The sequence below is a fragment of the Mya arenaria genome, chromosome 3, assembly GCF_026914265.1.
Source record: "Mya arenaria isolate MELC-2E11 chromosome 3, ASM2691426v1".
NCBI classification, from domain to species: Eukaryota; Metazoa; Mollusca; class Bivalvia; order Myida; family Myidae; genus Mya; species Mya arenaria.
Window position 1 is genome coordinate 45,329,971 of NC_069124.1, and position 118,527 is coordinate 45,448,497.

Genomic DNA, 118,527 nt, shown 5'->3' on the forward strand with positions numbered 1-118,527 from the left:
ACATTGTTGTAAGTAAATGGTCTCATACAAACTAAAACTGCGCGGTCGCTGATAGAGGTAGTAGCTGTTTACAAGTGATGTCAATACATGGTCTCACTCAAACTAAAACTGTGGGGTCGCTGATCAAGCTTCAGGCTGTTTTCAGTGTTTTCAATACATGGTCTTATTCAAACCCATACGGCAAGGTCGCTGATTTAGATAGGGGCTTTTGCCAGTACTTTTAATACATGTTTTAATTCAAGCCAAGACGTCGAGGTCGCTGATAGAGGTAAAACTGTTGACAGTGATTTGAATACATGATCTCATTCAAACCCTTACTTTAGGGCCGCTGGTAAGAGGTAAAGCTGTTTGACAATGATGTCAATACATGGTTTCATTCAAATTTAAACTGCGGGTCGCTGATCGAGCTAGAAGCTGTTTACAGTGTTGTCAATACAGGGTCTCATTCAAACTCAGATTGCATGGTCGCTGTTATAGGTATGAGGCTGTTGACAGTTCTGTCAATACATTGTATAATTCAAACCCAGAATGCGGGCTCGATGATAGAGGTTAAGGCTGTTGAAAGAATGTCACAATATATATCCTCATTCAAGCCCAGAATGCAGGGTTTCTGACCGTTATAGGGGATATTGACAGTGCTGTCAATACACGGTTTCATTCAAACCATGACTGCGTGATCACAGGGTAAGAGGTTGTTTACATTGCTTTATATACATTGTCTCATATGAATCGAGACTGTTGGGTTGCTGATAGACGTAGTGGTTGTTGACAGTATCTTTAGTACCTGGCCCTAATATCACGAAAATACTTAAGTCAAATCTCAAACTCAGTCTCAACTCATTTCACCATATAAAATCATAAAATTCTTCAAAATCTTGCATGTTTTATACTTTTTGAAAACCTATTTTCTCATGTATTGATAAAAAGATTTTTTGTAATTATTTCAAAGAAAACTTATTCCAGAGCAAAAAATATACTTGAGTATTTTATAAAGATTACAGAAATGCACTCAAATACATATTTGGCTGTAGAATATATTTACCTGGGAATTCGACCAAAGGCTTTTATCAGCATATTCTATGATATTCTATGATAGAATGCGCTTATAAAAACTGTAAAAAACATATATGATGTTTAATATATTTTAATGCTATGTAATAAAATGTGTTGAGACCGAGTTTGAGATTTGACTTAAGTATTTTCGTGATATTGGGGCCAGGTCTTATTCAAATTGAGACTGCGTGGTTGCTAATAGACATAAAGGTTATTGACAGGGATGTCAATTAAAACTGCGGGATCGCTGAGAGGAGTTGAGGTTGTTAACAGTGCTATCAATACAAGGTCTCATTCCAATTAAAACTGCGGGATCGTTGATAGGGGTTGAGGTTGTTGACAGTGCTATCAATACATGATCTCATTCCAATTAAAACTTCGGGATCGTTGATAGGGGTTGAGGTTGTTGACAGTGCTATCAATACATGATCTCATTCCAATTAAAACTGCGGGATCGTTGATAGGGGTTGAGGTTGTTGACAGTGCTATCAATACAAGGTCTCATTCCAATTAAAACTGCGGGATCGTTGATAGGGGTTGGGGTTGTTGACAGTGCTATCAATACAAGGTCTCATTCCAAATAAAACCGCGGGATCGTTGATAGAGGTTGGGGTTGTTGACAGTGCTATCAATACAAGGCCTCATTCCAATTAAAACTGCGGGATCGTTGATAGGGGTTGTGGTTGTTGACAGTGCTATCAATACATGATCTCATTCCAATTAAAACAGCGGGATCGTTGATAGGGGTTGAGGTTGTTGACAGTGTTATCAATACAAGGTCTCATTCAAACTGAGACATTGTTTTCATTCATCTGCTTCCGAGGAATCTCTGTATTTTCACCTTAGAGAGAATACGCAATTAAACTAAAATAAAACTATAACTGCAATGCCAGTAATGTAGGTGCATTGTACTGACTGTTTCAATCAATATGAAAAGTAGATCATTAAAAGTACCGAACACTAAGCGTCTGTTCTTAACGTTGTATTAAGAAAGCTCTTTTAGTTCATAATTAAATCGAATACTTTCACTGCACTCTTGGTAGAACAACTTTAAATGAAACGGAAGTTGACCGACAGTACTTTATTAAGTTACGCATTTAGTTGTACTTACTTTGTATTGTTTGATACATTCACTTCATTTTGGGTGGAACACCTTAAACTGTAACGAGAGTTAACCGTCCGTTCTTGAGGTTTCGCCATACAAGCATTTAGTTGTACTTTCTTCGAATTATTTGATACAATCACTGTGTTTTTGGCGGGAAACCTTAAAATGTAACGTTGGCGTTAAACTGTCTCAGTCAAACACGTAGGAGTTAATGTCAGCTTTATGATATCGAGCTATCATTAAAATACACATACAGTTAATACTCGCTCTGTCGAATTCGTTTGGACCTCGGGAAATACTTCGAGATAACGATAATTCGATTTAACAAAAATACAAATAATGTCTTACTAAACCAAACACATTCGAAAATAAGATCCACATAACCAGAACATCGAGATTCAAGAGTTCGACATAACGAGTTTCGACTGTCGATGTATTTTTTCTGATATATGTACATGGTCTTAGTTCATTATTTAACCTTTTTTATTTGATATACAAATATAATCAACAAAAATACACCGATAGTAAAAATACATTTTACTTCCGATTCGATTCAAATATCGATACAGTTTGGAGTCCGATTTTGGAACAATAATAATAACAAAATAAAACTCATTAACTGCATTACATATGTTATTTATTTTGCCTTTTGTACAACAATAATACATTTTTAATATCGAACGTTTAACACTCTAATTAAATCCATTCTGTCATTGATAACTTCCTTGACAAATATTTTCTTTAATGTCTTTTTGAGTTTGCCTAATGATACTTTCTTAATATTGGATGTCAGTGTTTGCGGCATTATTGCAGGGCTCGGACAAAACTGACACCCAGTACCACATATACAATATTCGGTCCTTCCTTAAGCTGTCATTCCTTCAAATATTGCATAATAATGTACATGCCAATACAACAAAGCAATTATAAACAAGAGTCAAAGACATCTATAATGTGGTTTTGTAATATAATGAGTTATATCGAAAACGTTGTTTTCTTCACTAGCTTGATATGAAGGTTGCACTCAAAACGGTTATTGTGGAAGCAATCACTACATATCAACTATTACATTTCACAGTAATAGTCTGTAAAATTTGTAACCGCTTCAGTCGCACTCCCTCACTATAAATGGCCTGTTAGTCTCCTGATATGCCAGTTGGCTGCATTATTTCTAGGAATATTTCGAACGGATTGGATGTAATAACTTAACGCTTGGAGCGGATTTCCTTCCATCTCCGAGCAGTGCCCAAGCAAGTTGGCAGCCGTCTCATGATGATGCAATCTCCTTACAATGTCTTGATTTATTAAACAGTTTTGTAAATTGTTGTGTGCTAGTAACTGTCTTGTGCGAAGACCCAGTTTCCTGTACGTGAGATACTGTAGATAGAAGAGGAATGGTCGAGAGTCTACTGCGGCCAAATCCATCCAATTTTTTCCGTCCTATCTCTATGTTGAACATCGTCATTCACAGCCCTGTTCATTTCATATAAAAGAATTGGTGGCACACAGAAAACGTCTGAATCTTTAAACGTCACGCAAAGGGCAACTTTACGTATTACTGTATCATAGTTCCAATCATCCGTTGTACTTTCAATGAGGAAATCGTCGGGTTTATATGTTTTCCTTCCACACAGACATACAGTATGCACATTATTACCGTATCTGCGTTCAACGTCATTCAGCACGTCTGCCGCTCTATGTGAATCTCCACTGCAGTAAAACGTTGACGCCAATTTCAGTCTGCTGGACGTCACGTCAGTGTCAAGAGAACGTTCAAAAAAATAAATTATTTCTGGTGTGAATTGAAGTTCATGTTCTATGTAAAAAGACGAAAAAATGATGCGAATAAAGAGTAAATGCGCGGTTGAAACAGTGCAAGTGCCTGTCGCTCATAGCGAGATAATATATAGGTAATGTTATCATCCTCATGTGTATATAATGCAGTTAATAATGATCGACACATTGCAGGATCCGACAAATCAATTTGGATATATACGAACTGCCGATTAGCATATTTAATTATTTGTTCTGCTAAAACATGATTTATTGTGCAGAAATATTTTGATCGAGTTTCAAACATTCCAGTTGTAAGGTTTTGGATCCTTTGTCCTATGCCATCAATCTTCAAGTCGTGTAGTATCGTTAAAATTGCTTTTCAAAAACTCTTTTATCTTTTCGAGTAATACCATTTGGTAGCGGCGAGTGATTTTTCCTTCGAAAAGGTTCGATTCAGGAATGATATAGTGTGGCAAATGACCCCTTATCAAGAACATTTGCAGTGTTTGCAAACAATAACCTATACATTCGATTAGCCGATCTTCTCTCCACTCCGCTGGCGATACTCTCTCCAGTGTAAAGAACATAACAGTCTTGCAGTGAAACGAAGTTAATTTACTATTATGACTTAAATAGTGTTCCATAATGTGTTTCTTGATCATTTTCAAGACGACGTAGCATTTTAACTGCACTATTGTAAAGTTAAAAACAAGAATGCGTTCGATTTGGCTCGGTGAAATTCGCCACTCAATAGTATTGTTCAAACTCTCGAAATGTCCATCAGGAATAAGAAAACAAGAGCATTCACTTGCAGCTTGCATCATTTCCGGTGTTGGCCAATGTCCACGTCTGGGTCGGTGAAACCATCGGTAAACTTCTGGTGGGACAACTTTACATTTGAAAGCTGAAACCATGTCAATCATTTCATCGAAACTAGTTGAAGGACCACAACATATTAAGTCATCTCCAAAATTTCGTTTGGCACTATTTAGCCAAAGTTTATTACTTATAAACACCCGTCGATCTACATGCGCTAAGCAATTTATCAGTTTCTGTCCGATATATCTATAAGGTTCTGGAGAATCTGGCTGGATAAATTGAAGCCAATAGTGTTGTGGCTGAGTTGTCTCCTCTTTCACCATCAGGGCGTTCTGTCTCCCTGCCTCCCAGTCTGCCCAGTCTGACATGATGTTGGTACTATGCCTGCACGTAAGAATATCCGTGTCTGAATTCATCCCCGGGGTTGTAGATCCCTCTGACTGGCTACCGAAATAAAAATTAGTATTATCGAAACCATCAAATATTTCATTAAGATCCATTATCGCCTCTTCAAGCAGGAATGTTTCTCGCCTTTTTTTTAACAACTCGGCGGTTAACGCCAATGTCGTCCAGAGCTCGTGAGAGACGAAAGGACATCCAGGCGTTATGGTCAGGTTCCCCGTCCATCTAAAACACACAATTGGAAATAAGATGCCTTTACTTTCGAATGAATTGTAAATGAACTTAATTATTAGTCAAATGTTCGTACAATGATATGGTGTTAGTATTACGCACAGTTGTATACGGTATGGTGTCAGTAGTATGTACACTTACGTAGATTCCCCAGAAGAAAATACACTGTATGCCTACTAGAACAATTACTTTTCTTAGAGCGCTAAATAGTTTTATCTTAGGTAATAAAATAGAGTCGAAACTCGGTATGTCGATCTTTGTTGTCTCGATGTTCTGGTTGTGTCGAACTTATTTTCGAATGTGTTCGATTGAGTAAGACATGTTTTGTATTTCGGTTATATCGGATATTTTTTGCTCGAAATATTTTTCATGGTCAAACAACTTTGACATAACGAGTTTTGACTGTACCGGTGAAGGACTTTGCTATTATACGAGTACCTTGGCTAAATACGAATCGTTATGCGCGAGTTATTGCCTAATTTCACAAGGGTAAATTCCTATACGCTATACGCGAAGTAAAATGAATGTAAATTAATTGCGAAGAGAATTATGTACATGTACACAGGACAACACAAACATATACCATTCGACTAACTGTTAATCTTCTGATCCAATCAGAACTCACGAGCACAGACAATGAGAATTAAGTATTAAGATTTAACAATTTATATTTCAAATTAGGGAACACACCTTATGCTATAGGGAAATTAATGAATGTAAATTTAAGACCTTATTTCCGTAATAAGCGAAATAAATGGTTTACACAATTAGCTGACATACATATTTTCCTAGAAGCGTCCTTTACATAAGAGCTTCAGAGAATCAAAGCGCTGAGAGCGCTGAGGAACGGTGACCCCAAGAGAGTAAGCAATTTATTCAAATGATGACAGGAATGTCATAAACAAATTGATAGGAACACACAGGTAAGTTGAACGGTGGGGCTCATATGTTTCACAACAACGTACGAGTTGACGGGCTTCAATTTTATTAGGCAAGACATATACATATAGAACATATATATACATTGTAAGATAAAAATAATGTATGTAGAATATGTTTGAACATTTAAGGGTTGGGACGTTTGTTATTTCGAAGTAGTTGAAAGGGAAATACAGATACACAAGTTGATATGAAATGTATGTCATTGTATATTTTCATGCTGTAAGTATGCATAATATGGTCATTTTTTTTAAAACTCATCCAGGCATGTCTGCTAAAAGATGTTAATATTGTTCCCAAGGGATAAGTTTCACAATGAAAATGAACATCACGTTAATTTTGAACAAGAGCTGTCACAGAGACAGCGGGCTCGACTATTCCGCCGCTGTTCAGTGTACGGATTGAACAGTTTTGGCGAAACATGCATGGATCGCTGTTAGATAAGATTTCAATGCAATTCATGTGGTGAGATATTAACATAAATGTGGTTACATGGAAAATTTTAACCAGAATGTTTAAGTCTAATAATAAAGGGCAATTATTTGCAAAATACAGTTATATATCTTGGTTATTCAATGACATTTAGTGGTTGAATACCATTGTATAAAGTCTCAATGCAATACATCAAGAAGTTGCTGAGAAATTTACCTAAGTGTGCTTACACGCAAAACCTTAACTAGAATTTCTATGTCGAATAATAAAGGGCAACTATTTGCATTAAATGAAACTAGAGCTATCTTACATGGGGAAGTTTGATGGTTGAGTACAATTGTATGAGTCTCAATGCAATACATCAAGTAGTTGCTTTGATATTTATATAATGTATGCTTGCACACAAAACCTTAATCAAAATATCTAAGTCGAATAATAAAGGCCTATCATTTGCATTAAATGCAAAGTCAAGTTATCTTACTTGGTTAATTATTTAGGTTGGATGGTTGAGTACCTTGTAACATGTCTCAATGCAATACCTCAAGTAGCTGCTGAGATATTAACCTATGTGTGCTTGCACGCAAAACCTTAACCAGAATTTCTAAGTCGAATAATAAAGTCCTATTGTTTGAATTAAATGCAAACTGCAGTTATCTAACTTTGTTAATTCAGTAGGTTGGATTGTTGAGTACCATTGTATCAAGTCTCAATGCAATATCTCAAGTACTGAATGAGATATTTAGCTATGTGTGCTTGCAAGCAAAACCTTAACCAGAAGTTCTAAGTTAAAAAATAAAAGCCTATAATTTGCATTAAATGCAATGTAGAGTTGTTTAAATTGGTTTATAAAGTAGGTTGGATGGTTGAGTACCATTGTATCAAGTCTCAATGCAATACCTCAAGTACTTAATGAGATATTTACCTATGTGTGCTTGCATGCAAAACCTTAACCAGAATTTCTTAGTCAAATAATAAAAGCCTATAATTTGCATTAAATGCAAATTAGAGTTATCTAACTTGGTTATTTAAGTAGGTTGGATGGTTGAGTACCATTGTATCAAGTCTCAATGCGATACCTCAAGAAGTAACTGAGATATTAACCAATGTTTCTTGCACGCAAATCCTTAACCAAGGTGTGAAGCCGACGCCGACACTTGGGTGAGTAGTATAGCTCTCCATATTCTACGAATAGTCGAGCTAAAAATTGATATGAAAATACCATCTGTATGCAGACAGAACATGGAAACAAACAACATAGCAAATGAAAAGTGTTTTGTACAAACGAGTAGTACAATGTTTTATTTACATATCAAAATCAACGTAAAGTAGTAATACATTCAGTAAATGTCTGTGTTGGAAATATGTATGTGAGCAAACTATGCATGTTTTGATGAGGTTGGCAATATACACATGTGTAAATACACATGAAATATGTCAACATTATCAACACTGAAAGAACATGTACAAATTTATGAATGAAACATTTATGTGTTGTCAGTGTTTATACACCATTTTCAATAAAAGTTTCAGTATAAAGCAACATCTGGTACAAAAAAATGTGGTCATTGCAGCATTGCTATATTATGATAGATGGCACAGTGTAATTGCAAGCATGTTAAGTTGTGGAATACAAATGAGTAAGAGATGCTTATGAGTAAGACTGTTTTACATTATTCAGTAAAATTTACATCAAAATTGGCTGATGGAATAAACAGAGCATCCGAAAAGTTTATGGTCAGTTCGTGGTACATCTCATATTCAAAACAAGTGACAGTTTGATTTCCATGGCAACAGGGCAATGGTCCATTTAGAACGTCCGAATGTTCTTCGGATAGTGGCTTGAAGGCATGTTACATCACAGCTGAGTACATCAGAGCTGAGTAAATCAATACCATGGTGGCATTGACTTCCTGAAGGCTTCAGTTTTCTGAAATGACATAGAGCCAAACTGAAATGCTTCAACTTGTCAAAATTTTGCTTTTCTTATCCACTTATATACAAAGGTAACAGAACTGTTCAGTTTAATAAAATAAATTTAGTGATAATGTGTTTATAGACAGTCTAAACACCACTATATGCCAGACTGTTTGCTTCAGTGACAAATGGCGCAACAAAAGAAATTGTAAAAAAACCCACCATAACCGAAAGATTCATGACAACTGCTATTGTTTTCATGTATGAGGTGGCTACATGATGTAGAATATGCAGAGATAGCATTAATATGCCCATTTTTACTTTTTTTTACTTAAGTATCTGTTTTGAATGCTAGATTTGGCATTACAATCAGAGTACAGCACTTCACCAATGTCTATAAGTTGCTTATTTACACCTGATTTGCTATAAGTCTCACTCTTGTGATCATTTACACACAAACAAGTACTACAGAGTTGACTTACATATTCATTCTACTGAAATATTGGATTCAGAGCTGCATCTCCTGGATTCAGATTGCAGGACTTCCGGTGGGAGGAAAAAGGCGCAGCTAACTGGAGCTTATTGGCACATCATGATGCAAGCAAGACACAAAAACAATGTTATACACTTATAAAACTATCTGCCACTACTGTTAAAGTTTGAAAAAGGCGTGTAAACACTCATTTGAGGCATACACAACCTTCTATGTAGTCATAAATGTGACAAGAGCGGTCACAAACAGCTATATCCCCCGCCTCATGGGGACATTTTTTGTAACGAAAGCCAATCAATGGAAAGGGTAGTTTCTCAGGAACATAAAAAATGCATGAACTTAAGAAAGGGCAATAACTCTTTCAAAAAAGGTCAAATAAGAAAAACCTTACAATATGCGCTGTGTCACTTTGTAGTCAAAAACATAAGAGGAGTTGCGAAGAAACCAATTTTAAATGTAAAATAAGCAAATGCAAAAACTCTTTCAAAAATGGTCAAATCAGGAAAGCCCGACAATATGCGCTGCTTCACTTTATGATCATCAATCTGTGAAAGTTTGGTATAAATCACATGAAAACCGTATGAGGAGTTGCGAAGAAACCAAATTTAAATGTAAAATAAGCAAAGGGCAGTTACTCTTTCAAAAATGGTCAAATCAATAAAGCCCGATAATATGCGCTGCTTCACTTTATGCTCATCAATCTGTGAAAGTTTGGTAGAAATCGCATGAAAAACGTAAGAGGAGTTGCGAAGAAACCAATTTTAAATGTAAAATAAGCAAAGGGCAATAACTCTTTCAAAAATGGTCAAATCAGGAAAGCCAGACAATATGCGCTGCTTCACTTTATGCTCATCTATCTGTGAAAGTTTGGTAGAAATCGCATGAAAAACGTAAAAAAAGAGGAGTTTCGAAGAAACTAAATTTAAATGTAAAATAAGCAAAGGGCAATAACTCTTTCAAAAATGGTCAAATCAGGAAAGCCCGACATTATGCGCTGCTTCACTTTATGATCATCAATCTGTAAAGGTTTGGTATAAATCACATGAAAAACGTAAGAGGAGTTGCGAAGAAACCAATTTTAAATGTAAAATAAGCAGAGGGCAATAACTCTTTCAAAAATGGCCAAATCAGGAAAGCCCGACAATATGCGCTGCTTCACTTTATGATCATCAATCTGTGAAAGTTTGGTAGAAATCACATGTAAAACGTAAGAGGAGTTGCGAAGAAACCAATTTTAAATGTAAAATTAGCAAAGGGCAATAACCCTTCAAAAATGGTCAAATCAGGAAAGCCAGACAATATGCACTGCTTCACTTTATGATCATCAATCTGTGAAAGTTTGGTAGAAATCCTATGAAAAACGAAAGAGGAGTTGCGAAGAAACCAATTTTAAATGCAAAATAAACAAAGGGCTATAACTCTTTCAAAAATGGTCGAATCGCAAAAGCCCGACATTATTCGCTGCTCCACTTTATGATCATCAATCTGTGAAAGTTTGGTAGAAATCGCATGAGAAATGTAAGAGGAGTTGCGAAGAAACCAAGTTTAAATGTAAAATAACAAACTGTAGACCAATACTTCTAAAAATTGGTTAAAAATATTGTTTTAAAATTTCAGAAAAGCCTTGTTTACGAATAATGTTTTTTTTTGTATCGATTCTTTCATTGCTTTGTGATACATGTTTAAAATTATTGTCTTGATGAAGTTCAATGAAGTTCAATAAGGTACATCTTCGGTCAAAAACTGAGTGACAAGGTCAAATCTTAGAAAAACCTTATTTGAATATTTGAGGCTTCTTAATTTAGTAAGTTACTTGTACCTGTAGCAATTTATTGGCACATAAGTTTAATTCAGCCAAATTGGAAACGACTCCGGTGAGCAATACAGGGCCATCATGACTCCCTTGTTTATGATTTTCTGATGGTTTAACATTTAACAAACTATCAACTGTCAGTCGAGCTTCTACAAACAAATATTTTTAAAGATGACTTTATGTGAATCACTTTCTTTTGTAACACATACTATTGATTAATTGTATTTGGGATTTTTATGGTGTATATTATAATGAACTGTGTAGTGAAAGTGTAGACACAAAGAGAAAGTTCTTAAATAAAAACAATCAGTAGCATTTTTTTATAATAAATGAATTGTCACGAGACTGTTAGTTTTAGTTAAGTGCTCAACCGGTTGTTTAACAACTTGTGTGCTGATGTCCACTTCCTATTAGGGATGACCTTGCACTCAAAGGTCAATGTTTAAAATGGTTACCAATGCAAACTCTGTCCACAAATATGCTTTGTGTCAGTGAGCGTAACCCTTCGTTAACAAATCCTATATCATTTGTAGACCTGGCATATCCCTTATGGATTAAACGTTTAATTTCGTGGTTGAGCTTTAATATTTCTAATCAGTCCATTTGTTTCACAGACTTTGTCAAAGCAGTTTAAAAACAATGTCACTTGTATAGCACCCAATATTTATCAATGAATCCTAGCTTGTAAAACTTCTTTGTTAATTGCTATCAGTGATCATAAGCACACATTTTAATTATTTGAGGTTTATACATGGCAGCGCGGTTCCAGTGAGTGATATTCCTTGCTAGTCAATAATGGCCCAAGGGCTTTCTTGTATATACTTAACAGTACATTAGTTAAGTACTTTGACTGTTGAGTCACCTAAGCTGCAGGTGGTTTTCCATCACAAAGGATGAAATTGTGACTTCAAATCGATTTGTACTTTAATACTACTGTTTCTACCTGTTCATAGAAGAGCATTGAGTAATAAAGTTTGCAGTATTAAAGGAAATAGACGGACACAAAAGTTGCAATTTAAGGTAATATTAGATCAAAATACTTGTTTAGACCAGTCAAATAAGAATAAATCCTTGGTTGCCAGGTTAGGGCAATGTTAAGCGAACTAGCTTCTCAATTAGGCCTCGCAAGTTCAACTCCTCGAGTTGGCGCATGTAAGTAAGAGTGTCATAATTTGAACTGAGCAATGTTGAGCATTATACAATTTTTTAATCTTAACTTTAAGCATATATAAATTCAAGTGCAAGCAAGGCAATATTTCAATTGTCTGCATCTAGTAATGTCCAAAACTTGTTGAGGATTTTTTCAAGTGTAAGTGCAATATTAATTAAAAACCAGACCTATATAGGAAATTTATAAATGTTTTACAAAAAGTGATTTCGTAAGGTGCGTAGCCGGACAAGAATTTCTAAAACCTTGTTAAACATATATGAATTAGATCAAGTTAAAACTGTGTCATGATTAGTGTCTGTTTGTTAGATATTTCTGATCACTGAATGATAGTATATTTCAACAAGGTCAAGTTTACATGCTGATATTGCGGTCAAAGGTTACCACAAATACAAAATCAATGAGAATTACATATATTTTTTTTATTTTATAATTCCGTTTTCATTGCAATTATATATTAATACATTACCAGTGGTGTCAGAGAAATTATATTGCACTTTTTCTTTGCAACCAATGCTCAATGATTGTCATTTTAAATGGTTTGAATTAAATGTATAGCAATACATGAGTGAAGTCTTAGTGATAATGTATGAAATAATTATATCATTTGTAAAGATAATTTAAAATAAATTGTAATATATGGTACACTTTACATAATGTTGATGTGGTGTAGGCTACTGCATATAATGCTAATTATAGCCGTTTATTATTCAGCTTAGAAATTTTGGCTAAGCTGGTTGAATGGTATCCAATTTTAAACTGATCCATGCAGGTTTCATCCCAACTTTGCAATCGTTAAACTAAGCGGTGGAAAGGCCGAAGGCGCTGTCTCCCTGAATTCATGAAACTTACATGTGTATATAGCATATATTCATTTATTGGATTAGATAGGCGTAAATTATAGGTCATGTGGGGTCATTAAGTTATTAAAGATCTAGCAAGTCAAACATGCAACAAATATTGCTACTCATACCCCTTCATGAAACAAAAATGTGTGCAACAAAAAACATCAAGGCAAGGAATGGATAATTAGATCAAATGATGCAAAATACTTGTAATCTGCATTTGCCACCAACCATTTTTATGCGGTTTGATCAGAAAGTTTGTTTTCATAGAATGTGAGTCCTTTCTATTAAACATATGGTCACTAGGTCAAATTTCGAGAATAACAACTTCCTCAGGCTGGTATCCAAAGGTTTCCAAATTTAAAAACGAATTTCAATCAAATTTGGTTGGAATGTTGGCCTTTCTTAATTCCAATTCGGTAAGATTATGATGTGATGCTTCCTTAAAATGCTACCAACATGTTTCATGTTTTGCACTCTAGTGTCGCCAACAGCGGTATCATGTTTGTCATAAAACTGTTGTTTGTAAAGGAAAGCTTTCAATTTGTGCTTATGACAAGTTTAGTGACCAGATATCACTAACTAAGAAACGTGTATTCACATTGCAGTTCCAAAGACTGTCACTCATTCAGTCATTAATTAATCATCAACATTAGAAAAGGTATGAAGTACCCATATCCTTGCTACAGTATTGATCGCTGATGAAGATAAAAAAACTTGGTTCATTAGGATTCATTATGAGATAAATGAATAAAGTTTGCGAAAATAGCATACAATTTCACAAATTATGAATCTTATTATATTAAATAACATTTTCATACCAAAACCACTTAAAAGTTCAGAAGCAAAAATGCCATCTAAGGCACAATGTCGCAAACCTCCATTAAAATGATCCAATATGCATTGGATAATTTTCTGGCTAGAATTTATCCCACATTATTGACAAACAGAATAATTTTATAAAAATTATATCAAAAGTTTTACAGCTCGTCTACTTCCCGGGGTATTTCCGCTTGCGTTTACCCATCCGATTCAACAGCAAGAAAATGCATTGGCTATTTTAAAAGTGAAGTACGACCCAGATTATTGACAATAATAAAATGACAATTTGCAATTGAATACATGCCCGCAATTCGATAAAATTCTGCTTTACATGTTCCCACATCCGTTCGAAATTCGATCGTCCTGCTTTCAATCTGAGCGAACACCTTAATGACACCTTTCACCGCCCGGCATACCGACAAAGGAAAAATCCCATGGACAGCACCCACTACTATACCGGTGGACAAAAACTGCATCGTCACATGAAAATTTAGAAATAGCGGAAAAATATTCAACCGACTCGTCGGCCGGGCGATGTATTGATACGCCATGTCAACAAGTTCTATTATAGACTGTGGTCGGAATCTGTAGCGGTTGAATACCTCAAATTCAGACATAACTTCCAGCGGGCTGGTTCTGTCATGGAATGGATTAGGCAAACCGGCGATGCGGTTGCGAATATGACGAATTCGGCGTCAGATGTCAGCCATTTTCAATTCATCTATACTGCGCTTAAACCACCATTATAGCTGGTTTAAGCAACGGGTTTGAGTCTATGGGCTTATGCGCGTTATTTGTTTTGTGAAATCCAACTTAATTATGGGCTAAGTTACTAATCGGCTTTAGCTTAATAACAGGTTAAAGAAGTTTCGATTGGGGCCTGATGATAAAAAAATGTTAAACATTATTGACATACTCATGATTATATTTATTTTCAGAATGTATATGGTTGAAATGACCTTGACCGACTGCAGCTTGCTTTGATTATCAACCATGGCAGTGCTATACTTATATGTTCAATGTGTTTTGTGTGGATTATTATGTTGTATCTCCCGACATAAGTCTGGGAGATATGTTGATGGGTTGAATGTTTTGCATTATAGGCCATTCAGTTATGTACTATGTTTTAAAAGTTGGCTAATTTTAGTATCACGATAAAGGTATGGCCCCTTTGCAATGGGCTCATATAGATGTACAAATGTACTTAACGACTTGAAAATGGTTTGATCTAAACCTTTTAAGGTTGGTTTTAAATAGTTGATGGCCCATCTTGTATTTTAGATCAGATGACATCGGCAACATGTTTTGGCTTAGAACAATGAAAGATCACTAAATACTTTCACCTGATTCGTCTGTATATGACCCATATCTCTTTTGCAAGGTGCAGAATCGCGACAAATGTTTGACATAGCACCAAAAAACCTTGGTTGTATATTGCTCCTGACAACTAGATGAATTTATTTAAAAGAAATGTTTTAAGGTGGTATTTTACCAAAGAACTTTAAACCATGTCGTTTGGTCAAAATCACTTGTCGACAGTGGGCGGCGCTTTAACCACGTAACGTGTATCTAAAATCTTCTCCTCATGAACCACTGTCCTCCAGTTTCCAAAAAATGTCACATAAATTTTCCTTAAGTGGCCATTTATTATATTCCTTTATGCCAGGTAAGTTCGTTTCTAGCCTTTTTACTATATGACTATATTGAGGACTTTAAAAATCGTTTCCTAAGAAAGCCCTGGCCAAATCTCAAAATATTTTCAGTTTTTTCAGTGATACTCAGCCCAATGACATGTTTTCCACCAATTATCTGTATAGCGATATCGTCCTCAACCACTATTTTAATCTTTAAAAAAAGCAATTGCATATTCTGCCCCGTTTGAAACTTTAGCTAAGCGTAGATTTTTTGTAACGTTTATCATTAGATTTACAAATTGTGCATTTGTTATCCGTATCATACTTTTAATTGTGTTTTAATCGCAAACTTTCCTTTTATGAATGTTTTACCCTTGTTTGCGACGTTTGCTTTTCGGGGCTCATCGATTATCTTATTAATGTAACAAACTATTTTGGTATTCAGCAAGATGTTGTACAGGAAATACATTGAATCATTCAATTTTTTTTTAATTTCGAAACAAAATATAAGGTGGTTATTTAGAAATGATCTGCGGTTTATTCAAAAGTCATACATCAACACAAGAATAATAGCTTTGAAATAAATCCTGCACCATGCTATTTACAAAGTATCGTTGCAGGCTGAAAATAAATGGAATATAAAATATAAATGTAAAGTAAATATATGGCATGTGTGTGTGTGTGTGTGTGTGTGTGTGTGTGTGCGTGCGTGCGTGCGTGTGTGTGTGTGTATTTTGTTTCTTTAATTCTTTGATTTATATCAATATGGCTAAAACGAAGTAGCAGCTTCACTAAGACAAGGAAAAAAGTAGGCTGTATACTTTATAAAATCAACCAAATGAAAGCAAACGTTCTTCATAGATGAAATCACTTTAAATTTAAAAATAAGCCTGAAAATAAGTATATGGCTTTTATAGTCTGTAATGTTTTACTGACTTGTGACACGATACTGACGGAACACATATATAAAGCATTGTCATGGTTGTTTGTGTACGTATGATTTCCGATAGAAAGAAACGTGTTCAGTGAATTGCTGAACTTCAGACCCAGCTTGATCCACATTTCGCCCACGATACACTGCATGGGTGGATTGTACAATTTATCCACGGAAAAGTTTACTTCAAGAAACCAGCGCCCATAGCAAATTCCGTCCCTGATATTGCTCCTAAAACAAACCTACATAACGGTAATAAAAATAGACGGTAAATGGGTAGATGACGGACGCAAATCAAGTCTGGTCAGTAGCAAATACAACCTTAAAACATACCGGCTTACAGAGGTCACAGGCTTCAAAAACTCAAAAATTGCACTTCAGGGTGATTGGACATCATCCAGTATCGCCATTCGGACAAGCCATGTGGTTCTGACACTGGGGGTCCTTAAAAAGCAATTGAAATTAAATGCAAATGTAATGTAGCATCTCTTGACAATCACTGGTCGCGAGTTGAGAAAGATTGGTTGTAAAACTGTATGTTAATGGGTTGAGGATCGATAAACGTTTTAGTATTTAAACAAAAAACTGTTTGCAAATGAAATGTTCATGGACATTATTTTCTTGTATCTGATCTGTTTGTAGCTCTAGGATTGTAATTCGATAGGCACTCAATGGTTGCTGAGCATATTTTGACGGTAAGAAACAAGCTCGGTTGCCGGTTTTGCAAAGTATTTACTAGTTACAACAACTGGACTAGCAGCTGGAACTCGTTCGACGACCTTTACCCAGTACCGTGAAAACATCGGAAACTCATTGACAGTACGTTGCTCTTTATCTTCAACACAATCATGCAAAAGGCACTTGACGATGAGTTTCCTGCATTCGCGCGAGAGGCCGGTCACTGGTCTTTAAAACTCTGAGATGATTAAAAGCTCCGAAATGGAAAGCACGTTGGTTGATCGACAACTAACAACCGAATACATTTTGGCCAGCTGTATATGTCGTGGTCTTGGCTAATGTGTTATCCGTAAGTCAGTGATAGCTTTTGTTACTTATTCCGCTTTCAACCTAGATTGCCTTGGAATCTGTACAAACGGAATGCTGTGGTGTTTACCGATCATTGCCATGGAGCTATCTTCTACCTATTTTGAATGAATGCCGAATCTAACGACTGAGAGTTGTGCATAATTTAAAGGAAGAAAGGAAAATGGTTAAATGAAACTCGGAATCATTAGGTTTTGTTCTATGATGCGCAGTATTCCCTTGTTTCTTGTTTTCTTGTCTTAGTCATTCACAACAAATAAATAAGCTTTGTTATGGAAGTTTTACATACGCAACACCGTCATGTATGTAGTATTTGTATATGTATAAAGACACTTATTTTCTTCGTAAACAAGATCAACATCTAAAACGTTCTGAGCATTAGTACGAGACGTCCTAGGCTTAAGTGGCTTTCGGACAAACTTCTTCAGAAAGAAGATTTCAATTGATCTATAAATATTTTTAGTTCAAAAAGAATGTCAAATAAAGACCAAATCTTTTTAGAAAGAATTTGCGCGAAAACGAATAAGTAAGATATGAGATCAATTTCGAAACGCTACCGTGATAAGCGAGTATAGGGTAGACAACTTTGGTAGGAAGATCTCTTTTGATCTATAAAAAATTGTAGGTACTTGAAGCTTAAAAACTTTGATAGCTTTACCCCATGCAGTATACGTATCAATTGCAGAATTATAAGGTGTAAAGAATGATTGACCATAACTATTTTATACATAAATTATAGTACTTTGATACCTGAATTAGGACATGAACGGACCTATGCAAATTTTCAACACCTTAGGTGCTTCTTTGACATATAATTATCAGTCCATTTTATTACTTTTTCTTTTACTACACATTACACCTTTGCAAGTGAGGATACAATTACATCGGATAACCAGGCATCCCGTATTCATGTATATTTATTACTATACCTCTACAATTGGATACATACACAAGGTGAAATAATTTCTGATTACTCCAAAAAATTAATAACAACACTAGCGTGTATCAGTCTAAAAAATATTACGACATATTCAAAATCTAACATTTATCTCGGTCTTCTTAAAACTTCATTCCCTCATAGACTGTGTTAATGAAACGTTTTTGTTAAAACAAATGTATTCTTAAAAAATAATACTAAAGTAAACTGTATCAAACAAAATTGCATACTTAACATCTAAAAATCACGAAATAATACAATACTCTTAAGACAGAATAACTATGTGACCACTACTTCCCAAGTTAATATATTTTTTAAACACATGTGTTAATCATGAATGTCAACTGAATAAATCATAATAATAGTGCTTTCAAATATGGCATGAAGCTATGTTATGCCCCTTTAAGGTGGCTTAAGATGTCCTAAACCATCTTATGTATCGAGATGGAGAATCGAGACGTAGTATTCACGAATATCACGGAGCAGAAACACTCATTTTCGAGCAGAACTGGGATTTTTAAAATTATCCAATACTTTCTTTCTTAAAAGACATAAAGAGCACTGAATGCGCGTGAATTATTTCTTTTAATCGGCGCCTTATTTGTTGAGAATACATTTGTTAAATCCTGATAGTCGAAAAAGGTTTTTTGATATCGACAAATGTAATGAGTACAATTCACAAACCGCACCAGGAAACTCATTTGACGTTAAGGTCCAAATGACAAATATCACTTCATCTTTTATAGAAAAAAACGGTGTAAAGGTTTTAATAATGAGTAATCCGTGCAAAGCATAATTGTTCAGTAAAGAATACCTTTGTAAGTCCATTTTTCCTTCACGAAATTGAAAGCACCTGCTCAATTTTATTTGTACATACTGCTCGATTCTACTTCGTAGGAATGTTATTAACAGTTCTAGTTTTTATTGACTGCTATTAAATGTGCAACATTTTCATTATAGTCACCCCTAGCTTAAGCGATATGTTATGTTGAAGAGAAATTAAGACATATACAACGGCCACACAAGACAAAAAAATAAATAACTACACTGTGGACATATCAGATGAACTTGTACCTGAATTAAGAACCGTAAGTGAACTCCTCGTTACCAATGTCGGTAATGGAATATTGGTAACGGTAGGTGAGGAAGATGTTTTGTGAACTGTAACCCGTGGCGTCGATACGCCACATGGCCTCCAGTAGCTTGCCGGACATCTGTAAGATAAACACACACTAACGGTCGCTCACGTAAGCTAACTGTTCGAAACACTTCGGCCATTATCCAACAAATATGACCTCGGAACTATAACGGGTATTTAAAAGTAGTCAATCATTGCGACGCCCATATTGAAAACGTATGTGTGTGTTTTCAACCGTCAAGGGACATACTTACTATTTTAGAAAAGAGAAGTATAGACATAAAACCGGTCCGAAAAGTTTCTTTTGAGGTTTCTCCAGACACCAATCAATTATTTCAATACATTGTTTATATTATCGAATGGGTCTACGTAGGATTATTAAAACTGAGTTAATCGCCGGTGGCGTCATCACATTTTCAGACATCTTGAAAAATATTTTAGAGATTATCCTGAAGCTTGCCGTAAATGGCTTAGTGATTACAAATTGCCAACTTTGTTGCTGTCTGTATTCCTGTTGCATCGCAGCGCATACAAAGCAAATCGGGAATCAAAAGCAAAAGTCAGCAGCAGACACCGGTAAGTTTGCCTTAACTGAATTCGGGGCGGGTTCTAGGGGACCTTACAAATTCAAGATGATGCAATATTTCGCTTACTGTTGACAGTTAGTACTTCCAAGAAGTAGATTACGATTATGAATGATCCATCAGATTTATAAAGTACATCTAAAGTTATAATATTTCTGTTTCGGTGTGAATGAGAATTTTATTCACGGAAAACATTGTGGTGAAAACAACATTGTCAACTCCCGGGCTACTACTGACTTTAAATGCACTAATATAGGACACTACGCACGGGTCAGTCACGCGGAACTCCTGTATCATTTTGAAATTACTTAAACTTTCCTACCGTGTTACGGAACACCTCACGACTCAAGGTGTCACGGCTCCGGGGGACTCGCCGGCATACCAAAGGTGCGTCTTGCAGGCTGCATAGGGCGGTGTTGATCCTCTGACCACGATCCTGTAACTACGGTTGAAGGTTACATGTATTGCAAGGAAAAGATAGCTATAAGAAATAACTAATTAATTCCGAAGAAAGGTGTTTATATAAGAAACGATAATGATTTTTAATGTTAAATGTGTGTTTCCGGTTACGGTCGGGTCGTTCTATTTACATATTGGATGAGAAATAATAACTGTAGGGTTTCTTAAATAAAATGATGTATATTGAAAAAAATGAACTATTGGTGTAAATTTACGTAATGATTTGCGTAATTGGTGTCATAATCAGGGTATGAACGCAGTTGGGCTGGTTAAAGTGACTGTGTAGAGTCCAAAAGAGATCAATCCCGCGATTCGTTCCTTAAATAGGCATAAGTCATACGCAAATACAACTTAACACGCCAATTAGAAAGAGATTATTTACAGGTTTTGAGTAAATCAGGTAGTGTGTTTTAAGTAAGGAACCAATCAGGATATGATTTTTCAAGTTTTAAGTCAACGATCAATCAGGCTGGGTTTTTTTTCAAATTTTAATTCATCTACCAATCAGGTTGTAAGTTTAAGGTTTAAAGGAAACAACCAATCAGGGCATATGTTTAAAGTGTTAAGAAAACAAACAATCAGCGTGCTTTTCAAGATCAAGGTTGTGTTTGTTTTAATGAGTTTTATAAAACTCTATATTTTCAACAACTTTTTTTAATTTGTATAATTTTTGCATTGCATCATTTGTAGATACCGATTTGGGCCTTGATATTCTAAATTAGATTATACCGATTTGTTTTCGCCCGATTCTGAGGAAAGCTGACAACTTATAGAATCGGACTCGGGTCCGTTTCCTGGGTAGAAACCAGTGCTGGTGTCCATGTAGAGGGGCCATGAGAAGGTACCCCTGTTGGGGATCGAACCCACAACATCTGGACACCTATACCACTAGAGCACTCTCACTGCCCTTCTGTACGTTACATAAATAAATATATTATAACCGCTTTTACCATCGTCGTGCCTTTAGGACAAAGACGGGAACAGGCTAAAGGTAACATTTAAACTGCTTTGTCATTCACCCAAGCGCGGGACAAGATCTACAATCATTTAGCATTGAAGGTTAACAAATGTTAAAGCAACCTCTTGCTGACAAAAAAAAAACATCGGTTATATATATGTGTCTGTGATGAAACCAAGGTCAAAAACTTAAACGAAATAATCAATACATACCTGATTCCTTATTTACTTCCGATGTGCGGTGGCATTTAATTTAATATTAAAATTAGAAAATAGTTTATTTGTTTAATCCTCTTCTAAACACGAACCTGTGCATGTCTTGACTCGGTTTCAGAAAGAATTCCCAACAAAAATATTAACACCAGTAGCTTCAAAGTTGACATTCTTACCTAAATTAATGAATAAGTAAAACCTAGAAAGATTAGATATTTGTCAGTAAATTTCAAATATCGATTTAAATATCGATGAAAAGGATTGGCTCGGGAAAATATAAATTTAATGTCGAGATCTAACTTGTGTACTTGAAGTATAAGTAATTTTGCTTACATTAACTTTTAAAATACACCGCAGGGGTCACGTATTTCCATCAAACACCAAGGGAAACATCCACAATAACAACAACCATAACAACAACACCAAGGATAACAACAACAACAATAACAACAACTACTTCAACAACAAAAGCAGCAACACCACCACCACCACCAACAAAAACAACCACAAATACAACATAACTCCATACGAGTATAACGGCAATTTTGTATGGCAATAACTAAAAAGAATCAAATCACTGAAGATGCTGAATTAGTGATTTTCAATAAAAAAGGTATTTTCAACGTATATAGATAACAGGGGAAAAAGTTGTAAGGTTGAAATTAACTGGGTTGAAAGTAGAGAGCAAGGCAAAGTCAAGCAACTACCTTGAGAGCAAGTTTTTACCTTTTTGTCAAGTTAAATATAGAACTAAAAATACTATACTTTATTTAAGCTACATTAAAGTACTTATATCTATATCAATGCATGTAAATATAATTTGTTCAAGCGCGCTTGCATGTTCAGTCTATTATTTGTCTGAATGTAACAGCATTCTCATTATAATGATCCACTTTGTTTTGTATTGTAAACGAACCTGCTTAAACCGACCACCTGTTTGAACCACTCAGGTTGATGATGTTTAATACGACTTAGTTTCACAGCTTATGACGAAATGTACAATGCACATTGCAACTTAAACATTGCTGCATTGAAATAAACTTTTGTGTTAGATACAATAATGTTTTATTAAAGTCAGGTATGTGAAATCAAGATTCGTTAGCTTAATACGATATTTACCGACATGAATAACACACATACATACCATAACAAAACATAACAATAAACTGGTGACCTGGAAAAAGAAGCATATAGTTATTAATAAGTTTCACCCAATAAATTGACATTTTACTGACCGTTCCAAGGCGGTACCTAACAGTCCTTGATACATATACCTAGTTTTTTTATATAGTACATATGAACTGTGTTGTTTGTAGTGTTTTGTGCTGCTGTTCTATGGTCTTGTTTGTGATTTTTGTTTGTTTTTGTGTTCTATGTCGTTGGTGTTTACCCTGTGCCATTAAACGAGATATATGTTTAAACTTTTGGCTACTGAGCTTGTTTCTGTAGTTTTCCACATAAGTATTCAGATTGGTATAATTTATTACAAAAACCATTTCTAACTATATTTATACAGACAATTACAAATGCAGATTTAGCCACATTGCCGTTTCAAAAATGAAATGTTGACATCATTACCATATGTTAAAACGTTTCGTGTAGAGACATGTATATCGTTTACTTGTATTAACCTTCAAATGCAAAGGAGGAACAAACTACTTCTAGGCCTTTTTGTCTTATAAGTTAGCAATTCCACAAAATCATCGGCATAAGTGAGTAAAATTAGTAGGGTAGTTTAGGATTGTTATTACCAAATATGTCATTTAGAACAAATCTAGAACCACTATTTTTATTTTTACGTCGACCTCATCAGTAGTGATAGCTCGGTTGTCACTGCAACAAAATGAAACCATATTTATATGATAGCTACAAACCACTGTTTCATTTATAAAGAGGATGAAAGCAATAAGACTTTCGGGTAATAACTCGTGTATATCACCACTACTAAATAGTGTAGTTATCGCCCTGCGACTGTATTAAAATTATAGTGGTATCACTTGGATGTGAGTATTTGGGTAATAACTAGTCTAGTATTTCGCCATTTGTAAATATTGTAGTTATCGCCCTGCGACTATATTAAAATTATAGAGATATCACTTGGATGAAAGTATTCGGGCAATAACTAGTCTGGTATTTCGCCACTAGTAAATATTGTAGTTACCGCCCTGCAACTGAGTTATTATAGCAACTGGGATTAAAGTTGTGCAGTTTATTATAAACGCCTTATCATACCGACGGCATTGTTCGACTTCGAACGAATCTCTTTACATCAAGAATTCAGTGAATAAATATACATGTATAAACATATATGACACATATTCAGGGAAAGGTATATTTTATATGCTTAAGATTCTGTCCTTGTAAGAAATTGTAGTACTCAAGGGTTTCAACTGGTCTTTAAGGTAGTATGCTCGCACGTTTTCCAACGATTATTAATTATGTAAAATGATTTAAACCAAACCCACGATAATGCATGTGCATTTGCAAGAGTATTTTATTTGCGCAGTACCTTACGGTAGCAACTCCTTATTCCGGGTCCTCTTTAAATGTTCCAGATGTTCGAATTCATCCTCGAACAGACGGATTCATTATGAATCCAAAAGTATTATTTTGTAAAAAAATACTGTGTAAGTATTGATCTTGTTTAACTGTATAAAAATCCAAAATGTTCCTTTCTGGCGATTATGTTCCATTCTTGAATGGGATACTAACAAAACGAGATCCAAAAACGTTCGTTGTTGTTGTTGTTGTTGTTCTGAGTCTTAAACTCGGACTTAAAATGATAAATATACAGACCCGGATGTGTGCATGTGTGTTACAGAGCCTTTGGACGCTTGACAATTGGAAGCCGTTCAATGACTTCAAGGGGGCGGATATGAATCTTGTCATGGAGATAAACCGCAACTACGCCGACTGGGCGGACAAACTGTGCGGGAAAATCATCCCTGTCCGTAAGAAGGGCTGACGTTAACGGAAGGGCGGGAGGAAGCCCCCACGACATTATTATACAAATTATTATTTTTAAACCAAGTGATATGTATCAATTAACTTATTTGTATTAAACACACAATGCTGTAGAAAATGCAATATTGATAACGCATCTGTGATGTGGCACAAATGCATTCACAGTGTGCAAGAGCAATGGTAAATGATATGCGCGTACTCCGACATGCATAATGCATTCATTGATCTTCATTCATCCATATGGATTATACTTATTTACACAAACATTTGCGTGTATCGTCTCTTTATCAATGCATAGGATAAGGTTGCCGATCTGTTTTACAAGTTTCAAGACGTGAATCGCATAACGTACTAGAAACCTCATACAATTAGTATTGAATCTAATCGATTTCAAACACATGTATTCATATACATGTACATTTTAAATTGCCTCAGACTGCAAACTAAACGATATTGTCATTTTTGCAGGTGGTAATTTCTTCTGTTACACCAAACACGAACCAGTTGGCGTCTGTGGGCAGATTATTCCAGTATAAGAAATTAAGCTTCTACATGTAAAAGGAATAAGTCGAATTATGTCAATTTTGATACCATTTTCATTGTCTATATGTTTATGTTTCATTTATTGCTATATGGATCGCTATGTTTGCCTGGTTTTATGTCCCCGTGTTTTCTGTTGCCAGTGGAATTTCCCGCTGTTGATGATGGCCTGGAAGATCGGCCCAGCCCTTGCGTGTGGAAACACAGCGGACCTCAAGCCTACGGAGCAGTCGCCGCTCACCGCCCTTTATGTTTGCTCCCTCATTAAAGAGGTGTGTCGGTCTTTTTATGACGTCATGTGGCTAGTCCATTTCGTTTCGAACTCAATTTGAAAGTTTATTATTATTTGTTTTATTAACATATATACAGTGCCTAACAATGCCAGGTTCTAACTAAAAAGGAATACCTTCATTTCAGGCTGGTTTCCCGCCCGGTGTGGTAAACGTGGTTCCCGGATATGGTCCCACGACTTGCGCCGCCATTACCAGCCACCCTGATATCAGAAAAGTCGCTTTCACAGGATCTGCCGAGGCAAGGACACGTTGACGTATTCGTTTCCGGTGAATTTCAGAAATATTACTACTACTAATAATACTAATGATAATAATGATAAAAATAATATCTTGGAATGACAGTTTTTCGGACGTAGAGTGCTTAAATCTCTTATTAGATCGAAGTAGTACCAGTGCTAGTCTTCGAACAACGGCTGGATCAACATCAACCTCGAACGTAACGCCAGGTAAACGCCCTTGGTTTTGCTCTAAGTTCCAAAAGGGCGAGTGCTCCAAGACATCCCCACACGCTGCGCGGATAGGTTCGGAGTTACGCACAGTGAAGCACGTTTGCGCCACGTGCTTGTTGAAGGATCAGGAACTACGAGATCATCCAGAGAGCTCTGCGTCATGTCCCCATAAACAAGCCTGACTACCGTTTCATCAAACATCAAGAACTGAATGTAATGAGCTATGTCATAATCCTTTTCGTGTTCAGGTTTATGAACCGTCCTCAGCTTCGTCAGATACGTTTACGTCATAGCCGCAGTATATGTGTATTGAACAGTCAAATCGCATTGCGTCTAGCGATTGTACGTCTTCTTCGTCGTTCGTCCCTGAGAGCTCATGTTCGTCTATGGATTCTCACGTAAATGTTGCTTGTGAACCTAATGTTCGTGGTGATATCAATTGTTCAGTGAACCATAATTTCAAGATATTTTAAAACTTCATGATATTGTGTTTAATTCAGGTGTACCGAATTACAAGGGTGCTAGGATACCGTTGAAGACAAACTGGAATATTTCCTTTTTGCGGTCAGTTTTAATAGATTATCATGATTATGAAATATGTGATTTTCTTGAATATGGGTTTCCTATTGGATATTGTAAGGACATTTCACCAGTATCGGACAGTATAAATCACAAAGGAGCTACCAATTTCCCGCTGGATGTTGATAAATTCATTGACACCGAATTAGGCCACTTTGCTATGGTTGGTCCATTTCAAAAGATTCCTCTTTGCTGTGACTTTGCCTTTTCGCCGTTGAATACTGTTGAGAAAGATGAATCGAGCCGCAGAGTGATTGTTGATTTGAGCTGGCCAGATTTTACTTCAGTAAACAGTGGAATATTAAAAAACATGTACTTAGGAGAGGACATAAAGCTTACATTTCCAACCGTTGATTCCTTTCGGCCAAATTAAATTTATATTTTACATTTGTCTTTGTTTTTCCTGAGCGCAATAATTATGATAATAATCATCATCGTAACAAATATGATATGACAATACTACTAATAATAATGATAATAAGCTTTCCCTTATAAGATAAGATTTGCCACAATAAAATATAATGTTTTAATATTCCAAAAAGGATGAACAAATGTCCAAAACAATGCTTCTTATGAAGGATAGCGATTTAATTTGCAATAATGAGCAATTTACACTGTATTTCTAACTTGGTCTATAGGAAGCGTTTATGAATACCTTTCATGGAATTACGATTGGAGTCCCTAGGGTCAATTTCGAGGTCATTGTTACTTTAAATAGAAAAACGGTTGAAACTAAATAATTTTAGTTAGGGTGGACCAAACATGGTGTATAGTAAGCGTTTATGGATACCTTTCATGGGATTGTGTATGGGGTCCCTATGATCAAGGTCACGGTCACTGTTACTAAAAATAGAAACACTGTTGAAACTGAATAATTTTAGTTAGGGTTGACATATATTGACCAAACTTGGTTTATAGGAAGAGTTTATAGATACCTTTCATGGGATTGCATTTGGGGTCCCTAGGCTTAAGGTCAAGGTCGCTTTTACTAAAAATAGAAAACGGTTGAAACTGAATAACTTTAGTTAGGGTTGACATGTCTTAACCAAACTTGGTATAAAGGAAGAGTTTATGGATACCGTTCATGTGATTGCGTTTGGGGTCCCAATGGTCAAGATCACTGTTACTAAAACTAGAAAAACAGACACAGGCTGAAGTTCTTTTGTCAATTATTGAAAACCTGGTTTCGTCGCATTGCGGCGTTTCCTGTTCTTAGTAAGGAAAGCAGTATCGAAATAGGCAAAAACAATAGCTTCACGACAAGTGACATGGTGACAAGTTCATTGAAAGCAGAGATAGAATAGCGATTTATTTAAACGGATACATAATAAGATCTGTTCTATCTTCCCAACCTAAAGAAGGAAAACATGTATGCATAGTGACTGTTGTTAGATGCACAAGCTCTATGAAAGCTTGTGAGGCCAAATGGAATAGTCTTTGTTGAGCTGTTTTCTCAAAAAAGGCAAAAGTGGACGCATGAAACCTCAATACGAAAGCGTTGCGGTAATGACAATATGTTTACAGTATTTAGCAACATTATAAAATATTATTACTTTGATTTTTTTTAAATAGTTGACGTTTTTTGGAGGTTTTTAAATATCTCATCTCTAAAATGGTGTTTTCCTTGTCCTGGCAAAATCGTGATGGTGGGAGCGGCCGAAAGCAACATGAAGCCGGTTACCCTGGAGCTGGGATGCAAGAGTCCCGTCATAGTCTGCAAGGACGCAGACCGTGAGTAGACTTGTTGGGGAAAGAGGGCAGGGGCCGTAAAGGGAGTAGCTCGGGGGTAAACTGGTTGGTAGGAAAAGGGCGGGGGGAGGAAGTGATTCCCTGAAGCGGGCCACACTGGAGATCGAACGCAATAACCCGGCCATCGCCATCAAGGGCGCAGACCGGGAGTAGCCAGCTAAGAAAAGCAAAAGTGATGGGCAAATGATGTTGTCAGTGTCAAGCGGGAAATTATGTGAAAAGATATCAAAGAAAACCGGTATTTACATATACTGCAATGATTTATTTATTTAGATACAGTTGCGTTTCAAATAAAAAAAATCTTTGATATTGTCATACTAAGACTGCGCAAAACACCTACTTGTTCCACTAAGATCACATTTCACATTCAAAATTGTTCAAACGGCATGAAGCGCGATATTGTGAATATATCCTGTCTGATTACTACTAGCGGAAACAAGAAAAAAACTAGCCTATATTTAATACATTATGTGCCGTGGTTTAGTTATGCCTTTATACAAAAATGTCACAAAACCGTCGCCCAACCGAAAAAAATGGGTGTTTTATTAAGAATTAACTAACGGTATTCTTAGCTTTAAACCGTGTGAAACGTTTAATAAAACATTAACCACACACATTATGTGCGATGTTTAAAATCACTTGAACAATCATAAGCCCGCACATGCCTCACTACCATCACCATAAAACTACCCTACATCTGAACCGTCTTACTCGCCTCGTTGCTAACATACATGTACATGTATGCACAATACCCTCAATGTCTTCCACTGCAGTGGACAAGGTGGTGGAATTGGCCAACAACGCCATCTTTTTCAAAATGGGTCGGGTTTGCACTTTGTGACTTAAACACATTTTTAGGCCAAAGGGGATGGATTCAATTGATTAGTATTTACCAAAGAAGTAATTTGTACCCAAAAGCCACAACACTTTCGACTTGTCCATAGCCCTTTTTCCAAATACCATATCAATAAAATAAAATTGTCCTCAAGTCAAGTGACTAGTGTTAATACAACGGTAATTGGTTCATTTTTTAAACTAAAGGTGCAGACGAGGTGTTAATTTTGAGAGGTTCTTGTGTCAAATAAATGCATTAAAAACACCGGATTTGACGTGCATTTACATGGAAGTCGTCCACCGCTATTCCGACATACAACTACGACATACTACAAGAAAAAGGTAGTTGACAATTTAAACAAACTCACTTCAAAGTTTTGACGTGTCTTTCCGAAAACTTCATCGGAATGTTAACGGTTTACTGACTTCTCCGATTATGCAATTAATATGGTGGTTTCAGAGACCGGCAAAAAAATTAAACAAGGGGTTCTCTCCACATTGACATCAGGGAGATCAAGAGTTACCAGGAGGCTTCTCCATATTGACATCTGGGGGATCATGAGTAACCAGAAGGCTTCTCTTCATTGACATCAGGGAGATCGTGAGTATTACCACGAGGCTTCTCAATATTGACATGGGGGAGATCGTGAGTAACCACGAGGCTTCTCTACATTGAAATCAGGGAGATCATGAGTAACCAGGAGGCTTCTCAACAAAGACATCACGGATATCCTAAATTGACATCATGGAGATCATGAGTAACCAGGGGGCTTCTCTACATTGACATCATGGGGATCAAGAGTAACCAGGGGGCTTCTAATTATTGACATCAGGGAGATCAAAAGTAATCAGGGGGCTTCTCTACATTGACATCCGGGAGATCATGGGTAACCGGAAGTCTTCTCTACATTGTGATCAGGGAGATCAAGAGTAACCAGGGGGCTTCTCTACATTGACATCAGGGAGATCAAAAGTAACAAGGGGGCTTCTCTACATTGACATTCGGGAGATCAAGAGTAACCAGGGGGTTTCTCTACATTGACATCCGGGAGATCATGAGTAACCGGGAGTCTTCTCTACATTGTGATCAGGGAGATCAAGAGTAACCAGGGGGCTTCTCTACATTGACATTCGGGAGATCAAGAGTAACCAGGGGACTTCTCTACATTGACCTCCGGGGAATCATGAGTAACCAGGAGGCTTCTCTACATTGACACCAGGGAGATCCTGAGTAACCACGGGGCTTCTCTACATTGACATCCGGGAGATCATAAGTAACCAGGGGGCTTCTCTACATTGACATCAGGGAGATCATGAGCTACCAGGGCGCTTCTCTACATTAACATCAGGGAGATCATGTGTAACTAGGGGGGCTTCACTACATTGATATCAGGGAGATCCTGAGCTACCAGGGGGCGTCTCTACATTAACAACACGAACATCCTAAGTAACCAGCAGGCTTCTCCACATTGACATTAGGGAGATCATGAGTAACCAGGAGGCTTTTTTATATTGCCTGCAGGGATATCATGAGTAACCAGGGGGCTTCTCCACATTAATTTCAGGGAGATCATGAGCAACCAGGGGGCTTCTCCACATTGACATCAGGGAGATCAAGAGTAACCGGGAGGCTTCTCCACATTGACATCCGGGAGATCATGAGTAACCAGGGGGCTTCTCTACATTAACATCACGATCATCCTGAGTAACCAGCAGGCTTCTCCACATTGACATCTGGGAGATCAAGAGTAACCGGGAGGCTTCTTTACATTGACACCAGGGAGATCATGAGCTAGCAGGGGGCTTATCTACATTGACATCAGGGAGATCATAAGTAATCAGGCGGCTTCTCTACATTAAAACACGAACATCCTGAGTAACCAGGGGGGCTTCTCTACAATGACGTCAGGGAGATCATGAGTACCAGGGGACCTCTCTACATTGACATTAGGGAGATCAAGAGTTTCCGGGAGGCTTCTCTACATTGACATCAGGGAGATCCTGAGTAACCAGGAGGCTTCTCTACATTGAATTCCGGGATATCCTGAGTTACATGGGTGCTTCTCTGCATTGACTTCGGGGATATCCTGAGTTACCAGGGGGCTACTCTACATTGACATCAGGGAGATCCTAAGTAACCAGGAGACTTCTCTACATTGACACCAGGGAGATCATGAGTGACCAGGGGGCTTCTCTACATTGACATCAGGGAGATCATGAGAAAACAAGGGGCTTCTCCACATCGACATCCGGGAGATCAAGTGTAACCAGGGAGTTTCTCTAAATTGACATCCAGGAGATCCGGAGTAGCAAGGGGGTTTCTCTACATTGATATCCGGAAGATCAAGAGTAACCAGGGGGCTTCTCTACATTGATATCAGGGAGATCAAGAGTAACCAGGGAGCTTCTCTACAGGGAGATCATGAGTAACCAGTAGGCTTCTCTACATTGACATCAGTGAGATCATGAGTAACCAGGGGACTTCTCTGCATTGACATCCGGGAGATCATGGGTGACCAGAGTCTTCTCCACATTGACATCAGGGAGATCATGAGTAACCAGGAGGCTTCTCTACATTGACATCAGGGAGATCCTGAGTAACCAGGAGGCTTCTTTACATTGACATCGGGGAGATAATGAGTGACCAGAAGGCTTCTCCACATTGACATCGGGGAGATCCTGAGTAACCAGGAGGCTTCTCTGCATTGACATCAGGGAGATTCTGAGTAACCAGGGGACTTCTCTACATTGACATCAGTGAGATCAAGAGTTTCCGGGAGGCTTCTCTGCATTGACATTAGGGAGATCAAGAGTTTCCGGGAGGCTTCTCTACATTGACATCCGGGAGATCATGAGTTACCAGGAGGCTTCTCTGCATTGACCTCTGGGAGATCATGAGTGACAAGAAGGATTTTCCACATTGACATCAGGGAGGTCCAGAGCTGCATGAGGGTTTCTCTACATTGACATCCGGTAGATCATGAGTAACCAGGGGGCTTCTCCACATTGACATCCGGGAGATCATGAGTAACCAGGGGGTTTCTCTACAGTAACATCACGATCATCTTGAGTAACCAGCAGGCTTCTCCACATTGACATCAGAGAGATCAAGAGTAACCGGGAGGCTTTTTTACATTGACACCAGGGAGATCATGAGCTACCAGGGGGCTTATCTACATTGACATCAGGGAGTGCAAGAGTTTCAGGGAGGCTTCTCTACATTGACATCAGGAAGATCCTGAGTAACCAGGAGGCTTCTCTACATTAACATCACGAACATCCTGAGTAACCAGGGGGGCTTCTCTGCACTGACGTCAGGGAGATCACGAGTAACCAGGGGACTTTTCTACATTGACATCAGGGAGATCAAGAGTTTCCGGGAGGCTTCTCTACATTGACATCAGGAAGATCCTGATTAACCAGGAGGCTTCTCTACATTGACATCCGGGATATCCTGAGTTACATGGGTGCTTCTCTGCATTGACATCCGGGATATCCTGAGTAACCAGGGGTCTTCTATTCATTGACATGATGGAGATCCTAAGTAACCAGGAGACTTCTCTACATTGACACCAGGAAGATCATGAGTGACCAGGGGGCTTCTCTACATTGACATCAGGGAGATCATGAGTAAACAAGGGGCTTTTCCACATCGACATCCGGGAAAACAAGTGTAACCAGGGGGCTTCTCTACATTGACATCCAGGAGATCCGGAGTTGCCAGGGAATTTCTCTACATTGACATCCGGGAGATCAAGAGTAACCAGGGGCCTTCTCTACATTGATATCAGGGAGATCAAGAGTTACCAGGGGGCTTCTCTTCATTGACATCAGGGAGATCATGAGTAACCAGGGGGCTTCTCTACATTGACATAAGGGAGATCATGAGTAACCAGGGGACTTATCTACCTTGGCATCAGGGAGATCAAGAGATTCCGGGAGGCTTCTCTATATTGACATCAGGGAGATCATTGGTAACCAGGGAGCTTTTCTACATTGACATCAGGGAGATCAAGAGTTTCAGGGAGGCTTCTCTACATTGACATCAGGAAGATCCTGATTAACCAGGAGGCTTCTCTGCATTGACATCCGGGATATCCTGAGTAACCAGGGGGCTTCTATTCATTGACATCAGGGAGATCCTAAGTAACCAGGAGACTTCTCTACATTGACACCAGGGAGATCATGAGTGACCAGGGGGCTTCTCTACATTGACATCAGGGAGATCATGAGTAAACAAGGGGCTTCTCCACATCGACATCCGGGAGATCAAGTGTAACCAAGGGGCTTCTCTACATTGACATCCGGGAGATCCGGAGTTGCCAGGGAGTTTTTATACATTGACATCCGGGAGATCAAGAGTAACCAGGGGGCTTCTCTACCTTGACATCAGGGAGATCAAGAGGTTCCGGAAGGCTTCTCTATATTCACATATGGGAGATCATGAGTTACCAGGGGGCTTCTCTACATTGACATCAGGGAGATCAAGAGTAACCGGGAGGCTTCTCTACATTGACATCAGGGAGATCATGAGTAACCAGGAGGCTTCTCTACATTGACATTCGGGAGATCCTGAGTTACATGGGGGCTTCTCTATATTGACATCCGGGAGATCATAAGTAACCAGGGGGCTTCTCTACATTGGCATTCGGGTGACCATGAGTAACCAGGGGGCTTCTCCACATTGAGATCAGAGAGATAATGAGTGACCAGGCGGCTTCTCTACATTGACATCTGGAGATCTTGAGTAACCAGGGGGCTTCTCCACATTGGCATCAGGGAGATCTTGAGTATCCAGGGTGGGCTTCTCTTCATTGACAGCAGAGAGATCCTGAGTAACCGGGAAGCTTCTCTTCATGGACACCACGGAGATCCTGAGTAACCAGGAGGCTTTTCAAAATTGACACCAGGGAGATCGTAAGTAACCAGGAGGCTTCTCCACATTGACATCCGGGAGACCCTGGGCTTCATGGCGGCTTGCCCACATTGACATCAGGAAGATCCTGAATATCAAAGAGGCTTCTCCACAATGACACCAGGGAGATCATAAGTTACAAGAGGGCTTCTCTACATTGACATCAGGGAGATCATGGGTAACCAGGGGGCTTCTCTACATTGACATCAGGGTGATGATAAGTAATCAGTGGGCTTCTCTATATTGACATTATGGAGATCATGAGTAACAAGGGGGCAAATGACTACATTGACACCAGCGAGATGATGAGTTCCAGGGGTCTTCTCCACATTGACAAAAGGGAGGTTTTGAATAACCAGGAGTTTTCTCTAAATTGACATCAGGGAGATCCTGAGTTACCAGGTTTCTTTTACATCGACATCATTGAGATCCTGTGTATCAAGGGGGCTTCTCTACATTGACATCAGGGATATCCTGAGTAACCCGGAGTCTTCTCTGCATTGACATCCGGGAGATCATGAGTAACCAGGGGGCTTATACACATTGACATCAGGGAGATGATAATTAATCAGGGGGCTTCTCTATATTGACATTAGGGAGATCATGAGTAACCAAAGGGCATATGACAACATTGACACCAGCGAGATGACGAGTTCTAGGGGTCTTCTATACATTGACATCAGGGGGGTTCTGAGTAGCCAGGAGGTTTCTTTTACATTGATATCAGGGAGATTCTGGTTATCCAGGGTGCTTTTCAATATTGACATTAGGGAGATCCTGAGTGACCAGGGGGCTTCTCTACATTGCCATCAGGGAGACCATGACAAAGTAGGAGGCATCTCTACATTGACACCAGAAAGATCCTGAGGTATCAGGGGGCTTCTCTACATTAACATCAGGGAGATCCTGAAGTGACATCGGGGACATCATGAGTAACCAGGGGGCATATGACTACATCGACACCAGGGAGATTATGAGCAACCAGGGGGCTTCTCTACATTGACATTATGGAGATCCTGAGCTACATAGGTGCTTCTCTATATTGACATCAAGGAGATCATGTGTAAACAGGGGGCTTCTCTACATTAACATTAGGGAGATTTTGAGTGACGATTTGGCTTCTCCAAATTTACATCAGTGAGATCCTGAGCTACTTGGGGACTTTTGTTTAATGACATCAGGGAGATCATGAAAAAACAGTTTGCTTTTCTACATTGACATCAGGGAGATCCTGAGTAACCAGGTGGCTGTTCTACATTGACATCATGGATATCCTGAGTAACCAGGAGGCTTCTCCACATTAACATCCGGGAGATCATAAGTAACCAGGGGGCTTCTCTACATTGACATCTGGGAGATCCTGAGTAAGCAGGAGGCATCTCTACATTGACATCCGGGAGATCCTGTGTAACCAGGAGGCTTCTCTACATTGACACCAGGAAGATCCTGTGTAACAAGGGGGCTTCTCTACATTGACACTAGGGAGATCGTGAGTCACCAGGGGCTTCTCCACATTGGCAACAGGGAGATCCTGAGTGACCAGGGGGCTTCTTTACATTGGCATCAGGGAGATCCTGAGTAACCAGGGGGTTTCTCAACATTAACATTATAGAGATCCTGAGCTACCAGGAGGCTTCTCCACATTGGCAACAGGGAGAGCCTGAGTGACCAGAGGGCTTCTCAACATTGACATCAGGGAGATCCTGAGTTACCAGTGGGCTTCGCTACATTGTCACCAGGGAGATCGTGAGTCACCAGGGGGCTTCTCCACATTGGCAACAGAAAGATCGTGAGTCACCAGGGAACTTCTCCACATTGGCAACAGGGAGATCCTGAGTCACCAGGGGGCTTCTCAATATTGGCATCAGGGAGATCCTGAGTAACCAGGGGGATTCTCAACATTAACACATTATAGAGATCCTGAGCTACCAGGAGGCATCTCCACATTGGCTACAGGGAGATCCTGAGTGACCAAAGGGCTTCTCAACATTGACATCAGGGTGATCCTGAGTAACCAGGAGGCTTCTTTACATTGACATCAGGGAGATCATGAGTAACTAGGAGGCATATGTAAACACTGATACCAGGGAGATCACGAGTGATCAGGAGGCCTTTATCTACCATGGCATCAGATACCAACAGTCGAGAGAGCACCTGGACACTTCTAGCAAGTGCGTAACAATATTTAATAGTGAATTTAACAAATTTTAAACGTTTTTTTTTAATTCTCTATACGGGATAACGTTACATTTGTGCACTAAAATGTAAACAACGTTTGAAAACAACGTTACATTTCTTATGAAAAGAAATAGGTTGAACGTAAAAACCACTATGATTCTCGGATATCTTATTTCTCATGCATGCAGTATGAACGCTCGGTCGCGATTTTGCAAATCCATGAAGAGTGTTTAATACCGCAGCTTATGTATGATTACAAGCGTTTCGTAGTGGTCAAAGTTGGGTTGTCTCTATACATCATCATTTATATTTTGGCAATATCAATGGCTTAAATACCATGCAATAGCTAAACAAATGGTTGCAAAATATAGTAAATATTTAATTCGGAGGAGATGAAGAAAGCTGGAAAAGATATTGTGTCCGATCATGGCTAGCTGCAGAAAGAAGGCATCAGTTTGGACATTACGATAGAATGGTCAGTGAGTTAAGATTTGAAGACACGACGTCATTCTTCAACTTTATGAGAATGCCACCGAAAAGGTTTGCTGAAGTTAGTATAAACGTAGTTCACTTATTCGCCGATTGCACTACGATGTTATTACGATAATGAAGATCTTGCCGCATTGCTTGCACGATGCCTTTGCGCTTATGTCGATCTAACTACGTTCTCACAACGCTTTTATCCCGATTGATTGAAGCCACGCTCCTGCTACGCTTGTTTCTAACAAAATAAGCGTGGCGGGTTCGTTGAGCTTCAAGATCTTCGCGATTCTACTATGAATCTACCATGTTTATAAAAGAGCCTCTCTCGATCTGCCACGATGATACCACGATTGGTCACGATTTGGTACCAATTTAGAGCGTGGTACAAGCGGGGGCCATGTTTGAAAAGGGTATGATATCGATTGAAAACAATACACTATTTCTGTCAGTCGCTCCTTATTTTATACCAAGCTCGACTAGGGTTGGTTTTCATTACATACTTGAAACAATTTGATATTCGTTGCAAAACAAATGTTCCCTGCATTCCATTATATAACCTCATAGAAAACAACAAAATTAATGCAACTACAATGCTATTAATATGGAAGTCTCAGAGAAGCACTTGGGAAACTGATAAACATGAAGAGCATGAACTTGCAACATGAGCAAAGTATGTGTAAATAACAACATGCTTGACAGAAAATAGAACTTACAGACGTGGTCGACTGGACAAGGAAAACTAAAAAAAAACTCTTTTGGGGGAAAACCCGTTTGTCATATCAATTTACAGGATTTGTATTATGCTACTAGATGTAAAGCCTCATAACCCGTAAATTCCTTAACAATAATGTATAGAAAGCATATCAATTTATATGATGCACGTATACGTGCAATATCGAATTCTTCAAGTGTATATTATATCGCTATGTTCTTCGTAGACAAGTGAAAACAAAGTTGATGATTCATATGACGGACTTTCACAATAAACATTTTCTTGTTGAATCAAACACTCAATTGAATCGATGTGAAGGTATCAGTTCCCATAAGCTGAATGCATTTACATTCTTATGCGCACAAATCATTCGTGCTTATAAACGCCACCTGGCGCGTAATGCATTATTAACAAAGGAAAATGATTTTTCTCTAATCGTACACAATTGTATTTATCACAGAAATGACAATTACCGCAGCAAGTATACATTACACCTGGTGACACGATTTCAACGTTGATTGGGCTGAATTTGAGGTGTAGAGAATGCGTATGTTAACCTCTAGGTGCAATTTACCCTATTGTCGAGGTTACCGGACGTTTATGTTTGCACCATATGTTACAAACTGATGAGTGCATGGTATGTGTTTTGACTGACCAAGAACACCATTTGTATTTATATTTCTTTTATTAGTAATTTAAGCTGTATAATATCCAAACCAATGACTAAATTTTACTATCATCACATTTAACTCACATGAACAATAAATAACTTCGTATCATAAAACAACTTTGATTTAAAATATTTCTCTTTTACATAGTAACAATGGTATTTTCTAAAAAGCAAAGTATACAAAACATATTTCAGCGTCTAAGAAATTCAATACTAAAATAGACAGAAAAAATGTCCATTAAATACTGTCATACCTTATATTCATTTTCAATATCATACTAAGATTTGCACATGAAGTGTAGTAGTAATATTATATGCTGACAACTTAGTGAAACAACAAAATTGGTTATGAAAAAAGTCCTCTATTAACTCACAACGAGTTAAACAGATGCATTGAGTTATCACAACACATGGCATTAGCATATGTAACATATTCTGCGAAGATGAGAAACGATAAGACATACAAGTTAGTATTATTAAACGAAAAGCAAATTCTAAGCAAGAGATATGATAACATACCAAACGTATAATTATGCATAGTATTAAATTATAAAACCGGTTCGAGAACATGCAAAAGAAGCTATGATTGATTGCTTATGAGGCATGATATCTCGCAAAATGAAATTTGTGGTATTGACTTTAATAAACAAAAATGACAACCAAGAAATAGGATTACGGAACAAAAGTTTAGTTGTGCATACAGTTAAATTAAAAACCTTAAAATGTAAAAGTAGCCTTAATTGCCGGCTTACGAGGCATGAAAACCTGGCAAAATGAAAACGTCACCTTTTTCTCCTCATGACTTAACTTTGCTGACGACGTCAACTTTTAATCTGATTTTTTGAAAGTACCTTATTTTAAGCGTTTTATAAATGGATACAATCATCAAGTTATTAAAAGTATTTTTTTACAAACACTTCATGGAAGTGCACTCGTACATAATTCAATATGAACTAAATAGCACGTTCGAAAACAAGATAAACACATCATGTATTTAAACCTTAAATTCTAAAATAACAACTACACAGTTTTGTTTTGTATTATAAAAATATGTACAGATCTCATAAGATAATGAAAGTTATATATCTGTAGCACATGATATTTTACAACACAAATAAAAGAGTGGATTTGGTATTCACTGTACTGTACAATCTTCTATTTAATAAAACAAAATCATATTTGATACAATCAATTCATTTCAACAGCATTGACCGTTTCATCAACTTTCTTAGGGGCTGTGTCTGCACACTAATAATTTTTGATCAGTGTAAAACATAACCGAGAAGATACGAGACCCGTTCCCATGTTTCTGCATTGAACGGGCTCGATACAAACAAACTATTATTTCTAAATAAAACATCAAATTCAAAATCACATCCTTTACAATTAGCTACATGTGTATACTAAAACATTAAACCTATTAAAACTTTATTTGTAATGCAATACATGTGTATTGTCACAAGTGCAATGTGATACTAAAATCAAACAAAGCATAAACAGAACGTATATTCACAAATGGTTTAATATAATAATAAAAAATAATATTAAAACACTTAGTAAGTATGTTGTGTTGATCAAGTCAACAACAATCAATACACAAGTCAAATCTTATTTTTTCAGAGATGACAGACAGAATGCTTTTTTAAAAAGAAATATATCAAAAGCAAGTCAAAATCTGTATCCAAGAGAGTATCTTGACTTATGATGCTCAAATATCATCAATACAAAACGTACTATCATAATAATTTGATTAAGTTTGGTCTTCATATATGATATTGATGCATCTCGAAATATGATCCCACATACATAAGTCATAAAACAATACTTATAAAACACGCATTATCCACAACATGGTCAAAAAGGCTAAATCATGAAAAATACCTATATGTTCAATTGAATTTTTAAACATTTGAAAAATATGACATGAATGAATGAATTTCAGAAGAGCTGCTTTAGGGTAAGCGCTCTTTTAATGGCAAAGGGTAAGAAAATCGCAACAAAACGACAAAACTATGCTTTCAATTTTGGCATAATATGAGATTTTTATCTGTAGATCCTTACTTCCTGAAGTCTTTCAGCTGACATCATTTTATATAGGCAATAGTGGCTGTTGCCTGAGGCTTCTACGAACCCCAAATGCAAAACATGGTACATGAACCTTTTATCCTGAACTAAGCACTAAGTCACTGACATCAGCCTACATGAGTTTAAACATTAATGGATTTAAGGGCCTTCCACAGTGCAAAAGTGGATGGGGAAGGTCAAAATTTTAAACGTTTTAAAAGTTCATGTTTTATCAAGTTTTGATGAAAGATCTTTTTTGAGAGTAAAACAAACATTCTTAGTGACATGTATTAGGGTAGCAAGTAGTTAAACACATTTTACTAAAGAAGATTTTATAAGATTTTGGATAAAAAAGCATTCACATTCTTTCGGAAAGGTCTGTTGACATTTTTACTTTGTTTTTGTGTCAAAATGCCGAACAATGTTCTGAGAGTTCTTGATGATATCTTTTCAAATAAGAAAGTTATTCAAAAAATAATAATAAATAGTGGATGGAATTCATTTCCTGGATACATAAATGCGAATATCTGATTTTTTAAATTGTGCAATCACCACAAAACCTCAAGACAGTGTTGATTAGGTAGTACTGGTAAATTTGACTCGTAAACATATTCATTTTGCATATGGGCATTTCCGGGAAAACGCAAATGCTTTTTGATTTGTAATCTGATAAAATATTATTTCGTAATAATTGCTCAACTTCTTACTACAGCTTTACATGTTGCAACGGATATATGAATTATACTTGCTAAATATTGAACCTAAAAAATATTAAAAAATGATTATTTTAAACTTTTTTTTTAATTTTGGTCCTTAAAACGACGTTTGCATTGTAACCGGCCCTTAAAACATTGCGTCGCTTGGAGCCTTTTGTAAATATATAATAACATTTAGTTGTTTTATCCCCTGCCGAAAGGAAGGTTTCGGGAGGTGGATATTGTTTTGGCGTTGTCCATCCGTCCGTCATTCCGTCCGTCCGTCCTTCTGTCCGTCCTTCTGTCTGTCCTTCTGTCCGTCCATCCGTCCGGAACCATACCTTGGTAGGCATTGATCAGAAAATGTTCAACCTTGTTTAATTTTGTTTACACTGTTGAACATAGATCTTATGTACAGGTTCGTCCCTGAGGGTTCTTGATTATACGGTCCCAGTTATTGAAATGAATTTGATGATATTAGATGATATAACTGTGTTACTATTCGAAGGAAGATTGCACAGTACAGAGAATACGCAATCCACTCTATTTTTAATATAAATTATCATGTGCTTCAAATATATAACATTTCAGCAAATTATCAAATCAATATAACATTGAAAGTCAGAATAATTAAAGTTCATTGACATGATATTAGCAAATCAATAAATATTTAAACACAAAACCCTCTCGTATTTAGAGTTGAACAGTTCTTTTTAAACTTTTTTGTCGACCTCAAATCCAGCTTCATCTGTCCTGAAAGAAATAAAACAAAAACAACTTATACAGCTTTTTTAACGCTTTTGCCTTGACCGAAGCAAGTGTATAATTATGTGATCCAAATTAGAACCACAACATATCAGACAATAGCAAATGTACGAGTGTCTTTGGATTAAGTACAAACACGCATTTATATGCAATGTTTACCCGCTTTTCTTGCATGTTAATCATTGGACACTACTGGGACAAATCAGTAGCCTAAAATGTTAAGTGATACTCAAACTTTAAATCAATACGTAAACAGGTATATAAAAAAAAACTTTAAGTGATAATCCTTTATCTACTTACTTAATCAAGCATTTATGGAATGTATCTACTAGTTTTACGGATAAAACGATTGTAATCGTGTATTCAATAGCTGAAAACGCAAACATATCAGATGTCTTGTGGGTCCTGAAAGATTTCTTTCAAATTATAGATGGTATCCTTCCTAAGAATCATTGTGTTTGATTTTTTATTCATCCTTTACGGTAAATTGAAACAATTGTATTAATTTAGGTACTGCTTATTTGGGAGTAAGAGTGCATCTTTATCAATGATCCTGTTTCTACACATCGAGAAATAGAGTGTCTTCATTTAATTGTTAGTGTGATAATTTATTGACATGGGAAATGTAGAATTATAAGGCGTCACGAGAGTACGGCTCTCTGAATAGAGTATTATTCGAAACCACAAAATTGTTTGAAGTTTAAAACTAGAATATAAGGTCCCAATATCATAAATTACTTAAGCCAAATCTCAGTCTCACCTCAAATTAGGTATCCATGCATAGTAAGATTTTAATTCTGCATGTTTTTTATGCATTTTGAAAACGTGTTTAAAATTTCTTATAGGCTTTGTAGATAAAAAGATGTCGCCAATATTTCAAAGAAAACCACTTTTAGAGTGTCAAAAAGCAAAGCATTGTACCCAAGTACATATTTGGCTGTAGAATATCATTCCCTTGGAATCTTGACAAGAGGCATTAATATAATATGCAATAATGCTTGTAAAATGTGTAAAGTCATGTTTTTTCAATACCTTTTGATCGTTTGGGGAAAAATGAGTTGGAACTAAGAATAAGTTTTGACTTAAGTATTTTAGTGATGTTGATACCAGATAAATTGAGACTCGGAACTGTGGTGAACTGTCGATGAAAGCCTTTAACTGGCTTTATAAGCTTGAATATTCAAATTTAAATTTTAATTCACATTTCCGTAAAAACAGCACTTGAATTAATTGCGTGTTTTTCTAGTTTCGTTTTATTGTATACAAATATCACAACACATCAATCAATTACATACGTTCATTGAGATGCTTGTAAAACAGAATACAGGCAATCGTGAAACTTAATTCACAGGTATTAATCTGGACTGAATATTTTTTCATGAATGAGTGTCGATACTCAGGTATTGCGTTTTTCAAGTTTATCAGTGTATATGTGTTTTTGACATTTATTAAACTTAACAGGATAATAAAACAAATGTGCATGCGGGTGTTCTTTACGAAATTACCGTATCCCAAAGGCTTAGATCTATCCGGTAAACACTTGAACAAAAATATGAATCTAGATTTATTTCTAAAAGTCACAAATACCTTCTCGATTTAATCACAAGTTACAGTTGCAAAGATTGTCCGGAACATCCGTTTCTTGTATTGTATGGAAAGTATTTCCACATAAGTAACACTGAACCGCATCGGGATGACGATCAGAACCTGAAACATACAGAAAACATCGGGCGTTGTTTGGTTTGAAGACAAATTATTGGTTTTACTGAAAACATGTTGTTACGACATAAAAGATGAATTAAATCAGCGAATGGGTAAATTGGTCATCAAAAGTGAATGAGCCAATGTAAAACGATGTTTGGATGTAAACCGGTAATGCGATCCTCGTAAAACAAATATCCTACACATTATATTTCACGAAGATTATTTGCCATCAGTAAATATATGTATATATGGTCGAGCTCGTTACAGATCTTATATAATATCCTAGATCATGTTATCATAAACATTGTTGCCATTTTTTAACAATCTTCAAATAATGAAAGAAGATTTTAATTATTTAAATAAAAATACCTCTAAAAATAAAGTTTGCTCGTGCCATGTCTTTCGCGGAAGGATTCCGGTGTGGCCACTTTTTCGCATAGCCTTTGAAAGACTTCAGGCGTCTTCTGTAGTCTGCATATTTCCCAAAACCCACATCGGCGTTAGACGTAACCGTAGCTAGTGCAGGAAGCGCAACCACCGGGTTTCGTTGAGCAATCCTTTCACGCCGATGCTCCGTTAACGATCCACTTATAACTAGTGCAGGAAGCGCAACCACCGGGTTTCGTTGAGCAGTCCTTTCACGCCGATGCTCCGTTAACGATCCACTTATAACAAGTGCTTCGGTTGTTCCATCTTGACTACTCTCCTGTTGACATTCCCTGCCGTTTACATTCACAACTATTTCATTTGAAAGTTCACTATTTTCGTTACCCTCATCAGTAACATCTTGCCTTTCTGTAGGGCGTTCAAATTCTGTATATGTCGTTACTGATGCGTGTTGCCCTCCTATAGTCTCTTCCTGGCTGTTTTGCAGAATACTTGGCACATTATCTGTCTCGACAATACTCGGATAGCCATGGTTTGGGTGAATGTAGTCGGACATTGTCTGAAATAATGAATATATGTGTAATATAAATGTAATCTTAGATATAAATTAGTTTTGTTGCTAAGGTTAAATGTTTGTTTGTATAAAAAAATCCGACACAAGGAAACTCGGCAAGCCTCTTAACCGGCTTACGCGCGAACCTTCCCGGATATTTCGACGAAGACCGTCAACATATGGCATATATTATTAGTCTGGTACTCAAGTAAATCATTCTGCTAAATAATATTATTCAGGCGTAATCGCTATAATATAACTGCAATTGATTTGTAAATATATGATTAACTTCCTGTTAGGAATTTTAACGCTATTTTAATTTGTTTGTTTATTTTAAACTGTAAGTTCATATCTTATTTCAAGAATGTCCAAAAAACAACAAATTTTCACGATTGGCGAATTTTCTGTTTCATTTATGCCTTTTTCATTTCTTAATTAAAAATAAATAGTTTATTTCTCTAAAGTCCCTATTTCCTGAAAAAGTGTTTTTTTACGCCGGGATACATGGGACGCCCCTTAGGCAAATGTATAGCTGATGACGTACCTTTGAATTTTCTATTTCGGGTTCGTTGAATTAAAGTTATGATTATATTTTATACATTGTTTGTTTTTCTGTACAAACATTTAATGAGCATTAATAAATGAACTATTATAAATGTATATATTTTCCAAAATGTAACGTAAACACCTTGAAATCTAGTCTAAAAAATAGACGTGTTTTAAGGGATTCTTCTAATCCCTAATGTCTAAACGGGTTTGTGCAAACGGGGTGGGGGGGGGGAAGATTTGAAATTGTATTTAGAGAAGTATTTTATGTTTAAAATAGTTAATAAAGGTTTATTTTCATATTTTCCCATTTTTTTCCGATACACAATCCCTGCGTCAGATTTTGCGTTGATAATCTGTAAGCCAATGAGGTTATATTCTAAGTCAGTTAGACGACCTGAATTAAAATTTTATGATTAAGAATGGGCGATGTGAGCGAAGCGAAGATTTTAATTCATCTAACTATTGCTTAGAATTTAACTTCTACGTATATATAACAAATGCAAACTGTGTGAATTATTCACTCAATACGAACCCTTTTTAAGTTTAAGATTGTTTTGTTTTCTACCCTTTAAGGGAATACAACTAATTAACATTTTCCTTTGCCATCACGGCTGCGCAAATCTCAGTCATTTCTTCATTGGGCATTGAGTTGTTACAACATAAAAATCGGAATTTTATTTAAATCAATATTTTATAATTATATATTCAACCATAATAATGGAAGAGGTTTAAGGTCTTTTTCTTCAAATAAGTGCTTAGCTTTACACAACACAAGAAAAACAAAATTGTCAACACACGTCTTGATTCTACCATACTTCCATTTCGACTGACTGTCCATTAATAGAATAATAACTGTCCATTATTTGACCAATGACTGTCCATTCTTAAAATACTGGACAGTTAAAAGAAACAAAGTACAGATTGCAGTCCAATAAAATATAAAGAGAACAATGGATGACGTCACAAACATGTTTTGTGTTTAAATAAGCTGTCTTTGTGGTAAGAAATACGTAAAAAGAGATATACATGGTGACGATTTCACAATTGACCTTGTACGATATGTATTATTCTAAACTTTTGCCCATGTCCTATCAATACATACACATGTATGAAAAAACATTAATTTTGAGTGATAAACCTATAACTACTTACAAAATAATGCATTTATCGAAAATATCAATAACTGATAACAAGATTGTAACGTGTATCTTATAGCTGTAATCGCAAAAATATCAAATGATTGGTGAATGCTAAAATATTTTCTGTGATCCACTATTACCTCATAAGGTGGAAATACAGTGTTTTCTGCACCTTTCTTCCAAATTAAACTCTGTATCCTTCATTAGAACTATTGTTTTCGACATTTATTCTTCCTTTTTGGTATATTTAAACAGTTATATTAATCATGCTAAATCTTATTTGGAGTAAAGCGTGCATTCTAAAAGTCGTTGATTTCATGTGTTTCCTCATCGCAATGTTAAGTATATGGCTAAATCATGACTATAACCCGTTTCTTTCCACGTCCAAGCTCGAATTACATCTTAATTAAACAGGCCCAGAAAGAGTAAAAAGGTCCCAGTTGAATGGATTTAAAACTCAATAGAAGCCTGTTTTGGAATCAAAGGCATACCACTGGTATTGAACGTTTCGCTAACCGGATCACGTAATCATCTAATTACTCAAGTTCTGCATATTAACAGCCATCGGAATTTAAGAACATTATACCGATCTTCCAAACACTCCACCTTAGCCCGCTAAGAAATTCACCGATTATCCGAGTTTTTTTCTTTATTTCCATTTTTTTCTTTTCCTGTTTTTTCTATCACCATTGACTTCCGGTGTCAGAGTCAGGTTTTTATAACGGCTTATTTTATTGGCTCATAAAATCCACGAGACGTTTCGCGGTTCAAGTGTCAACAACTGTTATATTTGGACAGGAAATTTTAAACAATGATAAGTCGTTGGCATTAAATGACTTTGAGTGACTCTAGCGTGCTTATTTCGGGTCAAGCTGGTACTGGAATTACACAAACCATCAAATCCGTATATGAAACCTTCATGAGACAAAGGTACAGCAATTTCAACGCAAAAAAAATGTGATAGTAAAACTAGGAAAACAGAAAAATGGGAATAAAGTAAAAAAACAAAAAAAATTCTTCGCGGGCTAAGGTGGAGTGTTCGCAAGATGAATATCATGTCCTTAAATTACGTTGGTTGTTAATCTGCAGAAGTTCATTTGAATTGAGTAATACGATGATTACGTGACCAAGGTAGCGAAACGTTCAATACCATGTTAGAATATATACATATAATTTAGATAAATTTAGAGTAAATAGAAACAACTAAGGCCAACGCGTTAAGAACAGTTTGGACGTACATGTAAACTGTCAGCATGTCAGCGATAAATCCTTATCCATGAAGGCGAAGAAAGATAGGACTCTGGTACTTACGAAAGTAATGTCATGGTCTCATGATTATCAATTATTCAGGTTTGTTACGTCATGAGTCTGGCTAAAAAATTGGGGCCGCAGAGAGGGTACTCAATCAGAAAAATACTTACTCTCAATAAGCAGCAGTACCCGGCATTTCTTACGAAACAGCGAATAGCCAATAAATGTGGATGTTTCAATCTGACTTGAATGCTATTCGAATTTGAGCACAAATATACTCATACAAAGTCAGACCGAGATCATTTAAGCGGCTTTTGCCGACATTTGAAACAGAATATGTTATCAATAACGATATCTTTATGGAAAATGTATCGAAATACAAAACCTATTTGTGTAAAAAGAGAAAATTGTAAACAAATCATTTAATACATTTCTTAGTTTACATTCAAATAAATCATGTCATGTGGTCGTGTGGGGAAAATGATTTGAAATTGGGATTAAGACTAGACTGTGAAAAGTGTGTTCCTGAGACTAGGGAAGACTAGTGAAGAATGGAAGCGCGTTATATGAGATTCATGTTCTGAGCAATTGCTCTCCGAGAATGATGGATTTAATACCGTGGAAGTCCAAAAAAGGAATGTTTTTCGGCTATTTTCATTGTAAAATAAAGTTTTGCTGCAATTACAGAAAGTGATTAGATAGTGTTAGTGCGGTGCGCGTGTCAGTTGTTCGCCATTGAATTCAGTCTCTTGATAAGGAGTTTCTTTTATACTTATTTTCGTTTTATTAGTTTTTTAATTATTTTCTGAATTACCCCCTTTATTTCAAAAGATTCCGTGGTACGCCCGTTACGCAAAATTATAGCTGTCAACTTTTTTATTTCCGGTTTGTTGAGAAAATGTTCTCTGCTATTCATTCTAATAGTTTATTATTCACTCGTTTTTAGTACAAAGCTTTTATGATCAGTAATCAATGATGTTTTATAAGTGCATATATATTAAAAAAATAACGAAAACACTTTTATTTTAAGTGGGGCATGACTATATAATTAATTTACTACGCCACCATTTAATGAATGAAAATTCGGAAGGTCAAATGTGTTAGCAAAACACATGCGGATACTCATTGGATTTTAAACATTTTTCTTAGATTATGATTGTATGTGTTTAATGATACATAAATATTCAGTCAGAGACCAGACTGTTTCGCTTGAAACAGGTTTGTTTTGTAAAAAGTAAATGATACGCTAGTTTGTTGACAAGTTTTGTTGCGTGGTAGGGGTAAAAGTATTAGATTATATGTAAATTGTTGTGTGAATTTTTCGGGAAGCTCGTTTTACGTATTACAACGGCAAACAGTTAAAAAACATTCGAACAATGATATAAAATTCTATTTATGTTAAACAGTTGTTTTCGTCCGTAATTTGTTTGATATGAAAGCAAATGCTCAAACATTCAGCCTCAAGATCAAGAAATTGTTTAAATAACGGGATAACCGGTAATAAACGGTAAGTTGTTTATTTCCAAATATATATTTATTTAAATTTATAAAACATTTCTTTAAATTTTAACCATTTTTTGCCGACATGTACTGGTTCAAGGTTAAGTGTTCTGTTTTGATCAAGGGGAAGTAACTTAACAAGTTTAAATGTAGTTCTGAAAGTTGATATTTTCACTCCTTATTTTGCAGTGAAATGATCAAATTGATACTTTCACTCCTTATTTTGCAGTAAAAATATCAAATTGATGTTTTCTCTGTTGTTATTTCACTGTTAAAACCCATATTTCATCGAAAAGCATAAAAGAAATAGCGTGTTTTCGGCACTTTTTTCAAATTAAACACGGTGTCCTTCATAAAAATATTTGCCCATTATTTTCGGTAAATTTAAACAATTGAATTGAAAGCTGTAAATCTTATTCGGAAGTTAGAGTGCATCTTAGATCGCTGTACAAACAATTTATTCATGATCGATAGCACAAAAGTAGATATTCGATAGCATTTAGTATTTTAATAGTTTGCGTAGGTTGACGAAATAATTCTTTAATATATATAGATAAATGAATTATATTGATGACTTACTGGTTTTTAAGTAATAAATTTACTTCCTGTAAGATTTTAACTGTTTTACCTTCATTAAGTTCTTTATTCTAAACGCATTTTGTTTATCCTGCAGTCACTATGTTTTTATTCGTTAAACATAGCTCGGTATTTAGAAATGTGCGAGTATTGATTTAGTCGCACAATCAAGCTTAAGTTTTTTTTTTAATCTAAACGAAAACCTTTCAAATTTAAAAATGGTTACTTGCTGAGCTGTTCTTAAGCAAATATTAATAGTTTGTACATTGAATTCAAGTCAATTACCAGATATTTAAATAGCCCCAAAACAATGTTTGCATTTACTGTTATGATCCAGTCAATCATCCACCACTCAGTATTGGTATGAGCACAAATACGTTCACAGTCACTTGACTACATACATGAACTAAAGCAAAACCTGGCACATGACTGGTTAACGTAATCGTATCTGTTCGAATTACATTTAAATAGTTTGACCAGTCATAGCAAATTTCGAGAAGGCGGTCCTTTTGCTATTGCTTCAAACTAAGTCAAAAATATGAAATACTCCTGTACCAATTAGCAGACGATAATGGATGAAGCTTTCACTGTGTAGGTCATTAAAATGACCACGATGGCAAACTGGTGAGTTTTTACCTATCACTTGTAAATTATTGTTGAACTAAATTGGTTTTGACCCCTTACTAAATGTACAACGTTATTCAATGACAATATCAAGTGACTGTAAATTGTAATTTCTGGAAAGAGCATGTCAATCGTCAATTTGATTTTTCTAATCATGAATTATATGTTTTTCTTACAAAAAAAATCATAAGAACTTATTGTCATTTCGCTTCATCACTTTGAAATGTGTTTACTTGTGTAATACTTTCATTTGATCGGAAAAGAGACAATTTAAAGAAGTCGCGAAAATATATGACAGTTTAGAATTGTGATATGTGACTGAATTCATTTAATGTTCGTGGGTCATTGGGTGAAGAAAACATGTCTTACACATAATTGTTTATGATATTCACTAAAGTTAATTGTCCATTTCAGACTCAATGGAGAGAGTCATGCACAACCAGTTATGCAGTTACTCAGCTATAGATGTGGCGAAAGTGAGGATGTCAACTTTTCCTGTTACCGGTACGTCTGAACCCTGATCATGTTGCCACCATACAGAGCCCCAACCCACCAACATGTCCTGTACACGTTCTGCAGGTGCTCACGTGTTCATGACACTACTGACTAGAGTAACTGGTAAGGGTTTTAGCTAAGATAATTTTAAAAGTTTTTCTTGTCATGAACGCGTCATAGTAGATTTCAATGGAACCAAATACATATTTGACAGAAGTGAGTGTTAATACAAAGTCATACATTTATTGTTTTTCCCGGGAGGACCCATTTCTCACAAACATAGCAATTCTACTACGAGAGCAATGCCCCTTAACTGTCATATGACTCAAGAACTTGACAGTAGATCGCAATTGGTATAACTTTTTACTTTGAGGCTTAAATGTGAATCGTTCTGTACCTACAATTAATACTAGCTAATTTTGTTTCAACTGCATAGTGAAACTTCAATGTAAACAGCTTAAAATCTCATCAATTCTATAATCTTCTAGAGTTAAAATAATTTAAAATTGGCCTTATTTAAAGAAAGAAGACTTTAATTATGTATTTTAAACTTGCTTCTTATCATCAAAAGCTAAATTCAATGTTATATATTTTTCAGGGAAAACAGACTTAAAATAGAGGAAGACAACTGCCGGTTGAGAAAGAAAAGGAGGACATGGGCGATACATATTACTGCACGGCAGTATAGAATCAAATCATCTACCAACTCCATGTTAGTTGCTGTGGGCATCAACATTGATACAGATGTAATTTTGGAAACTGTTCAAAAATATGAGTTACACTTAAAGAAGAAGTGAAAAACTGTTCCTGTATACTGAGGGACTGCTTTACACAAACTAGATCCTGTCAGAAAAGGTTTGGCAAGTCGCAGTGATTAAATAAATTTGAAACTTAAACACATTCTACCCTAAAGAAGAAGAACCATCATCATCTACAATTATTACATCATTTGGCAAGGTCTTAGGTGTATATACTCACAACAGTGTTATGTGTCATAAAAAGTGGAAGTGTTATAAATGGACGACTTCTTGACAAAACCATAGAACTGTCATATTTTATAATGATTAGTCTTGTTTCATTATAACTTCTTAAACCATTATGAAAAACAATGAATTAGTATTATAAATTAATGTGTGTTCAATTGAATAACTATTGAAAGTACTTTCATTAGAATATTTATGTGAAGGTCAAGTTTAATTTGCTTACAATCCACTTATAGTTTACTACAGTTGTGATCATCACATTTCTACATGTTTATTGCATAACATTCTTAGTTTCCAATTATTTGTTGATGAATATTCATGAAATTCATAATATTAATTTGCTGCAAAATGTTCATGAAAGAAAAATGACCACTTATGATGAACACTTAGTTCAGTTACTTTTAGTTCATGAATCACTTGAAATCTGGTTCATGAACTTCATGAATAAATCGGCCATTTTTCCTTCATGAACTTTTTATATTAAAAAGTTCATGAAATATTTCATGAATAATTCATGATCTTCATGAACCTTTAGTTCATGAACTTCATGAATAAATTGGCCATTTTCATTCATGAAATTTTTATTAAAAAGTTCATGAACTTATGAACCTTTAGTTCATGAACTTCATGAATAAATCGGCCATTTTTCCTTCATGAACTTTTCATTAAAAAGTTCATGAACAATTCATGAACTTCATGAACCTTTTTCGCCGGGGTGCGATTGTCAATTATCTGCTTTTTAAAATTTGGTCAAATTAAAGTTACAAATCAGAATCAAACGTACGTTGCTACCAAATGTCATATTAAGGGCCTTCCATAGTGCAAAAGTGGGTGGGAAAGATAAACAATGAAACGTTTCGAAAGTTCATGTTTTATTAAGTTTAGAGGAAATATCTTTTGTGAGAGTAAAACAAGGTGACATGTTTTGGGGTAGTAAGGAGTTGAGCAAAATTTACAAAAGAAGATTTATCAGATTTTGGATCAAAAAGCATTCACGTTCTTTCGGAATAGTCTATCGACATTATTACTTTGTTTTTGTGTACAATGACTCAGACTTCCAAATCAACAATGTCTTGAGAGTTCTTGATTATATATTTTCAAATGAGAAAGATATTAAAATAATAACTGAAATTAGTGGATGAAGTACATATCCTAGCTTCGAAATGCACCTATCATTTTTTGAAATTCATGCAAACATCACAAAGTCTCAAGACACATAAACAGATCCATTATTATACTATACTATAATACAACACATAATACTATGTGTCAGAGTTTAAGTATATTGAGCTAATAAATAGTTATTGTTAATTATTTGCATTAGATACAAAAGAAACTTCTGATACCCATGATGTCTAGCACAGATAATTGTGAAGCTGAACATGGTTAAAAGATAATTTTAAATAGATCATAAGGGGTCAGAACCCTCAAATGAATGGCATTCAACTGATTGAAAACTTATGAAGTCAATTATTCTTCGCCCTATGGGACGAAACTGATTTGGCAGTCAGAAAAGTCTATAGACAAGGAAATGGCCATAGGACAAAGTCTGTTGTTAAAACACTTTATCTACGGTATACTTGGATAAACAGTTTATTTGTATTATTTGATATAACTAAATTTTGCACCATAGCCCAAAGGACAAATATTACCTTTATCACATTGTACATTCAGTATGCCCACCTAGCAACAGCAAAAATGCTAAATACTCCTTTTGGACCAGTATATATGAAGAATATCATGTATTCATGAGTCATCAGGTTATATCTTATATAATCTTATATAATTTCTTCAGTATCTACCCGTTCACTATTAAAAAAAACAACATGGAAATATCTTGGAAATTATTGAATAATTGGATGTTGTCTTTCACAGTTGATTATGACAATGTAGTCAAACACGGATTCTTAATGATACCTCTTGTTATTTTTTAAAATATGTTTCAGGCTGAAGTTGAGAGGATGACATGGCTTCTATCCTTGGCCAAACAGCCTACACTAAAGATGATAGCCATCAGCAGGGAGGGGGGAATAAATATTGGCTCTTGAGTGTGACAGTGTGTACGTGAAATGATCTTTATCAATATCAACGCACAAACGAGCTTTGGAAGTTCATTTACAGAATGTACATGTTAAACTTAAGTCCAAATATTTTGATCTGAAATAAAATATATCAACTATGGGAAATATAATTTTTCGTTGCAAAGAACATAAACATTTCACAAGCTTGATAAGTAATATACTAGCTAAATAAAAAACATGTTGACATACTTCGAGCTATTAATTGTATGAATAGAATGTTTACACGGGGATTACACACAGCAAGCTTGATATTTTGCTTGCTTTTTCCATTAAAAGTTCTGTTAAAGAATCTGCAAAATTGTGTTATTTAAATTAAGGACAAACCCACAAAAGAAATTGTATTATACACAGTGAGTGATTAAAATGTATGAGTTGAATATTTAAAATAATTCTAATAAGATAGTTTTGAAGTTATGTTTTTAACATATTGCTAATGAATTACTTTTATATTGGGCATCGGGTAAAACATGTTCTTGATGGATTTGTAGTACGTCTTTGTTTTATTTTGGGGGGGATTGTGTGTCTCTCGTTTAGTGTCTGTTTTGCATAAGTATTGGTTAATGTTTTAGCTACTGTGAATGTCACTGTAGTTACTGTTAATTTAAGCATATTTATTCAATTCAAAAATATTCATATATAAGTGCAAAAATAATATAAAATGTGTCTAAATGGATTGGAAGAAACTATATTATAGCTTGTACGAGTTCCATTCGATTGGATTATCATACTGGTTTAGATCCTAAGTTCATGATGTTTCTTTGACAATTAGCCCCATGGCCTTAACATTTCCAAAAATGCATTGAATATATGGTAGTCATTTAAAGAGTCTACCCACCATTTAAGCGACAGTTTCACGAATCACCATTTATTGTGTTCAATCTGAATTCACATCAATTTTGAATCAATCGATCAATCAATTCAATTCTGCAAGAATGTATAAAGTGACATAATACACACACTTGCATTACTTGACTGCATCTTGTGAGAATCGTTTATGTCACATGTGCAATATTTAAGACATAATGTATAATGATCTTGTTTCATTCCGTTACCTGACGCGAGAAGGAGAGTACAATACTATGCATGTAATAGTTATATGACATGAATGCAAATCTTATTAATTAGGAATAGGCGGAGTGGGCGTAGCAATCGAGCCCTTCTTAAGCATTAGGATCTTAATTCAGGTCATCTTACTGACTTAGAATACAACCTCATTGGCTGACACATTGTCACCGACACGCAATATCTGATGCTGGGATCGTGTATCGGATGAGTGTCCGTGGGCGGACCTTTAAATACCCGCGAAAGTTGAAATGATTAAGCCTAGTACTTAATGATTGTCTATCTACAATTTTATTGGCTATTCGATACATGTACGACCATAAAAAAAGTACAAAATCATTTAATTTCCGCCACTCGAGACAAAGTCATCCTTCTTCGTATTAGTATAATTAAGCTTTTATTGACACTGCTGACTAAACTTATTTGTCCTCATGTTGTCATGTATGTATGACCTGAGTGTAATAAAGATATTTGTTGTTGTTGGCTACACATGTAGGTCGTACTCTAAACATGTCGGACCTTTTTGCGTTGCTATTGAACCCAGAGACAGTTGATATTCTAAGTGATGCAGTGTTTAGCTTAATTCAATTGGGCCGACCTATTGAAACAATTGAAAAAAAAGGCCGCAGTGAGGAGCACTCAGATATTTGAATTATTCTGAACTTAAACTATTTATGAGTAATTGTTATCCAGAATCAAATAAACGTCTGAAATCTCCCATATACTTTCTTGCCGTATGTAACATATACCCCCCCCCCAAGTTGGTCTTAACAACGTTACTTCGAATGACACCAGGCATCTCTTGAGTTTGGAAGCCAACGAACAAAATAAAAAAGGTTAATGTATTATATGAAACATTGCTTTTGCTACCTAGATTTACCTATCTAATATTGAATATGAGTGCGCCAAACCATTCCGATACGTATCCAGTCGTAATCGATGTACAATTATAGGAATAGACCCTTTGGTTATTTTTAGTACCTGCTTTAATTACCGATACACAAGAGAGAGATAACTTTCAACCCATACTGAAATACTTTAAAATCCCGAGTACCACATTTTTTGCCGAGCGGCTTGTGAGAGAGCTACTGGTGACATATGTTTAACGTATTACGGTATGACTCGGTCGGCGTTTGAACCCGAAAAAATATTTGCTACATAATATGAATTATGTTCTCCTTTTATAAATAAAGGTATAATTCTGTTCCGATAGTGTTCAATTCACGTTTGGATTACGGGGTTATTTGAAGTTACGAATTCGAATGTATCTTAACAGAATGGATTCCATTCCTGTAATAAAATTAAGTAAATTTGAGTAATCTCGTGGTATTTTTATCTGTTATCCAACCCAACCGTTCACTTATACATACAGCGTATTTAGATATGCGAGGTGTCAAGGTCTTATGATTGTCTATTATTCAAATTTGTGACGTCATGAATCTCGGGTCGAAAACAATATACAATAGTAATCCCATGTGTGCGCATTCTTCATTAAAACATTTGTAAATAGTAATTTATGACGCCAAACTTTGTCAGGGTTTACAACGTTGTTAAGGTCGTCGTCTTTATCTTTCAACTATTTACTACTCGGAAGTTTCATGGATACACAATCGGTTTTCAGTATTTTAAATCTGTTCCATAAACTTAACTGTTGCAGTTTTATTGAATGTTTTCAAATGTATAAGAGTCCGCCTTTAAAAGACAACAAAGATATCGTTAATTATTGTTATATATATATCATAGTTCTGAACAATTGGCCTAATGTGCTTATATTATTTTCAAAAAAATGTGTAATCCTATGTCACTTTGAGACAACAGTGCATGGCAGGACGGTCTATAAGCGAAAAGAAAGTATCAAAAATATCAAAATACCTTATTTTTCAAGGTTAATTTTTATTTAATGGTTAAGATGCTTGTAATGATATTTTAAAGTTGAATGTACCTTCCTGAAAAAAATATAATTTGTAGTCCTTATGTGCGTTGCTATGGCATCAGAAGGTTTTTTTAAAACTAAATATGTAATGCTAAAAAATACAAAAAGTAATTTTTCTTTCAGATTTTGGTATAAAGAACAAATGGCTTCAAAACTAAGAAATGTTGCAACAACATTATAAACTGTTGAGTTAACTCAACAGTTTATACTGTCTTGTCAGATTGGCCTTTCCGATGAATTCAGCCATGCTTAAAAATCCTATCTGGCATCTCCTATGTCTGATGAGACACGCGCAATAACGCGCCACTCTTTCTTTCGGTTATTGTATCACTTATGAAACACATTTTTGTGATTTCAATAAAGCGCAATAAAATATATAACTGTGCAAATCTTTTAATCAAAAAAGGAAATTAATAATCGTCAAAAACGGGATTTGACTTCAACGGTGATCTCAACTTACTTCGTTTCATGACATCAGTTAACAACGTAGCTCGAGCATTTTGGTGAAATGAACATACATGGTATATATTTATGTTTGCGACATGTTTCAAAGAAGGGGAGAAAATAATCGGAATATTTAATACATTTCTTAATCTATATTAAAAGTAATCATGTCGATTTTAATGTTTGAATTATAGCGCTAATAAAATGCATGTTATATGGTTTATTTAGCAATGATATCCATGTTCTGACTAGTTGCTCTCCGAGAATGATGAATGAAATACCGTAGTAAGTGTAAAAATGCAATGCAACCCTGCCGTTTTTATTGTAAAATAAAGTTCCATATTCGCAGCAATTACAGAGAGTGATCCGATTGTTTAAGTGCGGTGCGCGTATCAGTTGTTCGCCGAATTCATTCGTGATCAGGGATAGCCAACGGGGAAAGCAGTAGATTTCGAAAAGAAATTACTGAAAGCATGTGGATTTTTAAAGTGACACGCGTAATTAAACACAATACATATACATGTCTAACAAACATTGTTTTTGAGTGATAAACCTTTAACTAAATAATGAATTATGGAAAATATGTATTACTGATAAAAAAATGTAACTGTGCAATTTATAGCTAAAAACGCACAAATATTAAATGACTGGTGGGCCTTACGACGAGAGATTTACGGTGATCAACTTTCGTCTCATAAGGAAGAAATACTGTGTTTTCTGCACCTTTCTTTCAAATAACTTCACAAAAGCCATTCATTTTGATATTTATTCATCCTTTTCGGTAAATAAAAACATTTGTATTAATAGTAGGGTATCTTATTTGGGAGGAAGAGTGCATCTTTAAAGACGTTCGTACAAATATTTATAAATATAATATATTCAATATGTTTCTACAGGATTGATATCATTAATTGCTCTAAATTTGATAGCATTTAGTGTTTATAAATATTAGGTTTAAAGTGAATCAAATCATGTTTTGGACGAAAATAATGGATAGGGGCGACACCATTTAAATTATCAAACTTGTGCTAGAAAATCTACGTAGATATAATTTTAAAAGTTTGCGTATCTGTTGACCAACCTTTCCGAAATACTACAGTAATTAATTCTCTTTATGAGTAGTCGTTAGGAAACTTAAGTAATTGATTAACTTCCTGGTACTTTTAAAGATTTTAACTGTTTTTACATTGTTCTTTTGTACTTTGGAACAGTTTGCCAAATCATATTGTCACTATCCCCACCCCTGACACATTTAAGGTGGCTGTGGCATCCATTAAGCATTAGATAAGCAAGCAGTGTTTTTATCATTTTACCAGTTCACCAATCACTTTTTATCATGTTACCTAAATTGTGTTCTCTTTTATATCCTAGTTCTAACTTTTCTGATGTGATTTGCCTCATCAGTGTTTTATTTTTTCACTAACAAGCCGGCGCGCACCGTTCATTTCAGTAACACTCGGAAGAGGAGTTGACATTAACAGAGATAGATAGATAGATAGACAGACAGACAGACAGACAGACAGACAGACAGACAGACAGACAGACAGACAGACAGACAGACAGACAGACAGACAGACAGATAGATAGATAGATAGATAGAAGAAAAAGCATGAGATATCAGAAGATGTTAGTGAAAAACCCAAGCTCTTTTCGAATAGACCGCTTGGTTCTACAATGTGCCCGGTGTAAAGGTATTATTCGATCGGGGATTTAACCTTGCACTTTCCGCACCTGATGCAGATGTTCCACATTTTGCATGCACTAGGGTTTCGGGTCTGCCTTAAAGTGACACTTATTCAAAATCAATACACACACATGTATAACAAACATAAATTTTGCATTTATGGAAAATATTAATAACTGATAATAATATTGTAACCGAGTATTAAATAGTTGACAACGCAAAAAAAATATTATCATTAACGATTTATTGTGATCTACTATCATCTAATAAGGTAGAAATACTATGTTTTTGCGCTTTTCTTTCAAATTAAACTCGGTATCCTTCATAAGAACCATTGTTTTTGACAATTATTCATCCTCTTTGGTACAGTAAAACAATTATATTAAGTGTGGCAAGTCTTAGTGCATCTTTATTTTATGTTATATATGCGAGATTTAGATTTATAACTACGATATTATGATATGTCGTTCATGTTATTTAAAGCGTTGTATATGTTTGTTTGACATTGATTCATGTATCTTTGTTTAAAGTTTAAACTTCTTGGCGTGTGCATGTAGTTTCGATTTATCTATAAATATACTTTTTGTATAAACGATATAGATTTCAATGTGACAAAGTACTCGTATGGTCTGAGCTATCATCTTTTTTGTACTTGTTTAATAGTTGCCTGGCATTTGGCATTGTGCCATTATCAAATAATGTACATTACCAAGAAGCGTGTTTGCCTTGTGACCTTGTCCTCTTAGTTGTGAAATTGCATCATTCTATATACATATGTTACAGCATTTGTTTATCATAAAAATAATAGCTTTTATCGTTTTATATTTAAGTTTTATCGATTATAATATATGTTCCGTAAAGAACTTAGGGATTAATGATTAGATCCGGCTTATTTTAAAAATCTATAAATAGCACAACAACATTGAGGCAATATTATGGTGGAAACTTTGCATTATCATGACAGCAGTATTAGCCAACAGAATAAAACAATATTGGGTACGATTTACAGTACTATTCAGAGCATAGACCGTGTGGTTATTGCCAGTAGGTTAAAAACCTTTTATACATGTATCTGAATGTCGCTTGGTACCTTCTTGCATAACGCCGCGAATTACGTTTTTTTTCTAAAAATATAGTAATGTCCGCCCTCAAGCTTTAGTAAATGTGTTGTTTGTGGCGTCATGCGTCTCTAGTTTAGTGCCTGCTAGACACATGGTCATTGTGCCCCCAAGCGGTGAATTCTGAAATATGTTCGCTACTTTGTTCCTTAAGTTCCCATTGGTGTTCACCGTATATGTATTCAGTTCGTACAACAAATTTCTTCAAGGATGTATGCAGTGACACCAAGCATCCACCACCAGCCACCCACTCCAAATTTGCCATTTTACTCACAAATAAGATTTACCACAATTAATAATATTGTTTTAATATTCCAAAAAGGATGAATAAATGTCAAAAACAATGGTTCTCATGAAGGATACCGGGTTTAATTTTAAGGAAATGAGCATAAAACACGGTATTTCTACCGTATGAGACTTTAGCAGACCAAAGTCAATCTTTTAGCACTCACCAATCATTTGATATTATGCGCTTTCTGCTATTAAATTCACGTTAACACTCTTGTTATCAGTAATGTATGCAGTGACACCAAGCATCCACCACCAGCAACCCACTCCAAATTTGCCATTTTACTCACAAATAAGATTTACCACAATTAATAATATTGTTTTAATATTCCAAAAAGGATGAATAAATGTCAAAAACAATGGTTCTCATGAAGGATACCGGGTTTAATTTTAAGGAAATGAGCATAAAACACGGTATTTCTACCGTATGAGACTTTAGCAGACCAAAGTCAATCTTTTAGCACTCACCAATCATTTGATATTATGCGCTTTCTGCTATTAAATTCACGTTAACACTCTTGTTATCAGTAATTATAACTTTTTATGTTTATCAGTCAAAATTGATATTTGTTATACATATGGGAGTATTGATTTTGTATAAGAGTGTCAGTTTAACTTCATTCATCTATAGATGCCCGTGGTATATTAGAAATGCAGCATGATAAAATTTCCTCAAATCGTATTTTGAGTTTAGATTCTACAAAGAAATAACAGAACATTGAGAGTACCATACAACATTCCACTGACAACCATCTATATATGTATATATATCAAACATATCATATCTTAAGTGAATTGTTTTTTAATGTCTTGATATGATTCAAACACAATATTAATTGCTCTGTGAAGCACAGATGTAAACTTTTATTTATTTGCATATTTTCCAAATAATAAGTTTTGGTTATTATGTGACCCTGTTCAATTTATCTAATATACAATCAAATATCAGTAATCATTTGAAAATTAATTGTTCTTTTATAAATAGTTGTTATGCAGTTTATATACACGATTAACTTCCTTGACCTTTTAAATTGTTGACCTTTGTTTAAACTAGTCTTAATTTTAAACTCAACAATATTTTTTGTATTTGTATATTCCTATGTAATTTTGTTAATTGATTAGAAATGGCCTTATTTATGAATTGAATTTGTGTTTACTTTAGTTCCAGAAAAGGTAACATAATCAAATATTCAACATTTCCATCAAGTCCAATCATTATACTGGATACTATCTGATCTGTTTTGTGTTTAAACTATATTCATTTTTTTTTGTATATCTGATGAAAAGTCAATTGCCTGATTTAAATAACTGCCTCCATTTCAATGTACATTGGTATGCGTTTTTCTAGTTTCTTCCTCGTGTGGTCTCGTGTTTTAAAATGATCACAATCATTAAAAGACTTTTAAACGCTATTTAACCCATTCAACCGAGTCCTGATGTATTGACATTGTCGGTCTTGCAGTTTTTGCGACCATCTCTAATAACCCGTATTTATGCATGATGAACTTGTACCATTTTTGTTCAATGTGTCACATGTCACATGTCTCGACATGATTAAAACACAATATGGACCGATCTGAGAAGCACGGATATAAACATCTAGTGAACCAAATAGAATAATAGTTCTGACAATAGTCCCTATTACGTTCATCTAGGAATCAATCAAATACTAGAAACAATTATAACAAGACCGCCGCGAAGTGAGCGCCAAGTGTCCCCTTCCGGTTTAAAGCCTTGTGAAAAGGATGAACTTGCCTCAAGAGACTCTCCATACCCGTTAAACCTACCATATCACCCATGTCTACGTTTGACATATATGCCCTTTAACCACATACTGAGTTTCATGAAATAATGGAGTATAAAATAATGGTCTTTATTCATTGATTGAAGAAACTGTTCACTCTACGTCATTAAAAGGTTAAATGAAATACGTATACAATAATATATTTCCTGCACAAAATAATTTATCTATATTTACAACTCTATCTCCATTCTTTTAATAATATTCTAATTTTTATTTTCCTTTACAAAATCCATATCTATTTATGTCATTATACTACAGACATTACCGCTGCAAATCAGTTTTTGATAAATAAAGTATATACATGTATACGCATTACATTTTTCTGCATACTCAAGTTTAAAACATAACCTGATTATTCATTAAACATATAATAAAAAAATGAGACATATGAATGGACACATATGTATATTATTGACTCATCAGTACCATTAAATTGTTTAAAAATTAAAGAGATTTCATTTTTGTTACTATTAATTTTAAATGTATAACATTAGCCATTCATGATCTAACCACACGTATTGAGTTTCACTGATGTAAAACAGTGTTAAGCCACGCTTGACGTTCAACTAGTTAATAGGTTTATACAACTAGGTAGTAAACAATTCAATGCATGACCATGAACTTGATGAAAATGAATTTATATAGTGCATGTAGATTTTATTTGAGATGCAATTCTTCCAAATGTTAAGTATTTATAATATTAGATCATATGCAGAAAGATTAGTTTTTGAACTTGACAACCTAAAGGATGAGACTACTTACGATAATTTGTCATTATTATGATATTCAAATGTATATAGATAGTGTCCGAGGTTCTTTATTGTGTGATCAAAATACATTTTCATCAATATATACTAGAACGTATTATTACATGAGCTTTAACTATTTCATGAAATATCATACGTATATTAATATTGATATTTAAATAGATTTCATTACCTGTTTTTAATCTTTTCTCCAGTTGCCGTCTGCGTTTACTGATGTTTTGACATGATTGGACGGGGATAGTTGAAAACAATATGCGCATGCGTTAAAAATAAAACTGGCTGTAACTAGGAGATCAAATGTACAGATTATTGTTATAAACACAGATCGTCTGCTAATATTTTAACATTCATATATGTGTGAGTGTTTTCCAGTAAGTCGCACGAATTCCCAGCCAGTCAGTCATTAAAGTGTCTGGCCAGTTATTCAGTGACAAGTGCTTTAGCAAATGATCGACCTTTCTTGTGACAAACACATTTTTGACTAAATGGAAGTTAATTTTCTTAGAGATGAAAACTAATATACTAAAATTATTTATTACAAATGGTAGAACAATCTAATCACTATTGTAATTGTGTTACACTTAAAGATGCACTCTTTCTCCCAAATAAGATTGACCACAATTTATAATAATGTTTTAATATTCCAAAAAGGATGAATAAATGTCAAAAACAATGGTTCTAATGAAGAATAACCGGGTTTACTTTGAACCAAATGAACATTAAAAACGGTATAAGACTTTAGTAGACCACTTTTTGCGCTTTCTGCTATTAAATACACGGTTACACTCTTGGTATCAGTAATTACTTATTTCCATTAAGGCATTATTTATTAAGAAGTTAAATGCTCATCAGTCAAAATTGATATGTGGTTAACATGTGTATGTATTGATTTTGTAAAAGAGGGTCACTTTAGTTGCATTCATCTCTAGTTGACCGAGGTATGTTAGAAATGTGATAAAATTTCCTCATGTAGTATTTCGAGATTAGATTCAACAATGAAATAACAGATCATAGAGAGTACCACAGTACATTTCACTAATACTCATCTCTTTATAGATAGATATGTAAATACTAGTTGTAATATTACCAGTATTTTTAACATGTCTGTGTTATAAAAGATAAATATATATATATATATATCAAACATATCATATCTTAAGTGATTTGTTTAAATGTCGTCATATGGCTAAAACACAATATTGATTGCTCTGAAAAGCACATATATAAACTTTTATTTATTTTGATATTGATCCAGATAAATTAGTTATTATATGCCCTTTTTAATATTCAATTTATTTAATATACAATTAAATATTAGTAATCATCTGATATTTAATGCTTGTTTTATAAATAGTCGTTAAGCAGTCTATATACATTAACTTCCTTGACCTCTTGAATAGATTGTTAAAAATAGTGTCTTCATTTTAAACTCAAGTTTTTCCCTTCCATATTATTGTATTTATATGTAATTTTATGAATTATTTAGAACTGACTTCTTGCTTACTTACTTTCCAGATAAGGTAACATAATTAAATCTTTAACATGTATTTGAAGTTCAATCATTATACTGGATAGTATCTGATCTGTTTTGTATATAAATCATGTTCATATTTTTGTATATCTGATTAAAATTCAATTGTCTGATTTAAATATCGGACACATTTAAATATGCATTTGTATAAACTATCGTAATGATAAAGAGTTTATAGTTTTCTCCTTTTGTGGTCTAGTGTTTTAAACTGATCACATTGCCTGAATCCATTTTAAGACTCTATTAATCCATGTAAACCAAGTCACATTGTATTGATATTGTTGGTCTTCGTCATATGAGCTTTACATCAACTACCTTAATTGAACTGTCAGTTAACCCTTTCCCTCATGGTGGGACTTTAATCAAATGGACAACCAGTGCAGAGCCAGTTGAGCAAGAACATCTCTCCTACAGTCTTTTCAGAATCTACACTGTTGGCATGATATTCATAGGGTAGTTTTTAACCAAAAAGCAAACAGTGTAGATCCTGAAAAGACTGTATGACATATGTTTTTGCTGAATTGGGTATACACTGGTTGCAATTTGGAATAAAAGGCGTATCCATGGAGTAAAGGGTTAAAAGCATAAGTTCACTGGGTTTAGCCAGTTTTACAGAAATGCACCTCCAACTTGCCAAACTTCCATTCATATTTAGAAAAATGAACTTCTCAAAAGTAAAGATGACTTTATAGTGTTACTGAAATTAATACAATTTATTAAGTTATGTGTAGGAGTGATTGTTTTGATGACGTGCACAAAATTCTATGTCAATTAACATATCACAGTGTGATTGTACTTCACTATTGATTTCATGCTGACATAAATATTCCTCCATACATTGAAGTCAGGTTAGATAGCATGGATTTTAAGTATGTATGGTAGTATGTTCATGTGACACATTAGATTTTAACTGTTTATGAAACTACAAATACAGAATAAAATACTAGTAATGTTGCAAATAGTATTTCGGTGTTATCTTATATCATTTTCATATGTTTCTGATATTATTTTTAGAAAAAAACGTTCATAATTATGTCTATGATGAATGCAAAGGTATATGAAACCTAACTTATATAGACATTTAAATACTTATATAATGTCCCTGAACACAATAGTCCCAGCTAGAAGTGTATAAAAATAAATTGTAAGGATGTGTATTATATATATAGCATTTAGACAAAAAGGACTAAATTTGCAATTTTCAGATGCAATATCGGAGAATTTAAAATGAAAATGTTTATGTTGTTAACCTTCATCAGCTATTTTAAGATAACGTGCCAAATGGCTTTTTTCCAAACAAATCTAAGGACAACATTGTGAACATGGCAGGGATGTACCTGACCTTTGTAAAGCCACAGGTAAAACAATATTAAATGCATTAAGAGAAGGATACAAGTAAATATCGATGTATAAATTCACGGGTTAGTAGTACAATAAATTGTTCTTATGTGAATGAGTGATTCTTTTAATTATGTGCAAACGTTTTATGTCAAAACACGGTGTGGTTGATCTTGTACTTCAACCTTAATTTGATTCTGACATAAATATACATTCAAACATTGTAATCAAGTAAGATGATAATGATTTTAAGCATGAATGGAATTTATATGAAACCAGCATGTAAATATTGATAAATACGTTTATTAAAAATGCGTCATAGACGCTTTAACTGATTGTGGTCACACAGGTTCAGCTAGAATATTAAATGGAATAATACATTAAGAGAAAGATATTAGCAAAAATAAATGCATTAATTCAAAGGGTAGTAGTACAACATATGCACCTTATGTGTATAAGTGGTTGTTTTAGTTATGTGCAAATGTTTTATATCAAATCACGGTGTGGTTGACCTTGTACTTCAATCTTGATTTGATACTGACATAAATATACCTTCCAACAGTGTAGGCAAGTATAATACTAAAATGATAATGATTTTAAGAATGAATGGAAAACCAGCATGTAAATATTGAACAATATATTTATTGAAAATGTGGCATAGACGCTTTTAACTGATTGTGGTCATACAGGTTCAGCTGAAATTACTGGTGATGTAATATTTTATGCTGATATGTATGTTTCATTATTTAAGGAAAAACATGCATAATTTTGTCTCAGCTCAAAATTTAAACAATAGTTTATTTGATGATAAATGCATAATCGTGGTAAAGATTCTCAATATAAGGATCATTCCTTCCAAAATTACAAGTACGTCCGTTCGCTAGCCTTATTAGAAGGGTGTAGTCTGTTTATGACTTTGTGTGTCTCTTGTTTAGACTCTGTTAGATCCTTTTGCGATAGATACCTATGACAATTATTTATGCATTATGGACTTGTACCGATGATGTTTTATATGCCACATATTGTAGATAAAATCACTCCCCCTTATAAATAAATTATATCATATATAATATGAGTGGCCCACACTAGTTCTTTTTGATATATATATAACTTTCAATACTTTAATAAAAAATACAGACAGTTGAGAGTGCTTTAGTATAATTATGTAACTTATATAGTCATCTATCTAAATAGCAACATATCATATTTTCAGTTATTATTTTTTTTGTAAATGTCTCTGCATAATTAAAACACAATATAGAACGATCCGAGAAACACGGATATAAACACTTAGTTATTGGAATAGTGAACCAAATAGAATAGAAGTTCTTATATGTCCCTATTACGTTCATTTAGTAACCCATCAAATACTAGAAACAACCAGAGCAACGGACAAGGTCACTGTGACTTTGACCTTTGACACAAGGCCTCTAAAAACAATAGAGGCCATCTACTGGTAAGGCTCAACCTTAAAGCCAAGTTTGAGGGCCATGGGTGCAGGCATCGTCGTGTTATCACACGGACAATCTTTTTCCATTCAAGGTCACTGTGACCTTGACCTTTGGCCTAATGACCCAATAAAACAATAGTGGTCATCTACTAGTCAGGCCCAACCTCCAAGTGAAGTTTGAGGGCCATGGGTGAAGGCATTGTCAGGTTATCACACGGACAACATTTTACAAACCAAGGTTACTGTGACCTTTACCTTCGGTCCGATGACCCCCAAAAACAAAAGGGGTCATCTACTGGTCAGGCCCAACCTTCAAGTCAAGTATAAGGGCCATATGTGTAAGCATTGTCGAGTTATCACTCGGACAACCTTTTACCATTCAAAGTCACTGTGACCTTGAATTTTGGCCTGATGACCCCAAAAAACAATAGGGGTCATAAAGTGGTCAGGCCCAACTTCCTTACCAAGTTTAATGACTATAGGTCGAGGCATTGTTGAGTTCTTACTCGGACAAGCTTTAGAATTATTTCACCATTAACGGTCACTGTGACCTTGACCTTCAACACGATGATCCCTAAATGCAATAGGGGTCATCTACTGGTCAGGTCCAAACTTCAGGTCAAGTTTGATTACCATACGTCCAAAAATTGTTGAGTTATCACTCGGACAAGCTTTGGCCTACCGACGGACCGACCGACCGACCGACCGATCGACCAACCGACCTGCCGACCAACATGTGCAAAGCAATATATCCATCTTATTCGAAGGGGGGCATAATAATAAAATCCTTTTAATTCAATAGCCGTTTTGTAATTCTATATACATGATTTACTTCCTTGTCCTTTAAAACAAATGCACTTTGTTTTAACAGGTCACATTCTAAACTCATGTTTTTCCTGATTAACTTATGTATTTTTCCTATGTCTTTTTCATAAAAAGGTAAACATAATACGTGTACAATTTATTTTTGTTTGCATATATTTATTTATCTTTAATATTCTAAGAAAATTATTTACTTTTGTTTCAAATTTCCTATCTATTTTTGTTTTGCGACGTCATTACACTGTACAATACTGCTGCAACTAATTTCTACCCAACTAAAGTATATAGATACATATGCATTTTTTGGTTTAATCAAGTTTTATTCGCACCCATTTATTTATTTTTTGTAAATTTCTGCATCCATGTAAAGGGATCTAGTTTTAAAATAAACATGATTATTAATTAAATCTTTCATAAATTTTATGCATATGAATTAACTCATGTGTAAAATTATCAATGTTTGGATCTTTTTTACCAATAAAGGGTCTAAAAATTAGATATCACTTAAACTATTAATTTTAAATGTATAACATTCACACGTATCGAGTTTAACTGGTGTAAGACAGCGTTCGTTAAGCCACCCTTAACGTTTAACTAGTGTTTATACATCTATGTAGTAAACAATTCAATAAATGACCATGAACTTGATGAAAATGAATTTATTTATCACATGAAGATTTTATTTGAGATGCAATCATTCCAAATATTAAGTATTTATAATATTAGATCATATGCAGAAAAGCTAGTTTATGACCTTAATTACCTAGAGAATATGACTATTTAAGATAATTTGTCATTATTATGATCAGCAAATTTATATAGATAGTGTCCGATGTTCTTTATTGTGTGACCAAAATACATGTTCATTAATATATACTAGAACGTATTATTACATGAGCTTTAACTATTTCGAACTTAATTCGTATTTTTAATGTTTAAATAAATTTCACTACCTTCTTTTTCTTTTCCTCCAGTTGCCGTTCACTGCTGTTATGACACGAGGAGATGGAGAAAACTGAAAACGAAATGCGCATGCGTTTAGGCTCGTAGTGAAATTATTAAGAGAATTTGGTATATCAAATGTACAGAACATTGTCAGAAACACAGATCATCTGCCAATATTTTAATATTCATCTGTGTGTGGGTATTTTGAGTATCAAACAAATTCCCAGCCAGTCAGCCAAGACAATGTCTTGTCAGCTATTCAGTGGCAATCATTCAGCGAAGGATCGAGCTTTCTTGTTACAAACACATTTTGACTAAATGGAAGTTATTTTTAGAGATGAAAACTTATATACTAAAAACACTTATTACAAATGGTAGGTAAATATAATCACTATTGTAGTTGTGGTACACTTATATATGGAATTTTACTCCCAAATAAGATTTACCACAATAAATAATATTGTTTTAATATTCCAAAAAGTATGAATAAATGTAGAAAATAATGGTTCTTATGAAGGAAACCGGGTTTAATGTGAAAGAAATGAACATAAAACACGATATATCTACCTTATGAGTCTTTAGTAGACCATATTAAATCTTTGGGCACTCACCAATCATTTTTTGCGCGTTCTGCTATGAAATACACGGTTACAATCTTGTTATCAGTAATTAATATTTTCCATAAATGAATTATTTAACTAAGCAGTTAAATGTTTATCAGTCAAAATTGATGTTTGTTATACATGTGTATGTATTGATTTTGTAAAAGAGTGTCACTTTAACTGCATACATCTCTAGTTACCATTGGTATGTTAGAAATGTGATAAAATTTTATTCCGTCAAATGGTACAAAAATAGATACATCATGTACATTTATAAATACTGTGCTTAACGAACTGAAATACGCGCATGTTATAGAATATCCTCTGTATTTATTTACTGTTTAGTTCTTCAAAAAATATTTATGCAGTGAAAAAGTGCATGCACTTGCAGTTTTTGCGACCATCTCTAGATACCCGTGATCATTATTAATGCATAATGAACTTGTACCGATGTTGTTTTATATGTCACATGTTGTAGAGAAAATATCCCGTTCCCCCCGCCCTTAAAAATGTTTATATCATATATAAAATGAATGCTCGCAATATTTCTTCTTGATATTTTTCGCGTTCCATACTTTGAAAAGAAATACAGAACATTGAGAGTGCCATAGTATAATTATGTAACTTATATAGCCAGCTATCTAGATAGCAACATATTATATGTTCAGTCATTTTTTTTTGTTAATGTCTCGACATAATTAAAACACAATATAGATCGATCTGAGAAGCACGGATATAAACACTTAGTTATTGGGATAGTGAACCAAATAGAATAACTGTTCTAATATGCCCCTATTACGTTCATCTAGGAACCAATCAAATACGAGAAACAATTACAGGAATCATTTTTATTCAATAGCCGTTACGTAATTCTATACACATGATTTACTTCGTTGTCCTTTAAACAAATGCAAGTTGTTTTAACAGGTCACATTTTAAACTCATGTTTATTCCTATTTAACCTATGTATTTTTCCTATGTCTTTTTCGTAAAAAGGAAAACATAATACGTGTACAATATTATATTTCTTGCACATTCTTATTGATCTATAATATTCTAAGAAAATGATTTACTTTTTTAAAATTCCCTATCTATTTTTGTTTTGCGACGTCATTACACTGTACATTACTGCTGCAACTCATTTCTAATCAATTAATAGTATATACATGCATATGCATTTTTTGTTTCAATCAATTTGTATTCGTACCCATACATTCTAGGATTTTGTTTTTCTTTTATTTCTGCATCCATGTAAAGGGATCTAGTTTTAAAAAAATAACATGATTATTCATTGAACCTATCATAAATTTTAGGCATATGAATTAACACATGTGTACAATTGTCAATGTTGGCTCTTTAATACCAATAAAGTATCTAATAATTAAAGAGATAGCACTTAAACTATTAATTTTAAATGTATAACATTAGCCATTCCTGATCTAACCACACGTATTGAGTTTCACTGATGTAAAACAGTGTTAAGCCACGCTTGACGTTCAACTAGTTAATAGGTTTATACAACTAGGTAGTAAACAATTCAATGCATGACCATGAACTTGATGAAAATGAATTCATATAGTGCATGTAGATTTTATTTGAGATGCAATTCTTCCAAATGTTAAGTATTTATAATATTAGATCATATGCAGAAAGGTTAGTTTTTGAACTTATTACCTAAAGGATGAGACTATTTAAGATAATTTGTCATTATTATGGTATTCAAATGTATATAGATAGTGTCCGAGGTTCTTTATTGTATGATCAAAATACATTTTCATTAATATATACTAGAACGTATTATTACATGAGATTTAACTATTTCATGGAATGTCATTCGTATATTTATATTACTATTTAAATAAATTTCATTACATTTTTTATCCTTTTCTCCAGCTGTCGTCTGCGTTCACTGATATTTTGACATGATGCGACGAGGATAGCTGAAAACAATATGCGCATGCGTTAAAAATGAAACGGTGAGTAATTAGGAGATCAAATGTACGGATCATAGTCACAAACACAGGTCGTCCGCCAATATTTTAACAATCATCTCTGTGTGGGTGTTTTCATATAACTCACAACCAGTCAGCCATTAAAGTGTCTGGCAAGTTCATCAGTGTATTTAGCAAATGATCAACCTCTCTTGTTAAAAAAATATTTTTGACAAAATGGAAGTTGATATTTTTTAGGGATGAAAACTTATATACTTAACATATTTATTACAAATGGTAGATACATCTAATCACTGTTGTAATTGTGTTACACTTAAAGATGCACTCTTTCTCCCAAATAAGATTTACCACAATACATAATATTGTTTAGATATTCCAAAAAGGTTGAATAAATGTCGAAAACATTGGAGGATGAAAGATACTGAGTTTAATTTGCAAGAAAGGCGCAGACAACATGGTATTTCTACCTTATAAGATGATAGTAGATCACAGTAAATCTTTTAGCACTCATCAATCATTTAATATTTTTGCACTTCCTGCTATTAAATTCATGGTTTCACTCTTGTTATCAGTAATTAATATTTTCCATCAATGCATTATTTAGTAAGTACTTTTATGTTTATCAGTCAAACGTGATGTTTGGTATACATGTGTATGTATTGATTTTGTATAAGAGTATCGCTTTAGTTGCATTCATCTTCAGTTGCCCGTGGTATGTTAGAAATGTGATAAAATTTCTTCATGTAGTATTTCGAGATTAGATTCAACAATGAAATAACAGAGCATTGAGAGTACCTTATTACATTTTACTAATAATCATCTATATATAGATAGATATGTTTATACTATTTGCAACATTACCAGTATTTTCAATATGTCTGTGTTATAAAAGATATATATATGTTTATATCAAACATATCATATCTTAAGTGAATTGTTTTTAAATGTCTTGATATAATTCAAACATAATATTGATTGCTCTGAGAAGCACAAATTTAAACTCTTATTTATTTGCATATTGATCCAAATAAAATATTGGTTATTATGTGCCCCTATCCAATTTATATATAATCAAATATTAGGCTAAGCAACTATGTATGGAAGAAGCATTAAATATCAGATGATTATTTATTTTAAACTCAAGTTTTTTTTTCCTTCCACAATTGTATTTATATGTAAGTTTATGAAATACTTAGATCTGACTTCTTGCTTACTTTACTTCCTGAAAAGGTAACATAATCAAATCTTCAACATTTATTTAAGTTTAATCATTATACTGGATAGTATCTGATCTGTTTTGTATATAAATCACGTTCATTTTTTATATATATTTGATTAAAAGTCAATTGTCTGATTTAAATAGCGGACACTATTTAAATGTGCATTTGTATAAACTATCGTTATGATAAAGTATTTATAGTTTTCTCCTTTTGTGATCTTGTGTTTTAAAATGATCACATTCCATAAACCATTTTAGATTCTATTAAACCATGTTAATCGAGTCCTAGTATATTGACATCATCAGGATTCGTCATATGAGCTTCACATTTACTACCCGTTTTGAACTGTCGGTAAGCACAAGATCATTGGGTTTAGCCAGGTGTAAAGAAATTCGCCTCCAAATTGCCTTGGTATATAACTTCCATTCATATTCAGTAAAATGAAGTTCTTAAGATAAAGGATGACTTGAATTTGTTATTGAAAGTAATACAATATATTTCTATATGTATGAGGGATTTTGTTGATGACATCCAACACGTTCTATGTCAATTAACATATCATGGTGTGATTGTACTTCACTATTGATATCATGCTGGCGTAAATATTCCTCCACACATTGAAGTCAAGTTAGATGGCATGGATTTTAAATATGTATATTAATCATAGCCAAAACAAAGCCACATGTTTTTGAAACTTAAGTGTAAATGTGGCACCTAAGATTTTAACTGTTTACTAAAATACAAATCCAGCTGAAAAAACTGGTAGTATTGCAAACAGTATTTCTGTGTTATCTTATATTATTTTCATATGTTGATGATATTTATTTTCAGATAGATGTGCATAATTATGTCGATGATGAAAGCAATGATAAGGAATCTAACTTATATAGACATGGAAATACTTCAAAAATGTCCCTAAACACAATAGTTCCAGCAAGAAGTGTATAAAAAGTATTGTTAGGATATATCAATATATATATGATAGCATTTAGACAAAAGTATTGAATTTGAAATTTTCAAATGCTTAGCAATATCGGAGAATTTAAAAAGGAAATGTTCATGTTGTTTAACTTCATCAGCTGTTTTAAGATAACGTGCCAATCGCCTTTTTTCTAGGCAAACCCAGAGACATCATTGTGAACATGGCAGGTGATTACCTGACCTTTGTAAAGCCACAGGTAAAATAATATTAAATGGAAGAATACATTAAGAGAAAGATATTAGCAAAAATAAATGTATTAATTCACAGGGTAGTAGTACAATATATGAATCGTATATGTATAAGTGATTGTTTTAATTATGTGCAAACGTGTTATGTCAAATCACGGTGTGGTGGACTTTGTACTTCAATTTTGATCTGATACTGACATAAATATACCTTCAAACATTGTAATCAAGTAAGAATTATGGTTTTAAGAATGAATGGAATTTATGTAAAACCAGCATGTAAATTGAAAATGTGGCATAAACGCTTTTAACTGATTGTGATCTTACACGTACAGCTGAAAACACTGTAGACAAAAGAGTGATATTATTGATGATATGTATGTTTCATTATTCATGAAAAAATCATGATTATGACTCAAGTTAAAATTAAAAAGCGTTTCTTTGATGATCAATGCATAATCGTGGAAAAAATTGTCATTAGTATAAGGATCATTCGGGTGTCTTCAATTTCCAGTACGTTCGTTCTCTAGCCTTATTAGTACGTATGTAGTCTGTCCGTCTTTGTTTATGACTTTGTGTGTCTCTTGTTTAGACTCTGTTAGACTCTGAACAGTGCATCATGCCAAGCGTTGGCCACTTGGCTGGTCCCTGATGTTTCTTTAGTTTCCAAAATTTTATTCCGTCAAATGGTACAAAAATAAATACACAATGTACATTTTATAAATGCTGCGTCTTAATAAACTGAAATACGCGCATGTTATAGAGTATCCTCTGTTTTAATTTACTGTTTAGTTCTTTAAAAATGAATGATGCAGTGAAAAAGTGCATTCACTTGCAGTTTTTGCGATTATCTCTAGATATATTTATGTATAATGGACTTGTACCGATGTTGTTTTATATGTCACATGTTGTAGAGAAAAAAAACCCTCCCCCCCCCCCCCCTCGCCCTTATAAATCTTTATATCATATATAATATGAATACTCGCAATATTTCTTCTTGATATATTTCGCGTTCCATACTTTGAAAAGAAATACAGAACATTGAGAGTGTCATAGTATAATTATTTAACTGATAGAGCCATCTATCAAGATAGCAACATATCATATTTCCAGTCATTATTATTTGTTAATGTCTCAACATAATAAAAACTCAATAGAGACCGATCTGAGAAGCACGGATATAAACACTTAGTTATTGAGATAGTGAACCAAATAGTATAACTGTTCTTATATGCCCCTATTATTTTTCCTATGTCTTTTTCGTAAAAAGGAAAACATAATACGTGTACTATATTATATTTCTTGCACATATTTATTTATCTATAATATTCTAAGAAAATGATTTACTTTTTAAAATTCCCTATCTATTTTTGTTTTGCGACGTCATTACACTGTACATTGCTGCTGCAACTCATTTCTAATCAATTAACAGTATATACATGCATATGCATTTTTTGGTTCAATCAATTTTATTCGTACCAATACATACTAGGATTTGTTTTTTGTAAATTTCTGCATCCATGCAAAGGGATCTAGTTTTAAAAAATAACATGATTATTCATTGAACCTATCATAAATTTTAGGCATATGAATTCACACATGTGTAAAATTATCAATGTTTGGCTCTTTAATACCAATAAACTGTCTAAAAATTAAAGAGATATCACTTAAACTATTATTTTTAAATGTATAACATTTACCATTCATGATCTAACCACACGTATTAAGTTTAACTGGGGTAAAACAGTGTTAAGCCACCCTTAACGGTTAACTAGTTAATAGGTTTATACATTTAGGTAGTAATTCAATAAATGACCATGAACTTGATAAAAATGAATTTATATATCACATGTAGATACTATTTGAGATGCAATCATTCCAAATTTTAAGATAATTTGTCATTATTATGATAGTCAAATTTATATACATAGTGTCCGAGGTTCTTTATTGTGTGATCAAAATACATTTTCATTAATATATACTAGAACGTATTATTACATGATCTTTAACTATTTCGTGAAATATCATTAGTATTTTTAATATTTAAATAAATTTCACTACCTTCGTTTTCCTTTCCTCCAGTTGCCGTTCACTGCTGTTATGACACGAGGAGATGGAGTAAACTGAAAACGATATGCGCATGCGTTTAGGCTCGTAGTAAAATGATTAAGAGAATTGGGTAGATAGATCCAATGTATAGATCATTGTCAGAAACACAGATCATCTGCCAATATTTTAATATTCATCTGTGTGTGGGTATTTTGAGTATCGAACAAATTCCCAGCCAGTCAGCCAAGACAATGTCTTGTCAGCTATTCAGTGGCAATCATTCAGCGAAGGATCGAGCTTTCTTGTTACAAACACATTTTGACTAAATGGAAGTTATTTTTAGATATGAAAACTTATATACTAAAAACACTTATTACAAATGGTAGGTAAATCTAATCACTATTTTAGTTGTGGTACACTTATAGATGGAATTTTACTCCCAAATAAGATTTAACACAATAAATAATGTTGTTTTAATATTCTAAAAAGTATGAATAAATGCCGAAAACAATGGTTCTTATGAAGGAAACCGGGTTTAATGTGAAAGAAATGAGCATAAAACACGGTATATCTACCTTATGAGACTTTAATAGACCACATTAAATCTTTGGGCACTCAGCAATCATTTTTTGTGCTTTCTGCTATTAAATACACGGTTACAACCTTGTTATCAGTAATTAATATTTTCCATAAATGAATTATTTAATTAAGCAGTTAAATGTTTATCAGTTAAAATTGATGTTTGTTATACATGTGTATGTATTGATTGTGTATAAGAGTGTCACTTTAACTGCATACATCTCTAGTTGCCGTGGTATGTTAGAAATGTGATACAATTTCCTAATGTCGTATTTCGAGTTTAGATTCAACATAGAAATATCACAACATTGAGAGTGCCATATTACATTTTGCTGACAACCATCTATATATGTACATATATCAAACAGTTCATATCTTAAATGAATTGTTTTTAAATATCTTGATAAAATTCAAACACAATATTAATTGCTCTGTGAAGCACAAATGTAAACTCTTATGTATTTGCATATTTTCCAAATATAATATTGGTTATTATGTGACCCTGTTCAATTTATCTAATATACAATCAAATATAAGTAATCATTTGAAAATTAATTGTTCTTTTATAAATAGTTGTTATGCAGTTTATATACACGATTAACTTCCTTGACCTTTTAAATTGTTGACCTTTGTTTAAACTAGTCTTAATTTTAAACTCAACAATATTTTTTTTGTATTTGTATACACCTATGTAATTTTATGAATTATTCAGAAATGGCCTTATTTTTTAATTGAATTTTTGTTAACTTAAAAAGGTAACATAATCAAATATTCAACATTTCTATTAAGTTAAGTCATTATACTTGATACTATCTGATCTGTTTTGTGTTTAAACTATGTTTATTTTTTATTTTATTGTTTATCTGATTAAAAGTCAATTGCCTGATTTAAATAGCTGCCACCATTTCAATGTACATTAGAATGTGCTATCTTAATGATTAAGTTTTTTATAGTTTCTTCCTCTTGTGGTCTCGTGTTTTAAAATGATCACATTCATAAAAGGACTATTAAACTCTATCAAACCCATTAAACTGAGTCCTTATGTATTGATATTGTCGGTCTTCGTGATAATATGAGCTTTACATCAACTACCTTATTTGTATGGTCAGTTAACCTTTTCCATAATGGCTGGACTTTAATCAAATGGACAACCAATGTAGAGCCAGTTCAGCAAGAACATCTGCCATACAGCCTTTTCAGGATCTGCACTGTTGGAATGAAATTCATAGGGTAATTTTTAATTAAAAAGCAAACAGTGTAGATCCTGAAAAGACTGTATGACATATGTTCTTGCTGAACTGGGTGTACACTGTTTGCAACTTGGAATAAAAGGCGTATCCATGGAGTAAAGGGTTTAAAAGCATAAGTTCACTGGGTTCAGCCAGTTTTAGAGAAATGCACCTCCAACTTGCCCAACTTCCATTCATATTTAGAAAAATGAACTTCTCAAAATTAAAGATGACTTTATAGTGTTACTGAAATTAATATAATTAATTAAGTTATGTGTAGGAGTGATTGTTGTGATGACGTGCACAAAGTTCTATGTCAATTTACATATCACAGTGTGATTGTACTTCACTATTGATTTCATGCTGACATAAATATTCCTCCACACATTGAAGTCAAGTTAGATAGCAAGGATTTTAAGTATGTATGGAAGTATGTTCATGTGGCACATTAGATTTTAACTGTTTATGAAACTACAAATACAGCTGAAAATACTGGTAATGTTGCAAACAGTATTTCTGTGTTATCTTATATTATTTTCATATGTTTCTGATATCTATTTTTTGTTAGAAAATACGTTCATAATTATGTCTATGATGAATGCAAAGGTATATGGAACCTAACTTATATAGACATTTAAATACTTATATAATGTCCCTGAACACAATAGTTCCAGCTAGAAGTGTATAAAAATTAATTGTAAAGATGTGTATTATATATATAGCATTTAGACAAAAAGGATTAAATTTGCAATTTTCAGATGCTATATCGGAGAATTTAAAATGGAACTGTTCATGTTGTTAAACTTCAACAGCTATTTTAAGATAACGTGCCAAATGCCTTTTTTTCCAAACAAATCCATGGACAACATTGTAAACATGGCAGGGGTGTACCTGACCTTTGTAAAGCCACAGGTAAAATAATATTAAATGGAAGAACACATTAAGAGAATGATACAAGTAAATATCAATGTATAAATTCACGGGTTATTAGTACAATAAATTGTTCTTATGTGAATGAGTGATTCTTTTAAGTATGTGCAAACGTTTTATGTCAAATCACGGTGTGGTTGATCTTGTACTTCAATCTTGATTTGATACTGACATAAATATACATTCAAATATTGTAATCAAGTAAGATGATAATGGTTTTAAGAATGAATGGAATTAATGTAAAACCAGCATGTAAATATTGATAAAACTAATTATTGAAAATGTGGCATAGACGCTTTTAACTGATTGTGATCATACACGTTCAGCTAAAATTAATAGTGATGTTGACAATACAGTTATGTTTAATTGATGATATGTATGTTTCATTATTTATGGAAAAAATCATGATTATGTCTCAAGTTGAAATGTTAAAAAGCGTTTCTTTGATGATAAATGCATACTCGTGGAAAAGATTGTCATTAGTATAAAGATCATTCGGATGTCTTCAATTTCCAGTACGTCCGTTCGCTAGCCTTATTAGTACGTGTGTAGTCTGTCTGTCTTTGTTTATGACTGTGTGTGTCTCTTGTTAAGACTCTGTTGAACCCTAAGCAGTACATCATGTCAAGCGTTGGCCACTTGGCTGGTTCCTGTTGTTTCTGTTAGCTTCCAAATTTTTATTCAGTCAAAAAATACAAAAATAAATACTGAGTTATTGTTATTGAGTATACGAGTTCATATCCTTTGTGTTAGTTTACTGTTTAGTTCTTCAAGAATGTATGGGGCATGCACTTGCAGTTTTTTGCGACCATCTCTAGTAACCCGTAATTATGCATGATAAACTTGTACCGATTTTGTTCTATATGTCACGTGTTGTGGAGAAAATCACCTCCTCCCCTACCCGGCCTTATAAATGTTTATATCATATATTATATGATGGCTCACACTATTTCCTCTTGATATATTTCGCTTTTCATACTTTGAAATGAAAAGAAATACCAAACATCGAGAGTGCCAAAGTATTATTATGTTACTTATATAGTGCTCTATCAAGATAGCAACATCATTGTTTCAGGGATTGTTTTTTGTAAATGTCTCGACGGAATTTAAACACATAATAGACCGGTCTGAGAAGCACGGGTATTAACACTTACTTATAATGATAGTGAACCATATAAAATAACAGTTCTTATATGTCCCTATTACATCCATCTAGTAATCAATCAAATACTAGAAACAATTATTAAAATCCTTTTGATTCAATAGCCGTTATGCAATTCTATATACATGATGATTAACTTCCTTCTCCTTTAAAACTCATGAACTTTGTTTTAACAGGTCGCATTTTAACTCATCTTTATTCCTATGTTTTTTGATGAAGTACAAAATAATGGTCTTTATTCATTGATTCGAGCAACTGTTCACTCTATTTTATAAAAAGGTTAAACAAAATAGGTAAACAATATTATATTTCCTGCACAAATTTATTAATCTATGTTTACAGCTTCCATTCCTTAAATAATATTCTGAAAACATAATTTACTTTTTTTAAATCCCTATCTATTAATGTTGTGCGACGTCATAATACTACATACATTACTGCTGCAATTCAGTTTTCAATAAATAAAGTATATACATGTATACACATTACCATTAGTCATATCCATACAAGGACTTTGTATTTTTGTATGTTTCTGCAAAGCGAACAAGTTTAAAAAATAACCTCTTAAACCCATCGTAAATAAATTTAGGCATATAAATTGACACATATGTATGTTAATTAACTCATTAATGCCATTAAAGTGTTTAGAAATTAAAGAGATTTCACTTAAACTATTAATTTTAAATGTATAACATTAACAATTCATGATCTAACCACACGTATTGAGTTTCACTGATGTAAAACAGTGTTAAGCCACCCTTAACGTATAACTGGTTAATAGGTTTATACAACTAGGTAGAAATAACATTTATATACATGACCATAAACGTTTTAGTTTATCAAAACAGATGTGATCATTTAAGGGTTTTTTTTGTTGTTATGATTGGCTAATTAATAACTTTTTAAGGAACTGTCAGAGGCCTTTTACTATCCGTTCAAAAAATATCATTTGTATTAATGTTTAAATATATGTAATTACCTTGCTCGTCCTTTTCTCCAGTTGCCGTCTGCACTCACCACTGATATGACATCAGTGGAGTTATCTGAAAACGATATATGCGCATGCGTAGTATAACACTTTAAGCGAATATGGCATAAAGGTAAAATGTACGAAACACTGTAATAAACCCGGATGGTTTGCTAATGTTTTAAAAATCATCTGTGTGTGTGTGTTCTTTTCCCTATGAGTCGTACAAAACAGTCAGCCATTAAAGTGTCTGGCCAGTTATTGAGTTGCAAGTATCTAGCAAATGATCGTCCTTTCTTGTTAAAATCACATTTTTGACTTAATGGAACTTAATTATTTTAGAGATGAAAACTTATACACTTAAAAATATTTATAACCAATGGTAGATAAATCTAATAACTGCTGTATACGGAAAGCGACCATATTGCTTTACTTATTTTATTGACATATATGATATATTAAACATATGAAATACTCGTACCATGACAATCATTCTACATCGCTTATGTTTATAATTATATGTATATGTATATCGTTAGAGTTATATTTTAGTTATTTATAGTAGTTGTACTAATGAATTTATGTTTGTTTTTGTTTCTTTAAATTTAAATAAATTTCATGGAGGTAAAGTTGAATTTATGACTTAAAACAAATCTTTTGCCATACTTCCCTCCGTATGTTGTAACTGTCATGGTTATGATAAATAATCCATTCAAAATTGTACACAAACAGTTGTAATCCAAGTGTATGACACAACTAATCATGGCGGACTAATCGTTAATTTACTTCCTGTTCTATGAAACCATGGCCTAGTTTAGTAAATTATCAATAATAGGTGTTTAAATATTTCAATTGCATTACAACCTTACCTTTGTTGAGATATATGGACATATATATATTCATACTGTTATATACTATATATGACTTATATATATACATTATATATTCATTGTATATAGAAGTTTCTCAGAGTTTGAAAGTATATAAAGTCATAGTTTGATTAAACCGCAATATGAGTTACATGTAACAATCAAAACGTATTGGTTGATTTGCAAAAAAACAAACTCACAGAACGATATAAGGGGGATGAATCCACAAGTAAATCATTTTGTAATTCAGATTCGTTACAATGAGTAGGTATCAAATATCCCCTACGTTTGACGCATGCACTAAAAGGCGCACAATATAACTTCAAAACAATATTTAAATGCATTTCATAGTGACATTATGATTTTAATGATCTTAACAAAAACTGTTTTGCTTCAACCTAAAGTGTGCGCAGCTTCTTCATGATCAGTGTCAGCTACTATACTGGTAACATCAGCATTTTTTATATGCCGTCGAGGACGTCAATAGTAAAATAAGAAGGTAAGTAATACTCGTCTGTTCTTGATTCAAGTCAAATACTGATAAAAGGGGCACAATTGTACATGTCGTACCCCCATGTTTGAGAGTAGTTGTTCCTCGTCTGTAAGTCAATGACTGTACTAACTATTCAATAACTGTTAGTTATCACGGCCTTCAACCCGGTTAAACACTCAGCACGGGATGAGCCTGACAGTGATCAGGGAAACACTGATGGACAATGTCAATTTGCATGTTTAGTTACGCTCAAACAACGTTCGTACAACGTTCGTACAACGTTCAACGCTTCAACGTACTAGTTTCAACGGTTATATGAAATAAACAATGATATTAGCAATGAACCTAATGGTAATAATGGTTTACTATAGAAATTAAGCTTTAACACAAAAAGGTATTAAACACTCATTATACATAAAATGAACTTTACGTCGTCACAAAAATAAGGAAAATGTTACGAAAGTTTCAAAGCAAGAAGTATGTTGTTTTCATTACTTTAATAAAAAAAATGATTAAAAAACAATAGAAACACTTCACACATAAATATAACATAATATATGAATCAAGAATAACATAAAATACAAAACCATGACATCCTAGCCAATGCCATCTATATTCCAAAAAAAGAAACGACAATAACAATATAAACGGTCAGTCAGCGATCTTTTTAGGCACTGATAGCAGAATGGAAATTTCGACTGCTGTCGCCAAAAATATTCAGGTAGTGACTCATTACCCTGCTAGCAGTAAATATTGCTAAATAAACACTACAATGAAAAAAAAAACAGTGCCGCTATCAAACTGGGTCACAGACCACCTAGTCTCCTAACACCGCCCCTCAATGAGACTTCCACAGAAGATCATTTGGAAAAATCAAACATCAATTCAAGACACCCAAAATTTCCAACGCCTTACGGTAATTGTTTATTACCCTACTCGCTTTAATGTATCGATCTAAGAAATACACTGTTACGGTAAACATACCTTGGAAATAGGTCTGAGTAATTGGACGGTCGTTCAGAAACTTCTCGACTTCGGTTGCTAATGTCAACAAAGATTGATCACCAAGGAATTGCTCACGAACTACTGATTTTTTCGCATTTTCACGGATCGTACTAACCTTTCCCAACCTTCACCAATGTGACTTGCATATGGAGGATTATAGTGACATGCAATCTCTTGCTGATGGAGATGCATCGAAGGCTGAATTTGATTCCATTGTTTAACTGATTCCCGCAGCTCTCCTTTTCCCGCGGTAAGACTTGTCAGGTTATCACTCAAGATCTTTTCCGGTCGTCCCCGACGACTTACAAACCGCTATAATGCACATATGAAAGAGCCAGTGCCAAGCCTGTGGGCAATTTTTCTATATGCACTTACCTGTTTGTGAAGTAAGTGAATAAGCAACCATACCTTTTGATAGGTTTCCTACCAAACTTTAAATACATTGTACCATCTGTTGCATTTCGGGACGTTGCTGCCGGCGTTTACAGTCGATGAATTTGCTAAGAACTGACCACTGTTCGCTGACCGTGCACTATCCAATACTTTTGTCTGGTAAGTTACAAAATATAATAAGCATGGGCGTTCAATTCATGATATTTCCGAATAAAACTTCTACTTACACGGTGACCGCTTGGCGAAATAATAGGGTGCTTGACGTCAGTACTTACGTCAGCATTTTCTTGACGCCCGCCGACTCTCAGTAGACCATCTGTGTACACTGGGCTTAATTTACAATCTACGACATTTCTGATATCCTTATCATACTTGAAGTAGTATGAGGACAGCCTTTGTTGCTCTTCGAATCTCACAGTCAAATCTCTACTATTCGCCGCAAACCCAATGTTCTTCTCTCCCAACAAATACTTACTTACAAGACATGTCTTGAATCTAAGTAACCAGTCTAAAGCACGAAGTAATTTATGCCAGTATTTAACGAACAAATCATCTAAACTTGGAACGGCCTTACCTTTTTCCGCTTGCATACTAAGCATCATCTTAAAGTCCGAGCCATCATCGTCCAGAATTACTAGACTTGCAATCTCCGAGTTCGAAATACCAGCAGTAAATCATGCATAAACACGTTTTAACATATTTTTTGTGGAGAAATAATCAAGCTGATTTTGTTTCTTAATGTTCAAAATGAAATGTTATTAATTTATTCGCTGTTTCTATTAAGAACAAAGGGATCTGATCGGAACAGTGTATGAATACACAACATCGTTTAACATTTTCAATCGTAACTACTCGGCCATCTCCGGCAAGCTACGTTGAAGGTAAAATGTTCACTTTAGAACATTCGAACATAATTGGTTTGTTATTCATTCATTTAACACGTTGATTTGTGCATGCTATGTTATAGCAATATCTATTATCAAAATGTGTCACTTGAAATTGGATTTGATGGGGAATTGATATTGAAAAAAAATGTTTATTTCTCGGTTAGGAGTAATCCTACTTATGGTCATTCTGTGGGAGTATATTTACATCGCAATCTTAGAAGCTAACAGAACATGTCATCTGACCAAACGTCTAAGCCTGAAGTGAGTTTCATCATTTGTCATTAATTAAGTTTAATTAAACTACTTAATTGTATTTAGACAAACTATTGCTGGCGCCCCCTTTTTCACACCTTCTGGTCATGTGACCTCAGATGGGGTTTCTGGGAGGCAAATCCTCGCTCCATGCTAGTCATTACATGCGCGATTATCAGACTGGACGCTTGCCATATGTTTAAATTAAATGTTTAAATGTTTTATTTTAATGTGTGATATAAAGAAACAAGTGTTGTGGTAGGACATATATATATATATGAACGTTGAAAAAGAGCGATATAGAAGAAGCCACCTTCCATTTAATTTTGATGAATGGGTAGCTACCCAAACCCTGTCGCGTAAGGTGTCGCAGACGCTGAGACAGGAAGAGTTGGTTATGAAGGAAGCCTTGAGACTACTTGTTGAAAGTGACCTAAAACAAATTGGGATTCCATTAGGAGCAGAGAATAATCAAGCAGGACGTGAAAAGGTGGAACGGTGGCAGTACTTGCCCAACTGTGTCAGTGAACACAGAAGCGACCGGATTTGACTGTACCAGGGACATTTTTACAGGGGCAGGTAAGACACTTGATGTCCTTCTTAAATCTGATGAGATAAGTGCTACATGTCCTTCTCCTCCAAATGGAAACGGACAATTCATGGATCCCCGTGCAATTCTTACAATAAAATCAATAACGAAGAAGGCAACGCATGTTACGCAGTTTCTGTCCGAAAAGACAAAGCGCCGACGTCAAACCCGTCGCAATATTCAGAGGTTGATAATGATCTATCAGCCACAAACGAAAAAAAAATGCGCGCGCGTTGTGAAGATGAAATTCAAACCGAACTTTCAAACGGACATTACAAAATAGTACACGAAAACCACTTATTATATCTTCGCTACGTGCTATTCCTAAAAAAGAGTCATCAAAAGTCAGACTTATTCACGATTGTAGCAGACCAACGGGTTCTGCTGTTAATGATTTTGCAATGACTAACCACTTCAAATATCAAACTCTGCAAGATGCCATGGATTTAATAACACCTGATTGTTTCATGGCAAAGTTGGACTTAGCAAATGCCTATCTGAGTGTGAAAATACATCAATCAAATTTCAAAGCAATAGGTTTTCAGTGGAGATTTAGTGTTCGTAAGGATCACACCTTCATGGTAGACTAACGTCTTAGTTTCGGTGCGGCGCAATTCCCGAAATCTTCAATCGTATTACGCAATCTGTAAGGATAATGATGGCACGTAAAGGCTAAAATTCAATAATCAGTTACCTGGACGACTTTCTAGTAACTGCTCAATCATATGAAGAATGCAAGATGACCTTACAGGAACGTTAACTGCGTGAATTTGGATTTCAGATCAACTACAACAAACTTGAAGGTCCCCCAAAAGAAGATGCTTTTTCTTTGTGTAAATTTAGACTCCACTTCTATGACAGTTAGCATTCCAAATCAAAAGTTAGATGAGTTGCGTTCATCTTTGCAGTCATTTAATAATCAGAAAATAGTTTCAAAGCGGAATATTCAGAGCATGGTGGGAAAATTGAATTGGGTTCCACAATGTGTTTACGGTTGGCGCTTTCATATGCGTCGCCTTATAAATCGTTGCAACACCCTCAAAATTCCATGGCACAGAATTCGAGTTACGTGGAACATGAAACAAGACATTTTTTGGTGGTTGGAATTTATGCAATATTTTTACGGAACTATGCCTATTATTGACTACTATACGAGTCTATACGTATTAGATCGGCTACCGCCGTAACGATTGATGCGTGCAAAAAGGCAGCTGGTGGATTCTTCAATGGCGATTTTGTTCATACACCCTGGACCCCAACAATTGCAAAAATTACCTATTAACTATCTGGAAGTATTGAGTTTGGAACCTGCGGCTCACTATTGGGCCCCAGCTTGGGCAAACAAGAAAGTGTACATACATTGTGACAATATGACTGCGTGTGCTATTATGAACAGGAGTTCATGTAAAGACCCCGCAGTGATGAATTCTCTCCGTCGTGTTTTTTGGCTCTCGGCCATTTTTAATTTCCGTCTTCATGCTGTTTATTATGCCGGGTAGTACAACGTTCTAAGTGACAGTGTCAGTAGGCTTCATGAATATAATGGAGTATCAAGACTTTTGAGGTTTATGTCTAACTGCGGCTCTTCATAATAAAGGGTGCCGGACTTGAATCTGAGCTTGACAGGGATGTCGCTTTTACACCGGTAATGCATATGCACAGAATACCAAACGCGCCTACAACACTCATATGAAATCATATTGATCATTCTACAATGAAATGGGATATTGTCCGGTTCCAGCATCTTCTTCAACCATATACCGCTATGCAGCTTTTCTAGCCAAAAGCTTAAAATTCAACTCAATCAAACTATATTTAAATATAATAAGACTCTTTCACCAAGAATGTAATATACCAAACCTCCTGATATCTGACTTGTGTGTTCTTCGTGGAATTCGCCGCCAGCTTGGTTACAACATAGTTCGATAACAACCCATCACACCTGCCATGCTAAATCAGATCATCACTTGATGCCACAGTTTGGGCAGCTTGTCTGACAATGTTTTATGGACTATTACGCCTAAGTAATGTGCTGTCCATCGCGGGTGTCAAGTTTAACCCAGACCTACATCTTCGTCGAAAGAACATTATACTTTTTCCTTAGGGAGTGATTTTACACATTCGATGGTCTAAAACCATTCAGTTCAAGTCCAGGACACTGGACGTGCCATTTCCACAAATGCAGGAGAATGTACTTTGTCCAATACAGGTCACATTGCCTTGCTGTAAAATGATCTCGACCGCTTACCAAGACGGCCCGGCTTTCGTTTTCAAAGTTCAAGCTGTCCTAAAACCTCTGACCAGTAGGGTGTTTCTAAGCAAGATTAGACACTGCCTTCAGCAAATGGGTACCAACGCCATTGAAATTGCAACCTATAGTTTTCGATGGGGTGGTGCAACTTATGGGTACCGCATTGGTCTTTCTGCGAATGCCATAAAGATGCTTGGTGATTGGAAATCTTCGTGCTAGCAGGAATATAAACGGTCAATTTTTAACATGTACACTAAAAAATGCATGTTTCTAGGAAATCACAAAACAGTATCTACACCGCAGTAAATATAGTATGTGTGTGTGTGTGTGTGTGCGCGCGTGTGCGCGTGTGCGCGAGAGTGCGTGCGTACGTGCGTGCGTGCGTGCGTGCATGGAGGGTAGGACGGGGATAAGTGGGGGAAATACGCCTTATATACTAATCATGTATTTTGATTTTGCATGGTTTCCTTCGATTAGTTTTATTTTTAGAGTTCCCCCTTCTTTAAGTATGCTTCAATTTATTCTGTCATACTTTCCTTTCCACAGAAACACGTATACGACCGGTATAGTGTCACTACTTACACTCTTTAAAACATTCAATTTTTCCCTTGACGGTTGAAAACACATACAGCACGTTCTAAATAGTGGCGCCGCCTTGATGGACTTTTTGCAAGACCCGTATTATTTCCGAGGTAAAGGGCAAATCATACCTTATTTATTTTAATTTGGCACATGACAGTAATTCGAACCATGGTCTCAGACCATTGGCTACCTTCCATATTTATAGGTTTTAGGGCTAAATTGTTTTTGTTTTCAAAAAAGGGCTTAACATGCTGGATCTGCTTGATCTACTTTTTATTGTTTACAATTTCACCGCATTGTTTATCCTCGTACACCGGATATTGTCATTTTACAGAATAGACAGTGGTTACGTTCAACCAATTTATTTTTTCTTAGGAGATACGTTACTTTTTTCAAACGTTGTTTAATGTATAGTGCATATGCGGAGCTGTTTCCCCATAGTTGGTGCTGGGGAGGTTCGTGAAGTATAATCACAGTGTTATCTTGGATGCAAATGGACTACAGAATGTATAGGAAATTTATTTAGTAGTCTGTGACCTTCATATCTGTTGGATAATGGCCGAGGTATTTCGGTCGGAACAAGTTGATCAAGAACGAACTCACCAAACAATTTCAAGATGTGAAACCGAGAGTTAATTAGTGTGTTATTCAGATGATTCACTACAGTGAGTAGTCTCCCCTACCAAGCTTTTTGGTATACAATGCATCTCGTTCGCGGTCAGCGGTAACTATGTATTTGTTACCAGTATTACAAGCGGGTAAAGGGGAGGGACGCGCGTGCCTGGCGACACCCATCCCCATACCCTAAATACATTTGTCCTAGTGAACAATTAATGTTAAAATGTTAGGTATTAGGGATGCAAACGAATGGCCAAGGTGATCTTCCACTAGATATAAATGATACATAAAAACACCGAAAAGGCACCATTCAAGGCAGAACTTAACTTCATAGTTACCCATGACATGTTTACAGCTTATTTGAGGTCGAATGGGGGCCAACGAGGGCGCTAGGGATCTGCTGATGCGTATCATTTTATTCTTTAATCAACAATACTGTGTCATCGTATGGTATGTCAAGCAGATAAGTATAAGGGAGACTATCAAATATGCCGTTAAAAATGTTTTATCGCAGTTGTTCCTCGTCCATTGCATTTAATACAAATGCAGACATCGTACACTTCATTGTTATTTGAAGATCAGTCTGTACTTGTCATGTTTAAATGATTTGCATCTCTGATGATTTTGTGTTTAAAGTTTTGGGAGCTGGGTATGTGGGTACTACCCCCAAAAATTTTTAACAATTGCAAGTCCGAAATCGTGTATTTTGGGCTTATCTTATCAGTTATTTTTGGAGGGGGGGGGGGTCTTTTTAACCATCCTGACGTCGTTGATTCAAAGTGGAATATCGTATACACAATACAAAAACTGTGAAAACATTATTACTGTATGTGTGTTTTAGTCAGCACACGATAGTCAATAAAACATTTCATGACTTCAATTTATATCAATTACGGTACAATTTATGAGTATTCTCCTTTTCAGGAGAATCAAAGTGAAACGCCTTTATGATGCATGGTTTTTATGGAGCTTCAAAATCTGACGCCCTTTAGTCATGGGCCACTGAAGTGCTTAAAGAAAATCGCATTGTGATGAGACATTTGACGTTGTAAAATATGTTTTAGAAATGGTTTCATATAAAACCAACATGTACTTACAGAAGTATGATTAAGCATTTACGCTCGCTTTTTTACTTGGGAAGAACACTCGTCTTGTATTGCTATAACTGGTGTCGGCGTCTGAGCTGAATCATCGTCGTCGTTGTCATGTCCGTTGGCGTCGTGCGATACCTTTCATATGTGCCATACATTGGAGCCACATATGTGATTAGAATGACAATCGATACAAATGAACATGACATATATGTTTGTCTAGACAATAGGGCTTGGCATTCTTTTGCTCCTTAAAAAAAAATCGGTGTACTTGTCCTCGACATTGATTTTTTTCTTTATATTTTCGAATGTCGAGCTATAGGATGCCGTCCAGCTCGACATTGCAGCTCGACATTGAAAATTCCCTATATTACATTCTAGCTCGACATTGAAAATTCACTTTATTATATCGAATGTCGAAATAGGATGCCGTCCAGGTCGACATTGCAGCTCGACATTGCAAATTCCCAATATTATATCGAATGTCGATCTAGGATTCCGTCCACCTCGACATTCCAGTACAACATTGTTCTTTTCCATATAGTTTCGAAAGCCGATTGTCCGTTGCCGATGGCTGAGCCGACTTCTCACACATGTCCTAGGCAAAGTCTACCGAGTGTGCGAACGCAAAGTAAATCTTTACATGACAATAGAAAGCAAACGATTTTGTATATATAATTAGGTGAATATGTTGAAATAAAAAGGTACATACATTTTAGACCAGTATACAAAAGACCATTGCAGTAACATAGCATTAAAATGATCACCTGCTGTTTCATAGTGCTAGCGAAGACTTATTAACTGTTGGTTTCGAATACTACTAATAATAATAACAGGCAGTTGAGCGATTTGGTTCGAAGATTACAGACTTATCGGCGGTACTGGACATCTTGAGTTTACCATTGTGAGTTTCTTGAAAGTGAAAGAACGCCTCAAAAGGAACTACCGATAATTATTTCTTTCGTTGTTATTTGAAATATAATTAGTCGTTAATAGACGGAAATTAAGTAGATTTATTGACGACCATCTCGTTATCACGTTACCGTTTTCAATCATGAGAGATCATAAAGATGTTCTTTTCAGGTGATAAACATCTATAACCGCATTAACTATACACGTTGAACAAATGAATCAGCCTATATGATCTTCTAGTTCTTTTGAAGATCGGTAAAACGAGCCTCGCTTTCGTGACGATATGTCACATGATCTCTTGAGAATTGTCACGTGATTCGTTAATTAATAACTAACCTTTTTGTACGTTCACATCTTGTGATCTGTATAAATTGTTGAATCAAATGAAGAGCAAATATGGTTGTCAGAAGTTATTTGAGCTCATGTTTGATCGATTGACTATATCAAAAACTTATTAAATTTTGTTTTTAATAAACTCGGTAATGAATGACAGCTGATCAAGATAAAATGGTATCGTTAAATATGTATTTTATTGACCAAATAAGAACGACAGTTTGAGTAGAAGGTATATATTACTGAGTCACCAAGGTGTTTTGGCCACATGGAACGTATAGTTGAATGTGTTGCTTTCTGTTGATGATTTACTTAAAGTGACACTCTTATTTAAACTCAATACATACACATGTATAACAAACATGAATTTTGACTGATAAGATAAACCTTTAACTACTTACTAAATAATGCATTTATTGATAAAATAAATTACTGATAACAATATTGTAACCGTGTATTTAATAGCAGAAAGCGCACAAATACTAAATGTTTGGTGAATGCTAAAAGATTTACTGTGGTCTACAATAGTCTTATATTAGGTAGAAATACAGTGTTTTATGCTCATTTATTTTAATAAAACTCGGTATCCTTCATAAGAACAATTGTATTCGATATTTGTTCACCTTTTTTGAAATATTAAAACAATATTTTTAATTGTGGTAAACTGATTTTTGAGTAAGAGTGCATCTTGAAATTGTGGGTGATATTTTATGCCGTTACCCGTTATAAAAAGAGCACTTTTGTGCACGTTCACTGAAAACGGGCCCTCGACAAAATTCATGCAACGTCGTGAAACTGTTTTCCAATTTCTTTATTTCCTGAGATAACATCAGAACATTTATGAGGTCGGTGTTTATAGCTGGTTATCTGAGCTTGTATCTTGTCTCCTGCACAGGTGCAGAAGTGTTCACAACCGGGTGGCCCGTCCTAACATTGGCATGGTGACATTACAGTGTGTTCAATTGTAGAAGAATGCTTATTTCTGGCAAGAACTGAAGACATTTTACATTTTCTTACGCCGTAATTTGATAGACATAATTATCATTATTTTCATTATCAGTTGCATGCATAGCCGCAGCAGCTGTATCATCATCATCATCATCATCATCATCATCATCGTTGTCGTCGTCGTCATCGTCGTCGTCGTCGTCGACGCATCATGACATGTTATTCGGTGGAAGTACCTAACCGTTTCGCCTGATGATATCTCTTCAGGGAAAGCAGTTTTCTCATTCAAAGTTCTTGTAATTTACTAAAAGTACATAACCTTTTTTGTGTTGTTGTTTCTACCTGATCAATGTACACGTGGAAGTTTCTCATACCTTTCTCATACTCAAGGTTAAGACTTTGTGGTTTTTGTATTTTACTGAAAGTTCATGGAATTGTGTCTGATGATGGTTCATTGGAAGAAATAGTTATGACTAAAGTAATTGCACCATTACGAACATAACTATTTCGAATTTCGAGTGCTGTTGGTTCTTTATGTACTCTATGATGGCTAATTACTGACTTTATTCTAGCGCTCGCCACAAATCGGAAGGAGCCAGTAAATACCCCGAATGAACATAATGGCATATTTAAAATAATAAATGAACTGCAAAATGTTACCAGACTGTCTCCATTTCAACGAAGAAGAGATGAACGCATCGTAACAGACACATCCATAATAATTTTCGTTTAAAATTGACTTCATTTCTTCAAAATATTTCACAGAAAATACAATAATAGGTATCAATTTCTGTGATGAAAATATCATTATTAATACGTTCGTACTTTTTACCATTATTTCGTCTGTCTTATAACTTGATTCATAGATTTCATCACGCGTAAAACACATAGGGAAGTCTTGACACGAAAGATCTAACTTTTGGACTCGAGGCGCCCTTGCGATATGCACTATACACATTGTAAAGTCTATTATTCATTTGTAGCCATTGCCTCTCAATCAGTGCCCCCATATCAGCGAAAATCTCAAACGGAGCGATTTATAAAGAAATAATTTGTGGTTTAAATCGGCATTATGTCATGGAGTTTTTATTGAAAAGCGACAAAATAAAAGCCGTTTTTATGTAAATATCGTGCAAATAACCATTTAAAGAAATGAATAATGACCTAACGGGGCGGGATATTTCGGGGTCATTTGCATGATACGCTAATGTTAAATGGTAAGCGTTAAATAAATCAATCATGACTTTGGCAGTAGTAGAAATTATTGATGTGGACGCCTTTAAACACCCTAGTTGGGAGGCCTCTTGGAATGTCTAAAATGCCATTATAAATTTACATTTCCATTTAAACAAAAGGGTTATATTTTTCACCGTTTGATCTCTGTTACTATTGTTTTTATAGTATTTGTTTAACATTAAAGTGACTAGACACCAGATGATACAATTGTCAAAAACTTACATCAATATGACATCGTTTTTACTGTTGTATCACATTGCTTTCGACAAATGCATGATGCACCATCTTTCAAATTTTTGGAGCATTTTCCAATTCGAATTTTACTGAGGTTGTCGACCACGTAAATCCACGAAAATTTAAAATAGCGTCGGTATGTTTATCTAAACTCAAAAACAGATATGATTTAAACTGGGTAGCCAATTTGCGCTTTTTTGAAACGGGGAGACTAAGATGAGACAGCAACATGCTGTTTGCGCTTTTTTCCTTTTAATCATCTAAAATGATGTATTATCGGCCTCATACAAGCTGGAATTGACAATTCTTGACTTGTATTGAGGAAATACTGTATTTGTCGATTGTTGGACCATCTGGTGTCTAGTCCCTTTAAAGAAAATCCCAACTAAACGTTTAAGATGTAAGGTCTGTGCTTTAGTGTGCTCATCGTTCAGTCTATGGAACAAGTTTTATTTCACGTGTTTGTACCTTCACACCGCTCGAATCTGTGGATTAAAGCCTAGTCCTGGAGCCTCCGGTAGAACTTAAAACCAGGATCGCTTGGTAGGAGTCCTGCACCCGAATTAATAAGGCCTAAAAAAATATGTCCGTTTCGGGTAACCCGACCCTACCTATAAAAATGCGCCGACCCTAACTATTTTTTTCCGTTTCTGAGCAAAACAAATATTCGTTAGCTAATAGAGAGTTACGAAGGGCGGATAAATTCAGATTTTAATCAGAATTATTGTTAATATGTTAAAACAAAGTCAGGCAATGACAGTAATGTAGGAAAGACTGCCATGTGCAAGAAAACACTCTGAACTTATGACAGATTTTGAAAAAAAAAAAATAAAAAAAATCCCTACCTACCCTACCTAGAAATTTGGGGAAGGTTACCCTAAACAAACAATTGATTTTTTTTTGGCCTAACTATAAACTCGTACGTAGGGTTACTGCAGATGATTTGCAGTTGCCAGCTCTTATGCGTTTGGAACTTCGAAATTTGATATTCAACAACAACAATAACAACAACAGCAGCAACAATAGACGCAAAAAGAACAACAGCCATAACAGCAACAACAACAATTATTTGTAATGGATTCTAGCAAACCCTTTGTTGCACATTTATTATGTTGAAGCATATTAAAACCGGTTTCGTCAAAAGTAAAACCTATCAAAATGTACCTTGCACTAAAAACAAGTATAGTAAGAAAATAAAACATATCAAATAATACAGAATGCATTATGTAAGACAAATGGTTAGATAACAGTATAGCAAATGTAAGATAACATTATAGCAAAAAATAAAAAGATAATAGAAAAAGAATATCAACACAAACAGGCATGGCGTTTAAGCGAAAATGGAAAGGACCTTATTAGGTATATTAAGTAAAACGCACTGGCCTATAGATTGGGTGAGGTAGGGTGGGATAAAAAAGCTTATGAAAATACTGCGTAATTCAGGTTGGCATAAGTTATCTGTGAAATTATTGCGTTGTGTTATCCGCAAGATGAGATGGTTAAATAATACTATCAAAATTGTAAACTCGGTACTAATAATTTACTACGCAATGCGTTATTTCCCCTGAAAGTATCATAAATAAATTTATTTCTAAGGCAATACATTAAATTTCATGAGTACTCTCTTAAAAGTATGAGTTGAGTTCATTTGTTTCGAGTAATTGACAAACCAGGATGGAAATTGAAAAATGTCATTTATTCACATTAAATGACGTATATCGTTACAAACGAACAATATAAATGGCCGAAACAAAAACAAGTATAGTAAGAAGTGTACAAAGGGACAAGTGAAAACGGCTTCAAGACAGTTTGAATAACTAAGGTGATTTCGCAAAGAGAAAATACCACAACAATAACACAAACAGATATTGTTGAGTTTATGTGTCTTTTATGCTAAACACTATAAATCTTACACACAGCGTACTTTAAAAGGTTGCCAGGATCACAGAATACATGCATTCATATCAATAACGAAGACGAGCTAAGAGTACAGATAATACAAACTTTATTAATATTGAGAACCGCGCCGGATTAATGATACTTCGCCGTCTTTCCCCTGTTTCTTTGACTTGGCGAGCCTTTGGGTATAGTAATGGTAAAGAAACTAATGAAAGAAAGTACTTGAAGTGTCGCCAAGTGATCGGCGTCTTTCATATACCGCCAAGTCGCGTGGAAAACGTGATGTCAATGCGAGTTGTTCGGCGGAAGTGAGGTGGAAAATCGGAGATTGGCTCTCAGCCGAATACATTTGATTTGGATGGAAATATGTCCTTGCACTGTTTGTATTTGTCAAGTGGTCACTTTTCAAAACTTGATGGCTGTATCGGGGCAGATTATGGCAAAACAACTTACAGAAGCGCTGTATAAATACATGTATTATCACAAGAACTTCCAAAATGTTTGTAACATCGTAATTCTTTAGCAACAAGTTATTTTCCAAAAGTGGTTCCATCAAATAACCGATTATTTTTCTTTCATGAAATAAATGACCGTTGATTTCATTGCACCTAGTCACCACCACCACCAAAATGCCACCCCATCACCACCACCACCACCATCATCATCACCATCATCATCATCGTCGTCGTCATCACCAACATCATCATAAATATTATTATCATCAACTTTACCATCACCGACACGGCCGAGAGTTTGTCTACCAAACATGTTGCTACGTCAAAACAAAGTTACAGTGTTTGTACCAATACAGTCGAACGTAATGATCAGCAGTTGCAAAATAAGCAGTTATAGAAAGTTTTAAGCCATTGTCCACGGAAGCCTTGGACGCATCTATCATACTGTAAGGTCAACTTCCAAAATCTTTTGTCGGAATAGATGATCATTGTTTTTAAGTTCATTTGAATGAAGCTGATATTTCATTTCCAGTGAGCCTAACCATATAAAATGTCCAAACTTAATCCACGAAGGGACAAATTGCAATTAGTCTTTAATATATAGGCAGATGGGCTTCTGATATTAGGGGTTGCTTTAAGCACCTCATAGACAGACAAAATAAAATGTCTGTGAGTTAGAATATTGCAAGCCCCTGGGAGACCAAGATCTGCTCTGGGTCATGGAGAAGCTTCCAATTTCTGACCAATGGCTAAATATCCTAATTGGGTAGGATTGGGCCAAGGGCTTTTCATCAATTTTAAGAAATCAAGCATGGTGATTGAATTTGCTGAGATTTGCTAATATCCAAAGGGAAGACGGACATCTTCGGTAATCAAACGTTAAATGTCGCTTTAAACAATCACTCGAGCGGCCTCTAATGGAAAATAAATTATAAAGTTATTGCAAAAGAATCCCTTGGACAATTAAAGGTCGCTTTGGGTAATGTCGTTACCATTTTATTGTAAAATGTCTTAGTTCACAACCAATGGGCCGATTGTTCAGATCTGAAATAAAGTTAACAACATTGTTAACGCCGTCGTTGTTAACTTTCAAAGGTAAAGTATTTGATGTGCTGCTATATAAAAGCAAAACATGCATATCTGAATCAGTTGTCTCAATATGTGTGTAAAGTATCGCAGATAACATGTATGGTCATAAAACTTTTAAAAAGTATTAAAGATTTGATGGTTAACAACGAGCCAGTTAACAACCTTTGTAATCTTGAACAAAGTTCTGAACAATCGGTCTATTTCGGTCATACACACATTGTGCTGGTATAAAACTCGGTACACAGCAAAAGCTTTCGTTTTAATCATTTCCTTTACATGTGCGTTTCAGCTGAATAGGACAGGTAACTCGTTTGAATGACCTATATATAAATAAAATATCTTAATACACCTTAACGAAAAATACAAGTGATGAAAGTATAAGATAATGATTGGGGCGCATTCAATAAATTCCTTCTCGCTAATTTTGACCTGTCAAAAGATATATTGAAATATGTTTTAATTTGTTGTCAAAAACTTGTCAACATGGCTGTCAAAAGTAACACCATGATGAAAATAAAACATCACCTTTTCATAACAAGAATATCAGACAATCTGGCCAGCTGATGGTACATCAAAATTAGATTCCCACTGACCTTATCTGCTGATATAAGCAGGTAAAACCAACATCCCCGGGACTGGAAACTATCGGGTCGGTAGTTTTCATGTGACAGATTGTTGTGTTACGTTACCGATGAATTTACGTAACCTCCGTTACCGCCGGGCGGGTTTTTAAATTTTGTTTTTATTTCATTATGGAGAAAGTGGTCAGATGTTAAGGCCAGTGACAGTGGACAAAAAGAAGACTTGTGTACCATCTGATACGGGGAGATTAAACAAACATGCGATGTGGCGATTTGAGGCTGTTTTCTTGACCAGTAAAGCACCATCTTTTTGAATTGCTTGTCTATTATGAATTTATTCGACCAAACAGTTTGTACATTTGTAAAAATAAATACTGTCTCGGTTATAATCTCAATTTCAGCCATTGCAAATCGCGAAAAAAATAATTGAGCATTCGGAACTCCTCGGCCATTTTCCAGTGAAAATAACCTCGGACGTTTTTGGACGGTTTACAATGTCAGAAATCTTTACACTTTAACTGCGCTGCAAATAGATCGCGTAGTAATTTCAATTCAACAGTTAAATTAAATGACTTTACTCCTGGGAATCTTAAAATCCTCATTATTTATGCAAAAAAAAAAAAATCAATGCAATTAATTTAATTTGAGTAATACAAAATACCCGTTAAAACCCTACAATTGACTAAAACTATTATTTAAATTTTTACGTACTACTTCTACTGTTGTATTGGCAACGTTGCATACGAGGTTTTTTTCGATGGAAAATGGCCGAGTAGTTCTGAATGGAAATGGAGAGTATCACCCGGAGAAAACGGTACCGTATGTTCACATTTTAAGGTTAAAGACACGGAAACGTCTGTACTAGGAATTTAAACTTGTACATGATTCCGATTTTAAACATGTCTTCTGTAAGGAAACAGAGAACCACTGTTAGTTCTTGATTGAGGACGAACACAAATCTATGCAAATCGATATAAATCAATTAATAGCACGGCCATTGTTTGAAGAGATGTTTTATTAGAAATAGGAGACATAATTGCCAAGTTCTTTATGAGGAGAGAGGTCCGGTGTTATAACTTGAAACTAGGAACCCCGAGGGGCCCGGGGCCAAGCAATTTCGCAAATATCTCACTTATTTAACGTTTTATGTTCAAAGAGAACCACATCTAATAATTCCCGTCTGTCCGAGACAAGAGGCTATTTATCTTTATTAAATTTCGTGGCGTTTGGGAGTGTCCTTGTGGAGACAGTGGATGGTTTCCGAGCCTTTGGTCCTTGGGGTATATTGGGCTATTTAGAGGCATGATTGTCTTAGTTACGCATGTTGGAAACTTATTCCATCACTGCCGGAAGGTTTGTATTGTATTTTATTACATTTTCAGGTTAATGATACGACAATTCCTACGTTCTTTAACGATGCACTCTTACTCACAAAAAAGATTTACCACCATTAATAATATTGTGTAATATTCCAAATAGAATGTATAAATGTCGAAAACAATGGTTCTTATGAAGGAAACTGAGTTTAATTTGAAAGATATGAGCATAGAACACGGTATTTCTACCGCACGAGACTATAGTAGATCACAGTAAATCTTTTAGCATTCACCAATCATTTAATTTTTTTGCGCTTTCTACTATTATATACACGGTTACAAGCTTGTTATCAGTAATTAATATTTTCCATAAATGCATTATTTAGTGAGTGGTTAAAGGTTTATCAGTCAAAATTGATGCTTGTTATACATGTGTTTGTATTGTTTTTGAATAAGAGTGTCACTTTAAATGCTAAAGTGTTGAGACAGGAAGTTGAGTATGTTTAAAATTGTCAATCAATATATGTACCTTGGCCTTTTGCTGAATGAAAACCTAGATTTAAACATTATGGCTAAATGTGTTGCTCAAAGTGCGAGCAGAGCACTAGGTTTATTGATAGCAAAATGCATATCAGTTGGTGGTGTCCCATACAATGTGTTCAAGAAACTATATGATAGTACTGTTTGGCCGGTAATAGCATACGGTTGCTCCATATGGGGCACTAGATCATATACATGTATTGAAGCTGTCCAAACTAGAGCTATGCGCTTCTTTCTGGGTGTTGGAAAATACACGCCAAATAATGCATTGTATGGGGAATTATCATGGGAACCCACACATGTAAAACAATGGAGATTTATAGGGCAACAGTGGTATAGATTTATGAAAATGAAACATGATAGAGTTAATTATAAAGTATTTAATTATTGTTGTAATAAAAGAAATGGTAATGTTAGAAATTGGCAGTATATATACATCAAGAAAATGATAGAACTTAATTTAAATAATCTGTCATTTTCGTGTACACATATGTCTTCTAAATCATATTGCAATAAGATTTTTGAGCAATGTATGGATATTTTTATAAATGATTGGATTCATAATATACACTGTATTTATGGTTCTTCTGGAGTTGGTAGAAACAAACTCAGATCTTACAGACTTTTTAAATTACAATATGAAGTTGAAAATTATGTAACAAGTTTTATCCCATTTAAACACAGAGCAGCATTTGCAAAGTTCAGATGTGGTGTTGCCCCTCTCAGATTGGAGACAGGCAGATACGAACAGCATGTGTTGTTCCAATGCCATGTATACCAGACCTTAAGACAATAATTATTTTCCGCAGCAAATCTATTAGACAGTACATTTAGTTCAAAAACTGATGATAATAAGTTATTGTTTATATTCTCCAACAAGGATATAGTGAAAGTAACTGCCAAAACCTGTTTTAATATTCTAAATCTTAGATCTAATATTTTGTATATGTGAACATAGGACTGATGATAGAGAGTTCTTTTTATTTTCATCTTTCAACCTGAAGATGTATTGTTTTATCTCATTGGTATAACTTTTATTTATTTATTACCATGAACAACTATCGGGCTGCATATAATAGAACAAATAACTATTTTCAGCCTTATGTTCACATATTCACCACTTTACTGATGTTATACATTTGTATATAGTGTAAAAGAACGTAGCTTTATTTTATGTAAAAGAAAGATAATAGTCTCTTATAACTCCTATGTGAGTGGCAATACTTTTTATTACCGTTTTTACATTAGAAATGTATTAGATATGTATTGACTAGACTGAAGTAAACTATGAAATATATATGTTCAAATAAATATGCTGGTCTGTTTTTTCCTCTCTCTACTTCACTCCAACTATAATCTTCTATCAACAGCGTGGCAAAATGAGCAACGATAATTGCAGACGGCAGTTAAAAGATCGAATTAATGTGTAGGATGTGCAATTGGCGGTTGTCTGCACGCGCTAATGAAGCGAGCATGACGTCTGTCGTCATTGTTGTCTGCAGACAGGTGCGTGGTCCTGACGATGCGCTGCAAAGCAACAGAGCTATGTGAAAAGGGTGAAAGTAAAAAGACTGACTTATTTATAAATGTTAGGACAAGTGTGACCTCATGGCCATACAAACGAGTTTAAGCCCCCAGAGGACTCGTGTTCCAGTTAATTCGTATTTTACTGACTTTTCAAATGCGGTAATCCAATCATTAATGAGTAAAACTAGTTTAATGCAAGTGTCGTCTGTTTGTGGTGTTTGTTTTTATGAATGTGGTGTTCATAAAGCTTCTGTATCTAGTCCATTGTCGTGTGGCTCAAAATAGGTCTACGGGTTTATATTTGAATTTTCGACCACTGGGCTTGTCCCTGTATTTTTCTTTGTTTTATTGACGAGTATAAGTTGACAGACATTGCATTCTAATAAGTATTGAAGTAGAATCGTGTTATTCAATACATGTTTGAGTAATTACGTATTTAAAGGTCAAGAAATAGCGCATAAGAAGAAGTGCGATGTTTTGTAAATGCAAAAAAAATCAGCTTGTTATAGAACAAAATCCATTTCGTAAAAGTTTAAAGTAATAAACTTATATTGAAGACAAGGGATTTTGATGTCCCCGGCATTATTATTAATGAACTATCCTGTCTTTTTTATAAACGCAATAAAAATGTCAAATTACATTAATATTCCAATTTTCAATTTCAGATATGTCATCTGTTACGTTCAAATTTTGATTGATGCTAATTTTACCGTATGATTTTATCAACAAGGCGTGACGGACTGATAACGATTTGCTGGAATCTTCAAAGATCACACTCCGATGATGATAATCAATCATGTAATTATCAAGAATAATCAACATGGAAAGAATAATAATTCGGCCTAACGCGGGGACTGTTTGATGGTGTTTTTTTTTGTTATTTACTGACACAATTTGTACTTCAAACGATGGGAATCATGATTTGATTTCGGTCTTTTTAATTTTCTGTTTCATTTTTTCCTATTTAACCTTGCAAAACGTATAATCATATTTCTGTCGAACTTTTCGGAATAAAATGAGTAGATATCGTACATGTTCCTCCTTTCATTGTAAAAATGTTTAAAAACCTGTTTCAAGTCGTTGCTTGCACAAAAGTTTATCCTGATAATCTAACATAAACTTATGCTTGTTCGTATATGCATTTTTTCTCTCTTTCTTTTGATATAAACATATTGTTTACAAACGCACATTTTGTCATATTGTGTTATCTTTCTGCTTGCAAATGTATATCTGATCATATTATTAGTATATTTTCACATGCATTTATCATGACATATATACTTTTTGTTTATTTTGTTAACACATGCATTTATATATTTATATGTTAATTAATATATGTATCTCGATCAGAGAAAATAAAGAGCATATAAATTGAAAATGATCGTCATGCTTTTTCTGTTTTCTAACTTCTTTATGCCAATTTTATTGACGTTGTTTTATAGGTTGAAACATTCACACGGAGTTTTATCAAGGAGAGTGTTTCATGTCGGTACTTATTAATTATTGAACAAAGTTATCGGGACATTAACTTTGTATTAAATTCAGAAAATGACAAGTGCCATTTCTGCCATGATTGACTTTAATATCAATAAATGACTCCATGGTCGAAAGGAAACAGTTTATCAGCGAAATGAAGTTTTGCAAAAGTGTATACTTATTATGTGTATCACTTTGGAGAGCCCTGCAGTTTGCGACACAGATGGCGCGCGTTCCCTTAAACCTGCCTAAGTAATCTTTTAATCTCAATAATAAATAAAACATGTTAAGAATGCATCGGAATAGATTTAACTAATATAAGCTAATTATTTCTTTGGCCATGAACACTTTAAAAAAACATGTAAAGACGCTTTATTTATCGGTTTTGATGGAAGGCGCGCACGTCGTAAGCGGCCCTGACCCACAATCGTGAAACCCTCAATCCACCCCATAGCAATCGGCATTTGACTCATTGCAAGCATGGTCCCACTACGACATACGAGTTTATATATTAAGTTTAAATTTATTTATATTTTCAACGATTTCGAAACAAGTTACAACAACATTGTATTAATCACAACCTCGGCACAACCTCGGCACAACCTCGGAAATGTATGCCGGTACATCAGTAGAAGTAGTTTGTAAAACAATTGATATTAGTATTAATTAATTGTCGTATTTTAACGTCTATTTTGTATTATTTAGTCCAAATTGATTGCCATGTAGGTATGTAAATGCATAAATAAATATGTTTCTCAAGAGTAAGGTCATTAAGTATAACTGCGAAATTAAATAAAGCGTGTGCATGATGAATATTGAAATAATTGTTATGTTAATTAAACATGATTTGTATAGAATAATTATGTTCAAAACATCAAAAGTACTTGTATAGGAATGTATAAGTGCGATGCAGATGTTTTATGATTTACCAAATGCATTTTGTTTTTGTTTGTTTGTTTTTCTTCATAGAAGGCCACATTGTAAATATGATGTTGTTATGGTTGAACCTGTAATTATGTCATAATGTGTTTATACCTTCTCTAAATAAAGATATTATTATTATTATTATTATTATTATTATTATTATTATTATTATTATTATTATTATTATTATTATTAAAATTACTACTTGCAGCGGTGTTAAATAGTGAGATTTCTGTAATTGTAATCAAAGTTGTTTTCGATGGAAATGGGCCGAGGTTCTCCGAATGTGATATTACTGTGGCACATAATTTCAGAATTGTGAAAAACAAAAGAGTTTTACCCTTTTCCGGATGAGCGTCTTTCGGATAATTACTTGTAATGTGCTTTGCAGAGATAGGCTCATTTAACTGAGGCATCAGATGACATTTTAACTAAATTACTGGGACAAATGATGTAGATAATGATGATATGTTCGCACGCTCACGCATGTACTAAATGTAATTGCTGCCACTATTATTTGGCCATTTTGTCACCAATTTTCGCGCCTCTACCAAAATCCTCTCAGAGTGCGCCAAAGAAGATTTGTCACACCGACAGAATGCATTACGTGGCGGGAAATTTCATCTGCTAGCGGATACAATTTACTGGAAAATCTGTGAAGGTTTCATCTTATTAACATTATCTGCATGCGTTTTCTGTCTTGATTATTTCATGTCAGAGAAAGAAATTGCAGAAAATACTGAGAGTGCCCAAGGCAAATTGTACTCAAACAATCTGCTCCGACAGAATGCCAAGTTTTAGACTCTGCATGTTACCCAAAGATATGTCGGGAAGTAAATTTATATCTGCATCGAGAATGTATGTGTTGGTAGTATATAATGATAGTGCACATATGCAGATAAAAAGATATTATTTTGTTTCTTCTTTCAAAGGGATCTCGGTACTAATTAAGGACCTAATCTAATTGACAAGCAAGTGTCTGAGATATTATGGCAACGTATTTACATGCCTCTGACCTCTGTTATTCTCTGAAAACGTTGGCAGTTTGGGGTCTCTGTTGCGTATTCGTGACGGTCTAGCGGAAAGCCGTTTGACTCGCAACCCAGGGGTCGCCGGCTCGATCCCCTGTCTCACCCTTAAAACAATAACGGTTTCCAGGTTGGGACGCTACACGGGGGCCCTATGTGATAACCAGTGATAAACTGTACACTGATACACGTTGAAGAACCAGGTCAGTCCTTACTGAAATTTGGAGATGGGCTTTATGTAAGACTACTGGGCCTGCTCCAGTAGTTTTCAGTGTTTTATTACTTTTAAAAGGAGTGACCGCAACGATACACTATGTATCGAAAAAACAATATGTTTATGCTACCGATCGACATTGATGAAAACTTGCAAAAAGATGGTAAATGATAAGCCTATAACTTGGGCCCCATGTGACAGCGATATGCTGTAAACTGGTACACGCTGAAGAGCCAGATTAGCCCTAACCGGTTGTATACTATTCCCGGCCATGAAACTTGACTGATACTTTAGCTTGGACCGGCGCCCGTGGATGGGCTAGTGGTGTCGTACGCTCAATAAACGAACATCCCCTCTGCAACAACAGTCTGGGACTTTTTTATATTAACCAATTTTGCTTATCATGTGACGTTTTCGGGAAGGGCCCGCAACTGGTATTTGAAAAGTTCGGGACCCAATCCCTTCGCATGTTTTTTTTATACGTACATGTTAATGAATATATCAAAACTTCGCTCACTGGCATCACTGCAATGCAAATTGTGGCCATTAGTCTGTATAAGCTCACTGTTATACATTTTGATAGGGCCAATAATGTACCTAGTGGTGATTAGAGTATCCGTTCGTTGTGTCTTGTTGGCAAGTACTGTATCATCGTCTGTTATTCGTCTGTTTAACGTGGTTTTAGTGAAATTTAAAATAACACTGTGTTTATCTAATCTATTAAACTAATTATTAAACTAAAACTCGAGTACTCGGACGATCGATCTAGTACTCGGGTACTCGTTGTCATCCCAAGTACACAAACAACGTTACAATGCACTGTTTCTGTTTCTCTGTTGTTTTCTCTATTATAAATTGTATACATGTATTTTCATGCTTAAATTGAATTACAGTCGAACACCGTCGAACACCGTTGGCTCGAACTCGCTTGCCTCGAATACCTCGTTGGCTCGAGCTGAATGTAAAGGACGGATTTCTATATTCTGAAGGTAAGCATTCCCGCTTGGCTCGAATTTTCCGAGGCTCGAGGTATTTTCTGGGAGTTCGAGCCAACGGGGTTCGACTTTAAATAAGAAGCGAATAAAGATTATATAAAATCGCTGATACATTTTTTTATAAATATTGCATACATAGTTATCTGACTTTGGGACTACCACAAATTGTCTTAGATTATAATTATGTTTGTGTTTGACCCTGCCAGTACAAATAATTGCGGCGTGTCTATTTTGTTTATCAATAGACTCACTATTCAGGGTAACATCTTAATTTCAAAATTGCCCTTTTAATGCATTTAAAATTCATATGTTTTCACCCTACCACCGTGTCTATTTGCATTTCAGATTTTGTGTCAGCAATGTTAAATACATCTTATGAAAAGATTCTATCGTGTCACCGATTTCGGATAGGTGTCATATTTCGGATTATCGCAACACTTCATTTGCAGTGGGGTCCAAAGTGGCAAATTTCACAGTATAACAAATCTATTTTGTAAATGTTACTCGCTCGGGAAAACGTTTAATTCGCATTGATCAAACAGAAGCCGTTTGTTTAACCATGGATTTCAATAGTTTGGAGGACATGTTCTTACGAACTGCGCTCTCAACATATTATAGCAAACAATAAATATCCGCTTGTAATAATGTTTAAAGTATGAAGATTTGGTGACTTCTAACGTGGATCCGTGTTTGCAAACCATTAGGGAGATAACAGAACAAATTGACACACGCGTAATGAGGATACTTCTCGGACAAAAGATACGTTTTGTCAGCAAAACATGATAGTTTTCACCTGGTAGGCTGCGAAGTTGTTTCATAACCCCCCGACAAGGGTCTGTGATAACATCTGCTCGTGGAAGGAGGGTGTAACTTGACCCCAACCCTCTCTTGCGTACAGATATGTGAATTTTAAATCATGCAAGAACGGACGGATGTATGAGGCTGACTCTTCACTTTGGTACGAAGTATTTAGGGTCTTTTTACGTAGGCACTTAAGTTTGTAATACGCGCTACTCATAATCTGTAATTTGGTGTATTCGTTGCGTATCTCCCAATATCATGTGTTTCGCTGGGCACGTGTAGAAAATGATGGAGTGATCGACGCCAGAGGAGGAGTAGGGGAGGAGGGATGGGATGTTCGCATTCAGGTCTGAATGTGCACGGGACTATTGAGCCCAGGACTTTTTCTTATGGAAACGTTTATCGTATATTCAAGGGAGTGTTTCTGTAGTTGTTTTGCATTGCGCTCTTGAACAAATACACCGTTTTAATTCAGAGAGAAACTCTGAATGCCTAGCAATGTCCATTAATTACAACACAAAAAGGGCAATTTAAATTTTATTCAAGTTTAAAAAAATCCTTCAATTCCCCTCGGCCATCACATACAGAACTCCCGCCCGCTGTTTCCCGTCATCTGCACGTTGTTCGTGTGCACTGCAAACAAGGCGCCACGTACTTCACTTTGCCCCAACTGCACGTGCCCATATTGACAATGATGCCCTCACCCGTGCACCTCTGTAATGATTGCGCCCTCGGGAAAATATTCGGTGTCTGATAGACGCTTTCTGCTTCATATTCTGGATTAAGGCGATGCGTTTGTTATTTAAAGCGGCACTCTCACAGATTGACAGTGTTGACACTTTTTGTCTTAGTATCAGCTTATTTTTGCATCAATGCCTTCACTTCATTCATATGAGTTAACTAAAAATAGAACTGATCTCAATTGTTTGGAGAACTTCTGAACATTTCATTTCTCTGAAAGCGTTAATAACACTTTTAGCCCTAATCCCAAGTCTAAATTTTCGAACGTTAATATAAAAATTGCGATCTGCTCTTTTGTCATCAGTCCTTTTTCACTGGATTCCAGACATTTCCAGCAAAATTGTCTCATTCCGAGACAAAAAAATAAAAAGTTATCAAAACAATCAATAGGTTAGAGTGCAGCTTTAAATTCAGGATTCAAGATTCAAATTAATGTAATTTGTAATTACTATAAAATGCTGTTCCAACTGAGTGTCAACGTCTTTACGTGTGCTTCCTGTATTGCCGACGGGGATTTCGAAAGACAAAGCTGTCTGGTGTGAGTTGACTTTAGTCCCAAATTTGAAATAATCTGAAACTTATAAAGTTAATATTGTTACTCTTTATGTTGAAACAAAAATAAAATCATCGTTACATCATGGTGACTAAGAAACCCCAAACAAAAGAATGTATTGAGACGATGTTATTATATACGTGGATATAGCTATAAAGTAATGGTTGAAGGTTGAAGACTTCCAAAATTAAATCGTCCAATGCAATGCAGTCACAATACCATTTATTGTTTAAGTACATACTTACAACCTTTGTTGTAGTTGTTATCGACATACTATTGTGTAAACTTTATACTCAGTGGGCCAGCCACTGTTTATATCTACCGGCTCACCTGATTTAAATCAATAACAGCTGACTGCTGATTTACTGAAATAAATATGATGTTTATTCCAAATTTGATGCCTTCTCATTAGACAAAATATTATGTTGACCACTAAAATTTGAAATGTGTATTTCAGTGTTGAAAAAAATGAAATCATCGTTTAATAATGATGACTAAGATATTTTGAACAAAATAGTTCATTGAGACAAGTTTTATATACGTGGCTTTTTCCATTAAATCATTGTACAGTTGACTCCATTGCGCCTTGACACTTTCGTCTCTCAGAAGAAAACTTACTAATTGATTTTAAGACGCATTTATGACTTGCGTGAAAAATTACACCAGCGAAAATGGAAATTTGATCAACTCCTTGGGACAAAACATTTAATTTTGCCGTTTCGATTTTCAGTGTTTCTGAAAATATCAATAAACAAAAGTAGTACCCGCGGAGTGATAAATGTTACAAGTCACAAAGTAGTTTCCGTTGAACAAGTTTTAATTGATTTAAACAAGACACGAGATGCCATATTTCGTACTTACGCCACATAGTTTGTATCTGACACTTTAATGTGGTAATTGCTGAAAAATCTTAGTCTATTTCATCAAATTATTTGGTTAATTTTTGGGATGTGGTTTAAATATGAAGTGATTTATCAAGTATAATTTGAAAGAAAACTATCAATCAGTGTTGGTTAACAAAACGTTTACTTTAAAAGTTAATAAACCAGGCTCGAGTGGGCTGAGACGGTACAATGTATCAAAAGTGTGGTTACTATTCAAAACTTATTTTTTGTGGTGAGTAAATATGCTGCACGTTTAATAAAACAAATTCATTTTTTTCGTAATCTCAAATTAAACCATTGTTGCACCCTCCATTCGTGAATTGTTACTCATACATACGTTTAAAGAAACAAGGGGCGTAGTTGTGATGATCTGCTCGGTTTTAGTTGAGATGTTCCGCCCATAAAATGGTTAACAAGTAATAGTTAGTGTGTACTTTTGGTTTTCTAAGCGTTTAAGTCGCTAGTTACTGTCGACGTATCGTTTAGATGATCAAACATGTATACTAACTTTCTTAGTGTTTAGCGCGAAATGCCTATCGAATGTCTTTATACTAGCAAGGACGTATGCGCGAACTTTAATCTAAATAACTCAAACTTGATCAAACAAATAAATGTCTAAATGGAAATTCGGCTGTTATTTCAGTAATTTAATTGAATTTGGCGGTTTTATTATGGACTTTGGTTGATAGAGCTCTACTAAATGATAAAATGTGAATCTCTCGGGTGATCTGAGCATGAACACTAAATTAGAAAAGGTTGAATTCAGAAACCAGACAAGAAAAGGAGATTCAGCGGCATTCGGAGCATCTCGACCATTTTCCATCGAAAACAACCTCGGATGTATGTGGAAGGTTTACATTCTCAGAAATCTTAACATTTAACTGCGCTGCAAGTAGATTGCGTATTTATTTGTGTTAAACTTAATAACTTTACACTTGGGAATCTAAATTATTTATGCAATAATACACTACTTCACTGGCAATTAATTAAAATTTGGAAATAAAAAATACACGTTAAAACACTACAATTAATTAGTACTATTATTTGAATTTTAACCAATTCTTTTTTATGATGTACCGGCATACATCCTAGGTTGTTTTCGGTGGAAAATGGCAGAGGTGTTCCGAATGATCCAGCGAATGCCGCTGAAGAACGTGGACCCGGGATATTTAGTAGCTAATTAAATATGTTTGATAAATGCATTTAAAAAAAATCGAGATAGTCCATCAAAAATGTTTATTACCGTTGCCGGGCAAATTATCAACAACATGTCAAATATTTTCTGACAAATCTGCCACCCGTGTTTTAAATGAAATACATACATTTCCTAGCTAAGGTGCCAGTTGCCGTAATCTCTGAAAATCTTTATTGACACGAAAACACCTTATGCATCTTTTGTCTAAATAGTCTGTATTGAATTGATAAAGTCTCCTTTGTAATTATAAAATTTCTAATTTTTGATAAAAATCTCATTCAATAGAATTAAATATGTTTTTAAAGCCGAGGATAAATACAGTACATGTAAAAGTATTTTGACCAGTATACAGTTGTTATTTCACGCCCATGTGACAAAGATTTCTTTAAGTTCTCGCCCAGGGCGTGTATTGCAATCATCTGTCGTTCTTCTGTCAAAAGATTCTCATCATTACTAATTATGCGTTGAAATTGAATTTTAACTGCGTATCAGACTTCACATCAGGTAGCCGATGATGACATTAGATGTTCGTGAAGAAAACAGAATAGCCTCCATTTGGCATACCTCGGACACAATCGTTGACACGCGCTGTGACGCCTGCAACCATGCAACATCTCGTGATGCATGAAGCAGACGGTTACGTCCATCGATTGAAAGCAACCTCTTTAACGCTGCAGTCTTACAGATGAACCGTTTGACAGTGCTTTTTTTGGTCTTGAAATGAGCCAATGTTTGCATAAATCTCTCTGAAATATGAAAACTTGTGATCTGATGTTTTGTAAGCAGTCTTATATCACTGGTTTCCAGACATTTGCACAACAATTGGCTCATTCCAAGACAAAAAAAATCAACCTGTGAGAGTCCAGCTTTAAGATTGAAGAGAAAAGTTATTGTTATGTTCATTGTAATGTTCAATTAAGCAAATAACCATTCGCTAAATTAGTAGAACCAGTACCATATTATTCGTCAGCACAATTGATTGAACAGAACAGCAAGTGTTTTCGACTTATACAAGTGTACATCATCGAAGGACATATAGTTGTATATAAACATATCACGTATCTAAACTTAAATATATAATATAATATAAAATAATGTAATGGAGAAAAATGTTTATGTAAATTGAAAACACGATGAAAATTATGTTAAAATTGGCAGTATTGATACAATTGTTTGTGTAAGTTGTCATAAACTGTGAAGGCTTTAACAGTACTGTTTTCTTCAGTAATACTCTTTTATTTCCTCTTTCATTTTAACATTCAACGCCATATTTCGAATTTCGTCATTGGTGAGCTTATCTACTAGGTTAATGTTTAAAAAGTTAAAATGACTTATTTTTACTTTAGTGGTCAGCATTTTCTTTTGTCCAATGAGAAGGCAGTAATTCTAAAGTTTTCCAATACATTTATTTCAGTTAATCAGCAGTCAGTCGTTATTGATTTAAAGCAAGTAAAGCGAAATATTTAAACAGTGACTGACCTATTCAGTAGGTAGTTTACACAAGAAAATGTAGACCACTAAAAATTTAAAGATTGTTTGTATGCTCTTTCACAAAAGAATAAATGGTTATGCAAGTGCGAGGCATCAAACCATTTATTGACCTTTTTAGAAGGTAGTTTACGCAAGAAAATGTAGACCACTAAAAAGTGAAACATTGTAAGTATGTTCTTTCACAAAATAAATGGTTATGCAAGTACGACGCATATTAAACCATTTGTTTTGTAAGTACATACTAAACAACCTTTCACCATTACAAAGTGGCACCATCGGACTCAAGTTTAGCAATTTGCATGGATTACTTCACAGATTTAAAGAATTTACACAGCCACATCTTGAGACTATGGTTTTGCAAACACTTTCTCTTTGCCCATAAAACAAGTTGTTTATGTATAAACACAGAGCGCGATCAAGTGCTTGCAAAATAGTACTGTTCTGTTTGCCAATTAACCGAAAGAGAAACCACCTGTTAATGCTAGAGCCAAAATATTTGCACAAATTAATGTGAAATGGTGTGTATTTCAACTAACAAAATGAGATGATAAAATCTTTAAGAGCCTATTTAGTACAACGGTTGACGTTTTCGATGCAAAAAGCGGTAGCATTAAAAGTTTCAGAACGTGTAAGAGGCCTTCTCAAAATATTAAATAAACAGATAGATTGAATCATTTTAGAATTCTAAATTGTTCCCATTGCTATTGTTTCTCGACTGTTCATAGCTTTAAAAAGTTGTCTTATATAGGACCCAGTTTTACTACTGGTGTGATTTTGCATACAGTCAAACCCCGTTGGCTCGAGCTCCCAGGGACCGACGATATAATACCTCGAGCCTCGAAAAATTCGAGCCAAACGGGAATGCTTACCTTCAGTATAAAGAAATCGGCACTTTACATCCAGTTTGAGCCAACGAGGTATTCGACCCAACCGAGTTCGAGCAAACGGGGTTCGATTGTATAATGCTTATTATATTTGTAATGAATGTTGATATGTAATACTTTATTATGCTCACATTTCGAATTTCATATTTTGATACTCTGACAGTATGTATTCAAACACTTTGGTTGGCCTCTTAAAGCTGCACTCTCAAAGATTTACCGCTTTGACAACTTTTTTTCTCTTAGAATGAGCCCATTTCTGCGTAAATATCTGCAAACTAGTGATTTAAGACTGCTGACAAAAGATAAGATCGCAGATTTTCAAATTCTCGTTCGAAATTAATGTTTTATGAATAAAAGCGTTACTAACGGTTTAAGAAAAATGATTAAAACACCACTTTTTGAACTTAAATACGAAAGTCTGCGATCTGATTTTGTTAGCAGTAAAATATCACTGGTGTCCATGCACTATCGCATAAATGGGCTCGTTCGAAGATAAAAAAATAAAAAAGAAGTTGTCAAAAAGTTCAATCTGTGAGAGCGCAGCTTTTATCGCCTACCAGTTTAAAGTAATTAGAACACACACACGTACAAAAGGTATACTGTATGAAATAAAGACACAAGAAACAATGACGAATCATCTCTTTTCTTGAGACACCTAAAGTAAAAAGTCACTATTCTATTACAGGCAATTTTGTAACAAAACATCGTCGCAATCAACGTACAAGTCGAGTGATCAAAGCGAGGACTTTCTGTCAGCGACTGTTGGTAAACATGAGAAACCCAGATGATCTGATGGCACTCAACAATCATAAACAGGGGGAAAGGTGTAAATGAAAACTAATTATTGCCCTCTTTCAGGGTGTATCAATGGAACAAAAGATGGGAAGTGTGGAACCTGTTATTACATTAGGGGACTCAGGAGAGAGATTTGGAAATGGAGACTAGATTTTGAAAGTCTGATGAAAAGTTTGTGAAAGTTATATTGTCATTGTTTGGACAATAGATGTTTTATGTCATTCTGTGAGAAAGCAAATGAAATTGGGGGTTTACTTAGGGGCAGTCATATCGATGGGATAAGATCGTCCACATACAGTCAAAAATCGCTATTTCGAAGTCGGTGGGCCCTCGGGAAAAACAACGAGATAACGAATATTCGATATAAAAGAAATACAAAACATGTCTCACCTAAACCAACACGTTCGACATAAACAAAAAAAAATCGACATATCAGAGTTCGACATAGCGAGTATCGATTGTAGTATGATACCTGCTACTAAATATATTTGTTACTCAGTGATGATCGTTGTCGCATTAAAGCACACATAACTACTAATGTAATTCTTGTTTACTTCAATGTTATATGAATACCATAAGTCGCTTGACGAATTTCAGAAGTATCACAATAATATCCCGATGGGAGTAGCTCATCTTTAACGTTGCTTCTGTTCATCCTCACCTTATTTTATCACATAAATGATACTCATATATTTATATTTCATATACCGTATAACATAGACATTCACCATGTTTGTGTTTATACACGTGGTTAGGAAGACAGTGTACATCGTATCTATTCTATTTTATTCTCTTCGATTCCATTCCGTTCTGTTCTGTTCTATTATGTTTTGTTCGGTTCTGCTCTACTCTGTTCTATTATGTTATGTTCTGTTCTGTTTTATTATGTTTTGTTCTGTTCTGTTCTACTCTGTCCTATTATGTTATGTTCTGTTCTACTCTGTTCTATTATGTCATGTTATGTTCTGTTCTGTTATATTATGTTCTGTTCTGTTCATGTATCATTCCTGTACTGAAATATGTCGGTAAATAACTATACATAGCGAATGTTTTTAATGTAATATGATATCCGAAAATAGACAAATATTGATTTGACTTGGCTTGAATGAAAATGTAGTTGGTATTAAAGCATACGTAGTCTACAAAACCAGCCAAATCCAGGCCCCGTATTACCTAAATGATTGACTCTCAGTTCAAGTTGAGACTCAGAATCAGAAAAGCAAAATCTTCATTTTGTTGTAAAAAGCTATTTTAGGAGCACAGATGCTAGTCTAACAGTTGAAGTACATAAATAATATGTTCTACAATCAAATTGACATCTTTTGTTAAATGTGTTATATTAAAGATATTTTGAAACAAATAAGGATTCATTTTTCTGAGTCTGGGGCCATGATTACGAACAGTCTCAAGTCAGACTCAGACTCAGGCTCAGAAAAGCTTTTTTATAAAAGAACAAAATATAGTTATTCCATTTCTTTACCAAAAAATGTATGTTATTAATAGTAAAAAAACATTCAAATATTAATATAATTCAGCAAACTTTACCATCAATACTCTGGTAGAATGAAAATTACAATGAAATGAAGTTTTGCCATATTGTTTCTTGAGTCTGAACTGAGACTTGAGACTATTCATAATCACGGACGCAGGGTCCCAAACTGAGACTCAAGACGTTAGTAAGGGCTAAAAAAATGTTTGGTTAGGGTTACATCCTTTTCAAAAATAGGTAGGGTAGGTAGGCTTTTTTTTTTTTTTTTTTTTTTTTATTAGGCTTTATATAAGAATGTCATTTTCATCATTGGAGAATGGTGTTAAAGTTATCGTCTATATAAGCAATTAAAGTTTTAAACTACATATTGAAAAGCAAAAAAAAAGCAAATATATATATATATATATATATATATATATATATATATATATATATATATATATATATATATTTATTTTTTTAGTTTTTCATTTATTTTTTTTCAAACTGACTATAAAAACGTTAGGGTCGGCGCCTATTCCGTAGGTAGGGTCGGGTAACCCGAACCAAATGGTTTTTTTAGGCCTAAATACTGACCAAGAGTGCCACTTAATAATGCAGACGTGTCTCCCAGGAAAATGTAGTTTGTTAATACGATATTATAACGTAGCCTATAAAATTATTAAATTGATATAACAATTTGTGTTCAAAGAGCATCATCAGCTTTGAAATTTTGTTAGACATGACAAACATGTAACCTGGCAATAAATACGGATCTAAGTTTAATTATTAATTACATTGTGTACTTATTCTATATTTATTTCCAAGATTAGCGCTTTGCTGGCGGCATTTTACGACATTAGCCAAAATATTTTCTCATTTCATCTCGCAAATACATTACCAAGAACGTACTTTGTGTTTTTAGAAAGGCATGTCAATACGTTCCGGGCTAATATAAAACACATCTACATCTTAGTTCATTAGTTGAAATATGTAGCAGTTTTCTGCTAGCAATTTCTGGAATGTCGTCAAAAAGCGAGGCGGTGCCACAAACATCTTATAATCATGAGAACAGTGGAGTTACAAGAGCCTGCGGTTTCGGATGGGATTTCAGCACCGAAATATTAATGTCAGAGCATTATTTTAATTGGGACAATTTATTTGGCGTAGATTTCTTAGCATATTCTCGGTTCCCACGGTTTCATTTGCGTTCAATCCTTCAATTAGACTAATTTACTTTATGGAAAACAAATCATGATTAATTCACTCCTAAAAACTGGACTTTCCTACTTTTGACGCCCAAATTTTTGTACTCATTTTAAAATCACAAACCAGGCTTTTTTGGTAAAAAAATACCGAATCTTTAGCGTGTAAAGTTTCAATTTTAACCCTGTTAAAACTGCCTCATTGTTTGTAGTTTCGTTTATTTCATTCAAACAGGGCCCAACAAACAGTCCCTCCAAGCTTAATCCAAGAAAATTACAAATTAATACGAAGTAAATTGTTTCTAGGGAGTCTAACGTCACGCGTAATGTTTAAGTAATCGGTTTAGGTTTTTGATTCGTGCAAAATCAAGCGCGAACCGTTTTTGATCACGTGGAGGTCGCGTGCAGAGATCCGCGAAAAATAATTCCAGGCCATTGATTGGATAATAGCAGCAATTTGAAAAGTTTTAAACTGTCTTAAATCAGGGAGGCAACGGAAATTGCGGAGATTACAGCTCTCACAGACCGAGCACTGATGACAGTAATCCTGCGAGTGGAGATGACGTCTGCAGGGCTGATAAACTCTGCCGTGACAGTAATGCCACACCATACATGACCTGAAGACAGCGCAAGGGCAGGATTTAAGGTGGCATCGGATGAATTAACACGGTTTGTCATTTTTGAGAGAAGAACGTCAATCTGGTTCATTAGCCGAAACAAAAAAAAATCTGAAACACATTGATACGAGACCGTCATAATATCTTAATCCACGTTTAAATACCATGGAAACTAGACGAATGACCAACAAAGATAAAAGGAAAAGAGCTTTATTCTAATAAACTAACTTACAACTCTGATATGTCGAACTCTGTTACCTCGATGTTCTTTCTTATATCACTGGTTTCCAAACATTAACGCAAAAAATGGTTCATTGAAAGACCAAAAATAAAACAAAGTTGTCAAAACGATCAATCTGTGAGAGTGCAGCTGTAATTCGAAAGAAAATTTCGTAACAAGACATTACTCGCGTTTGAGGCTAACACTGTCAGGTGGTCTTTATACAAAACAAAAAAGAGCTCGTGCCGAGATGACTGTCATTGAAAAATGATACACATCAAATATAAACATCAGTGTTAGATGTAATCTCGTTAATGTATATTTTGTAATACTTTGATAATTTCTACGAACATTACCTCATACAGGAATGGTAAAGTTCACACACTTGTTCTCTGTGTGTTGAGGGTACGGCACTTGAAAAAAATCACTTGTAACATGTTTTGTACGTTTGAATAAGACCTACACTTACCTTTATCAAGAGGTTGTTATCTAAAATTACTCAAGAAATGTATTTTCCGGAACGATTCTTGTATGAATATAGAAGCACGAGACAAAATTAATGGTCGTTATATTAAAATAATTGAATGTACTGATAGGGTAAGAGAAATTTGTTAACATTCAAAACTCACCATGAGGGAGACGTTGGGACATTGGGAATAATTCGAGATAACGAACATTCGATATAACCGAAACACATTTTTTATAACTAAACCGAAAATAAAAGAATCAAGTTCGAAATAACCAGAACATCGAGGTAACAGAGTTCGACATAGCGAGTACATCAACTGTATTTTGACATGGGTTATCGCGGTTTATCATATTTACGTTCGAAAATATATGTTTTATTGCTTAAAGCGTAACTAATGCTTTAAGAAAATTGAAATGTTCGACAGTTTTTCTAATATGAATAAACTGAAGGCTTTTCCCAAGGTCGACTCTGAGACATAAATAAAAAAAAATTGTGGAACTCTGTAAACGTTTACGTAAGAACAAAGAAGGTAAAGGACATGTAATAAACAAGACAAGGGAGTCTTAACTGTGAATGCATGAAGCTTCTTGTGACCGGGCACGATGCGATTTCTTTCTATAACGATGATGACATGTCAACGTCAATGTTGATGAAAATGATGTTGATGATGATGATGATTGTGATGATGATCATGATGATGATGATGATGATGATGATGATGATGATGATGATGATGATGATGATGATGATGATGATGATGATGATGACGACGACGACGACGACGACGACGATGATGATGATGATGATGATGATGATGATGATGATGATGATGATGATGATGATGATGATGATGATGATGATGTTGATTGGTGATGTTTCAACACTTTGGTTGACACCATAGTGCGTTCCCACAATGATCTCTCGCCTAGAGTGTATTCTAGTGAGAATGATTTTACAGAATTGCAGAGAAACAACTCAATTACAGTTATTTCGACAGCAGCGTGACGTCTTAACAATTAAGACACTCTGAAGGAACAGTTTAGGCTTCTCGTGTTCCACGATGAAATAGCCAGCCCGCTAAGCTTCTGACAAGCTGCTTTATTCCCCAGCAAAAACCTGTGGGGATAATCGTAAACATTTCAATTTGCATTACGTAATTTCCATGTGCTGAAATCATACTCCGTGGCATTACAAGTATGTGCCTAAACGTTTTTTTCGAAGGAACTCGTATAAAACTACTTTGACACAAGCATTTATATTGTTTCCGTCCTGTTAACACGTCACATGTTCAGAAAGTACAAAGCATGCGCAAAAAAGTCGCAGACATCCTTGAGAGAGAAAACAAAAACGTTTGACAAAAGGGAACAACTGGAACAGACATGTGATTTTAATAAAAAATGATTATCCGAACGAACATTCGCCCATATTTCACAGAAGGGTCTAGTGGCGGCATCTATTTCTGACCGCTGATATCTTATCATGTCAATTATGAGCAAACGAGATGATATATGGGTCTGAACTGGCTACTTGAGGTAGCAAAGTGGTGCCGCTTTGTAGCGTACATTTTGTCAAAGATCTAAGAACAGTAAAAACTCGCTACTTCGAAGTCGTTTGGACCTCGGAATATTATTCGAGATAACTAACATTCGATGTAACCGAAATTTATTACTTAATTACTTAAACCATTACATTCGATCTTTTCAGAACCAAAACATCGAGATAACAGAGTTCAAAATAACGAGATTTGATTTTAGTATTGCAACGAACCTTTATATCAAGAGACCATGATTCTAGTTTATAGTTACCCTATATGGTGTCTAGGGGAATCCATTTTGACATGCCTTAGCGTTGAAATCCATATAAACGTTACTCTTGAGCACCGATCCTTTTTTTGTCGCGGTTTAAAGCATGTCGCGACATAAGCTCTTTAGGTTCGGAGTCTTTTTTAGCAATATATTCACCTTCTTTACTTTATACTCA

At 34.8% G+C, this 118,527-nt stretch overlaps 1 protein-coding gene and 1 long non-coding RNA gene across 2 annotated transcripts; one reads left to right on the top strand and one right to left on the bottom strand.

The window, feature by feature from the left end:
* The first annotated feature begins 24,512 nt into the window (after positions 1-24,512).
* On the top strand, positions 24,513-30,808 carry LOC128226056 (aldehyde dehydrogenase, mitochondrial-like). Its single transcript, XM_052935954.1, has 7 exons — positions 24,513-24,663; positions 25,145-25,206; positions 25,360-25,488; positions 25,634-25,748; positions 28,167-28,268; positions 29,060-29,112; positions 30,686-30,808. Exons 1-7 carry the CDS (start codon positions 24,513-24,515, stop codon positions 30,806-30,808), a joined length of 735 nt encoding a protein of 244 aa, XP_052791914.1.
* A 7,287-nt stretch (positions 30,809-38,095) lies between these two features.
* LOC128226754 (uncharacterized) lies at positions 38,096-81,255 on the bottom strand. Its single transcript, XR_008259724.1, has 8 exons — positions 81,154-81,255; positions 80,500-80,563; positions 75,633-75,694; positions 71,105-71,172; positions 68,639-68,700; positions 43,676-44,252; positions 43,190-43,309; positions 38,096-41,590 (listed from the first exon to the last, which is right to left on the bottom strand). It is a non-coding gene; the product is annotated as an uncharacterized LOC128226754 (long non-coding RNA).
* Positions 81,256-118,527: the final 37,272 nt, after the last annotated feature.

Bases quoted from the DNA above. Each gene is read 5' to 3' on its own strand.
- LOC128226056 (XM_052935954.1), top strand. From the start codon at position 24,513: ATGTGTGCATGTGTGTTACAGAGCCTTTGGACGCTTGACAATTGGAAG. The intron at 25,489-25,633 runs GTGTGTCGGTCT...CCTTCATTTCAG, and splicing joins TTTGCTCCCTCATTAAAGAG to GCTGGTTTCCCGCCCGGTGT. The intron at 29,113-30,685 runs GTTTGCACTTTG...CATTAATTTCAG, and splicing joins TCTTTTTCAAAATGGGTCGG to GGAGATCATGAGCAACCAGG.